At 44.4% G+C, this 140,268-nt stretch overlaps 11 protein-coding genes and 2 long non-coding RNA genes across 27 annotated transcripts; 7 read left to right on the plus strand and 6 right to left on the minus strand.

Annotated features, from left to right (window-relative positions):
* Positions 1–5,495: 5,495 nt before the first annotated feature.
* Positions 5,496–28,471, minus strand: LOC132459339 (acyl-CoA-binding protein homolog). Of its 8 annotated transcripts, none has more exons than XM_060053793.1 (17): positions 26,104–26,228; positions 24,662–24,780; positions 23,875–23,999; positions 23,617–23,798; positions 23,396–23,520; positions 19,775–19,883; positions 11,845–11,938; positions 11,611–11,736; positions 11,396–11,497; positions 11,206–11,289; positions 10,230–10,337; positions 10,018–10,148; positions 9,805–9,928; positions 9,530–9,608; positions 9,247–9,340; positions 8,888–9,007; positions 5,496–7,683 (listed from the first exon to the last, which is right to left on the minus strand). In XM_060053793.1, the coding sequence occupies exons 1-17, from the start codon at positions 26,133–26,135 to the stop codon at positions 7,563–7,565; spliced, it is 1,875 nt and encodes a 624-aa protein (XP_059909776.1). In that variant the 5' UTR covers positions 26,136–26,228; the 3' UTR covers positions 5,496–7,562. The 8 variants fall into 8 exon arrangements, 7 of the variants coding, with proteins under 7 accessions (XP_059909776.1, XP_059909780.1, XP_059909781.1 ...); XM_060053797.1 differs by lacking the exons at positions 19,775–19,883; positions 23,396–23,520; positions 23,617–23,798; ... (1 more) ...; positions 24,662–24,780; positions 26,104–26,228 and adding exons at positions 12,421–12,529; positions 12,635–12,759; positions 12,856–13,037; ... (1 more) ...; positions 13,752–13,876; positions 14,448–14,605; XM_060053796.1 differs by lacking the exons at positions 5,496–7,683; positions 8,888–9,007; positions 9,247–9,340; ... (6 more) ...; positions 11,611–11,736; positions 11,845–11,938 and adding exons at positions 15,884–16,565; positions 16,780–16,899; positions 17,742–17,835; ... (6 more) ...; positions 19,329–19,454; positions 19,566–19,659 and having other exon boundaries at positions 26,104–26,243.
* Positions 24,853–25,457, plus strand: LOC132459342 (uncharacterized). The gene is made up of 2 exons (XR_009526211.1): positions 24,853–25,213; positions 25,250–25,457. It is a non-coding gene; the product is annotated as an uncharacterized LOC132459342 (long non-coding RNA).
* A 126-nt stretch (positions 28,472–28,597) lies between the features above and the next one.
* rpp38 (ribonuclease P/MRP 38 subunit) lies at positions 28,598–30,060 on the plus strand. 2 transcript variants are annotated; one of them, XM_060053803.1, is made up of 2 exons: positions 28,598–28,835; positions 29,108–30,060. In XM_060053803.1, the coding sequence occupies exon 2, from the start codon at positions 29,114–29,116 to the stop codon at positions 29,948–29,950; it is 837 nt and encodes a 278-aa protein (XP_059909786.1). In that variant the 5' UTR covers positions 28,598–28,835; positions 29,108–29,113; the 3' UTR covers positions 29,951–30,060. The 2 variants fall into 2 exon arrangements, with proteins under 2 accessions (XP_059909786.1, XP_059909785.1); XM_060053802.1 differs by having other exon boundaries at positions 28,617–28,839.
* On the minus strand, positions 30,057–38,410 carry nmt2 (N-myristoyltransferase 2). The gene is made up of 12 exons (XM_060053801.1): positions 38,251–38,410; positions 37,717–37,834; positions 37,451–37,592; positions 36,803–36,921; positions 36,605–36,696; positions 36,367–36,483; positions 36,053–36,223; positions 35,821–35,929; positions 35,546–35,716; positions 34,509–34,676; positions 33,090–33,227; positions 30,057–32,890 (listed from the first exon to the last, which is right to left on the minus strand). The coding sequence occupies exons 1-12, from the start codon at positions 38,361–38,363 to the stop codon at positions 32,870–32,872; spliced, it is 1,479 nt and encodes a 492-aa protein (XP_059909784.1). The 5' UTR covers positions 38,364–38,410; the 3' UTR covers positions 30,057–32,869.
* Positions 38,411–38,589: 179 nt separating this feature from the next.
* fam171a1 (family with sequence similarity 171 member A1) lies at positions 38,590–56,095 on the minus strand. Its single transcript, XM_060053791.1, has 9 exons — positions 55,728–56,095; positions 50,637–50,864; positions 49,541–49,633; positions 47,835–47,993; positions 46,822–46,998; positions 43,953–44,069; positions 43,513–43,627; positions 42,610–42,727; positions 38,590–41,982 (listed from the first exon to the last, which is right to left on the minus strand). Exons 1-9 carry the CDS (start codon positions 55,828–55,830, stop codon positions 40,423–40,425), a joined length of 2,670 nt encoding a protein of 889 aa, XP_059909774.1. The 5' UTR covers positions 55,831–56,095; the 3' UTR covers positions 38,590–40,422.
* A 1,487-nt stretch (positions 56,096–57,582) lies between these two features.
* Positions 57,583–58,277, plus strand: LOC132459031 (uncharacterized). Its single transcript, XR_009526086.1, has 3 exons — positions 57,583–57,718; positions 57,809–57,872; positions 57,946–58,277. It is a non-coding gene; the product is annotated as an uncharacterized LOC132459031 (long non-coding RNA).
* A 1,631-nt stretch (positions 58,278–59,908) lies between these two features.
* On the plus strand, positions 59,909–62,227 carry si:ch1073-228j22.2 (SPRY domain-containing SOCS box protein 2). 2 transcript variants are annotated; one of them, XM_060053804.1, is made up of 3 exons: positions 59,909–60,236; positions 60,682–61,460; positions 61,862–62,227. In XM_060053804.1, exons 1-3 carry the CDS (start codon positions 60,136–60,138, stop codon positions 61,990–61,992), a joined length of 1,011 nt encoding a protein of 336 aa, XP_059909787.1. In that variant the 5' UTR covers positions 59,909–60,135; the 3' UTR covers positions 61,993–62,227. The 2 variants fall into 2 exon arrangements, with proteins under 2 accessions (XP_059909787.1, XP_059909788.1); XM_060053805.1 differs by lacking the exon at positions 59,909–60,236 and adding an exon at positions 60,246–60,379.
* Positions 62,228–63,477: 1,250 nt separating this feature from the next.
* On the plus strand, positions 63,478–71,521 carry msh5 (mutS homolog 5). 4 transcript variants are annotated; one of them, XM_060053813.1, is made up of 26 exons: positions 63,478–63,634; positions 63,752–63,841; positions 63,920–64,043; positions 64,228–64,308; positions 64,579–64,632; positions 64,755–64,870; positions 65,024–65,133; positions 65,614–65,649; positions 65,774–65,856; positions 65,976–66,021; positions 66,476–66,614; positions 66,749–66,811; positions 66,911–67,039; positions 67,236–67,308; positions 67,418–67,527; positions 67,728–67,808; positions 68,015–68,102; positions 68,221–68,288; positions 68,859–68,977; positions 69,095–69,221; positions 69,779–69,928; positions 70,133–70,207; positions 70,321–70,467; positions 70,711–70,848; positions 71,228–71,301; positions 71,387–71,521. In XM_060053813.1, exons 2-26 carry the CDS (start codon positions 63,758–63,760, stop codon positions 71,496–71,498), a joined length of 2,427 nt encoding a protein of 808 aa, XP_059909796.1. In that variant the 5' UTR covers positions 63,478–63,634; positions 63,752–63,757; the 3' UTR covers positions 71,499–71,521. The 4 variants fall into 4 exon arrangements, with proteins under 4 accessions (XP_059909796.1, XP_059909795.1, XP_059909797.1 ...); XM_060053812.1 differs by lacking the exons at positions 71,228–71,301; positions 71,387–71,521 and having other exon boundaries at positions 70,711–71,181; XM_060053814.1 differs by lacking the exons at positions 70,133–70,207; positions 71,228–71,301; positions 71,387–71,521 and having other exon boundaries at positions 70,711–71,182.
* Positions 71,522–71,842: 321 nt separating this feature from the next.
* On the minus strand, positions 71,843–75,719 carry LOC132459349 (sperm acrosome membrane-associated protein 4-like). The gene is made up of 3 exons (XM_060053816.1): positions 74,538–75,719; positions 73,141–73,305; positions 71,843–72,390 (listed from the first exon to the last, which is right to left on the minus strand). The coding sequence occupies exons 1-3, from the start codon at positions 74,590–74,592 to the stop codon at positions 72,158–72,160; spliced, it is 453 nt and encodes a 150-aa protein (XP_059909799.1). The 5' UTR covers positions 74,593–75,719; the 3' UTR covers positions 71,843–72,157.
* A 1,609-nt stretch (positions 75,720–77,328) lies between these two features.
* LOC132459346 (uncharacterized) lies at positions 77,329–79,935 on the minus strand. Its single transcript, XM_060053809.1, has one exon. It carries the CDS (start codon positions 78,699–78,701, stop codon positions 77,763–77,765), a length of 939 nt encoding a protein of 312 aa, XP_059909792.1. The 5' UTR covers positions 78,702–79,935; the 3' UTR covers positions 77,329–77,762.
* Positions 79,936–80,057: 122 nt separating this feature from the next.
* On the minus strand, positions 80,058–93,770 carry l3mbtl1b (L3MBTL histone methyl-lysine binding protein 1b). Of its 3 annotated transcripts, none has more exons than XM_060053808.1 (22): positions 93,074–93,770; positions 91,349–91,492; positions 91,076–91,262; positions 90,093–90,573; positions 88,496–88,628; positions 87,215–87,266; positions 86,720–86,814; positions 86,515–86,619; positions 86,279–86,414; positions 85,351–85,442; positions 85,109–85,260; positions 84,653–84,729; positions 84,114–84,199; positions 83,565–83,675; positions 83,338–83,461; positions 82,945–83,044; positions 82,564–82,767; positions 82,251–82,412; positions 82,035–82,093; positions 81,753–81,925; positions 81,576–81,638; positions 80,058–81,429 (listed from the first exon to the last, which is right to left on the minus strand). In XM_060053808.1, exons 2-22 carry the CDS (start codon positions 91,457–91,459, stop codon positions 81,301–81,303), a joined length of 2,832 nt encoding a protein of 943 aa, XP_059909791.1. In that variant the 5' UTR covers positions 91,460–91,492; positions 93,074–93,770; the 3' UTR covers positions 80,058–81,300. The 3 variants fall into 3 exon arrangements, with proteins under 3 accessions (XP_059909791.1, XP_059909789.1, XP_059909790.1); XM_060053806.1 differs by having other exon boundaries at positions 82,029–82,093; positions 93,074–93,769; XM_060053807.1 differs by lacking the exon at positions 93,074–93,770 and adding an exon at positions 92,429–92,901 and having other exon boundaries at positions 82,029–82,093.
* Positions 93,771–94,025: 255 nt separating this feature from the next.
* LOC132459347 (transmembrane protein 244-like) lies at positions 94,026–96,174 on the plus strand. The gene is made up of 6 exons (XM_060053810.1): positions 94,026–94,149; positions 94,522–94,607; positions 94,995–95,068; positions 95,159–95,284; positions 95,610–95,654; positions 95,771–96,174. Exons 1-6 carry the CDS (start codon positions 94,117–94,119, stop codon positions 95,863–95,865), a joined length of 459 nt encoding a protein of 152 aa, XP_059909793.1. The 5' UTR covers positions 94,026–94,116; the 3' UTR covers positions 95,866–96,174.
* A 19,453-nt stretch (positions 96,175–115,627) lies between these two features.
* Positions 115,628–117,212, plus strand: LOC132459079 (transmembrane protein 244-like). The gene is made up of 5 exons (XM_060053455.1): positions 115,628–115,648; positions 116,008–116,137; positions 116,228–116,353; positions 116,676–116,720; positions 116,837–117,212. Exons 1-5 carry the CDS (start codon positions 115,628–115,630, stop codon positions 116,929–116,931), a joined length of 417 nt encoding a protein of 138 aa, XP_059909438.1. The 3' UTR covers positions 116,932–117,212.
* The last annotated feature ends 23,056 nt before the right edge of the window (positions 117,213–140,268 follow it).

Below are 140,268 nucleotides of genomic sequence, written 5' to 3' on the forward strand. Positions count from 1 at the left end.
CTAGACACACAGGAAGCTTAGGCTCTGTTTCAACTCCAACCAGGGAGCGACTCTTTTGACGATCTTTTAGACTTAGGTGGCTTTCCTTGGTGTGAAAAGGCTGAGAAGATTCCAGGGCTGTTTGGCGGGTTTTCAGTAGAGGTAAACTAACCGTTGGTGTGGGGTCTTCATCTGGATTCTTGTACTGGAATATGACGTGTGTTGTCCCATGCAGTGTCCGTCCATCCTTTGTGTACTCTTGGAAGTCAAGGTTATCAAATGCAAACTGTGTGAATCGTCCAAACTTCAGGTTTGTTGGTATGAAGGCACCATCCCTAGTTGTCTGCTCTTCAACTGCCATTGCCATTGTTGTAATATATCTCTGTGCTTCTTTGTAGCTAATGCTGTTCCCAAATCTATTCAGGAGTGACACAGTCGACTTGCTTCTGGTTTCCTTAAGGATGTGCAAAGCTGTCCCAATGTGTTTCGGTGTTGGGATCTTGGCAACTGCATGGCAGACATCCTGGGCAAGGTTGAGAACTTGTTCTTGCTGCTTAGGAGTGACTTTCACCCGGCCGTCCTCACCTAACTCTGGAGATGCATCCGTTATCATCCATGCCAGGTGGTTATACAGGTTAGAGCTCACTCTTCGGGATGCCTCCAGGTATGATATCTCTAGCTGCAGTGACGGGTCCTCAGTCAAACTACCAGGCATCTGGTGACTTCCACTGGCTTGAGCCATTCTGGCTTCTCTTGCTTCCTTCAGGGCCTGCTTACGTTGGTCCTGGAGCTCCTTCCGTATTGTCTTTGCAGTGTTGTAGGAAGAGACTATGGTGTAATCTGGTGTCAACTCATGATCACTTTCTTCTTCATACACTGCCTCTTCACTTTTCTCCTTAAGTTCCTTCAACCTTGAGAGCATGCAGCCAACATTCATTTCTGCTGAGCAAATCAGGCTAGAACATCCTTTCTGTGGCACAACCATTATTTTACAATTGCCACCTACTTCATAGTGCCTTCTAAGGCGGGCAATCAAGGACTGAGATCTGTATGAGGTAACATTGTGAACTCCATGGCTTTCCAAGTATTTACGGAATTCATCCCTCAAAGCTGTGATGAAGAATATGGCATTATCTTTGAAAAGGGGCTCATCTATCCGAGATGGTTGGTTCAGTGCAGCATCATATGGAGTGGTGACAGTACTAGTCTTTTCCTGTGAACGAAGACGCTTTGTCAGGTAGTTGGTCATGCATTCCTTGTGGTACCGGAAGTCCTCAGCAATCATATCAGTACACTTGTTTCCATCAGGACCACGAATCTTGTGTAGCATCTCTTCATCTTCAAGTTTGTTTGCTTTTTCCCATACTGCATTCTGCCTGTCATAAGTTGCAATCAAATTGAGGGATCTATTCCCCCTGGTCGTGCGTGCTCTTCCACAAAATAAGCACTCTTCCTTGTGTTTGATGGACTGTGACATTGACATCCGTGTTTTTTTAGTAGGCCTGCTGCTGTTAAGCTCTTCAAATGAAGTGCCTTCTGGCTTTTCAAAAATGTTCCTCTTCTGGTCAACAGTTTTACGATTTGTGTACTTCGCACGACATTTTGTGTGCCACAAAGGATTCCCCCCCAGAAAGTCACATTGAGGTTGCAGCTCATTGTCAAATCTGTATGAGACATCATCCTTTCTGTTGGTTACAGCATATAGGAGGGAGGGGAAGCCTAGATTTGTCAGGACCAGCGTCACTGTTTGTTTTCTGACATATTATACAAGAAGTATAGTTGGTACTGAGCAGCTTTCTCTCCAGCTGCATGGTTGAGAACTCAGGCTCCATCCTTCCAGGACAATTCACAATTTTCTCCACTATTCTTCTCTTCTGTTCAATCCTCCACTCTCCTCTCCACTCCACTCCTTTCCCATCCTCTGCTGTCTTCTCTTTTTGCTAAGTTTTCCTCCACAGCAAACCCAAAAAGGTCAGAACCAAATCTGCAAATGGGAAATATTGTGCATTCAGGTGAAAGAAATCTAGATGTTTGACACTACTAGCTAACTAGCTTTGGACAAAGCACTCACTATTAGGGCTTTGACTCCGAACTTCGTTATTCAAATATAACTCGAATATCAAAAAATAAATCAAAATTCGAATGAATATTAGGCAGCCCTTAATATTCGAACCTGTTATGGGCAGGCCAAGAGGGAGAGACGTCGGAGAACCCGACTTCCGTCTCAATGAAGGCATTTAATGGTCAAAATATTATTGATAAATATTCAAATATATTTGAATATTTATATTAATAAACAAACAAACTTCGAAAATGATTATTGGGCAAAAGTCAAAGCCCTACTCACTATATACTGTACAGTACTATATACAAAAACAAACTATGCATAATATATAGTATGTTTACATCTTACAGAAGATTTGTATTATTAAGTATTGTGTACAGTCTGATATCCTACATACAGTAGCTACATATCGTTTTTGTGTCACCATTCATGCCACAAGCTAATTAGCTACAATTTTTCTAAACCCTGAAAGCAACAACTGGCCATGTAGCTAATTGCTGACGACAGCTAACATTTAGTGCAGCCTTTAGTTATCCTTGCTAGCCTACTATCTGTCTGACAAGAAAAACACTTCTTTCTAATTCCCATTTCTAATGATTCCTCGCTCCAAACGTATCCCTGTAGCAGCATTTATTCTCATATCTATTTCTTTACCTAGCAAGTCCTGTTGATATTTTCGCAATTTCTCAACTTCCGGTCGAAGCAAAATGGACACATACCATACATAAGATTCGGAGAATAAAAAAAAAAAAGTAAGTCTCTACCCCATTTCTGTGAGTTATGGCTGTTTAAAGAAACCACCCAAATTAGTTAAAACGGCTAAAGCTAGCTAAGTTAACTAGTAGAGAATGAATGCTGCTGCTACAGGGATATGTTTGGGATGAGGACTTGTTTGAAGACTGGTGTGGTCCTTTCAGTTAATTACCATTACAATATCCATATTACCATTCTTTTCCCAAAATGCTGGGGCAGACCTGTCGGTATTCACTAAAGTCCCTGTCACTTACCTCAGACAGATGAGCAGCTTCGAAGTCTGTTGGTAACCGTTGGTTGGTTGTTCCAAACTCATTCAAATTACTAAGATCATGTGTGTGTGTGTGTGTGTGTGTGTGTGTGTGTGTGTGTGTGTGTGTGTGTGTGTGTGTGTGTGTGTGTGTGTGTGAGTGAGTGTGCCATGATGCTAAATATCCTTGCTAAATGTATCCATGCTAAATGCCATGATGCTAAATATCCATGCTAAATGTCTTTCAGAATTTTTAGAGTAGCCTAAAATTCTATTGAGGTTCTGAGCCTGTTGATCGCCAACTAGTGGTGAAATCATCACAGATCCATTGATTTTGGTTGGATTTTTATAGTTTTTTTCTGTGGAATGAGTATACTGTTTGGTGAAGAGAATGGCTCATTGACTGATGTCATAACTTGGGGAATAATTGATTGCCAATGAAGTAAAGATGAAAATATTGGAAAAAAGTGAGAAAACACCTATTTGTTTTGCATTACATTGATGCAAAATCATGTAGAAATGTGTTTTAAGAGTTATTTTTTCAGTGGATGTTGTCAGCACATGTGTTCTGTGTACCTGGAATGAATTTATTGACAGCCTACCCAACCCACTGAGGAGTTGAGGGAAAGAAACATTTTTCTAATTTTTCTGATATAAAATATAGGGTGCATACACTAAAATGGGCACTTTTTTTTTCGCGATATTTCCGGCAGAGCAGACCCTCCAATTATTGGTTCTTAGGGTCAAAGTTAACAGAAAAAACACAAATAAAAAGTATGGCAGACCATGTCAGGTTCAACCCATTTTATTGAGCTTTTGAGACTTTGGCTCCCCGACTAATAGGAATTAATGGACTTTCGGTCGGAGACGGTTGAATCGCATACGAGAATGTACGTGGAAACGAGGCGTATGTGGAAACGAGGCGTCATACCTCCGTCTGGTTTCAGCGTTGTTATGGATGTTACGCAATAAATCCTCTAGAGGGCAGTGACTGTCGTTTCACAAATTAACTGCATCGACAATACAAACATGATATCTGTAGAGATGATTTTGCTTTGTGTCATCCGAAATCGGCAAAAAAAAAGTGCAAAAAGTGTAGGCCCAGGCGGCGGTGGCATGTGACACCCCTCACCAACCCGCAGATTATCTCCTTTAAATGCTGTTAAATGAACAGTTACAACTCATTGCCAAAGCAGGGGAACAATAAAATAAAAAGGTCTTGTGTATAGTATAATATAAGTATAAAACGTTAAATACAATATATATACAATACATATCAGATATTATAATACTCTATCTATTTTCGCGAATGGTCTGACTTTTGACTGCCGCTGTCACGTTAAAATTGTACCGGGGGCGAAAATTGTACCGGCCTACGTCATCAGTTGTTGACAAATTCCAAACCTGCCTGGCAACAGACGGCGCGATCGTCTGTTGCCTGGCAACAGACGGCGCGATCGTCTGTTGCCTGGCAACGGGCGATCGCGTCGAATGAAGTAGGAAGGTTCTTGAACATTCGCAAACTTTCATGCTCGTTCATTGCACTCCTTCATTGAGCGTGACAAGACAGGTTTTTGAAACCTGCTTTAAACACTCAGTTTACGCTAAATTCGATTAAACAATTCAATACAATACAAATATAAAGTAAAAACAAGTGTTATCTAGCGATCCGTTATCTGTATTATGTTATTTGGTGTTCGGCAACATAAGCGCGAATGGTTTTTGAAACCTGCTTTAAACACTCAGTTTACTAGCTAAATTCGATTAAACAATTCAATACAATACAAATATAAAGTAAAAACAAGTGTTATCTAGCGATTTGTTATCTGTATTATGTTATTTCGTCTTTGGAAACATGAGCCGAATGTTTTTTGAAACTTGCCCGGCAACGGACAACCCAATCAAATCAGTTGTCAAGTTGTCAACAACTGATGACGTAGGCCGGTAAAATTTTCGCCCCCGGTACAATTTTAACGTGACACCACCTTGATTTTCCGGTGGTATTGCTCCGTTTCTCCCGGAGCACTCCGGATTCGTAAGCTCTGTTTTTTTTTTTTAAACCTGCCCGGCAACGGACGAAGCGATCATCTGTTGCCAGGCAGATTTGGAGTGGATTACGTATGGATGACGCGCCCGGTACAAATTTGGCAGCCGGTACAAATTTAGTGTGACAGCACCTCCGGGACCGGACGAAACTGTCCGGATCCGTATTTACCGTAGGGTGTGAATGGGCCTTTATGCTTCGTAGCCACAAGAGGATTACTATTTGGACTATTTCAGTGTTACATTGATATTACAGCCAGATAGTGATTGAAGCCTTTGTTAAAACATTGTGTGTGGGAGAAGAAGTCTGCATTTACAATGATTGTACGATATAAAAATTGGTGTCCGTGTTGCTGTCCAGCTTCAGCTCACTGGATTAGTTCTTTTATCTGCAATAAAAAAGCATTCTTTAAGCAGCATGTTAGTTTATTTAAAGAAGGATCAGGTTTACATTAGTAATTTTAGTTCTCTAAACAGTTTAACTATTTCACATAAAATAAAAACATTGCAGATTAGTGACTCATATTTCAATGTTCAATACAGAATTCCTATTTCACATTCAATAATCACTTCATTGGGTAGGTATTCAAACAAAGTCAACCAAAGCCTGAAATTCATTCAACATATAGGATAATTTTTGCTTTGCTTTTTAAAACATTCAGTGTTAGTCTAAAATGACTGCAGTATGAATGGTCACTCATGGACATTATAGTGAACAAACACACATCTCATCAGCAATATACTGTAAGTTTGTTCTTTAATAAAGTTCACTCATTGAACCTCATTGGACGGAGAACAAAATATAAGGGAAACATATTTTGTTTCACTGGCTTCAGACTTTCAGCAGTTAATAACAATTATCAGGCTAGTAAAATAAAAAATCATGAATGAACAAGGACAAGTTAATATACCCCTATACATTTTTGGCAAAATCTAAAGCCTTTTAATACGGAGAACAGAATATCCAGTTGAAAGTAATCAAGAGTATCAAGATTGAATTATCAATTATTTGTCACAAAATGCATTTCACTATGTTAGGAATGTACCTCAAATTAAAAAGGTACATAAATGTAATTGTAATGTCCATTAATATAGACCAGGGGTCGGCAACCCTAGGCACGCGTGCCAACGCTGGCACGGGGCAGCATAATCATTGACACACTTCAAAAATAAATAAAAAGCCCTTTTTGTTTTTTCTTAAATGCACTTTATTCTGTTTTGGGCAATTCCTACTAGTGCAAATATGCTTAAATTAGTAACAGAAAGCAGTGCTCTGAAATGGGATCAATTAATAGTTTTTAATGCTGTGGGTAATAGAGAAGAAAATATTTAAAATATTGTTGCAAGTGGCCTGTATGCATCGCCTTCACATGGTCTTGCAAAGCTGTACATGTCTTAAAGATATTGATGTGGATGGTTCCAACATTCTCATATATTCTCGTTTTTTACATTTCTCACAGTTCAATGTGTTTTTGAATGAGTGTCTGAAAATGGTGTTTTAAGATGGGACATATGTAATTATAATTTGCAAGCCCATGTTGCAAATATAAAAACCACAAAAACATTTAAAATGTTGATGCATGATTGTGGATGGACTATATGGAAATAGTACAATTCCAGGTCTTCTGGAAATGTTTTTGGTTGCTGTGTCATAATTCAGCGTAAATTTTTATATATTGTTGCATAAGGGACACTCATTAACGAAAAAATGTCGAAAAGGTTGCTGAACCCTGATGTAGACTACCCAATGCCCACAACTACTTGACTTGCTATTGTTCATTGTCAATAATTATGATTAAACAAGTTAAAAAAATTAACAAAATTGGATATGTGCCTGAATTAAACAGGCCACCATAAGATGTCGGCAGGAAGCTGAATGAGGAAAAGAGCAAGTGCTTAAGTGTTCAATATGTTATCATTAGGAAGACAAAAATATCATATGATAAAATATCATATGTATAATATAATGAGCAGGTTTTTTATCTGTGTGAAACGGTCACACCTTGATGAGCTTTGAGCCTCTGTGTTGCCAGTGTATTCCTTTGGAGTGGCGTGTGAAGCCTGTCCTAGGGCTGCTCTGCCCCGGGCGTAGAGGGCAGCTCAGACTCCCTACAGTCACGCTGCACTCAAAGTTCAAACTGTTTCAACTTTAGCCCAGTTCACATTGACCTCACCATGAGGAATCAGATTACAGCTCTGTTTGATGTTTTAAAACCAGCTGCATCTAAGCAACTTTCTTCATTTTTAAACCTAAACCTACATGTCGTATCACTTAGAAGGGTTGAACTAAAGGCAGTCGACAAGTTATGTCAAGCCGGTCGCTTTCCTGTGAGACTAAACCAACGGAAGCAGCGGCCTCTTAACATGGAGCATTCATGACAGTCATCTCACCTTTATTCTCAATGCCAAACCTGGGTTTCCATTTCTTTTCCTAGACGCTCATAGTGTGTGGACTACTTCAGTTATGGGTAGTTAGAGCTGAGATGTTGTGGCTAGGTGGAGAATATCATGCAGAGAGGAACACAGGGTCTTGAAGAGTGACTCTGTGTCTGTCTCTGGGTCAGACTTCCAAGCAGTGATGGACATCACAATCCTGCCGGTAGAGATTATCACATAAAATATACATTGCATGAAGTCAATGCACAAGGTAGCCATGATCAAAATAGATCATAGTTAATGCAACAAACAAAGCTATCCATTACTTATAATGCCGTGCATCACCCAAGTGGGTGCTACACACTGGTGGTGGTGAGTTAGGTCCCCCCCTTCACTGTAAGCGTCTTTGGGTCATTGAAAAGCGCTAAATAAATATAATGAATTACTATTATTATTATTATTATTATTATTATTATTATTATTATTATTATTATTATTATTATTATAATACAACCAAACTAGCTGTCCATTAACAGATTCAACCAAGCTAGCTGTCAACTTGCTAATACAACCAAACTAGTTGTCTGTTGACTTACAACCAAACTAGCTGTCCATTATCTAAAACAGTGGTTCTCAAACTATGGTACGCGTACCACCGGTGGTACACGATTCGCTATTTAGTGGTATGTAAAATAATAAAAAATAATAATAATTTTAAAAGATAATAATATCAAAATACTAGTACGAATGGAAATATATTAACCATCATATGATATCATTAAAAATGCGGTTTAAAAAAAAGAAGTGCCTTTCCTCTCATATTTTTATTTCAATATCAGCCTGTTCCGTAGACATCCAAGATTACAAGCCAAACTGACGGCAAGATATAAGTGCTACAATTATGAATGGTTCAAAACACTGCGGGAACTATTTGGAAGTGAAGTGCAGACAGGAAGAGAATATTTTGAGCAGAACTATAAAGAACTGTGACAGGAAACCGAGCACAGGTGTTAAGTGGTGGTATGTGTTGATGTCCTTAGAAATTAATTCATGAAACCATCGCATCTCAAACGTCATCTTACAACCGAATACGCAGCCTTCTCATTAGTCTTATAATTTTGTAATAATAATTAGGCTTTTTCAAAAATGTTGTTGGTTGCCTCCTGCTTGAGCTGTGCGTAGATGAATAGGGCCGCAGGCCAACGCAACTGTATTTTGTTTTATTTTATAACAACGGTCATAATGGTGGTACTTGGGGAGACAAATATTTTCTGAGATAGTACACGGTATAAAAGGTTTGAGAAACACTGATCTAAAACAAACCACCGATGTCCAATATAATAGCATTATAATGTGATGGTAGCTTGCATATGACATATCTACAGAATCTATACAGAATAAGCAACATAAATAGTTCTCACCGGTCGTCTCTGATTCGATAAAAGAATCCATAGCCATGCTGCACCATCGGAGCTACAGCACCCAGGACGGTAGTGTACCCGACCAGACTGGACGATAGCGTGAAGTTACCGCCGCCCCCACTGTAGACACAGAGACACTTACACAGACACACTCTAACCAGCCGGTATCCGGTGCTTCCAAAAAGCAAATGCACAATGTAACACACACACACACACACACACACACACACACACACACACACACACACACACACACACACACACACACACACACACACACACACACACACACACACACACACACACACACCTTAATGAGTGTTTTCAATTCATCAAGCAGGTTTGAGTTTTCACTGTACCTCTTGGCATAAAGTGGATCCATGAAGAGATGTGGAGTAGGAAGTCCCTCCTCCTTAGAGACCAGATACAGGCCCAGCAGATGCCTGTCAAAACCTGCAAGCAAGAATTGCGAAATATTGTGATATATATAATATTGTTTATAGTTGAATATAGTTTAACACGTATGCAATCAAAAAGTTACTCCAAGATGTCCACAGCTATTTTAGGAATGTCTTCAATACATTACAAAGATGGGGAATACGCACACAAATAAATCTCATGTCACAGAAAGAGGAAACCCACCTTCTCCGTTCTGGGCCAGAGCCATGAGTTTGTTGTGCTTGTTGACCGCCTTCAGCAGGGCTTTCCTCTTCACATCCTCCTGAGAGTTAAGATGAAGAATAATGAAGGATGTATACATATACTCAATTCCTTATCCTACTGTCACACACACACACACACAAACAGATTCACACACACACACACACACACACAGACTGACACCCACTCACACCAACACACACACACACACACACACACACACACACACACACACACACACACACACACACACTCACAGTGCACGTGGGGTCGGTCATGGCCTGACACCAGAGGACGGCCTCCTGGGTGCAGGGTCTCATGGTCTCCGTCCGGCCGTGGTAGAACCTGCGAGTCATTGCGGTCTCATAACAACTTCCTGGTCTGAAACAAGGGAGAGAAGAGTTGAGTCCAACAGGTCAGAGGATGTGTGGTGATGATGATGCAAGAAGGGCCTGTTCTAGGCTCAGTACCTTCCATGCTTTCGGTAGTAGGCTAACTGCATTGCCAGCTGAACAAAGGTATCAGGATGGAGTTTCCTCTGTTTAATGGCTTCTTTTCCAAAGGCGGTGAATGCATAACAAACAAGCTGCAGGTTTTGTGCCTGGGAAATCAAACAGAATATTAGTAAGTGAAAATAACCTTCAGATCTGGATCCAACCCCTAATGTTTGCTCCTTGCTCACCGTGTTCCGGTAGTGATGTTTTGCCCGGTTGATGTCACTTCTGACTTTGGCATCCACTGTGAAAACCAGTTCTTCAGGGAAAGGCATGGCTCTCACAGCATCAGAGCCCTGGTTATAAAGGACAGATGTCGAGGACAGATGAGACTTCTAAATGCAAAAAGCACACAATAGTTGTAGACAATTAACCTATTTTAATGTATGCCTACGCTAGAATCCTCTCTAGCAGAGTGAGTCCAGAATACAGTTAGACAGAGCTATTAAAACAGTTTCCCATCCGCCCCACAATACAGATGTCAATGATCAAACCCGGTAACGTTTACCCAAGATACATAGTTGCCTGTGTTTTTATCAAGTAGAAGAGTGCTTAAGGGGATGCCTCTCCCTTGTGACCGGTTTACCCCAAGCACAAAGATTGACATTAAGATGACTCTGAGGAAAGGTACTGGCTAGACAATACAACGAGCAGGAACAAAGCTTTAGATGATTTAAAGGAAACAACATATGGATTTTTACATCACATCCCCTAATCTCTTCAGCCAGCCTGCAGAACGAGAAGCTCTACTCCTACATGCTCCTCAATGTCCAAAACGGCTTGTAACGGCTTATCACACCACACCTGGTGGCATGTCGTGGGACCTTTAACAGACAGCCGGGTCACACGACTTAGCCCCGGTCCTGTGTAATGCTATGACGGGTGTGGAAGTTCCAGACGTTGGCGCGTAAACAAACAGGAACTAGATTTCACTGGCCTCCATGCTGTTTACTAACCCTATTTTCCAGTGGCTTCATTACTTTGAAAATGACACATCAGATAAAAAGAAAGGCATCCTTTCCAGCTGGGAATGGGAAATGGGTCAATCACAAATTTGAGCGGGTTTATAACAAAGACCTTGTTATCCATTATGGCCCGCATAATAAAATGAGCTGGAGTCTCTTTGGATCTACAGTAGGCCCACAATTTGAATGTGATGCTTACCGTCCACTCCCCACCTGTGGCTTCAAGTCTCTGGTCTATGTAGTAACACAGAGACACCAGAATCATCGCATCGTAGGGTGCGTGCTGGAACAGACAGTGAAGAGTTCACATTGAAGTTAAGGCAGTAAAAAGGTTGTGTTGTCCTCCCGTGCGAAGGGGTGCAGGAGGAGGATCAGAGATTGGAACTTACATCACAGTTGGATCCAAACGTGCCATCTGCGTATGAAATGGAGTTGTACGATTTGTCTCCCCAGCGAATGGTGGGGTCACCTGTTAGAGTTTCCAACGTCAGCTGGGATGTGGGTAAGAAAAATAAAGGCCAAAAAACGTTTCTTGTTGGAACACTATCAGTCAACATCACAATACACTGGAAGTGTTCTAGTGATCTGGTTCTGAAGTACGTACCGGGGTGTAGTCTTCTGCGGTGGCATAGGGTTTAGCTTCGTCCAGAGAGACAACAAACAGACTGCTTTGGATGGTCTCCAGGATGCTGGTGTTGACGGGGTCAAGGCTGATCAGATGCTCTCTGGCCTGGGGAGGTGGACAGAGAGGATCTTGATAACTGAGGTATGGTGAGAGGTTTGTGGCTACACAGTTGGGTTTAACAAACGCCTCTAATGCGGTACATGACAGCCTCACCTTGGCCCAAGTGGTTCTCTCTTCTGAGGTGAGGGCAGCGACCCCATCTCCTTCTGGCCCTCCTTCACAACACTCGGTCACGTACTGCAGCTGCCTAGAAGCATGACATGCATATCAGGGAAAGCCTCAAGATGTAAAAAGATCCAAGGGAAGCAATTAATATAACATTTTGACACCAACATTTAAAACTTTAAAAGTGCTCCAAATCCAATGCTGTATGTGCAAAACAACAAGCAGCAGGACTTATTACTGTTGCTATAATTGCAAACAATAGTGATACAGCAAACATAATAGTTTATAATGACCTGTAAGATAAAGGGTGATTCTACAGAGCTCCGTTTGTACGCATGCCCAGAGATTTATAAAACAACCAAACAAGAAGGTTGTTGAACTACCACCCACATAGTGAAAACGTCTCACATGACCTCCCCTCCCTCGGACTGAGCAAGCATTCACCTTTGGTACACTGGTGTGTGTGTGTGTGTGTGTGTGTGTGTGTGTGTGTGTGTGTGTGTGTGTGTGTGTGTGTGTGTGTGTGTGTGTGTGTGTGTGTGTGTGTGTGTGCATCAATGATACCTCAGCAGCTCTGGAGGAGTTAGAATCTTTCCATCATGAAGAGCATCAAAGGTAAAGATTCTCCCACGACGCATCACCACAACATGGGAGGGACAGGGGCCCTCACTCTCTGGGAGAATCACCAAATAAAATCACACATTTCATTGCCTCATCTTAATGTCAACGAAGGAGAGGGATGGGGGCAAATACTATTGTGATGAGGAAAATACAATACCTGTTTTAAAGTAGTTGAGGATGGTATCCTTGGTGACTCCAGGTACCTTACAGGTGCAGAACAGCATGCGGTACTGGTCCATGTCCAGCCCTGATCGGCCAGCCTTATGAGGAGTCATCCTCTCCCTAACAACAAACGTGAAGACCATCCATCTCATTCAGCCCCTGCACCATCAGGCACAGAGCAAACACCCCTTTGATCTGCGATATCTGTGATCTTACGTGCGGATCAGGTCCCAGTATTGCAGCATGTGCCACAGGCCAACACTGCTCCTCTGTAGCTGAGTTCCCTCAGCGGGGGGCCAGCAGTGCTCCAGGTAGGGGGCCGGTCCTCCAAAGTTGACGTTGAGCTGAGAGGGGGTCCGGACCTCCAGGTAGGCCGTGTTCAGCCACCACTCCTCCAGCTGGGGGACAGAAAAACAAAGATAAATGATTGCTCAGAACGCAAATCTGAGCTAATCTGCTAAAGCAGAAACTGTAACAGAAAGTAAACTCATAGGAATTTATAGGAAACTTGAGGATAACCAACACTCCCACGCGACATGTTCTCTGCTGATATACAGTGTATAAATGTATTATCAAGTGGCAATCTTTAACATAATCGGTTCACAACTAAACTCAATGTCCCATTAGTGTGATTTCGTACTAATGAGCCTATAACGATCTACGTCGCAAGCCAAACAACTCTTGAGAATATCAATGCTTGATTTCCTCTTGCTTCTGCATTGGATCATTTGTCTGGGTATTAAAAGGTGCTGAAGGAGAGATTTGAGAGTTGTACAGAGAGAGACGTCAGGAGAGTGGCGCCAGGTGCAGCCCTCACCCAGTTCCTCCTGGTGCTCGCTCTGTGGAGTAGTTTCTGCTGCAGGACTTGACCAACGCCCTCTTGGAAGCTCCTGACATTCTTCACTGTAGTCTCGTACTCCTGCTCTGTTGCAAATGGACGCACTGAGGAGAAAACAAACCCTCCAGAATGAGTGCTCCCGGCGGTTTATTGGTTATGTACCTGGGCCTGGTGTATGAGGGCCATCACAACTATTTAAATCACAACTATGAACAAATACGGGAATACAGATAAATCTATTTGGTGATCACAAATCTGTTTAGTCATCGTCTACCTGCATCCAGGTACTTGGACAGGCTCCCCTCCAGCGAGGGGACGGGAAGAGGAGGAAGGCTGTCCTGGTACTGAAAGGTCCGCTCTGGCAGAGTCCCTGACATTTGATGTGCCATGATGTTTCGTCTTAAAGCGGAAAACAAAACAACTAGTTCAATCTTAAGGTAAATACTACTTGAATATATTAGAAACTTAATATGTACTTACTTATGTTTACTTAAATATATGTGATATATATATATATATATATATTAAAAAATACATATATATATACATTTACTATTATGTTATATGAATAATGGTATATTAATCAGATGATATATTGGGTATTATTTGACGTGTGTCTCTGTCTGTAGTTAATAGTAACGGGCTGCTCTTTGTGTGTCTAACGATTCACAGTAACGTCCTCCTAGTGGCCCTTAATGACACTTGCTTCTTTGGACACCTAATAATGTTTGAGTAATTCAACAAAAGTATGATTTGCAAAGTGAAAGTGAATGGTTTAGTGTTAATAAACGGTTATGAACTGCTAAAAAGGGTTAGGCTACGTTTTGAAAAAAAGAAAGACGATCGTGTTCTATACAATGTTAATATCTAATCATGTTAACGGGGTTTCTGGGATCAGAGAGGCATCGGCGGCTGCATGTCAAACCGATTACATTACGACAACAGCAATAAAGTGAAGACCAAAACTCACCTGTTATTCTGTTTTGGACATTTGTGCTCAGTACGACTTTCGCAGGCAGCTTCTGAACCCCTTCCTCCGGGCGGACTGTGGTGGATGTACGCTCTTCTGTGCTCATTAAAGGAGCAGTAGACGGGTTCATTAAAGGAGCAGTACCCGGGCTTTCACCTTTGCCCCACTGAGCGGCAGCAGACCCGGAAGTCGCCATTGCCCATGCCTGATATTAGGGCATGCTAATGCTGTAATCCGTTTGGTACGTGCAAGTTGTAAATTGCACATCTCCCAGTTTTTTTGCGGCATTTGCGGAGGCACGTCTCCTTTTCGTCATAGTAGCTTTCCCGTTTCTCATTGGCTAGTGATTGTTATTGTTAGCTACATTAGCCTCTTTAGCAAACCAGCTCGAAAACAAACAACACAACTTTACATTGTATTGCACGCACAGCAAGACCGTGCAATGCATAAATTGGTGACCGGCATAAAGTAGCAATGTAATCAAGTGTGTAAGAGCATTTTAAATCTACATTAAAATGACCATCGTGATACAAATACAAAGAAAACAAGAAGTGTGCATTTTTGTTGACGACAAGTACGGTTGGCCTCACTGAACTCGCTCTACTTTCAAAGCGACGAGATACTACGAAGAAAGCTGGGAGATTTGCAATTTACAACTTGCACGTACCAGCATACCATCCAAATGGATTACAGCATAACCCTAATATCCATGCTTGTCTCGGTCATGTCTAAAATGTGGCCTTATTTCGTTACATTACGTATACAATAGTGTGACATTTTGTCGCTAAAGTATAAAGGTCCCGAAAGGTGAAGATAATCTAAATATATGAATCTACCAGTGAATTTAGTTTGCCGTTTGCCTTTTTTTCCTTTGCAAAACACAATAGCGTCTTGAAATGAGGACAGATTCCTTCCAGATTAGTCTTGTGGTAAAGACTGGACATTTGTTGATATCCCACACTCTTATCTGGCCTAGTTTCACAAACTAATTTGATGATATAACAAATAAACTACTTTGAATGTCAAGCTGTGACACGCTTTTCCTGCTGATTTGTAGGGATTGTCTAAAAAGTGGATACAGCAATATGTAAGACTGCAATGTCATTTAAATTACAGTACTAAATATTATTTTATTGTGATCAGCGCTCATTTTCACTTCAAAACAAACAGCAATTGGTGCCTATATTTAATCAATCATTAACACACAGTAGGCCTACACACTCCTTTGATTTTTGATAACTGCCATTTTTTATGCATTGTCATAAAACAAGTTTATATATTTCATATTGGTGTGAATATGTTGCTTATGGTTGCTTGTTTTTTCATAGCTCCCTCAATTTGCATTGGATTGACCTCAAAATACTTTTATATATTCAATAATATCCCCACGTTACTTTTAGTGTATCATATAAAGGAGCAGAAATCTGACACATTGGTAGCAATATCCATCTTTATTCATCTTTATAATCGGCAGCTTACCTGTACTTTTTTCCATCATGGGTCATTTCTATTTACACTGAAATAAAGTATAAATAATGAACTACTAATGAAATCTAGGCCTAGTTCTTATATCAAACTTTTTTACTCTTTCATAAAATAATTTAAATGGAACAATCTTTCCCAGTAAAAGTCATACCGATTTTTGACAACTGAGGAACAAAGTATGACCTCTTCTGATATTTCCACTGCAGTGGTTCCAGACACAACAAACAATTACTCTGGTCCAATAAGTTCTAATAAGTGCTACACTTTCCAAAAAATACAGCTATTTTTTAATTTATTTTTTCAAAGACTGGAAGAGCTCTAATCCCTGATTTGAACTTTACAAAACTTTACAGACATCACATTTTAAAATTGTTATCCTACACAAGGGACTCTTTGGCAGCAGTACAATGTAATACAATATAATTATGCAATATTAAACTAGTTTGACTTGAATTCAACTTGAATTTAACCTAAAGATCTGAAGAAGGCTATTGACAGTTCAGTGCTTTAGGTTAGAGCTGAGAGGTTGTGGCTGCCTGCAGAATATCATGCAGAGAGGAACACAGGTTCTGGAACAATGACTCAGCATCCGTCTGAGGGTCAGCTTTCCAAGCAGTGATGGACATCACAATCCTGAAAGAAGAGCAGAGTTAATATTGAAATTACAATGTTTAAAATGGCAGACATAATCATTGTTGGTCAAAGATCCAACTAAGCCCCAAATATGCTATGATGCCCAGCCTTTTAAGCAGACTCTTAAAATATGAATGTTTGATAAAAAAAGATCTATATTCATCAGTTGCACAGTAAATGCTACTTAAGGTAACTTATCAAAGTACCTTCCTACCTGTCATCTCTGATATTATAGAAGCAGCCGTATCCATGCAGTACCATTGGAGCCCCAACACCAACAACCGTTTGGTACCCGACCAGACTGGACGATAACACAAAGTTACCACCTCCACCACTGTGGAGACACAGACACACTTACACATACACTCTCAAACACTGCCGGGTTCCCCGAGCTGACTATACTAGAGGCAGCAAGGATGCACACTGAATTACAAACTGCCTGCCTTAACAATAACTCAAAATAATTCTTCACACTTTAAATAGGCAGTGATAAGATTTAACTCCATGCATTTTCCCTTTTGCTGTGAATGCAGAAATCTAAATGTATATTTCTTAAACATCAGAGGACCAATTGTTTTGAAGAATTCATACATGCCTAATCATAAAAAGAATAGTGAGAAGTACTTCGGAAATACACGTCAGCATTGCATTTCCTATGACAACTCCATCGAACGCTAGGGAACTGGAATTTAAGTCTAGCAGGTGAAACTTATAGTAGCGTTAACTTCTTTTCACCCTGTCCCTCAACAAATCAGACTCTAGCATAGCAAAAGAAGCCCAGAGTTCACATTGTCAGAGTATACTGTAGAAGGTAACTAGACAAAGAGTTCACATGGTCAGACTATAGAAGGTAACTAGACAGAGAGTTAAAATGGTCAGCCTAGAAAAGAAAAACTTTTCCATCCCAGGTGCTGCCTGTTGAAAGTGGTCATCCCCTTACTACTTAAAGGATGCACTCTGGGTAACCAATGGTTGTATCTTTATATTAATACATTCTGCTTACGTGGGAAACAACTGCATTGTCTGCATATTCAAACCAAATGTAAAATATTATCAATGGATTTCTTATTTCAAGTTGTGTACCATGCGATGCAATGAATAATTGCATAATAAACTATAAATAAATACATACATAAATGAACATAGGTTAAGCAGGTACTGCAGGCGTAACCACACCTCTTGGCATAAAGTGGATCCCTGAAGAGATGTGGAGTAGGAAGTCCCTCCTCCTTAGCGACCAGATACAGGCCCAGCAGATGCCTGTCAAAACCTGCAAGCATAATCCATTCATATTAGCAGTAATAAACTATCGAGATAATAAATATTGTTTAAAGCAAACGCCATAAATCATTTCTCTCCCAACAAAAATTAACAACCACATTAAGATGACTAATAATGTCCGTAAGAACATTATAATTAAATAATCAGTGCCATTAATTACTGCCATTTTCTCTGGCAAAATAATGACAAAACACATGGATAAACCTCATGACACAGAAAGAGGAAACCAACCTTCTCCGTTCTGGGCCAGAGCCATGAGTTTGTTGTGCTTGTTGAACGCCTTCAGCAGGGCTTTCCTCTTCACATCCTCCTGAGAGTTAAGATGAAGAATAATGAAGGATGTATACATATACTCAATTCCTTATCCTACTGTCACAATTTAACACACAAACACACACACACACACACACAGACGCACGCGCACGCACACACGCGCACACGCACTCACACTCGCACACACTCACAGTGCACGTGGGGTCGGTCATGGCCTGACACCAGAGGACGGCCTCCTGGGTGCAGGGTCTCATGGTCTCCGTCCGGCCGTGGTAGAACCTGCGAGTCATTGCGGTCTCATAACAACTTCCTGGTCTGAAACAAGGGAGAGAAGAGTTGAGTCCAACAGGCCAGAGGATGTGTGTTGATGATGATGCAAGAAGGGCCTGTTCTAGGCTCAGTACCTTCCATGCTTTCGGTAGTAGGCTAACTGCATTGCCAGCTGAACAAAGGTATCAGGATGGAGTTTCCTCTGTTTAATGGCGTATTTTCCAAAGGAGGTGAATGCACAACACACAACCTGCAGGTTGTTTGCCTGGGAAATCAAACAGATGAGATTTAGTCAGTGTAAATTACATTTAGATGGGTGATTATAACAACCAGGGTTGCGTACTGTCTCACCGTTTCCAGGAAGTGTTGTTTGGCAAGTTGGACATCATGTCGTACTCTGTCATCCAGTCTGAACAGCAGCTCTTCAGGGAGAGATATGTCTCTCACCATATCTGATCCCTGGTAAGAAAAGTATGTGTAATCCCATGGAATTTAGTTCCATTTGGAATTTGAAACAAGCAATGGTATGTTTCAAGCCAAAAAGACTGCATAGCTGAATGGCTTACCTTCCACTTCCCACCAGAGGCTCTAAGTCTGCAGTCTATGTAGTAAGACAAAGACACCATAATCATGCCATCATAGGGTGCATGCTGGAACAGAGTTTCACAGGTTGGGAATTTATGAAGAATGGCGTGCGAGATTACAAGAGGAGATTTTGAGATGAAAACTCACGTCACAGTTGCATCCAAATGTTCCATCTGCATATGAAATGGAGTTGTACGATTTGTCTCCCCAGCGAATGGTGGGGTCACCTGCCAGAGCGGCCAAAGTCAGCTGAAATGCCAGCAAAAAAATAAAAGCTCATACTGTCAAAGGTTTTATCAGTCAACATCACAATACACTGGAAGTGTTCTAGTGATCTGGTTCTGAAGTACGTACCGGGGTGTAGTCTTCTGCGGTGGCATAGGGTTTAGCTTCGTCCAGAGAGACAACAAACAGACTGCTTTGGATGGTCTCCAGGATGCTGGTGTTGACGGGGTCAAGGCTGATCAGATGCTCTCTGGCCTGGGGAGGTGGACAGAGAGGAGCTGATAACTGAGGTATGGTGAGAGGTTCGTCGTTAGCTACACAGTTGGGTTTAACAAACGCCTCTAATGCGGTACATGACAGCCTCACCTTGGCCCAAGTGGTTCTCTCTTCTGAGGTGAGGGCAGCGACACCATCTCCTTCTGGCCCTCCTTCACAACACTCGGTCACATACTGCAGCTGTCTAAATACAACAGGACACAAAAACATACAGATACATGCAAAAGTACATTAAAGTACGTTTCTTGTGGTACTGAAGCTTCAAAATATTTATGCGTGTGTGTGAGGGCGTGTGAAACCTGAGCAGCTCTGGAGGACTTAGAATCTTTCCATCATGAAGAGCATCAAAAGTAAAGATTCTTCCACGACGCAGCACCACAACATGGGAGGGACAGGGGCCCTCACTCTCTGGAAGAATATCCCAGAATAAATGCTACAGTCACACTAACATACACCCCCTTGTGAACGATCACACTTACTGCTGGACCTCTTCCTACTCATGCCCATATTACCAATAGGCACTAATACCCTAAGCAGGGCACATCGCTCAATTACCGCTTCGTCAAATCAAGGCTCCCAAAAACATAGTTGAAACAACATCCATATTTCCTCCTGCCTGGACTACGGCAACTCATTTCTCAGAGCGTTTACATGACACTCAAGAAAATCGAACTATTGGCTTAGTCCAACTATGATTGGATTATTAAGATGCATGCATACACCTTAGTCGGACTAAAATCGAATCGAATCCGGTTTATTGATAGTCAGATTAAGGCCCCTAGATTGGGTCGGTTTAGCTCAGGAGGTAGAGCAGTTGTCTCGTAACTGAAAGGTTGCTAGTTCGATCCCCAGCTCCTCCTAGCTGAGTGTTGATGTGTCCCTGAGCAAGACACTTAACCCTAACTGCTCCTGACGAGCTTGTTTGTCGCCTTGCATGGTTGGCTCTGCCGTCGGTGTGTCAATGTGTGTATTAACCGATGTAAGTCGCGTTTGCTAAATGCCCTAATTGTAATTGTAGATTATTCGATTGATAGTCGAATTAAGCGTGCATGTATACGGTAAATTCAATTGGAAAAGGATTTTGCGTTCTGCGCATGCTCGAGATCTTTTCCCCGGGCCGTGAGCTGGAAGTATAAGGAGACGATAGTCGTGTTGTTGTCGCCGTCGGAAAACGAGAAACGGCGATTTATTTAAAAAGGTGGCGAAGAAGATGGAGGAAGCTGGTGTCGTGCCAATGAAGTTAGCCCCTATAAGAAGTGTATCATCATCAACATGCATTGAGTACACACTACGCTTCTGTTAAGAGAGTAGCGTATGTGTATGCGCGAGAATGGCAGTGTGTGTGTGAGTGACTTCAGCGAGTGAGTGGATGAGCGAGGAGAGTGAGCGGTTGCGCGTGTCAGTTTAGTGAATGAACGAGTCCGGTTGTGTCTGTGCAAACGAGTACTGTAAAATTAGTGGAATTACGAATAAAGTACCCAGCCTGTCAAGAATCGGTGGCCGCTTCATTCCGACCTATAAGCAGACCCACTGCCGGTCAAAGTGAGGGGTGTTACCCCCGAGAGAACATCGGCCCTGGAGGTAACGTCTCTCCTGTGCTCCCCGACTACAGTCTGGGAGCCGACCGCAGGAAAGGTTTAACACTTCGATTTTTCACCCTAGGCTGAATTAAGAGTACATCTTTCTAAATGTTGGTCATCAACTGGGTTGTAAAGTAGTAACTTTGGGCACATCTGTCAAAATAAATGTTTTTTTCTTGTTTATTCTATGTTTATTCATTCATTGCACCGCGGCCGAACTGACGTGGATATTCTCTGATATTATGAATCTTAAGGACTGTGTCGGGTTCTCCGACTCATAGTGGGGCGTAATCTTGGCCATGCTGGAGAAGGAATTGGGGGAAAGGAACTTTGGCTATGACTCTCTGAAGTCCAGATTGAAACGTGACATGGCGGAGAAAGGGATTGTTGCCGTATGCGGACGCCCGGAGGAGTTGCTCCGCCGCTGCCGTAGGAGTCTGCATACAGGTCAGAACAGTGGAGCGTCAGAGAAATTACACTGACCCGAAGTGAACTGACAGCTGTCTACTGAAAACTTCTTTCTCGAATGCCGCCTGAGTTTCTTATTGCTAGTGACGTAAAGAGGTCAACCGGTGGCTCTATTACCGCTACTTGCAATGGGTACAGCGCCACCTATCGTACCGGGGTATGAAATGCGTTGGCCAATGAATCGATTTTCTCACCGCCATGTATGCTCGGACAATTGCAGTTATCCGATTGAGGTGCATAGTCAAACTATGGCTCTAATCGGATTAAGCTGTGCATGTAAACGTACTGACTGACTTACCTAACGATGCAGCAGTTGCCTGTTTACAGTCGTTCCAGAACACGCAGTACGACTCCTCACAGCACTGGATGTAGGGGACACATCCCTCTAGCTCTGGCTGATTACACTGGATGTAGGGGACACATCCCTCTAGCCCTGGCTGATTACACTGGATGTAGGGGACACATCCCTCTAGTCCTGGCTGATAACACTGGATGTAGGGGACACATCCCTCTAGTCCTGGCTGATAACACTGGATGTAGGGGACACATCCCTCTAGCTCTGGCTGATTACACTGGATGTAGGGGACACATCCCTCTAGTCCTGGCTGATAACACTGGATGTAGGGGACACATCCCTCTAGCTCTGGCTGATTACACTGGATGTAGGGGACACATCCCTCTAGTCCTGGCTGACAACACTGGATGTAGGGGACACATCCCTCTAGTCCTGGCTGATAACACTGGATGTAGGGGACACATCCCTCTAGCTCTGGCTGATTACACTGGATGTAGGGGACACATCCCTCTAGTCCTGGCTGATAACACTGGATGTAGGGGACACATCCCTCTAGCTCTGGCTGATTACACTGGATGTAGGGGACACATCCCTCTAGTCCTGGCTGACAACACTTGCTCCCCATCCAGTATATAATTAAATTCAAGAGAGTTGATAACTTTCAGATACCTAAATGAGTGAGGCTCCACCTAACATTTCAGAACGCCTCGACATTTATTCTAATCAGAGAATCAAAAGTGGTTAACAGTTCCAGGGTCAAGGCTTAAAACAAACATGATCATGCTTTGACGCAGTGGAACAAACTCCCCCTTAGTATCAGATCAGCACAGTCAGTGCAGTATGTATGAGTTTATTTATGAAGATATATAGTCAAATGCTTTAAAGGAGACATATTATGGTGTTTTCCTAACAAGTAAACATAGTATTTGAGTTCGAGAAAACATGTTTTTGAAGCTGTTTGCGGGAAATAGCTTTTAGGAAAAAGAATCTCGCCTGCCGCTATTCCCCTCTTTTTCAGTCCCTTGCGAATGCGCTGTTGCTGGTGTCTGTAGCTCTGTTGCAAATGAGCTGCTGCCCATTGACCAATGAGCTGTCGGACTGAACCACAGGATGGAGAAGGGATTGTTGCCGTTTGCGAACTCCTGGAGCTCTATATCTAAATGATATAATATGATATAATAATAATATTATATATGAGTATTTATTTATCTAATATTATATCTAATATCACGGCCAAAAGCTATGTGCACCTCGGATGATATTATGAATCATAAAGACTATCATTTATATTTTGGTTTCATTTCTCTATGTATGACAACTTCTGGAAATCCCCGTTTTCATTTTATTTTCTGTGTGTTAATGGTCTGTGGAACAATTTTGCTATGTTTGCACCTACATTGCATCGTATTGTATTTTGTGTAGCACCTTGTAACTTTGGTTTTGAAAGTCACTTTAAAATAAAGTGCACGATTATACTTATTTATTTCTGCAGGATGGAGCGTTTTACTTGTCTGTAGAGTGAAAGATAGTGATTTGGACCAAAACATTGATTAAAATCATTAAAGCAGGAATGTTACCTGTTTTAAAGTAGTTGAGGATGGTATCCTTGGTGACTCCAGGTACCTTACAGGTGCAGAACAGCATGCGGTACTGGTCCATGTCCAGCCCTGATCGGCCAGCCTTATGAGGAGCCATCCTCTCCCTAACAACAAACGTGAAGACCATCCATCTCATTCAGCCCCTGCACCATCAGGCACAGAGCAAACACCCCTTTGATCCGCGATATCCGTGTTCTTACGTGCGGATCAGGTCCCAGTATTGCAGCGTGTACCACAGGCCAACACTGTTCCTCTGTAGCTGAGTTCCCTCAGCGGGGGGCCAGCAGTGCTCCAGGTAGGGGGCCGGTCCTCCAAAGTTGACGTTGAGCTGAGAGGGGGTCCGGACCTCCAGGTAGGCCGTGTTCAACCACCACTCCTCCAGCTGGGGGGAAGGGACTCTTGATAAACGCACCACATTAACTAACCCAACCAGTGACCACATGTGGACGAGCCCTCACCCAGTTCCTCCTGGTGCTCGCTCTGTGGAGTAGTTTCTGCTGCAGGACTTGACCAATGCCCTCTTGGAAGCTCCTGACATTCTCCACTGTAGCCTCGTACTCCGGCTCAGTTGCAAATGGACGCACTGAGGAAAAAACAAACCCTCCAGAATGAGTGCTCCGGCAGCCATATCATGGTAGTAAGGGCCCTGGTGTTCCAGCTCCTCCAGGTGTAACCACTCAGAAACCTGTGCTTAACACTGAAACCATAAGTTCCGTTAATCCTTTGTGGAGCTGAAGTTCAGCTCCACAAACTTTTGCCTAATCATTCAGAATAGGCAAAAGTTAAATTTACATACGCTAATAGAAAAGCAGTAGAAAAGCAACAACAATGTCTACACCCTACCAGGTTATTGACTGTTAGCAATGCTGCCCTCTGGCAGACGCCAGCGGATCATCCAGACTCATAAAGGGTCCGCACCCCCAGGCCATGAAGCTTCTCATTCAGCAGTGAATCATTACCTAAATGACCACACACCTGCTCATTATGTACTTCAACTCAACAGCACATTCACTGGTAATCAAATTACCAATCTGGGTTTCCTTTATTATATATGCATAAATATGTACACAACCACTTGACATGCCAATATTCTATTTTTTATATTGTAACCTAGCCCTTTACTGGGATTTGATAAATACAACTCTTGGATCTAGTACATTAACATCGCATTCCCCCACCAGGTTTTGTCAATATAAACATTTAGAGCACAAACAGGACGATAAAACACGGTCTCTTCTTTCTCACCTGCATCCAGGTACTTGGACAGACTCCCTTCCAGCGAGGGGACCGGGAGTGGAGGGAGGCTGTCCTGGTACTGAAAGGTCCGCTCTTGCAGAGGATCTGATAATTCATTCGTCATCTCTCTTTAAAGTGTTATAGGGACGAGCAAGTTTTGGGTTGAGTTAATTATTTATTTAGTTTTTTATAGCCTACAAGCAGTGGTGTAGTCTACGTGATACGCAGGTATACGCCGTATGCCCACTAGGAACGCACCAGGATTTGCGTATACCCACTTAAAAATGTGCACGGATACGTATCAATCGTCTTGTGACAGATCTTTCACTTCTGTGTTTATTTTTCGCAAATACCGGTTGGGTATAACTGCAATAAAATACTTTAAGCAGGGGAAGTTATCTCCTACATTCACCATTCATAAAATCCCCCCTTCGCGCTCTGCCCTGTCTCTGTTACGAAGCGCGAAGCTGCCCCTGCATCTCTGCACGTTAGTTGGCGGGCCGAGCCCCTCCTTCTCGCGTGTGCGTGCGTGCGTGCGCGTGTGCGTGTGTGTGTGTGTGTGTGTGTGTGTGTGTGTGTGTGTGTGTGTGTGTCCAGTCCTCCCATATTAATGTGTAAACCACATAATAAGTAGTCAACAGAAGACAATGTTTTAATCCCACTTTATATCTCCTTGTTACTTTTAGATGAGAACCCCTGGCCAGCCTTTCAGACTGGGTGTCAGGCTAGGGAATTTAAAAACAGGCACCCTTGGTTAGAGTGGAGGGGAAAAGAGTTAGGTAAATGTCAGCCAACATACAGTTGGTATACACAATTGAAATTCATAATGTTAATCACTATGCAAATGAGAGTATAGCTAATTCATGGTCATTTTTAAGGTGCAGTAATTTCACACTTTTACACTATTCAATTACTGTATGGTATGTTAGATAACAAAAGTAAGAGCTCAAATTAGAGCAATTGAAAAAGTGAAACATTAGTCTCCTGTCATCTCCTTCTCATGCACTGGTTAGCCATGGTTGTAAAGAGTTCATTAAATTATTTTGAGTAGATTTTGTCCTTGTTTAGCATGTGCTATTGCTACTATAGATATACAAAGGACAACTCGTCATTTTTGTGTTCTATTTGTTCATACTGTTATTAAAACTGATAAACCTACTCAGCTTTCCATGATTGTTGATAATCGTTATACTCTTAAATCAGTGGGTTGTAGACCCCTGCGTTGGTGAGTGTGGTGCGACACCCCATAAGCGCCACACACGTACACGTACCGGTGGGACGGGATTGTACGAGGCTGGGAGGGAATCATCACAGTATACCCACTACAATAAAATAGACTACACCACTGCCTACAAGTATTTAGTAAGCTATATAAAAGGATCAGTTCCATAAAACCTTAAGTTAAACTCGGTCACATTTTTTACATTGGTTTAGTTGAGAGGTTCAACTCACCCTCTAGATTGCGCATTAACGATGATCTCATCAGTTATTGTAGTTGTAGCTGGAAGTTTACATATAGGTTGTTGTGCGCAGTATGCCCTCTGCGCAGACTGCAGTACGACGTTTGTTTCCCGGAAAGTTCCCGGATGGCGTTATTGCGCATGTCTGCTATATCCTCTGTTATTTCTATTAGCAGTTTTTTTTTGCACTTTCCTTCCCGTGAGGCATTTGAGGATAGGAAGTTATTTTAAATATGCATACATTGCAGAGACTGAGACTGAGATATGGCTTAACAGGTCATATAACACTTATTTTATTTCCATCTATTTTATCTATTTTGACTCTAACCCTGTATTACTTTCCCACCTTTGTATTGTAACTGTTGCACAATAATTTCCCTCGGGATAAATAAAGCATCTTGAATCTTGAATATTGTATAACATCAATATTCCCCATTCCAATACGCATAGGGATAGATGAAGAATGAATGCAAATGTTGTTCCAACAATATTGGGTGCACTGTGTACGATTTAGACAGTTCTACTTAAACCTGCAATATAACCTTTCTACTGCAGCTATAACTCAATGAGAAAAATATCTAATCTAAAATTTCTAAAGACACGCACACACACACACACACACACACACACACACACACACACACACACACACACACACACACACACACACACACACACACACACACACACACACACACACACACACACACACACACACGTCAGACAATAACTTCCAATATAATAATGTCTGAACACAAAAGTAAACAAAGAAAAGTAGGAAATGTTCAAATGTTTATTTTGTAACATTTGAACAAGTTAGTTCATCATTTAAATAGCATATTGTTCAATTAGTCATTCTTTGCAAACAAATAAAACCATTAAGAAAACCAAATTGAAAAAAAATTGCATCATATTTGTTTGGGTGAAATGCAGTGATCACACATTTATGTTAACACAACATAGGATAGCGGCTTTGTAGTATGGGTTGTGCACCATGTATATAACAGTCGTGGTTTAGCATGTTTTTTTTTACTAATCTCACATCCCATGTTTTTGGATTAATTCCTTTGCCAGTGCGATGTAGGCAGACATGGCATCTTCCTTTGACATTCCTGAAAGAGTGTGTATAAATGTAGATAGAAGTCAACAACAAGAACCAACATCATTTATTTCTGTTAAATATCTCCCTCATTTGAATAAACCCTTGGCCATGATCATCATAACTGCAGCAACAATACAGATTCATGGTTTAAGCATAACTTTTTATCCCTTTGCCGGCCAATTTGATGTGTCCGAAATGCAAGCCATTAGAAATGTAAAGCGTTTTAGTATACCTTTCCTTGTGTTCCAATACTCCCACTTTGCTTTTCCTTTCATATCAGTCATCCCAGGTTTATCTTGTAAAAAATATGAGAAATAGATACAGTTTATCAGACAAGTAAATTAGCTTTACAAAATGTTAACATGATAACACTCTAATTTCACATCCCATTAATGTGCCAGCCCCGTCCTGTATATGAAGGCATACCAATGTTGATGTCTCCCACGACAGCTTGTTTATAAAAGCCATACAAGTCCAACAGCTGCAGGTCGGAAGGCCTGGTCTTCATCTTCTTCACATCCTCTGCTATCTTCTCAAATTCAGCCTTATTAAGGGAAGGATTGAGACACGTTGGTGACTGACCCATGGCATATTTAGTAACAAGTACGTGTGCATAAAGATTTACTTCATGTTTTTGCACAGCATGTGCTGGAGTGCATATTTTAGAGTATATTGACGTACAATATGCATTAGTAGTCCTTAATCCAATACAATTGGTATCCTACAATACAATGTATTATATTCTGGTAACTTTACTGTGTATTCTGAAGCTTTTTCAAGTATACAATGACTGCAAACAAATCGATACTATCATTCATATTGTAACAAATTCTGCCTGCAAGTAATAATTAATAAATAATTCTCCATCTGCAATTTGAGACAGGTGAATTGCATAATCATCTCATCGCCAGATATTTGTTACTTTGATCCTTTGCTTGTTAGATGCCCATTTTTGTTGATCTCATCGTAACACACCCATTGCAGTGCTTAGCCATCACGTTGGCCAAATACTAACGTTACCACAGGTTAATGTCGAAACGAGCCTACAGATAAACTACAGATTGCTACAGTTAAACTCCGAGTTAAATATCATGGACCTAGCCTACCTGTTGAGACATGTTCTTTCCTGATTCTTAATGCTGTTCACCACAGGACCCTACAGCTTCCAGTCTCCAGTTCCTGCAGCGGTAACATGACTGGAGCTGTCACTCAGTGTGGTTCGAGAAAAAGGGGGCGGGACAAGAGAGTCCTCTCTCTGATAGAGCCCGTTCATTGGTTGTCCTTCATCTTACGGAACAATGCAGCATAGAGAAACATATTGACATATAAGAACTAATAATGTACATGGGAAAAATCGTGTCTGGATTCGGTGTTTTTGGGCAACATTAAACAATTGTACACTTCATAGGGCCAACATAACCACCTGCCCTATCGAGGCTCCATAGCAACGCTGGCCACGTCATTGTTGTGTTTTCAGATTTAATAAAGTTGGTCATGTTCAAACGCAATGGTGGCGCCCATGAAACGAGTCATGTGTTGTTTACTGTGCTGAGACGTTATTAAAAACGCACTCGCTGGTGGGAGAAAGACGAATTAATATCATTCGCCACCGCTGCGTTCAGTAGGTAAAGTATGATCAATGATATTGAATGGTAAAAACATGTTTGATACTTGGGAGAACCTTAATGGTCTCAGTTCATGTGTAGGCCTCATAACGTTTCGTATAAAATATATTACGAGATTGTTCATTGTCTGTTGTTTGTGATCATGCTTCGTTGGTTAATGGTGGGATACCGTTACTTGTATTGTGTGCGTAATTGACAATGACCCGATAGTCTAGTCTTGCAATTGTAATAATATGTTTAGTATATGTATATGTTTGTGTTGTTCTAGATCATCATGGCTACTCCGGGCAAGGCGAGCAAGAAGGAAGCGAAAAGGCAAACCCCAGCAAAATCTTCCCTTAACACACCTTTCAAAAACCAATGGCAACCACTTTCCAACAAGAATTGGCATTCAATTAAAAAGAGTATCAGATGTAAACTGGAATCAATGGAGTTTAAGAAAGTAGAAACAAAGGGTTTTTACAAGTTTAAAGAACGGAAAAACCAGACACCATCTGTATCCCCAGAGTGCGTTGCGCCAGAAAGCAACGACTCGAACGTGCTGAACACTCCCAAGACCGGGTGGACCGACATGTCTGCCAGAAGACAGCTTGCAATTGGCATCAATGAGGTGACAAAGGCCTTGGAAAGGAATCAGCTCAGGTTGGTGCTTGTGTGCAAGTCAGCCAGACCAAAACACATGACCGACTACTTGATTCCACTGAGCATATCAAGAGAGGTCCCGGCCTGCCAGGTTGGAGCGCTCAGTAATATTCTTTCTGAGCCGCTGCGATTAAAAAGTGTTCTTGCGCTGGGTTTCCGTCACTGTAAGATAGAAGAAGAGGACCACTTTTTGGATCTTGTTACCGACATCATCCCCATGGTGCCACCGCTACATGTTGCCTGGCTACAACACAAGGTTGTCCCTATTGGGACTGATGAACTGTTGGACATTGACAAGAGGGGCCAAAAGCGTAAACTGGAGGACGAGATCACTGAATGCGACATCACTGAATGTGACATCACACAAACTGAGGTATCAGAAGCTGTGTCTGGCACACTTCAACCCCTGTGTGTAAAAAAGGTTATTCCTAACCCAAATAAAAAGAGGAAAAAGAAAATCAAAAAGTAGAAATTTCCCTAGATTAGTTAATCAGTAATCTCTTGAACGTTGACTTTTTTTCTTGGATGGATTGAAATGTTTGGCTTTGACATAATAAAACGGCAGCATATGCAAATCTTTTTAAAGTCAAGTTTATTCAATCGAATATCCATGCTGTTTGAACAGACTAGTCTTTGCCGAAGAGTAAGCTTTCTTTGCATGGGGCCATGTCTAAATTATGCTGGTACAAGCTTTGAGTTTCACAAACCTTAGTGGCTTTGAATAAAAATATTGTTCTTCATTGATAACGCTTTAACCACAAGAAACTTTTCCAAATAAGGCAGTTAGTCAAGTTGTCAGTTCGACTAAAAATAATACAGAATTGTAAAACAGACGTGCTTGTAATTCATACAAACTTCTGTGGGAGTGACATCCATGACCAAATACATGAACATGTTACACTATCTGAATGACTTGCTGTATATACCCATTTGAACCTTTGACCTGTAGTAATTTTCAGTGCACCCTTCTTGTTATCCTATAAAGGTATGATGAACAAATATTTCACAAGGAGTAGTTATACAAATACCCTAAAACTTAAACTTTGTTACAGAGCCAGATCAATATTTAAAGCAGTGAACTTAGGTTGGGTTGAGAAGGAAGTGGAAGAATTTGAGCTCAACGAAACAAAACATTGCTTTGCCTTTTGAAAGTATCACATTAACTGCTCCTCACAGTCCGCCACACTGACGGGGTGGCTGACTAAGGTTGAAACAACAGTCTTAAGATTACTGTCTGCTCCTCATTTCTTTAAAATTGTTCAGCTGTCAGGCCCCTCTGGCTGATGGACAGGGTTGTACTTAACATTAATGATGTATTTTGCTAGAAATGTTTCGGAAATACTGGACGTTAGCACACATTAAGGGAAACTTTAGCCATTAGCTACACAACACACAAAAAAACAATTTAAGATGTTGACATAACCTTTCAAAAGCAAATAGCCTACTGAAACTTTGTCCCATTTTTTACTGGCCTTTTACATCACGTTATTTGACTATTTAAAACAAACTCTTGCAACTTTCAAACGAGCCGATAGACCACTACCAGCTGGAGCAGTTAGGTTTCAGTGCTTTGCTCTAAAGGGCTGGGTTTTATAAGTGCACCCTTTTCACAAATATAACAGGCTGGTAATCAAAGCAGATGTCACAAGCTTGTATCTCAAGTATAAGGTGAAAAAAAGCATCAAGTAAGTACCACCGAAGTAGGCAGGCATTGCATGGCTTTTTAATCCAGTCCTAGAGACAAAGCGCTAGCCTGTGTACAGGTCATCCTCGTAGCTTTGAGCAGATCCACATGTTGACCACGTTTGCCTGAATAGGACACTCGAGACAACGCTAAGACTATGGGACTTCGGTGAATGGTCAAATGCATTGAATATTTTATACAACAAAACAAAGATCGATCCTCAAGACAGGTTGGTAAGGTTAATGACAAATTTATAAAACGAGGGAGGGAAAAAAATGCGTCCTTGAAGAATTGAAGGCCGGGCCTCCACCTTTTCATCAAGGACCCCCTTGCTCAACAAAGAACTGAAAAATTGTGCTTTATTAATGCAATACATTCTTCATCAAACCCCCCGCTGGACCCACAGCATCTAAAATGGCATTACAAACTCGAAATGTCAATAACATCTATACTACTCAAGAGGAAAATGCTTTGGAACAGTCCTTCCAACCCTCACACTCACTACAGGAATAAATATGATCTGGCATCAAATGTACAGATAACTATATATTTAACAAAAAGAAAACATGTATAAATGCACCAGTTGGATGAGTCTTTCCTTGAAGATGGTCTCTTGCGTGCATGTGTGTATGTAGTGCTGTGTGTGTGTGTCTGTACATGCTCAGATACCTTGCAAATTATTTTCTTAATGCATCTACTAGGTTACTTTGTTTCGATAAAGGGAACAGTTTCTACATTTGTGAGGCTGCTTCCATGGAAACCACTCTATCCTTCCTTGCAAGAGCCCCTGACAACGATTAGCTGCTGAAGGAGGGATTTTCTTGTCCAGCTCACCAAAGCACTGTATGTGGTAAATAAACTTTTTACACACAGTGTAACAAGTACCAGAGGAGGCAAATGAGCCAATCAGCTTCATACAATAAATGCTTGCAGTTTCATAACAGGTAACGATAATCTAGCCTTACTGGTCAGAAAGATTAAAACTGCAGGACAAGATTGTGGGATTAAAAATATTTTCGATATAAATTAAATTTAAAGGGGACCTATTATGCTTTTACGACTTTTATGACCTATAAACATTGTTATAATGATTGATAGTCATGTTTAACCATACTAAAGTGTCAAATAATGACGTACATGCATTTCGACGTATTCCCTGCTGACAGTCAGAGTTTCCCGAAAATCTACATAGTTTTTTGTGTATGATTAAACATGACTATCAATCATTATAACAACGTTAATAGGTCATAAAAGTCGAAAAAGCATAATAGGTCCCCTTTAAAGAATGGTTTTGCAGACCCATGTAACAATGCCCTGTAGAGAAAAACCACCAGGATTCCCTTTATGGAGGTATATAGGGGTCAAATATTGTTCTGTTTAGCAGATTTGTGTGTGTGTTTGAGGGTGTCATGTTGCATCTCTAGCACTGTAGTGTAGGAATATTTCAGGCATAGCATGACTTCACATTCAGGATTTTGATGATTAAAGAGTTCCCCTCCGGGTGAAAAATAGTGAACATTCTTGATGAGAACCGATTGACGGATGAATGCTTCAAATATCGCACGTCTCCCATTCACCTGTTGGACTTTATTGGAGTCGTTCCCATTGTCTAACTCAGGCTACCAGCGTGTCCGGGGTTAGGTACAGGCTAGGTTCACTGCCAACCCCCTTCAGTGGAGTGTGAGGAACATTTATAGAGACACGCTACTGAAGCACAAGGCCAACCTGAAACACAATAACAAGCCAGTATTTAGAAGCACATTTAGAACTTGAGAAATGTAATTTTAACTCTGACATAATCTAAATATGAGTAGCATTGAAGGCTGCAGAACTATTTGACTGAAATGGAACCATTGTTGGGGAAAATTTTATATAAGGGCTCAGGTAGAGTGCAGCATGTCAACACGCACATTGCTTTACTGACCTTATCTGCATCCATAGAGGGGCATTTCCAGTTGTAAAGGTAATACTGCAGGTTCCCGTCTCCAATACCAAACTTAAGCTTCTCTAGGAACACCTTGTTCTCCATCAGATCCAGAGCATTGAAGACGTCAAATCCTTTCTGTTTGACACAACAAATAGGAAAAATTAATTATTTATTATTATTATTATTATTATTATGACTGTAGGGTCAATCATCGCTAGGGGTGGGAAAAATAATCGATTCTTTGATGCATCGCGATTCTTGCTAGAACGATTCTGTCTCGATGCAGATAAATTAATAATAAAAATAAATAAATGAACTAATAATTTTGTAATTTTAAAATTATTGAATTAATCTTCAGTGTGTATTGTTGGCCAATCTAATTTGTCTTGACACGATTGCGATTCAGCCTACGCATAGCATGCGCGCAAACTCACAGCCAGACACAAGAACTCCTTCTAATTCAAGAGCAGCTTTTCCTTTAATGACATAGAAAATAAAGATTAGAAAGAAAATAAAACTGAAACCTATTTTTTGCATATTTCCATATTGTGTTATAATGCAAGCTGCATTGATTATTGCATTGTTCATAGAAAGTCATATTTGTAACAAAAGCTTTCTCTCTTATGAAATATTAGATAAGTTAATTAATCTGTTGATGTCTTTAATGATCATCACAAAAGTAGGAAGTGATTAGCAAACTCTGAGTAGCAAACCCAGATGTATACATATATTTTTGAAAATCACGCATGGAAATGTACATAAAAAAATTGTTGCATTGATAATCGCTTCATAATCGAATCGTTGACCTCATAATCGAAATCGAATCGTGAGGTGCCAAGAGGAATTGTCACGACTGACAATTCCTGTTAATCAGCGATTATCAATTTTAGCTTCAGAACGTTAAGTATTTATATTTGCTGCAAAAATCCATTGAACCACTTTGAAATCCCACTAGCAATATATCTGGCTCACAACTTCGAGGTTCCTCATGCACTTTGAAATCCCAATGGCCATATCTCTGTCTCACAACTTCGAGGTTCCTCAGGCCTAAAAAAAAAAAAAGTTTGGTTCCTGTTGGTTGTCAGTTGAGGTCATGGGTAGGTAGGGAATTTATTTTATTTTTTTATTTTATTTTTTCCAGCGGCAGCGAATGATAGGTAGGTTGTTTTCATTTAAAAACGAGAAAATTCGCTCATCCTTGTACAGAATGAAGAGGTGCTGTACCAAAACGTAATTATAGTTTGCATAAAAAAAAATAATAATTTGGGTCGCATATAAATTGACAGGGTCGGTCGGAAACCGGAACCAAACAAATTTTTTTTTTAGGCCTCATGCACTTTGAAATCCCAATGGCCATATCTCTGTCTCACAACTTTGAGGTTCCTCATGCACAACAAGAAGCCAAAAGGTCATTACCATTTTTGCCAGGATCAGTGAGTCATTCATGAGGTCAAGAAGTGGGGTTTGTGTGTGGACGTTGTAGAAGGAGTAGGCCGCCTTCAGACTCCGGTGCAACGGGTGGTGCATTACAGTAGAAGGCAGCGTGTAGAAACTAGTGAAGTCTGTTAGGACACCACCAGCTCCCTGAGAAGAGACAACACGTAGAAAGGTTTCTACATCAGTAAGCAAAAATATAACAGTATTTACAGACATTTACACTTCAAGTTAACATAATGTTATCCTTGCCGCTAAGGGTCTCTAAATCAAAACAATAACAAAAGATGTAGTTTGATGACATCAAGGAAATTTTGTGGGACCCATGGGAGTGGTTGTTCTCACCACCATTTACAGTGAAAAATGACAAGACAGAAATACTGTTCACGGATGAGGTAATGTATAATAGGTTAATTCAAATCACATTTAGTCACAATAATAGACGTGATGTCATACATTCTAATACATAGCCGCAAGTAATTTAAGCTTGCTGAACGTTAACTTGCTAACGTAGCATTAGATGAGTCGACTACCAATACGGCTGTAGATAACGTTACAGGGCCTATTCAACTGTGGGTAGCCCAGTATTGTTATCCCTGGTCAAAACTGTCACAAATTCATTCGAATAATTTTCCCAGTACGAAATACATCAATAAATTGGGTCTCCACTGCATTACTGTCGCTCCTTTTACCCTGTAAATAAGGGGGAGATGGGATGTGATTATATTCACAGGCGACCCAAGGAAATACACCGTTATCTTAAATTAAATGGAATACAATTATGGATTCTGCTTGGTCTGAAGTTTGATTCAAACATTTCGGGAAATGTAAAAACACACTTCAACTAAATATATAACTTAAGTCTAGTCAGTTTCGGATATTTTTATGCGGGATTCGTTACAATCCCGCAGTACACCTTTAATTTTGTGGTAGAACGTGTAAGAATTAGCAAATGAGGATTAAATAATAGGCATCGAGGTATAGATGATAAACCATAATGAAGTTGTCTCTCTCCATACCTCCACCACATATGTGTCTATGATGTTCTCCTGGGGCAGGAACCAGTGGGCAACCTCCTCCTCGCCCATAGAGGGCGCCAGCTGGAAGCGGCGCAGGTGTTTCTGCAGCAGCTCTGTGACCTGCCGGACGTCGTGCCTCTCCATTGGCCTCAGGCCGGGGGTCTTGGTGCTCTTCAGGGAGTGAACAGAGAAAGAAGACACACATCTCTGATGGCTGCTGCGGCGACAAAGGGACCATGTGAATGTGCGGTGATGCCGGCCGTTACGGCGCTTACATCTGGCAGCCGGTAGAGCTTCATGGTTCTTTGCAGGGTCATGTTTCTGCTCAGGTGGGAGAACTTCACTTCCACAAGCTTTCTGGGGTTCAGGGAACGATGCCAGTACCTGTGTACAGAAACACAAAGCATGTATCAACGCAAAAAGTCTGAGAAGTTCCATCTTGGGGTTGACACTGACAGGTGAGACTTTGACATGCCTATCATGAAGACCACTGTATCCACGGTTTACCTGCATGTGGACACGGGTTTGGGCAGGACCACTCCGGCTGTGTAGACAGCCTGGAATATTCCCTCTAGATTCACCCTCCGTGTGATCTCCCTGATGAGCACCGGAGCCACGCGCTTTGAACGCAGCTTCTTGTGAACGCACAGGAAGTTGATTTCAACCATCCTCTTTAGCCTGTAACAGGGAGGGCAAGATAAAAAGCAAAAGCCGCTGGTCTTTCCGAGCCTGTCTGATGTGTAACCTGTAGTCAAGCAATAGATTATCGTTAACATGGGTTATTATGGGTTTATATATGTAGGGCGAGCCGCGCCTCTTACGTGTCATAGATATGTATGCTAGCGGGGATGGCGCTGATGAATCCGACCAGCTTCTTGTTGGACGTTACCCTCACTCCACAATGCCACTGGGGGAGCCAGCCGGGGGGACGCAGAGCCCTGGGGGGGCCACAAAGAACCAGTTCAGATAGTATAGGCAGCTCCCTTCAAGATATTTAACTAAAGGCTGGGACTAACTGGCAATAGCCAAAATATATAAGGTTCATTCAGCAATTCTTACCATTTGAGAAAGTTTGGCGAATAATCAAATCTAAACATGTTGTCATCATCTTCCACGTAGTTTTCATTTAACAGCGTGTACAACTCCTTCAGCTATCAGAAAGACAGAGAGAGCACAGGGTAGTTTTGGGTGTGTTCATTGCTACAGAAGTGGTGTGACTGTGGCCTGGTGAAGGCACAAGCAGCAGACGGCACTCACCACGTCTGCGTTGCTGAGATCTAGGGTGTCCCACATGAAGCCTTGCGGTAAGGAGTAGGGCTCTTGTCTGATGTTCTCCTTGTCAGCCTCGATGGGTCCGTGGCTTGTTACTATCTCGTCTGTGTGGTTAAATAAGGCATGAAGTATTTAAATCTATTTGAAGATAAAAAATACCTACCTACATTACTCTTCCACACTGTATACTATATATATTGTTTATATGTTTTGGTATTAAACAAGATTTCAAGTAAGAATTCAACTTTTTTTTCTTCATAATTAAATTAAGCCTTTTCTCACCTAAATGGATCCAACTCTAAAGAATGTTGATTCCACAAATCTTCCCCGATTACACCAAAAACATCTCATCTAACCCGAGTTGCCATGGAAACCGTTCAATGCAACGCCAAATGTGTAATAAAGCAAACCTACTTTTACAATGCAATGTAACTTAGTCCGATGGCAATTTAAACCCATAAATTGGGTTAAATTTGTGTAGGATATAAAAATGCACACAATGCTAAGGACTTTAACAAAACTCATCTCGACAAGTATGAGAAAAGTATTAATTTTGTTATTGTTATTAATTCATCGAATCAGGTGGAAAATGGAAAATCTCCAAAACATCTTGGCTAAGTAAAATATACATACTTAGCTTGGGCACAGGCTGCGTGTCCCAGAACTGGTACTTGTGCTTGGCTGCTTCATCGATGCTTTTGGCAGGACCCTGACACGACAGAAGCTCCATCGCTCTCTGGATGTCCTGTAGCTTCTGCATGGGCAAACCAGGGTTCTAGAGGCCAGGACACAGAAAACAGATGGACACATCCACCAAACAATACACACAGTGAAACAGCATGAAGAACAGGGCGGACACCACGGCGTCACATGGTGCTTTATTATGGCTCCCATCACACCTTCATCTCCTGAGAATCAGACGCAGAGTCCGATTTTGTTCCCCCAGAGCTCGTCTTTTCTTTCTTTCTTTTTTGCTTCTTTTTCTTCCTCTTAGCCCCCAAATCTCCGCCTGGGCTCCTAAATAAACACATAGACGAACTCCATTAAAAAAAAACGATTTCCAGTCTAGACGCTAAAACAAGCGTAGCCCAATCACACCACAGGCTAACGTTAGCCGTCGACTGGGTGTCATTCCCATGCAGCAGCAGCAGCATGCTGGCTAGGAGCCGTGCTAACCCTTTCAATTACACGTGTGGCCATTGTGAACACGTCCTTCTACCCGTGTTTCCCCAGCAGTGTATCCACCTTAGTCGACCCTGAGTAACACATGAGGGCTATGGGGATGTCCACCAGCACTAGCCGACCACTGCGGACCGCTGCGTTAGCCGCTGCTCCCGTCGCTGCCTCCACAACATCCATGAGCGGCGTAGCGTACAAAGAGGCTGTCTGGAGAGCCACAGCGGTTCTGAATCACAGGAACAGGCCATCCTCACCCTTGCATGTGTTCATTTTCCTCTTCGTTGTCCCCGTCTATACCACAGGTATCCTGGTCGTCCAGCTCCAAGCTCTGCTGGCTGGCAGCAGACTCACTGTCCTCCGCCATCATGAAAATGTAAAAAAAATGGTCTGCTACCGTATGATACAGGGCAGGAAAAACAAAGAGGATGACAATGGAAACAGCGCCGCCTAGCGGATGTTATGGGAAACATGGATGCGCCCACATAAACTCTTTATGACCAAATACATTGAACAAAAGAATACGTTCTATAACCAGAACTGTTTATTAATCTAATCGTACACATTCCACATTTTGTTCAATAACACACACGACAGGTTTTTTGCTGTTTATTTCGAATAAAAGGCTTTCAATATAACAAGCAACCAATAACCACACACAGGGTGTTGTCAGTCAAATATAGTGCAACACAACCCTTGGCTTAATGGTTGCTCTCGGATACAAAAAGAGCGCAGTCATTTGTAGCCCAGCACTAGATCACAGATTACTAGACCGGGCAGTGAAAGGAAATTGACAAGAATAAAAAACACCCGCAAACAAACTATTACTGTAATCAGTTCTATGACTACACAAACCTGGATTCTTTGCAATCGTAGTTATTTCGACTCAAAGAAAATTCTTAGTCTGGAGCAATGCATGAATGAAAATATACATCACATCATTTAGTCCCACAAATATTCAAGTTATCATTGACACAACTGAAAAAAAAAACATCTGCAATTTATTATTGTCACATTGCATCTTTGCTTGATTCCATGCTACATTGGAATTGCATAAGCTATACATGTACAATATCTCAGAGGCCTTGGTTTAGCAGAAAGGCCTTTCAGAGTTGGAGTGTAGTTTGTGTGAAATAGTGGTTAGGTGCATCATTTCATTCATCATAGAAAGGGGTGTGAAAGGAGGGGCGGGGGGACTTGTCGATGGGGTGGGGTGAGGTAGCAGAGAAAAGCTGAAGGCAAAGGAAGGTGAGAAATAAATAACGGTATAACACTAAACAGATGCGGAGAGTCAACTTGTTTAAAAGGCACTTGGAAGACAAGGGAGAGAAAAAAAAGCAAAGACGCAGTAAGCTCAAGCAAAAGCAGTTCTTTTTGGGATCTATCGTTTGTAATGATTTTAATTCCGACTATAAGGCAAGTCAAAAGAATGTGTAACATATATGGATAAAACCCCAAAAAGCCTATCTTAATGTAAAAAATACTTCATGTTGGCCATTCAAAATAAAAGAGTAATAATAATTACAAAAGAGGCATCTCAAGCAACTGTATAAAAGTGATGCATAGCCTTCAGAGCATAATATGCCAGAGTCAGTGGTTCAACAACAATAATAATAATACAAAAATGCATTTAGAGCCTAGCCATAGTGGTTGGTCATACTTAGCATAGCAGTGTGCATCACAACATGTCGCAGTATGTGATTCAGCTTTGGTGAGCCTAAAGTGATGATTGTACGCGTCCTTAATCTCACTGCAGAAATCCAACATTCACAACTAACAAACAAACGCCGGGGCAACAAACCCTTTTCCTGTGAAAATGTACAGGGGACCTCTCTCGGATTGGCTTAAGTATTTTGTATCCATTTTGTTGCAATGCTTTGTATGGATGAAACATGAGTCGATGGTCCTGACAGCTTGCCCTCCATCATCATAGTGTTCTCCCTCAGACAGCATTTAGGAATGGAGGGCGATATGGCTCAATAGAAAAGTTCCTACACACACACACAAACTAACCTCTGTTCATTTTTCTTCATGGTTTAGTCATCGCAAGACAAGCAACAAAAAAGGCATAAATTCTGTTGTGCATAAAATAAACGGAGTATTTCTTGGTAAGGCTGTGCCTGATGATGGGTTGGGCCATGTGTCTCTGTGGCATGGTGATAACTCCGTGACATGGGGGCATTGAGAACCGGGGGGGGGGGGGGGGAGAGTAAACTTCTACAGTGGTCCTTTTGAAACAACAGTGACCAGGAAGTTAACATTGTTTGAAATTGTCCCATCGGAGAGAGTTCAGAGTGCCTTATGTTTCCTCAGTGCTTATGTAAAACGGGAGGGCAGGGGATTCATAATTAAACGCTCAATCCTTCATGTGATGGAGGCTTTTTGGAGAGAGGCCGCTCTTTCTCATTGGTCAAGCAGTTTGGCGTTGGTCACTTCAGGTTGAAGGACAGCAGGGGGCGCTCTTCTCTCTTCTGCCAGGGGCTCTTCTTGTCTCCGTCGTCATCGGGAGAGGCTGCCAGCAGGTCCTTCGGACTCCTGAGGGTCTCTCCTTCTGGGAGGGGCGAGGGAGGAGGAGGGGACGCTGAGGAGGAGGAGGTGGGAGATGGGGACTCGGACCGGGCTATGACCTCCTCCAAGATATCTGCATGGCCCATGGCCTCGTCCGACCTCAGGTCTCCCGCTGTGCTGTCCTGAGGGCTGGACTGGGGCGACTCCCCCTCGCTCCCTCCCCGCTCCATGTCGTCCACGTACACCAGCTGGGTGTAGGTGGCCATGGCTGGGGGCGGGCTCTTCGACGTGTCTTTATTGCTCTCCCCGATGTCCTCCATCTCCTCCTCCCGGCCCTTGCGGCCCAGTCTGGGCTCGTTCAGATCCACCCCAGAGTCCAGGCTGGTGTAGTTGGCGTTGCGCCGTCTGCCACCACCAACACACCCCCCTCCCCCACCTCGGACACCTCTGTCTCCGTGCCTCGGACCCGCCCCTGGCATGTTGCCCTGGCAGCCGGCCCGCTGGAGGTCGATGTAGGAGTGCCGGATGTGGGCGTTGGAGTCGCCTTCCAGGGAGACGAACCAGGCACGCGGGTGTGGCAGGGGCTTCCCTCCCCGCAGCGCCATCAGAGTCTTCTCAGCCAGGAGCGTGTCCTCGCTGTTGATCTCCACCAGTCCCCCCGCCTCCCCCAGCCCCGTGGGGATGGAGAGGGACTCCGAGAGGCCCAGCTCCTCCCGCCCAGCTCCGCCCCGCCCGGCGGGCCCGGGCCCACAGCCCCCGTTGGCCTGTCCCGGGGGCTGCTGGGAGTGGGAGGCGTTGAGCTCGGCCTGGAGGTCCTCCAGGTCGCTCTGCTGATCCGTCTGCAGCAGCAGGGCCTGGCCGCACAGCGGGTGCTCCCCTGGGAGCCGCATGTAGTGGGCCGGGATCACCAGGGTGGGTCGCACCCGTGGGTAGCCGTCCCCGCCGCTCAGGAGGTCCAGGGAGCCGCAGCACAGCAGCTGGCCCGGCCGCGGGAGCAGGGGCGGGACGGGCCGCTCCAGGTGGTCCACCGAGCGGGACAAGAGGTAGTCGGGGGGGCGGCCCTCCACCACATCGGCCCTGCTGGGGGTGAGGGGAGGGGAGGACGGTGACAGGCAGGCCCCTTCTCTGCCGCTGCCCATCGGGCCGGCCAGCGCCTTCACCTGATGGGCTGACAGGCCGTCCGAGACGCGGTGGACCGAGGAGGAGACGGAGGTGTACGACTGGCGGTAGCCCCCGTCTGCCGGGCTGCAGACGGCCGCCTTCTGGGGGAAGGAGTCCACAGACTGCCGGTAGTCGCGGCTCCGCGGCGTCAGGTTGCCGAGCGACGAGCCGTGTCGACTGTTGTCGGCCAGGGAGGAGCGGCTGTGTTTGCCCCTGGAGACGAAGTCGTGCTGCTGGTGGTTGTTCTGCTGCTCGTAGGAAGAGGGCTTCAGCATTGGCGTGGTCAGATCGGGTTCAGTCGCCGTAGACACCAGCTCCACCTACAAAATACATTATGAAGAATATTGGTATTCATTCAAATGCGATAGTACGGGCTAGGGGGGGGGGGGGGGGGGGGGGGTTCGGTTTATATCACGGTTTTGGGGTCATGGGTTTCGGTTTAGTACGGTACTTTTTGAAGAAACAAGGGAGTGTCTATACTTTTATGTAGATGAGAGATAGAGATATAAAGATATATATGTAGATACATATATTCTGTTTCCATCTTCTGTTTGATATAACGAGTCGTAATGAGTGGTGCTGCGAGGTCTACCAAGGCTTTGAGCAGTGCTGGAAGTTATAGCGCGGCTGCAGCGCAGCGCTGGTGTTGGAGCAGGACCCATGTAAGTTCAATGAAGAAACACTGCTTTGATCGTATGTGGGGAGCTTCAAATGATCATAAAACTAAAAAGTTGGTTTAAGAGCATGCGCAGAAATGCACAGAGTAAATAACCTTAGCAGCCTGTTATTATTAGTAGGTTGGGCTTTTTGGTATAGGAGGAGAAGCGCAAATAGTTGGTTTGGGAGGAAAGAGACGTCTGCTGAATGACATGAACGACCGTGAGTGAACTGATGGATACGTTTTCGGGACTGCTACCCTCCCTTAGAGATGAGTCAGTGGCGCTCACCTCGCTGCTGATGTGGTTAAGGTGGGACATGGAGGTGGCCTGGTCCCTCTTGCTGCTGTCCAGAGCAGAGGAGAGGGTCAGCTTCCGTTGGGACCCTCGTGGCTTCACACACCGCCGCCTGACCACCGGCAGAGATAAAGGTTTGTGTCACTAAGAGCCCCACAGCTAGGCTGGGGACATGTTGGCTCTTGTTTTCCATTTATCAGAACACATTGAATACGTTGAATACGTTCTATCGCAGGACGTGAAAATGGATTAGGAATTGGGTCCAAGTTGGTGATAATTCAATCATGGGCATGTGTTCATATACATATACTGTATTTCTATAGAAACTTAAAATAAATATAACTTGTATCAAATTAAATCCATCGCTTTAGAGGAATATTGTTTCTATTTAACTATTGGAAGATTTGTCAGCAGGCTAGCAACTTTGAATAAACAAAAAAAGTCTAGACCACGATATAATGTTTTGTTTCCATGCTGCACATAAACGCGGCTCTGAGGCCAAATGATTTCACTGTGTGAAGCTGCATTCAGCACTAGCTGTGTACCATGGTTTTAAAATTCATGATTATGTCTGTCCACACATGACATCATCATTCTGCTCTTCCCTTTGGGAATGATGTGAAAATGCAGATGTGATACGCTTCTGGGTAAACTCCTACACACCAGAGCCTGATCGTAAGACAAATTGGCAATTACCAAATGACAATGCTGAACTATAAGTGCACAAATGATTCTCTCCAGTTTGTGAATTTACGACTTACACATCACATTTACCATTTTAACACACACACACACACACACACACACACACACACACACACACACACACACACACACACACACACACACACACACACACACACACACACACACACACACACACACACACACACACACCTGCAGTAATAGAGCAGCAGGCAGAGCAGGCAGAGCAGGATGAGTGCCATCCCGCCCAGGATGGCCAGCAGGAACACAGTGTGGTATGTACTGATGTCTTTGGCGACCAGCAGACCTGGGGGAGAGGAGAGACACCAGAGGGAATCAGAGGTGAGCCGATGGAGACACTGAACTGCTGGTGTCAAATGCACAAGGTCACCCTCTTACTGTATTTATTGCTTCCAAGTTCCAAGTACTTATGAAAAACAAAATGTTGGAAAATTAGCTGACATGCCTCGGCTTAAATTACAATGATTCGCCACTCCTCATATCAAGTAGAAGTGTGAATATATCTCTTGAACACTTAAAATACAGTCGTGATTAAAACCATGATTCAGGGCGAGTGTTTGGAGAGTGAGGATCGATGGCGTAACTGGGACAGTGTGGGAAGAGCTGCTCACCGGAGTGCAGTGGGGACATAGCCGCCACCCAGTATCCCAGCTGAGGAGCGATGTAGGTCATGCTGAGCTGCTGACCCTCCCTCTGCACGTAGCCCAGACTGCTCTTTAACCAGGCCCCTGTGCACACGCACACAAACATACACTTAGTCATTTAGCAGAAGTTTTAACCAAAGGAACTTCCAAGTGAGGCCAAAACCACATTAGAGAAACAAGTTTAAAGAGATGCATGACCAACCAAAGACCCAGAACACGCAGGCATGATGGCACACTTTGAGAATCAGGCAGCATGTTTCCAGCAGACACATTCTCAGTTAGTTCTTAAAAGGCTTGTTTGAATAGCAACCTTGCAATGGGCAGCTGGCTCTTATCAACCAAGAATAGATTTGACATCACCGTGCTGAACTACACTGCAGTTGTTCATTTCAAGATATTTAGGCACCAACAACTAGACTCCGCCCCTAAAATTCTTGGAGAGCTCATAATATCCGAGTAGTAACATCTTGGAAGCGTTCAAATACAAGGCCAAATGTTTTTGCAGTTCCACATTTCACCACAGGGGGGCAGTATTCACAAAGAGTCGATGGGTTGGATCGCGTGTTGAAAGCCAGTCGGCGTCAGAGCGTTAATAACAGCACCGGGGTCCGCGTCACAAAATAACCAGCGGGATTGATTGATTGTTTAACACTAAAAGATTAGAAGGAAACAAAACACACCCTCAGATCTGTGACCCTCGTCTAGCGAACGTGAGAGCCAGGTGCCTCGGTTATTTATAGCAACGTCAAGCAAAGAGCTGTGTGTTTATGCATCTGCATCAGAGAAAGAAAAGGGAAAAGGGAAGGAAAGAGAAAAGTCTGAGGAATAAAGAAGAGGGAAAAATATTATCAGGAGGAAACGATGGGGGAAAAAGAGTAGCGATGGAAACAAGATAAAGCAACAATACTGGACAAGATGGGATTGTGGTAGAGAAGGAACAACTGAGTGACTCAGCACCCTCCTCCAATACTCTATCCCTCTTGGTCATCAGACACACAAACATACACCTTCACACACACACACGAAGAACTAAATACGGTGCTAGTCTACCTATGTGGAATGGGGCCAGGTGTGTGTGTGTGTGTGTGTGTGTGTGTGTGTGTGTGTGTGTGTGTGTGTGTGTGTGTGTGTGTGTGTGTGTGTGTGTGTGTGTGTGTGTGTGTGACAGAGATTTAAACACGCTGCGACTCAACCCAGGAGAACTTGGCAGCAGCTGTTTGCCAGCCCAAAAGCCCATACATGCAACCAAAAGTCCATATCATCCAACTTCTGCCTTGTTATTTACAGAAAACAATCTAAGCTAGGGGAGTTGTGGACATCTGTGCTCTCCCCTGCTCTCTGGGCCGCATTTTTCTAAACTAAATCCCCTTGCAGACACAGCATGGGGAAGAGAACTTGATATGTTCAAGTGTGACCTCATCCTTCCTTGTCATACAAAACATTCAACGATGCCAATACGACTGACAGTTGCACAAGTAGAACAGGTTTCCACAATAAACATTGGAGGTTTTCCTGCATCCACTAAGAAACTGGTTGACTCGAGTGTCTCGTTCAGAAGACTGTTTTATACTTTGTGTCTGAAGCACTGTACGCAGTTGTTCGAATCTCTACTCAGATCATGCGCACATTGGCGTGCAAAAAAAACTCAGACACACCACACAGTGACTTCCTCACTGGAGAAAATCCACTTGGAAGCTTGCCATTTTGCTGCGCTATTTATTTGACTGGTTGCTAGGAAACAAAGGCCTATTCGAATGAAGGGGCTAGCGATTGTGTCTGTTGTGGAAATCCAGCTACAGGCTCTGTGTGTGCTGCCATGCTATATATGTGTGGCCGTGGTCTATTAAAGCCTGTTTCACTGGGTTACTCGTGTTTGTGCTTGGATTTAGGATTGAAATCCTGAAAGGCCATCAGAAACTTGAGATTATATGTTTCTGATTGGCCTGTGATATAATATTAATAAATCATATAATGCATTGAAGTATAGTTATAGTTACTCTTCCAAATTGGAGGTAATGAACCTTTTGTCATATTCAAAACCAATCCCAGATTCTTTAATATAGTAAACACAAGTCTTAATTCTAATGGTCAAGCAGGCCCACGGTTCCATTATTGATCTCCAACATCGATCCCAAATTACCCTCCATCGACAAAGCCAAGGAGAAAGGCCGCATCGCATTTGACTTCCGTCCATCAGCAAATCACTGCCGGGCAGTGGGAGGGCCGGAGGAGCCGGGTGTCGGAAGGCCGGATGGCTGACCCCCAGGGCCGGGAGACCCTCAGGGCCGCGAGACCCCGGAGGAGGGCCCCGGCTCAGGGCTTGATGCTCTGCATGGGCCCGGTGCCATGGAGTCTCTTTAGTGTGACCGGGCGCTAGCCAGGAGATTACACATCAAGGATTCCGACCCCGAGCTGCCCTAACACCATCCACACTCAGCTCTGTGCACATTTCTGATAGATTAATCGGGAACCTAATGTGCTGTTGCGAGTTTGTTTTTTGGGGGAATTTTAATAAGCGTATTAATAATTATATTCTTCAAACGGCTACAGCGCTGCAAGCTCTGCATGGACTGTGAGCTGTTTGTGTTGGCCGATAGTATTACTGGTTGATTTCACAACAACAAGTCGGTGGAAGTCCAGGCATCTTATCTACCCCAGACCTTCATGTGATGAATGGTACACAATGGACACAGAGACTAAGGAACACACAAACAACGGTGAGTCAATAGGAAGCCCTCAAAATATCGCTGCTTTGGAAATTGAGCCAAGACAGTGTGATTGTGTGATAGTGTGTGTGTGTACTCAATCATGCGTGTGTGAATGTGTGTGCGTTTACCCAAATGGGGGTCAAATCTCCACGCTGGGATGTGATCATTCTCCTTCAGGCCGCAATCAGCTGGCAGAGGCACAGAGATGGTGATAGGCTCATGGACCTGCAGCTCCACTCCGTCGCTGGCCAATAGGTGAACAGAGATGGCCGCCACAGGGGTCAACTCTAATTTCTTCTCAATCTCTGTGCGACCCACAGGAAAAGCAGCAGCAGAATAAATGGTGTTAGAACAACAACACACACACACACACACACACACACACACACACACACACACACACACACACACACACACACACACACACACACACACACACACACACACACACACACACACACACACACACACACACACACACACACAGATCGATGGACTGAGGCTTAAGGGGGGTGGGCTAGAGCGTCTGATGGTGGGCAGGGTGGGGGGGTGTGTGCGGGGGGCATTAAATGGTGCAGAAGAAAGAGTTGTCAAGGAAAGGATGGACAGGAAGGGAAACAAAGCAGCAGTGGCAGGACAAGGAAACGGGGGAGGGAGTGGGGAGTTGGAGGCAAGAGCTGTCACAAAGGAGGAGGTGGGAGCGGGGACATGGCAAGGGAGGGTTGGGAGCTTTAAGGCGTATTCGATCATGAGGAGATGGAACAGCCTACTATCACACACACAGAAGTGTGCAGACCTGAACATGCACACACTCATACATGTCACACTGTGCCCTGAAGAAGGACTCGGGAGACTCATGGAGGAACAGGGAGAGCACACACACGTTATTGTATTTCAGGAGGTCAGATAGAGGGGCCTCTCCAGGTTTTTGGTTTTCGATCTCTCCCCCTCCCATCCCTTCCAGCATTATCCACTGTCATCCTCTCTCTCTCTCTCTCCCCCCCTCCCTCTCTCTCCCTCCTCCCCAGTCATCCTCAGCCTCATTCTCTCCTGCTTTATTTATTCCTTACTCAGCGCTGCCTGCTGCAGAAAACAGGATTGCGCCTTAAGCTCAGCACTAGTTTGGGTGGGGGGGTCTCACCTGTGGCATTGGTCCCCAGGCCGAGGCCCTGCAGATAGGGGAAGTGCTGGAGCTGTGTGGGCGAGCTGGCCACTGTGAGCAGGGCGGTGAGGTTGGCGTAGGACACGTTTGGAGGGAGAGTCAGGGCCCTGCGCGGGAACTGCACCCACGGCCCGGTGCCTGGAGCACACACACACACACACACACACACACAGGCAGACAGGGTGAGGCCAAAATAATACAACAGACTTTTTCAAAGTAGCACAGGGAACACACACACACACACACACACACACACACACACACACACACACACACACACACACACACACACACACACACACACACACACACACACACACACACACACACACACACACACACACACACACACACACACGAAGGTTTTACCAGATATGGGGAGGTGGCCATCTTTCTTCCTAATGCCTTTGTAAAGGAAAGCCTTGTGAGCTGGATTAATGGAGGCGTTTAAGGATCGATCCCCTTAAAGACAATGATACAAGGCTAATTATATCCCGAGCTAGGAATTCCCCTTTCACTGTGGTTTAGGAATGACTTTTCTCCCACCATTATCTTGTGCCACCTCACCTTGTGTAGCATAAAGCATATAGCCCTCTGTCTGCTTTACGCTGGACTCACTATGGTGATGTCATGGCGGTTCCAGTGGAGCCCGAGAGCACATTCTTGGGCAATGAGACACAAAGCCAGCTAGTGTGTGTGTGTGTGTGTGTGTGTGTGTGTGTGTGTGTGTGTGTGTGTGTGTGTGTGTGTGTGTGTGTGTGTGCAATCATATAATGAAAATAGAAATGCAAATATTCAATGATTTTTGCGTCAGCTCATATGCTCTTCTTTAACTTAAGTTCTCTCCGTGTAAACAACATTGATTGAAGACTGATGTTGCCAAGAGCCATCCAGTCTGGTCTACAAAAATAACCCCTCATTCACTCTCTTTCCCCCCCCACTCCTCTGTCCTTCTCCACCTCCCCCCCCCCCCCCCCCCCCGGCCGGCCTCCTCTCCTCGTCTGTTCCTCCTTCTGTCAGACAGTGTCCCGCCCCTCCCCCACTCCCCCATTCTCTATGGCTCCACCCTGCCCACCGACCACACTCTCCACCTCCTCCGCCCCTGTTCTCCCCGTTCAGTCTCCTCCCTCTTGTCGCTGGCTTTATCTCTCCCCAGGGCGCCCCTGGTTTTTAAAACACGGGGACAAACGCCCAGGCGCGTGTGCTCTACGCTCGGCCCCCCCGGCCCGGTTCGTGTGCATTGTGTTTGTGCACCGCTGGCCGGTGTGGATCACTAATCATGGAGTGCACTCTCACTCAGTCATAGAGAGACAACAACAGACCCCATGGACAAAAGACACACTTTTTACTCAAAGTAATTGGGGAGGGGGGCTTATCCAATGTAATTACACGCTCCTAAACAAAAGAGCTGAGCGAGGCCAGCCAGGAAAACGATCCCTAGACGGATGTCTCCGTTTAGGAGCTCAGACTAAAAAAAGGGGCGGGCCCTTTTATTTATTTTTTCATTTTGTTGAATGTGGGGGGGTCACTTGGGTCAAGGACAAGCAGGCATATGCACACTTTGGGGGAATTTGCACACACACACACACACACACACACACACACACACACACACACACACACACACACACACACACACACACACACACACACACACACACACACACACACACACACACACACACCTTGAAAGCCAGAGACGATCTGGACGACGTCATCGTACACCATCAGGGTGGCGGTTCTCTCGGGCAGGAGCTCCAGGCTGAGAGAGGAGAAGACTGCAACACAGCACACATTACCACACTGCACACGACCATGCAGGAGTCCACACCAAGCAACCCAATAGAGCCTGGCACTCGGAAACCACTTGGGCCCAACCGAGAACAACAGACACAGGTCTCAATCAGTATTATATATCATTTAGTAAATCCTCAGCCCTCATTGGTGTGTGAGGCCAATGAGTGAAGTCATGGGACAGGGCGGAGCATAAACAACACTTCATGACCTTTTGACCTTCTGCCCCAGATATTGTCCACCGAGCAGGGGAACTCTAAAGTACATGTAGACTTGTTTGTTCCAAGCTGATGTTTATTTTGTGCTTGGAGGTTTTAGGAGTAGTTTCTTTGTCCCAGAGCGCGGTGCAGGACACAAGTCCGACCTGACATACTTCATTTCACTCCTCTTCCTTCCTTCTTTCCATCCCTCTATTGTTCAGAGTTGCTAGCGTGCTAATCCAATTGGCCGCCGTTCCGTTGGCTTATGATAACACCCCCAGCCCCCTGGCACACCTCGCCTCAGCACACACACAAAACTTATGCGGAGCCCTTGGACACAATGTGTGTGTGTGTGTGTGTGTGTGTGTGTGTGTGTGTGTGTGTGTGTGTGTGTGTGTGTGTGTGTGTGTGTGTGTGTGTGTGTGTGTGTGTGTGTGTGTGTGTGTGTGTGTGTGTGTGTGTGTGTGTGTGTGTGTTAAAAGAGGCTTAGTCCCCCTTGCTGGGTTTTGGCATCCATTGTAATAAATTAGTAATGGCACAATCCACTCATCATTAGCTCGCACACCTGGTGCAACTCACTAATTTTCTCCCCCTCCTCACACCCACCTCTCTATAATCACACTTTTTGACTTCACATACAGCCGGTAAGACGGAAAAAACAGACCTGCAAGCACTTCCTTAATTCAATAGCCCTTCAGCCTCAATGTGCAGATTAAGTTCAGCGCTGGCCATCAATGGAACATACTCATACTAAAGAGAAGGGACAGAGAACACGACACACACTCACCAGGGAGTCTGGAAGGGGTCCAGGGGGCGGACCTTGGCACATAGCCCTGCTTGGTTGCGGTGACGACCAGCAATGTCCCAAGGCGGTACGGGAAGCGCAGGTAGGCATTGCCCTCGGCTGCCGATGTTTCCACGGCGACAGAGGTGTGGTTGCTAAAGAGCTCTATGGTGGCCCCTCCCAGGGGCCGCCGGGTGCTGGCATCGCTCAGGTGAACTTTCAGCGTCACCTCTGGGGACAGAAACACAAAACAAATCAAAGAATCGACCAGTGTGTGTTTGTTGTTGTGAGGATCGTCTTCGTGAAGTCGGATGATACAATGTGTGCGCGCTGCTGAAGGAGCGAGACGACATTGAGATAACAACGCATTTCCTTTTGTTACTGTGAGTTTAAACCCCGGCAACACTTTAAAGGACCATTCCACAGTCCAACCAATCACAATAAGGATGGCCCTCTCACTGCTCCCCGGTCTGTGGTCAGCAGCTCTCGCTTCTGAAACAATGGACTGCTTCCCTCTCTCAAAGAAGCCGTTGGAAAAAACTGTTAGGTAAACAACTGCAATAAAACACCTTGTATGATGGAGTTTGCAGGTATGAACAAGTCAACCGGAACTTTCTTTTGATTTCACAACAACATAAAAGCAGCAAGGGAGGGTTATATATTACTGTTATGCATGTGGAACAGGCAATTCGGGTGAATGAGGGTCTTTCATGGATATTGAATACCTTTTTTTATCTCAAGTAATCTACTCCTCTACTTAATACAAGACCAACCACCCCCCCCCCCCCCCCTTCTCTCTCTCTGACTGCAGTGCAGTACTTTCTAAACTAGCACCGCTTAAATGCCAAGTGTGCAGAATTCAGAATACTCAAACAGGGTGAATTCACACCATCACAAGATTGGACCACCCTGACTGACACATACTAGGTGACTTTTCTCATATAGAAAACGTGAGAGAGAGCACAAACACCTAACAATAGAGGTGACACAGCACACCACACACTCTCCCAATGACTCCCCAAGACCAGTCCTGATTCTCAAAACCCAACACTCCCCAATCGCAACATCATAAACGTGTCTTTGGTGTCAAGAAACATGGCCGACATCCTAAAGAACAAAGACCGAGTCATGGAGATAACGGTTAATATAGTAAATGGACTGCACTTATACAGCGCTTTTCTAACCAGTGGCCACTCAAAGCGCTGTACAATATTGCCTAATATTCACCCATTCATGCACACTTTCACACACCCACGGCGGTGTCAGCCATGCAAGGCGACAGCCAGCTCGTCTGGAGCAGTAAGGGTGAGGTGTCTTGCTCAGGGACACGTCGACACTCAGATAGGAGGAGCCGGGGATCGAACTGAAAACTTTCCAGTTACCAGCCAACCCGCTCGACCTCCTGAGTCACATGCCGCCCCAATGGGAGATGGTGGGAACTTAAAGATGGGCTGTACATGTTGCCTCGTGAGTTGGACTCTATAGTGCACAGCCGTAACCCTCTCGCCTTGTCCACCATGGCTTCTTTTTCAAGAGTACCACGCAGCGTGGCTCCCTATTGGCCACGTGATTCTAGCTTTCCCGCGAGACAATCCACTCACTGCGTTCAAGGCTGTCCTCGGGATTCCCCCACACTCAATATTGAACACGTTTAATGTTCGCGTTTTCGAAGTATTGGGAAGTAAAATCCAATATTACCACAGGATATTGCAAATTTGCTAAATAATCGTTGGAACCATAAAAAAAATCTGGGGGAAACTGGGCATGAAATCGGGCAGATCATCATTGAGCATGTACCCAGCAATTCTGACCCACACCAGTGACCCGTCATGTACTGGACACTGGTAGAGTTGCCTTTTCCATTCCCCACTGCTTGCCATTCACCACCCCACCTCACTGCCACCAAACGATGTCTCATCAATCCTCTCCGTCTCACTCGCCTCTTGTGTCCTCCTGCCCCGTCTGTATGGAGCCCAACCCCCCAGCAGCAACATGCTCAGAGTCCCAGCCACCCTCTTATGTATTGGGCCATGTAGAGGAGTTCAACATGAGTGCAGGCTCCACCAAAGAGCGCCACACAAGATTATAGCGCAGAGCCATAGTTATAGAGGGCCTTGGATGCGGCAGAGGTTTGGCTGGATAAAGTGTCAATCTTGAACTCAACACATTATTACCCTGAAAGCCACAGTGTGAAATGCTTTTCTGAATGGGGCTCTGGCCATAATTTCTCCATAACATACAATGCTACTGCCGCAGCAAAGGATCATAATAACAGAATGATGGAGCCTCCAATTTAGATTGTTTTCAAAGCAGTGTCGTGAAGGTGGGGTAGGTAAGGTTTAGAGGGGGGGCAGTGGGTTGGAGAGGGGGTAGGTACGGTTTAGAGGGGGGGGCAGTGGGTTGGAGAGGGGGTAGGTAAGGTTTAGAGCAGGGGGCCAGTAGGGTGGAGTCTGGGTTTATAAACCCACAACCTCACTTCCTTTGCGATGCCCAGTGATCCATAATCAGGGATACCAGCTGTGCTCACTTTAAGGAACTCCTTTGGGAGAGCCCCGACACACACACACACACACACACACACACACACACACACACACACACACACACACCACAAAATGCAATAGGTCCCTCTCAATCCTCATCCAATAAATCACAGAGCGATGGAATCATTTCTAAACCAGCATGAAGACTCCCTTCTGTGTGTGCGTGTGTGTGCGTGCGTGCGTGCGTGTGAAAGAGACGTGATTGAGTGTGTGCGTGAGGGAGTGTAGAATATGGTCATTATAGTTGTCTGACCAGTGGTACTCAGATCATTCATCCGAGGCCACGACAGCCCACCCAGCAGGGTGCCACGTTTAAATGTGTCTACCACCATTAGTAATGTATGGCATGCAGGCAGACAATGACATTTTTCTAATGTTTGTATGATTGGTTCTGCCAATGTTAGGCCATGTGGTGGTTATTTAGTTATTCCACTGATGAAATACTGAAGGTGAGCTGAATAGATGAAGACTAGTGGTATGACAGGCTAGTGGTATAACAGGCTAGTGGTATGACAGATGACAGAGGGGTTGATGAGGTGAATAGGGCTTCCAATGTGTCTTAAACAGGCTTTCAGTGTCAACAAAGCAGCAGGCTTCACCCAGGACATTAACTGCTCAGGGCAGATGGTAACTTGACTTAAAGGAATCATGATCCTAAACACTATTATTATAACTTCTCCAAGTTCTAATACTCAACAATACCGGCTACATTTACGTCACAAGTGCCATCGTGTATGCCCCCTTGTCCAGTCATAGTATACAGCTTTGGGCGTAAGTTAATTTAGACAGGAGTCGCTTGTCTGTAACGGTAGATTGGTGTATTCATATCAAACTCCACTCTGGTCTAGATTCAATACAAGTAAAACTAGTCCTCCATTGAATGTGTGTTCAGGCAAGCAGCTCACAGACCTGTTCTTATCACTACCATATACGAACCAAGACGCAAGGCAAACACCAAACTATAGCCCAGAACGACAAGCCAATGATCGGCCAAGACATTGGTAGAACCTCCAACTTAAAACCAATCGGCTGTTTTTAACTAGACACACAATGATGCATAAACGTGGCATCATTATCCATCCCTCCTTTCTCCTGTCTGGCTGGAAGGATTATAGAGCAGTGGGTTGCTCGCTCCATTAACTCAGTAGGGGGCAGAGCTATTAGCCGACGTCATTATCTCCACCAGTACGAAACCCAAGACCCCACATCCCAAAGTCTTGCATTAGAGAACGCATTACCCTGTAGGAACACACATCAGCTTCTCAGCTCCTACCCCATCGTGAGATCAATGTTGGTGATTCCTGAATACTATATATAAATGATATAAGCAGTCGACCACAAAGGCTTACTAATGTGATTTATCCTAACTGTGAACACTGGCAGTAAACACTCAGGACTCAGCTTACATGGCTAGCTGATGACAGCCCCATGCCTGGCTACGAGGGTTTCCATGGTGCAGATGCAAAGCTATCCCTATTATGGGCAGGGGTAATGCGAGTGAGATCTATATCTGTGGGTAGTCTCTCTGGCTCAACACAGCTGTGCTCTCTGCTGGACTAGGACAGCCCCACCCGGGGACAATGGAAGGTCGGTCTCACCTCCCCAAGAGGGACACGGGAAATATTAACATCAAAAGATTTTCTTTTTATTCATCATAGCTTTATTGGCTTTCTCATTACAGTCGACACACAGCAGTGGCACAGTCTGGCGATGCACCAGAGAAGAGCAGAAGCATTACAGGTCGTTAGGGAGGGTCATGTGGGTAAGAAGTTGACCAGCATACCTGGAGGAGAAGGGGTGAAGTCGTAGAGCGATAACAGCCCTTCAGTGACATGCTGAGGCGCGGGGTCAGTGTTAACCTGGCGTTAATGCATTAAGGTACTCCTGAATCATTAACCTGAGCCTAATATTATGGACACGTGGACGGACACGTGAAGCATCTATAACAGTGGTAAATGGTTGTGTTAAAATTACACAAACAGAACTTTTATAATACTACATCTTCATTCCTATAACGTTACTTCGTGTTGATCTGATAGACCTGTGTGTCTAGATCTCATTGGGAGATCATGTGGTGACCAAGACCCCGTGGCGGCATGCCTCCATCAAAGATTAACACAATGAAGAGGAACACTTGATGGAATGATTTAAGTTTAAAAACGTCTACACATTCATAGACTGTCGTCTTCCAGATTACAATAATGTCACCATTGCTGCATTGTTTAATAACTTGTTGCCAGCTAAAATCTGTATAGGGATCAATCCCTACCATCACTAGAAGAGACAAAGGATGCTCTCGGGTGAGTGTTTTGTTATAAACGGTGGACTAGTCTAGGACGGATGGATTAAATGGTCCTCGATGCAGGACGCGTTGGGAAAATACGCAACATGAAGTTGGGGATGCTCGCCTACCTCGGCTAACCCGCTAACACAAGCTAAGAGGCTAGCAGTACCATTAGCCAGCAAGTTAGCAGGCTGCTGGGTTAGGATGTAAAAGGTAAATGTTCAGGGGGTCTGGTTCGGAAAACATAACATTTTACTTGACTTTTACCTTCGGCGCCATTGTCCTCCTGTAGTGTTTTGGAGACGACCGTGGAGATGAGGTATCCCAGGAGGGAGAGCACAACCACACTGGTCCCCTCCACAGCCCGCATCACTGCAGATGTGTTTCAATAGAAAGGATTATGAAAAGTAACAGCAGCCAAATAGGGCTCTTCTCAAACTCGGCGTCTATATCAGCAGATACTCCATGTTTCAGAGCCAGCGGTGCTTCGGGTTTGGCTGTGATGTATGTCCCTCTGCCCGCTTCGCCACCGCCAGTCCTCTCGCTGCTCCGCTGGTTTTAGGTTCAGGGAAGACACAGCCCCGTTCCCATACCTATGGCCAGGCAGAGCAGCACCAACAGGCGGCTACTCGGCTCCTGCCCTAGTCCGACCCACGTCCTGCATGGAGCTTTGCTGCCCCCTGCAGGACATATTGTGTATTGGTGTAAGAAGCTCTGCAGCCTCTGAGCAACGCATCAGCAATCACTGGCGTCACTAGGCTTTTTTATTCGGGGCTAAAGCCCCGGATATTATTTAATTAGCCCCGAATATTTTTTTTGCTTAAAAATATAAATACATACATACATATTCTTTCTTTAATATTTATTAGTATATTTACTGGTAACTATGTAATGCATTAATTCAATTCAGTGTAGAAGTGATAATATATAGATAATATAATATACACACATATATATATATATATGGTCTGTTTCACTTGTATTCATTTTACTCTGAAATAACTTGAATGGAACTTTAGATGTTTGGGGATAAGCAGAGGCGGGCCGTACTATTAAGCCCAGTTCAGACCAAAGATTCGCCTCGCAACTGCTTGCAACTTGCAACTCCTTGCGACTCCTTGCGACTTATTTTGCTTGAGAGTAGGCTAGTGTTACTGTGTTGTCATTCTCCACTACTTCTGCATTGGAGTAAATAGTCGGAGCTTACAGTTTGTTAAGATTAACCGCTAATCGGATACATTGCATTTTCCGTTAGTTTAATTTCTGTTTGATCTGTCTTTGTTTACCATCGGCTCAACTACTACGTGGAGATGGATAACTTAATTATAAACAGGCCTAGTAGTAATGTTAGTTAGAGTGAAATGGTCGCAGTTTTTGCAGTTGCTTTTGATCATGAAAAGGAGAAGATGACGAGTTAGAAAGCCGAGAATATGGAGCCGCAGTTGGGTACTTCAGCGGCAGAAACAGGGTGCCTACGCCAATCTCTGTAGAGAGCTGGAAGTCGGGGATATGTCAGCTTTCTCAAATTGTACACGCCTGTCCCCGGTCCAATTCCATCATCTGGAGGATTTGGTGAGGCCTTTAATACAAAAGGCGAACACAAATTTCCGGGACTGCATTTCAGCTGGCGAAAGACTGACGATAACTCTCAGCTTCTTCCCGGGACCGGGATGGAGTAAGGCCGTGACGTACAAGTTGTTGGCTGAAGAGAAAAAGCTACATCGTCGCATTCTAAAACTGGACCTGGCGATTTGACATGTTCAATCTCTGGCAACTCCTTGCGACGGCATCAGCCACGTTGCAACGACCAGTTCACACTGCTGCGACTTTTCCCCTGCGACGTTGTAAAACAGTCTTGTTGCAAGCAGTTGCGAGGCGAATCTTTGGTCTGAACTGGCCTTTAGACAAACCAGGCATTTGCCTGGAGCCCCGGGTCCCATAGAAGGCCTTTTGGGGCCCCCAAGATGACCTCTTTATATTTTGTTCCCATATTATTGTTTTTATAAATATCTCTTCACAATAGAAGCATCGGGATGCCTTCCCGTGTGCACCCCCCTTCAGGCTGCACTACATGGACTATTCCATGTTACGCTCATCTCGTGTATGCGGAAATTATGTAACATTCAAAACAGTAAATAGCGGTAAGATAGAAAGAAGAGATGAATCGAGGTTAGGGTTAGGGTTAGGGTTAGAGAGAGAAGCTCATAGATGAGGACAAACTGAGAGAGGGGAGGCAAATAAACATTGAGACGGAAGAGGTAAATGATGACATCTTAGGTTAACAGTCAGTGTAATATGTGTCCCCATTATTGTTCTTATTGTTTGGTATACTTTTTTTATTTTTGCAGATGACACCAAATTGACCACAATGCCCTGTCCAACCCTCTGCTGTGACCTACTGGAAACCCTCAGGTAAATGATGACATATTAGGTTAACAGTCAGTGTAATATGTGTCACCATAACTAATCTTTTTGTTTTGTATAGCATTCTCACTTTGCAGGTGACACAAAATAGACCACAATGCCCTGTCCAACCCCCTACTGGAAACCTGAGGTAAATAAATCATTAACATTTGCATGAAAGAAGGATAGTGACTTTTGTTCATCCCTTGTTTGGAGTATCTCATTATGCAATATAAGGTACATTAGCCCAGTAGATGCAGGGGCCCCAAAATTACTGTTCGCCTGGAGCCCCCAAAGGGCTAAGATCGCCACTGGGGATAAGCAGCACAGCAGTCAGGTAGCTATTTAAAGCTATAATAAACAGCGTATTTTGTTTATTTAGTTAAAGCATTATGAAAAAATGTGCATGCACAATAATGCATACAAAAAAAAAATAATCTTTTTGTATGCCCAGAGGGAAAATTTTATTTTCCCTCTGGGCTAAGCCCCGGATGTTTATGAAGTCTAGAAATGCTCCTGTCGGCAATACGTTGTTATAACGATACATATGATTTTGTAAATGAATATTCAATACCAAACAAATATTAACATATTTATTTATAACTTATAAGAATACATTCAGCACCAGACCTATTACGTTTTAACTCATTGGCTTTGTTTCATAAGTCCATAATTTACCCCTGTCTCCGTGGATATAGGTCTAATAGTTGGGTAGTGGGATAAAGGCTATAATTAAAAAAATTATTGAAATTCCAAAGGCATCCCATATGTCAGAGTAAAAAGGTCCACATTCTAATAATTATACTAATAAGATAAATAGACAGTGCAAAAAGTGCAATAAAAGACAATGTGTGGAAGAGGAGGTAGGTGTATGTATGTGCGTATGCATGTGTGCGTCTCAATGTGTCAGAGTCTAAGATGCAGGTCCGGTTTTATTTGAAACCACCCTGGGACCATGGACCTATTAAAGAACATGGTTTATTATCTGCCTAATAACATGGTTATTAAAGACATGGTTTCACAAAAAAATCGACTCCGGCTGGACGGGATCTGAAAGACATGTTAGATGCACTTTGGGAGATACAACCGCGGATGAGCATAGATGCGAGGCGGATTCACGAGTGTCACGTCTACTTTAGGTGGATGTTGGAGGTTTACTTTCTGGTGGATATTGATGGATATTGCACAGATGGATATTGCACAGATACATTTTACTAGGAAACTACTTCTTCGAGTTTAACTCCCTCTGCATCAGCAATCGGCTAGTCGGCGAACAACAGGGTGCAGAAAGGGACATTTGTGGAACTTCTGTTTACAGACCCGCCGTGGTTTAATTAGCAGCTTGGAAACAGATCTGTGATGTTCGGAGTAATAGTTTATTCACTTTATGGTCGGTCGGAGTGCTAGCTTGTGGAGATTGACATAACAGGGGCTGATTGACATCGTAGGGTTAGTCAGTTTTAAGGCTGACAGCCATGTAGTAAGGGCTGGTTTCCTATTCAAAGGTAGCCTGTGGAAATGTATGATTACCCCAGCTGCCTTGGCCCTATATAATTCATTAGTGCAGCCAGGGGCAATGCAATAAGATGATTCTCCTGTAGCCCTGGTTGTTTGCTTTTCCGTAGCCATTTCAGCAAGCCTCAGAGCCTGACTCATTACCTGCTATGGCTGCAAGAGCCACAGAGTAGGAGTAGGTTACCATGCCAGAGACGTAGCTGATTGTTGAAATCCAAAATGGCGGCGCCCTGTAACACTTTTACCCCTTTCACAATTTAATCCCTTTTAGCAAGTTCAGCCCTTTTTAGTTATTGTTCCAATGAGAAGGCAGACAACACATCTGTTATATCAACTAAACTTCAAATTTCAGTTCAGTTAATCTTTAAAGCATCCATAAAGTAGCATGCCATGGGACCTTTAAATGTAGTGACCTCTGATTGGTGTAAGCTGTCTGAAGACGTCCCGTCAGGGTACGGAAGAGGCTCGCGCTTTCCATCTTCCCCTCACTGTTGTGCGCCTGCGCCATCAAGAATAATGAGTCGGTCTTGGTTTTATTTTATTTTTTTATTTCTTCGTTTTTGTTTTTTTTGCGGTGTATGTGTATATTCACTACAGAACGAGGTAGATGTGGACACAAATACTCTTCTACATGGAATAGTGGTTGCTGCATGCCGGTATAGCGTCGTAGAATTAGCTGTATTCCTCCAATAGGCTTTTTTTTTTTACGTAATATTTATTGTATCTTTGTTTTTAAATATCCATCGTATAATAACACATGACGTCGTCCAGATATCAAATGTCCTTGGCAACGTTGGTCCTCTTGGCATCCTCTGGCTGCAGGACTGGGCTGTTCACTGGACCCATGATGCGATTACGGTACAGAGCAGCGATAAAAAAAACCTGTTGATAAACTCTCTTATAAAAGGCTGCACTGGAATTACGGTAATCCACTCGACCAGAGGAGCTACAGAACCGACTGCTTGGTAATTTTAGGATAAATAACGTCTTAAAACTAAAAGGTAACGACAGTAGCCTAGATCGTTTTTATTGCAAACCTCTGTCTCTCACCAGGAAGTGTACATGATAATGCTGGAGGATTATCGGATGTTATTATTATGATTATTATGCAGGTTCTAAGGTTCATTAATATTAATGGGTTATTAGTAGGCCTATTGAGTATTCATATTTTTGTCTGCTATAGTCTACTAACTGCTTTACTTGCCTCGTATTCCCCTTTATTCTACTTCTTTTCAGTTTTATGCAAACAATATCTCAAAGTCTTGCCCTAAAAGGTAACTGTTATGTTTTTCTTATTCCACAGTTCTGAGCGTCAGGGACCATCATGTATTAAGAACTGCGTGGAACTGTCACTCATGGGTCTCCTACTATCGGTTTGGATGTCAGAGATGACAGGCGATGGCCCCGCCTCCTCTTCATCAGCCTTAGAAACACTGGCGGTCCCAACCTCCTCTCGCCTGTCAGTCATGCTGCACTATTGTCCCATTGGTGCAGGGGACACGCGATCACACTGGAGCACCTCTCACTGCTCCCCTCACTTCCTGTTGTCTCCCTGTCGGGAGCAAGTGACCCGCACGCCTGTGGAGCAGAGCAGTGACGGGGTGAGGGCTGCGGAGGGGGTGAGCTCTGGGCTGCACGTCTGGGAGGTGCTGTGGAGTCCTGCTCACAGGGGGAGCCACGCAGTCATCGGTGTCTCCTGCGCCAACTGCCCTCTGCAGGCGTCGGGGTACAGTGCCCTGCTGGGTGGGGGCCCCCAGTCCTGGGGCTGGGAGCTGGGAACCAACCAGCTCTGGCATGGGGCTCAGTCTCTGGGGAGGTATCCGGCGGTCCCCTCAACCACTCAGGGTGTGGGAGCGGGAGGGCTCGAGATTGGTTCGAAGACCCCAGGGTCAGCCGTGGAGATACCAGAGCGCGTTCTGCTGGTGCTGGACGCCGACGCAGGGACACTGGCCTACATGGTGGGGGAGAGCTTCTTCGGCGTGGCGTTCGAGGACCTCCCTCACGGGGTGGAGCTGTTCCCTGCGGTTAGCAGTGTGAGGGGCGGAGCCTCCATACGACTGCGCTACCTCAACGGTGCCACGAGTGAGTTATATATTGTATATATATAGTATTGAGGCATAAGTACATGCCGCAAAGAAATGTAAAATAGACCCTTTGCAAAGAGTTTATACAATGGACAAACACAGGCGTCGCTTTAGTCCACATCTCGTTCTCTAATACATAAAAGAGGCAGATCCATACTTGTTGTTGTTGCCTGATCCTGCGATGATGCCTCTGTTGAAACGGTCTAAAGAGGGAAAGAGAGCTGTTCTGTTGGTCGTAGGGGTCATAGATCAGAGCTAGGCCTATAAGTCATACATATCTCCCCGCATCATGTAGACAGTGGTACATGATGTCTACTCGACACTATAGTACACCTGCTACTGGCTAATCAAGTGCATTGTTGTTGGCTTATCTTCTGGCTTGTACTTCCCTCTATCTAGGCGACCCCCCCGCCCTGATGGCTCTATGCAGTCTGACCATCCAACGCTCCCTGGGACCACAGAGGAAGAATCTCACAAACACACTGCCCATTCCCCTTGTTCTCCAGCAATACCTGCTTCCAAACCAATAGCCTGCACACACACACACACACACACACACACACACACACACACACACACACACACACACACACACACACACACACACACACACACACACACACACACACACACACACACACAGGCATTCATGCACACAGACACACACACACAGACACACACACACACACACACACACACACACACACACACACACACACACACACACACACACACACACACACACACACACAAACTTTCATAAAACAACTGAATACAATGGAACACACAAACATAGGCCTTAGCTGAAAATGTACACTACTGAGGTATTTGAACTAGTACTTTTTATATGCTACTTTTATGGGATAATGAATCAATCAATGATTAATGGTTTGATAGTGTTTTTACATGTTTATTTTTTGTATAATTCTCTTGTAAAAACGGACGTATAAAAAAATATAAAATATGTTACTTGCTGTAAAGACTGTTTTTTTACAATGTGTATCCATTTATTAATTCTAAATAAAGAACCTTTCCATTGTAATGGTGTTTGGTTTGACCTATGTTGATGTTATTTTCCTTATTTAACGCAAAGACAAGAGTAGGAGGAAATAGATGAGTGGTTTTCTGCACATAAAGACTATAGAAAGTAGGCCAATTCACGCTGTGAATAACCTGAACAATGTGTAATATACTAGACATTAACCCATAGCCTGTACCAAAAAAAGGTTTGAGCCATAGATTTAAACATTATAAGATTATAAATGGTTGACATGCTCTTTAAAGACCAATGCCGTGTGTGTGTGTGTGTGTGTGTGTGTGTGTGTGTGTGTGTGTGTGTGTGTGTGTGTGTGTGTGTGTGTGTTATTTTGAACATTATGCAAAGCCTGCTACCCGATGTCACACGATATCTGGCAGAGGAGGCCAATAGAGTGGGGAAGTCACGCCCCTTTCCGGTAGAGCCCATGGGACCTATGAGATCGAAAAATATGAATGGGTTTCAATGGAGAGAAAATATTTATTTTCTGGTCCCAGTCTTTATATGCCCCGGATTGCTGATATGTTGTTTGTGGATTTAAATGATAATTTTTCATGCAAAAAAAACTAAACATTTTCGTGAAGTCTGATAATGTTAGGTTTTTTCCAAGGGGAGGATAAAAGCATCGAATGAGGTGCAAACCATTATAAGTCGGGGAATGTGTAGTGTTTCAGTTATGCCAATGGGGAGATTGTTGATCTTGTCCACGCCAGTCGCGGGGAGCGTGACGGCACATACGAGACATGTAGTCTTTCTCATTTTGTTTTCTCTACAGCCTTTAATTGAACAATTGCATAATAAACGGTCAAACTCTTGACATGAAAAATTATCATTTAAATCCACAAACAACATATGTGTATTCCAGGGCATATAAAGACTGGGACCAAAAAATAATTACTTTCTCTCCATTGAAACCCATTCATATTTTTCGATCTCATAGGTCCCATGGGCTCTACCGGAAGAGGCGTGACTTCGCCACTCTGCCGCGGGAAACTACCAGCGTCACGAAACGGCTAAATAAATATAACCAGTCATTTACACGAAAGATCATTTCATCATTTCAACTTATTTATCATACATTCTAGGTTATAAAGCCAGCTTGCAACTTTGGCAATATACCTCAAAATACGAGCTTGGTGAGTTTAAACGAGCTAAGCTGTACGTGCCACTGGAGCTAATTATAAAGCACACGGCTAAAACTTTGTTTAGGTTTACCAGTGATTCAGTGACTGGCCTTCCGCTGTTTCCCAAAGCTGACCATGGCACTGCAGAATGCCGTCAGAAGGGAGGTGACTAACCAGGCCAGCCTCAATGGAGATGAGGAGGAGGAAGAGTCACCTGAGGTGAGAGACTCCCACTGGTCAACAGGTTTATAACACCACCTTTGTATATTCGTTCATAATCTTTCTCCTTATGCACAGGTAATACTGAGTGTGTTGGCACAACATGGACAAGTGGGCCTGTGCTTCTATGACAGCAAAGATTATACGTTGCATTATATGGCTGACACACCAGACAGCACTGACCTTAACCTTCTGGAAAGAGGTATAATGGCAAGGACGCGATGTGACACAACAACAAATGCAAACATGGCCTTGCCCTGCTACCACATGTCTTTTTGTTAAATATATGTGTGTGTGGGTGGGGGGGGGGCAATAATCTGACCTTGTTTTGGGACTGATAGTATTATCTGTGTCCTTTCTCGGTTTTCTCTTGTGTTGTTTTGAAGTCATCCAAGAGATAAGTCCCCATGTCATTATCACGAGTGCCAAGCAGGAACGCAGTATGGTGCGCTTCATGCACACATTGGGTGAGCAGCCAGGATTGTTTTGGGTATCAGGACTGAAAAGTGTGACGTGGTATCTGACGTGGTTGGACTTATCAGTGTAATATATATAGTTTTCATACCATCCATTTCGAGCGGACAATAATGGAATAATTTTGTGTGGCTCTTGGGTATTGATATACCACAGACAAATTATCATTGTGGCTAAGATGCCAGTACATGATATAAAGATCAGTCATATGCAATGTTAAAATACTTTTCTGTGTTTTCCCCTCACCCTTTACTGTACCCCAGGGTCAATTCCAGACTATAAACCGGAAGTGGTCACATATCCATGTGTGGACTTCGGTAAAAATAAATAAGACTAAACCTTTAATAAACATGCAAGGGTCTGATGTACTTTGAGATGGCGTTGTTGAATGGATGAATCACATGACTGTTCAGGCCCCTGAAAGCCTCCTATGTGGCAGGTATGGAGGTCAGTAAGCAGAGGCTTCTGTCTGCCCACCTTCCTTTTCTTCCTGCCTCCATCACAGACAGACTCTCCTATCTCACTTCCTACATGTCCTTCGACTCCCCCCTCATGGTGAGCTCTCACTGCCCACACAATGTCCTGTCAATACGTCCATCAGTGTGTGGTTAGTCACCCCCTGTGTGTGTGTGTTTGTGTTTGTGTGTGTGTCTCTGTGTCCGTGGTGTGGTTACATGCATGTCTGCTGTGTGTGTATGTGTGTGGTAGTTGCGGTCATTAGGTGCTCTCTTGAAATGCCTCGACAGAAGGAGAGTGGGTGTTGAGCTGGAGGACAGCAGTGTTGGGGTTCCGATCTTACAGTTTCACACCTACACATTGTAAGACACGCAAACACACACATACACATGTTCAAGAACACAGAGTATTCACGCAACCAACCCACCATGGACACTTCATTTGGAGCTATGGATTCTGAAATGTTTAGAGTATTTGCATTGATTGTTGCATATGTTCCTTTGTTTATGTTCAGTACTCACAGTAATTTGCACTCGCGTGGGAAATAATCAAGTAGTGTTTTTCCGCAGTTATATTTGGATGTTTCGTATTAACGCTGTCATAGTGCTGTTACTTATAAGTGTTTTTGCTTTAAAGGTCATATCAGTGAATCAGTTCTTATTAAAACATCAAACCAACTGTTTCAACAACATTGACTGCCGTTCCTCACCAGCACATCCTTGTGTTCCCTGGTGTCTGTCCACAGGGGGATTAAGGGCCTGCTAAATGAAGTCCAACTATCTCATTAAGATCTCTGTTGTCCTCTGATGGCCTCAACTGTTGTGTGTGTTTTTCCATTCTAGAACAGGTGTGGTGTATGTGGACAGAGACACATACAGGTAGGACGGCTCTAACAGTCCATGCACATCACTTTTGAAAAAATATTGATGATTGATTATATCACATTAACAATATTTTATATAAGTGAATATGGATTTCTTTTTTTGAATGTACGTGTTTCAGCGTTCTGCAGATCTTCAAGTCAGAGCTCCACCCTTCAGTGTACAAGATGCAGTCTGGCGAGAAGGAGGGCTTCAGTCTGTATGGTATTGAGATGTGACCTGTGCCGTGAAGAGTGGGCCAGTGTTCTCCTCAGATGTTGTCTTTGTCATATCTTACAAAACATCCTATGTCCTAAGTGTGTGTGTGTCTGTTTTGGTTGCAGAGATACTAAATCGCTGCAAGTGCAAGTTTGGCTCCAGACTGCTGCGGTAGGATTGGAAGACCAAAAACATTATGTCAATATAACTATGGTGGACATACGTAATGAGTTTAAATTTAATCCAAATTAAACAATCCAGGTCTCCTGTGTGCGTTATTTGCGGTGGTTCTGGGTCTTGTTGTGAAGATGAATACCATATTTTCTGACCAGCCAAGGACACAGAACCACCCTGATATAAACACAAACCAGTTGTTTTGCATTCAGTTTCAAATGACTATAATTCTATAATTCTTAAAGCACCAGTTGGCAGAAGAAAGTTCCAAAAGCACTGAGGTCTGGCATTGTGCTGATGGCATTCATTATTAACCATAAAAGTCCACCATGCCCTCTTTTGGTATACCTCCTCTTTTGAATAGATAGAATAAATAGATGAAATGTATGCTGTGAGATAACTGGTTGAAGAATGTGTTGTGGATTGAACACTTGTGTGTCATGTGTGCCAGCCGGTGGTTCCTGCGGCCCACCAGAGACATGGAGGTGTTGCACCGCAGGCAGGAGGCCATCCGCTTCTTTGCGTCACCGCGCAACTCTGACGTAGCCGGCACCCTGCAGTCCTTGTTGCGCAACATCCGGAACATTCCGGTACACTCTGATCCCTCGTTTCCATTTCAGCAGTGCTGTGTCCACCTGCACCGCGATAGTTTTGCTATCAGAGCTGCTAACGTCAGAAACTGTGTGGGTGTGTGTGTGTGTGTGTGTGTGTGTGTGTGTGTCAGACTCTCCTGCGCAGGATGTCTCTCTCACACACAAAAGTAACGGACTGGCAGAGTCTCTACAAGGTAGGAAGTGTGACGCTTTACAGAATAAAATCACAAATCCAACAAAATATAAAACTACACAAACTAAAGTTAATGTGTATGTGTGTGTGTGCGCATTAGACGGTGTACAGTGCAGTGTGTATCAGGGACACGGTGCGTGTCTTGCCTCAGTCTGTTGGGCTCTTCCGTGAGATCAGCGAGGGTTTCTCTGATGACCTTCAACACATCGCCTCCCTCATAAGCAAAGTGGTCAGTTCTCGTTACGCAGAGCCATCTGCGTCACGCCATCGTCCCTCGAACTCCCCATCTCGTTCTCTCTTCTTAAATCTCTAAAGCGCTCTGTCTTATGCACACAAACCCAAGACAGACATGCATATTATATTCATGGCACCTTGGATCAACCGTCCACAATGTGTGATCTGTGTTCTGTTTTCGTCGTGTGTAGGTGGACTTTGAGAGCAGCTCCACGGAGAACCGCTTCACCATCAAGCCGAACGTGGACCCTGCTATTGATGAGAGTAAGTCTGGACCTGCTGGTTCAAGAGCTGTCTTCAGTAAGCACAAAATACGATTGGATGAATGTTAAGTGTAAGGTGAAAGAGGTCTCAGCGAAGACTGTCTCCTCAGAAAAGAGGAAGATGATGGGTCTGTCGGACTTCCTGACAGACGTGGCCAGGAGAGAGCTGGAGCACCTGGACTCCCGCATAACCTCCTGCTGTGTCATTTACATTCCTCTGGTACTGCTTCATTCTACCTGTGGCCACAGTACCTAAATGAAGACACCTCCAATCAATCTAGTGTTTAGCTAGATTTAGATGCTCACACAGTGAGGGGATCACGTTTGCATAGCAGACTTAATATTAATGGCTAACCCAGACTGAATCAAGTGGCTTGATATTTTATGAGGAATGTTAAACGTTATCCTTCACCTCTTCAGATAGGCTTTCTGCTGTCGGTGCCCCGGCGGCCCAGCATGGTGGAGAAGGAGGATTTTGAGATAGCGGGTCTGGACTTCATGGTGTGTGCCAAAGTGGATGGATATCTGGTTATCTGTATGTGTGTGCGCGTTTGTGTGTGTGTGTGTGTGTGTGTGTGTGTGTGTGTGTGTGTGTGTGTGTGTGTGTGTGTGTGTGTGTGTGTGTGTGTGTGTGTGTGTGTGTGTGTAAGAGCGTGCATATTTTCATGCATGTTTATGTGTGCACGGATGTGTAATTGTGTGTGTAGTTTCTGTCGGAGGAGCGTCTCCACTATCGCAGCCAGAGAACTAAAGAGCTAGACGACCTCCTGGGAGACTTACACTGTGACATAAGAGGTATGACAGTCGGAAGAGGCTTCTGTGGGTTCCATCATTCACAGATAATGAGTGTAGTCCATGGACTCTGGAGTGTGTTGAGTTTGGCTGCAGATGTGTTTGGTTACCTTTTTGTCAGACATGGAGACTGCAGTCATGACACAGCTGCAGACGGCTATCCTGGAGAAAAGTCCCTCCCTGTACAAGGTAACTGTCGATAACCGATAATACTCTTCTACGGTGGCACCTAATATGGAGGTGTACTGAGGTGGATGTGTGTGCTGTAAAGTGTGTTCTGGAGGTGTACTGAGGTGGATGTGTGTGCTGTAAAGTGTGTTCTGGAGGTGTACTGAGGTGGATGTGTGTGCTGTAAAGTGTATGTTCTGGAGGTGTAGTGAGGTGGATGTGTGTGCTGTAAAGTTTATAATCTGGAGGCTTGTGTGGTGGATGTGCGTGCTGTAAAGTATATGTTCTGGAGGTGTAGTGAGGTGGATGTGTGTGCTGTAAAGTTAATAATCTGGAGGTGTAGTGAGGTGGATGTGTGTGCTGTAAAGTATATGTTCTGGAGCTGTAGTGAGGTGGATAGGTGTGCTGTAAAGTTTATAATGTGGAGGTGTACTGAAGTGGATGTGTGCTGTAAAGTTTATAACCTGGAGGTGTACTGAGGTAGATGTGTGGGCTGTAAAGTTTATAATCTGGAGGTATACTGAGGTGGATGTGTGGGCTGTAAAGTTTATCATCTGGAGGTGTAGTGAGGTGGATGTGTGTGCTGTATAGGTGCTGGACTTGAGTGCAGAGCTGGACTGCCTGATGGCGATGAGCAGTGCCTCGCAGGAGTACGGCTACACCTCACCTAAACTAGCAGCCCACAGGAGGATACTTCTCACACAGGCCAGGTAGACAGGAGCACACACACAGAGTTGATCAGGATTAGATGGCCAAACTGACACACAACTTCCATCTTTCATTGAATGAGTGCAAGTTTAAGATCCAGGTTTGGCTTTGTATTCCAGACACCCACTGCTGGAGCTCTGCTCTCCTTTGTTTGTGGCCAACTCTTTCCAGAGCTCAGAGACCAATGGCAGAGTCAAGGTCATCACTGGGCCCAACTCGTCTGGCAAGAGTATCTACCTTAAACAAGTAGAGTAGATGCACAACAACTTCACTGCCTCTGACCTTCGGATTGTGTTTTTGCACACTGACTGCCACTGTGACCCTGGTTTTTTGTTTTCCAAATCCAAATCTATTTTTATATGCAAGCTCAGACAAGCATGTGACCCACTAGGGGGCATCCGTGGCATACTGGTGAAGGAGTTGGACTGGTAACTGGAGGGTGGCCAGTTCGAATCCTGAAAAAATCCACGGATGAGGTGCCCTTGAGCAAGGCATCTGAAACCCCCACCTGCTCCCCGGGCGCTGCACCGCGGCAGCCCACTGCTCCGGTAGTGCCGGTGTGCCCCCATGTGTGTGCCCCCATGTGTGTGCCCCCATGTGTGTGCCCCATGTGTGTGGACCTCTGTGTGTGTATGTGTTTCACCGGCTACCCGGATGGGTCAAAAGCAGAGAAAGAATTTCCCCCTAAAAAGGGATGAATAAAGGACTTAACTTAACTTAACTTGGGTATTGTGACCTCAGAAGTCAGACATTTAACCACATATACGCTAAATTACTAAATACTCTTCAATTGACTCAATAAGGTGGGCTTGGCAGTGTTCATGGCTCTCATTGGCTCAGATGTGCCAGCAAAGGAGGCAGAGATTGGTCTGGTGGATGGAATATTCACCCGCATGCAGAGCAGGGAGTCTGTGTCTGTAGGCCTCAGCACCTTCATGATAGACCTCAATCAGGTACACACACACACACACGCACACATACACACACTACATTGTTTATACAATAAAATATGTATATTACATGTCTCTAACTCCCCCTTCAACCTCTCCACTGATCACAGCTCACAGTCTAACACAACCACACACATGCAAGCCTTGCACACATACATGCTGAAATCCATGCAGTATTTTGTAGTAACAGCAAGGTTCACATTCTAGATGGCCCATGCTATCAACAGCAGCACTGGCAACTCTCTCATTTTGATTGATGAATTTGGAAAAGGCACCAACACAGTAAGAAACATGTATTTGTACGTGTAACATTCCTTTATTTGAACGTATTTGTTTTACTATTAGTGTAAACATAACAATTAGGGTTATTATATAACACTTCATTATGATGCTAGGTGGATGGGCTTTCCTTGCTGGCGGCATCGATCTCACATTGGCTGAATGAAGTTCCTGGAAAGGTTCCCCACGTGCTTTTGGCAACCAACTTCCACAGTCTACTCCAGCTGGGTCTGCTGCCCTCCACCAGCCTCCTCTCCCTGCTGGTACGCACATGACCTGTCCTCTTCCTTGGCTCTGTGTAGTCAAATGCACAATAGCATTTAATAGATGCTCCTATTCCAAGAAACCGCTGAGGACAATCAAACCATACCATGGACATTTGTATTGTGTTTGGATTCGTGTTAGCGCCGAACATCAGCAGAGCTCTCCCCATGACGTCATAACTCTGAGGGGTGACCCTGCACCTTATCTGTGGTGGTAAGAGAGTAAGGGATTGTGTGTTTTAGACTCTTGAGACAGCGGTGGATGGAGATGAGCTGGTGTTCCTGTACCAGCTGAAGGAGGGCATGTGCCAGTCCAGCTACGCTGCCAACATCGCTCTATTGGCCGGCCTGCCCACCAGCCTCGTACAGCGAGGGGTGGAGGCACGCACGCACGCACGCACAAATACACACGCACACAAGCGCACATACACACACACACAACATGCACACTATCCACATGCACCATCCATCCCCTCACGCTCATCAGTAACACTTTATGTCATCGGTTGTAAATTATGTAAATTAAAGTTATTAAGAATACTTTATGGTTGCTATAAGTGCTATGTTATAGCTAGATAATTATTACACAGCAGATATTTATATATTTGAAATTATATATGACAGATGTGAAGATGAAGCCTATTGCAACCGCAAATAATGCATTTGCCTCCTTTTTATCACACACACACACGCACACAAACGCAAACCTTTCTGCTCCCAGAGCAACGTGTGACTGATGTCGCTGATGTTTCCTGCCAAGGTTTCTGAACTCTACAGAACAGGACAGACCATCAAGAGAGTGGACAGACACTCATTGGACGAACATACCAACAGGTACGTTTATAAAAAAAATACAATAGAGGAGGTTAAAGGCACCAAAACATGTTGGGATCTGTGTGCCTTTACAATATCTGCACAGATGTCACTGGCTGGTGGACAAGTTCCTGAGTGTGGACCTGAATGATAAGGATGTGGATCTGCAGAAGTTCTTGAAGGAGGAGCTCCTGCCCTCTGCTGGAGATCCTCAGTAGTGCAGGGAGAGACAGCTGGCTGCACAAACCGCTGTCCTGCGGTTGAGTTGCATTGGTCTATTTAGATAATGAACTTTGGTGGAGTTGTACAATTTATGAAACATCTGATTCAACTTTATTGGCTTTCTAAGGAAAATTATCTATTTCTCATGACATACATACAAATATTTACCTCCTATTAAAAATAACACTGTATACCTAGTTTCAATAAATGTTTAAAACTATTTATGGTACATTGAAAGACATCGTTGAAAAACAACCAATAAAATAATTTGGATTGTGGCCCGTGAGTCTGGCACTGCATTCAATTATACTGCGTTAATAACACATTCCACCATCTGGCACTTGATCCAGCCTTTTATTCTGTTTCTGACAGCAGCAGTTGATAAACGACTAGGTAAACGACTCCATCCTACTGGAAGGAATGGTGAGACTAGTGAAAATATTATAATAAATACATTAACACTCCTTCAGCTATTGAGCTTTAACATTAAACAAAGACAACTGATTTATCTCCAGTCATCATCCAGTCGATGGGGGCTGTCAGGCCGCTCATTGAACAGACAGCCGGGGTTCACCATCTGGCTGTGCAGTCCGTCGGCAGGGAAACAGAGCACAGTCCTCATGCTGGTCCATTGGACGCTCGCTGTAGAGATGAGCTAGTGCAGTCTGGGGGGCGGTCCTGTGAGGTACCAGAGGCCGAGCGCGGGGCCCGTCAGGTAGGAGCACAGGCCGACGGGCCGCGCCGGGCGCGCCGCGTTGCAGAAGGCGGTGTCGCAGCAGTGCTTGGTCATGGTGTAGAGGGTGGCGTTGGGGTACAGCTCCAGGCTGGTCTCGGCGCTGCACTCCTCTGTCTTCACACAGCCCAGCGTCTTCACGTCCAGCAGGTCCACTGAAGGAGACACCAGCCATAGCAGGAGTAATGCCCGTTTACACCTCGCTCGCAGACACTGATTATATTTGCACTTGCTCATTAGCACAAAGCTGTCCCTCCCACAGGATTATATAATGTAGTCTGTCTGCTGACCGGAAAGATGTAAAAACTAAGATGAAGAAGAACATTGATGAACATATATTCATTTAGTCAAGCATTCACGCATTGACATCTGTGTTCTTACACACAAGTATGTCATTAAACACATACTTCGTTAACCTACATTATACCTATTACCTAACTTAGAATGGACATCAGAACAACAGAACACTCCACAGAAGCGCCGTTGTAGGTCAAACACTGCTCCCGCTCATAACACTGATGGGCCTGCTCCTTGATGTAGCAGAGCATGGGGAGAAGACTGGTGAAGATCTACGCTCTAGAAGATCATATTTGGGTTATTGTACCACTACTCCACTGATTATGAAGAATAAAGGCGAGGGAGGAGGATACATTACTGTAGTGAAGCACAGTTTCCGCATTATAGCTTCATATAAACATTATTTAACCTGACGGGGAAAAAACATTGTGACTTATGCAACACATTACGTCACACTGCAAGAGTCAGGAGAACGATTCCCACTGGGGACGCCCATGCAAACAATGTCTGCACTCGTTCTTTGGATAAAACCGTCCTTGAAATAGCATGTACACACACACACACACACACACACACACACACACAAACACACAGTGGTAGGGGCCCACCTGCCTTCCCGCGGCCAGTGAAGCACCTCTCCCCAGGGCTGCAGTAGACCCTAGTGGTATAGCAGGCGTCCCAGAAGCCCAGGTCACAGCGGAAACACTCCAGCAGGTCCTCCTCCTCCAAGCGCACCTCCTCCATGGTCTCTGGCTGATCCTCCTCTTCCTCACCTGAGCAACCCACCGGGCAAGTGAAGCTTTGCATTAGGCAAGGTAAACACATAATAAAGGTTCACGGTTGGACTAAAGACAGTGGTGGGTCCTACTGGAGGTGACCGCAAGCCGTCTGCATCACACATGCAAGCGCATGTGTTTGATGATAGCACAATAACATGTACGTATATGTATTATGTATCATTATGTATTCAACACTGAATTATACATAAAGACTTTGAAAGTCTTTTGTAAAATCTGCCAAAGGCACATCTTGTTGAATCGATGTCACGTTGTAAATAAATGACCTAATTAAAATTAAAGTGAACGTTCATTTCTTTCCTCTACGAGAATATCTTGAAATCAGGGGGATTTGGCCTAAAAAATGTCTTTATTAATGTTTCAAGACATTTAAGGATTCAAGACAATACAAAACAATGCTTTGCTTTGGCTAATTGGATGTGTGTCTATTTAGGCCTGGAGTTTATCCAGTTAAAAAACGCTGGCTGCTTCAGACACACACCACCAGTGGATAAAGGCCTTATCCGCTCTCCAGGCCCAGCGATGGGTTACACAGAAGGCTTGCCTGCCTTATCCCCTCTTACCTACATGGCTGCTCCTCTCTCTCAGACATCTCAGACATAGGGTTAGGGTTAGGGCTCTGCAGGAATAGAGGCCCGACTAGGGGGGGCTTGTATCCATCAGCCTCCCTAAAAGAATTACACTAATTGGGTCGTGGCAACAGAGTACATGGCCTGAGTTTAACCTTGATGTAAACGATACTCACATTCACTTTACTAGTTTCCTTTGTCCAGTAGTCACAGATTACTCTTACTGTATGTTAAAGAGAACTTTATACCAGACGAGGGAGGTAGAGTTTAACAAACAGCTATCCACCTATTACAGGTGGCACCTGCTTTCACACTGAAGATAGAATTAATGGGATTCCGATAAACATCTTAATTCCTTATGGCTGCTTGGGTCATCATCATTCGTTAATGTCAGCCCAGCGTGCAGGAAGGAGTCATTCTTTGGCAGCGTTATGGCTTGTGTTGGATCTCACCAAGCATTAAAAACACATCAGATAGGCCTACTTTGTTCTTGTTCTTCACAATGCTGAAATAGCAAGTGGAAAGTGTGCGTAAGGGAAATCTAAAGGTCCTGTTGCTATGAAACATTTATAGTGGGGAGAATTAAGTTACCTTAAACTCTTCTCTGGTATCGTTTAAATCAACAGTTGCGTTCCTTACCTTGTGCATGTGGGAGCAGCGTGATGGCCAAAACAAAGAAGATGATTTGCTTCATTGCAGTGAAGCTCCGAGCTGACTCGTTCTCCTAGAAGCACTGCTGCAGAAGTACAATTGGATTAAGCCGCTAGTAGGCACCTGTTATACACACTGGACCAATCACAGATCTAGGAAGTCTCATACGTGAACACACCAGCAGGAGTTCAGTAGGAAGTGAATGCACAGAGCATTTATTTATCTGCATTGAAATGCAAATAATTGGCATATAATGGTGGTTTGTACGTTGTGTTTTGTGATAAAATACACTTGTTCAACAGCCAGTTGAAGCAATTATTAGCTGCCATTGACATTAGCCTGACTGAAAGGCATGCCACCCGACATACCCCATTCGCTCCTGAGAGGAAACCATACACAGAATGGTCAAACTCTCAGAGCACTTGCTTTCTAATGGCCAATTCATCAGTCATGTCACCGGTTGTTTCAACTGACTAGAAGAGAAAATATTTACCTTCTAACTGAGAACAGGTTGGGTAATCCTCATGAAAAATGTCACTTGCAACCCTTTTATGTCCTGAAGGAATAGTGAGAGCCGCACATGTGTCCGGAGTCAGCACTGGTTTAAGCAGCTTATGATATAGCAGCTGCTCAGCTTGTTTATGTCAATGCAAATACATGACTAAGTAATTTAATTCGGTAATATCCGCACGGTGCACCCCCCAAAAGAAAACCATGAAACAGACCCTGCAAATGCCTGAATTGGGTAATAGCCCACACATGATGAGCTGCCTGCGTTCTCTTGCGCAATCATTCACAGTCTTTAAATATACGCAAACACATTACATCTGCAGGCAAACAGATGCATGAGTTATCTCTTCTGTTTCCTTGAAATTTCTTAAAGATAAGGAAAGAATATATGGTCGGCGTGGTGTATGTGAGATGAGTGTGTGTGTGTGTGTGTGTGTGTGTGTGTGTGTGTGTGTGTGTGTGTGTGTGTGTGTGTGTGTGTGTGTGTGTGTGTGTGTGTGTGTGTGTGTGTGTGTGTGTGTTTGTTTTGATTGTGGAGATTACACATCTGCATGTAATCTCGTGTTTCGGGATTAAATCCCACTTGGTTGTAACCAAGACACGACGCCTTCAAATTAATAAGGTCTCACAGACCTACTTTATAAAAGAGGTGTGAAATGTTTGTCTTTAAGAAATAAGGGCCGTTGACCATTTAATAAATGTGTGATAAAAGCTACTGTTTAACGGACAGAAGGCTGTTTCAGTCGCTGCGTAGGCCTACTGTACGTGCTCAGGCTCCCTCACCAGTGCGGGTCACGGGAGGAAGTCGTGGGAGCAGTGGGCGCAGTTTGGGCCGTGGGATAATGGACCATGGTGGAAACACAGTGGTGGAAACATTAAGGTCCTGGAGCCCTCCTCATCTCCTCCTCATCTGGACGGCAGAGGCGCGCAGCGTGAGCCCGCACTAACAGAGGAAATGCTGTGCAGTCCGAACATACCTATAAAGCCTTTCAGACTGATCCTCGACGTAATTAGAGGTTGCAGAGGAATTCTGAGGGTAATTAAATCCCCCCCCCCTTCCGGTTTCCGTCTACATGTGGGGCGAACGCTCAATGTTTTTACCCATTCTTCGTGGCAGAGCGAATTTAATTGGCTGTAGTGGGCTGAGTCATAATAGGATGCATGGGTAACACACAGGCAATGTTCTTTTATTTTGTTGTGGTTGGTACAATTCTGCAGAGTCTACGTATAAATGTGCTTCTAGTCCTGCTTTGAAGGCTGTTTGTGTTTGTGTGTGTGTGCATTTGAATAAAGCGTAGGAATGAGATGATGGAGAGAGGAGAGGTCACGATGGTGGGAGAGCGAGGCGTCAATAACAAAAACTCCCAGGACTGTTGATACGAGCCGAGCTCTGTCAGGAATAACTCACAGCAGCACGACCGCACACCGCCGCTCCTCTCCCTCTCTGTCTCCCTCTCTGTCTCCCTCTCTGTCTCCCTCTCTGTCTCTTTTCAATGCAGCCCCAACGTTTGCAATCCTTCATTCCGTAGCCTAAACACACTCCGGGGGGAATGGTGTTCTGTGGGGGCTCAGTGGCACTGCAGCATAACGTGCAAACATTACATTCAGGAGTAATGCTTGTGATTGATACACAACCTGAGAGAGAGAAACACACTGTATTTATAGTTCTGGTTGCGGGTGTGTTTGATGGAGAGTTGATATATCCCCGTATGTACTCATTTTGGGTTTTAAACAAAGGAAATGGATTGAATGTATCCTGAACTAATGTTTAGCTATGGGATGTATAACTTCTGGGATGAACAAGTGTTAGTGTGTGTGTGGTTGTGTGTGTGTGTGTGTGTGTGTGTGTGTGTGTGTGTGGGGGGGGGGGTCAGACTCTCTATGTGACTAAGTCTCTATCTCCCAATGTGGCACCAGAATAGCCTTTTCATTGCTGCTCGAGTCCAAATACGGTCAGGGCAGGACACGTGTGGCTTGTGGGATTTGGGGGAGAGTACAGCTAAAGACAACAGTCTGGAAAACAGAACTAAAGAGCATGGTCTCGCTCCAACAGCAACGGATGTCTCAAACAGACCATCCCCCAACACACTTCAAACACCCTGAAATGAGGACCGGAAAGCAAGGGTCTCTGGAATAAATAGGTCCTAAACACAGTCACTTCATGGAGAGATGCATGGTACACATGTAAGCTGAGGCGTGAGGCGCTATCAGGTCAACCGTAACACCTTCTGGCGTGTTCTCTGACTCCCTAAGAGCGGCGAACGCCAGCTCACACTCCCTGGAGCAGGACGAATGAGCACATGACAGCCAAAAATAAACAGGGGAATAAATATGCTTTTTGAGAGGATTTGACATAGCGATAAGTGAAACATGTAATGGACTCTCTCTCTCTCTCTCTCTCTCTTGCAAGTCCGGCCAAACTCAAACGGATATGGCTCCCTCTGACGCGTACTCAGAAGTCCCGCCCTCTCTCTCCCCAGGAATGGCCTTCCGCAGCCTCTAGAGCCGAGTCAATATAAAGGACGGGTGTGTCAGTACAGAGTGTCCTCAGACAAACGTTCACTGAGGGACCCTCAGTGTGTTTCCCCATCAAAAGCTCATCTCCTTCTCATCCACTGTACAGCGTGTATCGTAGCAGGACAGAGTAGAGACGTGATGGGGCCTGATTGCCATACGTCCCACTGAGAGGGTCCTCTGCTCTCCCTAGGGGAGGGGAGGGGTAAGGAGGGTTCGTATGTCGAAGTCGATCTCACTGGAGTTGCAGGAGTCCAGGGTGGAGGAGGGAAGGGTTTGGGAGGAGGGTCCGGGGGGCTCCTGATGATGCACCACACAGGTCAAGAGTCTCCCGCCCCCCACCTCCTCCACCTCCACCTCTACCACCATCACCCCCACCTGCTGGCCCTCTGCTCCTCCTCCTCCTCCTCCTCCTCCTCCATGAGCCTCTCCGCTATCCGGTGACTCCCCCTGTCCGCCGCCCTGCCCCCCCGGAGCGAGGGAGACCGCGATGACCCCGTGACCTCTCCCGGGGCTGGATGATCCCGGGTCCACATCATCGTGGTCCTCATCGCTGTGGTCCCCGCAGAGGGAAGGGGCGAGGGACAGCGACGAGGCCCAGGACCCCTGCTCCGGGTCCCCAGAGCAGCGGCGGTGGGGCCGGTGTCTGCGGTCCCGGCAGCTGCAGCAGGGCCGCCGCGGCGAGCAGCCCTCCTCCTCGTCCCCCAGCACCGGGGCCCCGTCGCCGGGACCCGCCGGCCGCAGTGTGAGCAGCGCGCTGTCACGGTTCTCGTACAGCAGCGTGGCGGAGCAGATGAAGATGAACAGGCCCACGCCCATCACCACCGGCCCGGCCAGCTTCATGCGTTCGGAGTGGGACGTCCCACGGCCGCCCTGCAAGGGCTTGGGCGCAGAGGAGGCGGAGGCGTAGCCGGCCACCGCCACGCACATCCCCACCAGCACCACGCCCACGCCCACCAGGAGCCACACCCCCGGGGCCGAGCGCACCGGCAGGTCGGTCCGGCACAGCTTCTCTTTCCTCCTCTGGAGGCAGGCGAGGGGGGGCCAGGCGGAGCAGGGCGCCTGGCTGGGGGATGAGGAGGTGCTGGGCACAGGGCTGGCTGCTCTACTGGGCTCAGTGGTCGTCATTCTCTCCCCAAACACTGCAGGAAAGAGTTTGAGATTACCCCATTTTGTTGTTAGTTAGTGGAAATAGTATTTGTTTGCCGTAAAGAATGAAATTGTTGGGCTGTCCGCCGCGTCGACACATTGACGAGAGCCGTGAGTCACGGGGACAGAGTCACACACACACACACACACACACGTCGGCGCCCATTATAACCAGCCGCCGAACACACATTAAGGGGTCGAAGTCATTTAACCCTAGGAGAAAGAGACGGATAGGCTCGTCTTGGTTATGGTGTGTGGTCGATCCTGTGACTGCATGATCTTACAAAGAAATAGTCCCATACACTGCTGGGACTTTCCAGAAGCCATAATTGAATTAACCCATCGAATGGGAAAGACTGAACAATTAAAGCAGTTTGAAAACCACAACGTCTTAAATGACAATCTTAACATATTTGTTTCGTGGCGTGGACTCTGGAACTGTCGACAGCTACAGTAAATATTTATACAAACAAGCATCGTTGAACAGCTACAACGATACACGGAGAAGCTGACGCTCCTCTTTGGCAGAAATCGAATAAAGTTAGTAGACTTGCCTTGTTTTGGATGTCAATCCGTTGAAGATGGTTCTTATAAGAATGAAACACAACCCATGAGTTCATGATATCCCGGGATTTGTTTTTCCCAAGTTCGCCCTGTTCCTCCTCAGATCAGATCTTCTTCCTTCATGCTGCTCCTCCGAGCTCCAGATTAGAAAAGCCTTCACTAAAAGTGATGCAACAAGACTCTCACTCTCCTCTTGCCTGCTTCTTCCTTTGCGCGTAAGCAACAAATGCATAGTAGGCTACATGTCAGCGCGATCTCTGTGTTTGTGTGTGTGTGTGTGTTTGTGCGCCCGCGTGCGTGGGATTGGTGCGTGTGTTTGTGTGCGCGTGTGTGTGGGGGGTGATTGTGTGTGTGTGTGTGTGCGTGCGTGTGTGTAGAGAGGTCGTGGGAATCAACGTCAAGTCGCAAGTCAACCGTAGTCCCTCAGCAACAACAGTTTCATGGCGACCACCTCTAGCAGGGGCTGAGCAGCCCCAACAACCCCTCTGCATGCAGCACTCACATCATTTTGGATTAGGATTGAAAACATATCTACATTTCCCCTAATTTATACATTTTAGAGCGTTAGTTAATAACCCCAACAAATGAAAGGTAAGTCCAATACAATTCAGGTATTAGGGTGGACGTTGTGCCGTCATGATTCTCAGACTGATCTGGATCTGAGCGCGTGTAACAAGAACACGCCGGGTCACGTGACGCCCGAGGCGCTACTCCCAGGACGCGGGCTTTGAGTCGCGCGCCACTGGCACGCGGGTCAAGTAAGAACAGCCATAAGTGCGCGTTTCATTTATTTCTTCCACTCAAACGTCCAGAGCACAGGGTCAACTTTCAACACACATTTGCGTACCGTGACCCTTTAAATTAAAATACATAAATTAAAGCGGTCCGAATATGAACAATTACCGTTATGCGTTATCGCCAAAAGTGCGTCATTTAACGCTGGATTGTGCAGTGGATTACAATGCGTTTGAAATATTTCTCAGATTTCACAAATTGGAGTTTAATTCGCCACACAGCGGGGTTAAACCGTTGCATAAAGAAGCAGGGATACCATAGCAATACAGCTTGTTATGTTACTTTACACTATTTACACTAAACGCCAGAGGTCAATACAACCGAATTCAGTAAACAATAGCAATCCAAACAACAGATATATATATATTTTTTTTTTTACATTCAATTGAATTCCGCGGTTTATTCCAAAAAGCTAACAGACTGGAGGGAGAACAGCTGATTGGTCATACTAGTTCACCTGGCTAAGCTGAATATTAGCCCTTGGCCATCCGTAACCTATTAAAAACAATCCTTGCAGGAAATGCAACACATTGAAGCTGGTGCTAAATCGTTGTTACTCAACCACTCTCACAGGCACACATGCACCTCCCACCCCAACACACACAAACACTCACACACACTCACACGCCCCCATGCCCCCCGCTTCATCAAAGTGGAGGCCAAGAATCATCTGATAATGATCTGTTGGAGGGCTTGTGGACGAAGTAAACACCAGGAACCAAGCAGAGGAACAACCTCCTGCCCAATAAGGTCCCCCTGTCAACCCTTCGCTTACGATTGTTTGTGCAGCTGTTGTTATTTTTCAATGGACACTTTCAAGTAAATGCAAAAAAATAAAAACATTTACCTTTTTCCATTTGATCCTTTAGCTTAGAGCTAAGACGTTATACAACGACTCAGACAAATATAATTATCAACCCCCCCTCCCACAAAAAATAACCACACAAAATAAAACAACATAAATAGGGAGTCCTTATTTTACAATGCAACACCTCTTTCCATTTAAGTCCTTGGCAAAGACCAGGCTGGGGGAAAAGACTGTTTCCCTGTCCTCCGTCTCCTCTCCTCGTCCTCTGCTGTGCAGTCGGAGGACTAGTGAGAGGCCATCTTGGGGAGAGAGGGGGGGGGGGGCTCATGTCAATGTCTCAGAGCAGAGACCTGCTGAGCTCAGGGAGCAGTTAAGGGCTAGGAGGGTTGAGGCCGGGCTGCTGGTCTCGTCTCACTCCTCGTCTGCGTTCTTCAGCATGAGGATGGAGTTGTAGATCTTGAGGGCGGGGCCTAGTTTGATTGACAGAATCTTTACGATGTCTGCCTGGGTGAGAAGCAGGAAGGCCTCGCCGTCTATTTGCTTGAGAGAGAGAGGAAGAGGAAGAGGAAGAGAAAGAGAAAGAGAAAGAGAAAGAGAAAGAGAAAGAGAGAGGGTTGGGTTCCTGACGACAGCCTAGTGGCAGTACACCTCATGAGGTCCCCACAAACACAACTATACGTTCTTACCTCTGTTCTAAAAGTGGCGGCATGCTCTTTGCAACCCGGAAGTCCTTTCACGAAACTGGCCACCTAATCAACACCGAAACCAACCAACAGACAGCGGTCAGCAGAAGTGTAGGCCAGAGGACACAGAGACACATGTTCAAAAGAGCGTTCCTGTTGGACTGCGGTGGGACCACGCACCTCCTCAGAATTCCAGGCGGCGACTCTCTTGGCGGAGAGTCCCAGGACCTCGGGGAGCAGCTGGCAGTGTTTGTCCCAGCACAGAGCCACACGATGGGGGGTAGAAGCCGACATGCCGGGGGAGAACACAGACTCGTGGAGGGCCTGCTGCAGAGAGATAGAGTCTGGCGAGGCTGTTGAGAGAAGAAGAGGCAGAATAAGGAATGAAGTAATGATAAGGTGGGAAACGGAACGTCTAACATTACAGGACACCTTTCTGAACACACAATAGCACACCTTTACCATCTCCGATCTCTTCTTTGACATAATGCATCTTCAGGTATTTAGGAACGGGAGCAGACCTGTAGAACAGTGGAGTAAATCGATGGACAAATCAGTGAAATTGCATTGAAGGTTGATGATTGGAATTGATAATGATCAACAATTTTACTAATATATGGCAAGATCTAGTCTTCTAGTCAATATTGAGTCAACTTTTTATTCTCGATGCTGTGGTACCGTTTTGGTCTTGCTGTGGTTGTTGCTGCTGATGCTACGACCACTACTGCTGTTGCTGCTGCTGCTGCTGCTGCTTCATTGTTGCTCGGCTCGCTGGCTCCACCTTGTGGCTCGGGCTGGCTATTGCGTCCAGTTCGCTCCGCTTCAACTGCCAAAGGTTTCCTAGCAACACAGACAAAAGCTGCTCTATTTTTCCTGTGAGATCAATTGACAGGCCAGTGTATAGCCCGATAGTTTCGATGCTTTTTCCTTAACCGGAACACACTTAGGGACGAGGGTCAAAACAAATCAATGAACAGCAGTCGGGTCTCACTTGGTAGCCTGGGTGTCGTCAGGGGTTTCTGGCTGCTCCGGCGGGGGTGCGGGGAGGATCGTCGAGGGACTCGTCTGGTTGAGTTCCGGGCGCCGCGCCCGCTGGTACGGACCTCCGAGGGTCATGGGTCGCTCCCCATTCAGGCGATCGGGCACCAGACCCTCCTTGTTGAGGTTCATTTCAGAGTACGGGCAGCTGACCTGACTGCACGAGCGCACGCACACGCACGCACACGCACACACACACACACACACACACACACACACACACACACACACACACACACACACACACACACATTTAACTTCACCAGAAGAGCCTCCATACTCATGTGTAGTTGTGGGGGAGGTTGTGAGTGTTCACACAGGGACTTGTACTGACGTGTAGTGTGTTCCATAGCGGGGCCCTCGGACGTGGCCCACCCCGTTGCACCCTTGGGTGGGACAGCCTTGTCCTGGGGGCAGCCCTATGTCCACAGTGCCTACAAACAGGCACAAATCAACCAGATTAACACATCTCTCTTTTGCTTCCTTCTCCTGGTGCGGCCTAATTCTCAGGGTCTCCCTGACCCTCAGACTAGAGGGTGGCGGGAGGCCATGTGACAGACAGAGTCACCTTCAAGTATGTTATGACCATGCTAGGAGACCCGTCCGTTAACACAGGACCTAACCATATGATCCAATGGGTCATGCCATTCATTTTCTTCATGCGATATCATTTGATTGATCTGATTTTTTATCCAAGGTCTATAAAGGTCTGTCTGTCTGTCTGTACCTGGCTCAGACGTGTGGTGCTGCAGTGGGTGAGCAGTCTTCTGACACCAGCCGACAGGGTGGAGGTCGGGGCTGTCCGTGTCCACCCAGTAGTCGTACTCTGCATTCCAGCCGTCAAAATGGACCTGGGGCGGAGGAAGGGGAGGGGCCAGCACATAAAGACCCACTCACCAACAAACAGCGCCATGGGCCCTTTAGTACGACCACGGACACCGGGGCTCCACTCACCTTAAGTCTGTGGTACTCCACGTCTGAGATGGTGGTGACGCGGATGAGCATGGCGTTCCTCTTGTCCACCACCTCCAGCTTCATGCCCACCTGGAAGCCGTGTGGGGGTCTCTGGGAGGGGCAGAGCACAGATGGGGGGTGAGCGGAGGTCAAACTCCTCTTGAGGGTCCTCTGGGTGGCTCCTCCACAGTGAGGGGGGTAGGCGTCCCTTCTAGAGGTTAAAGGGATGTGAACCACCCATCCAGAGGATATTGACAACTGCCCACTAGTTTTACCCCTGCTACCAAATCCTTGATGATTGTTACATTTATTCAAGAATATAGGGATATTCTGAAAGAGAGGGGTAAGGTTGGCATAGCAATTTGGCTATAACTGCCAAGGTCACTGCATAGGGAACAGTGTGTGTGTGTGTGTGTGTGTGTGTGTGTGTGTGTGTGTGTGTGTGTGTGTGTGTGTGTGTGTGTGTGTGTGTGTGTGTGTGTGTGTGTGTGTGTGTGTGTGTGTGTGTGTGTGTGTGTGTGTGTGTGTGTGTGTGTGTGTGTGTGTTACCGGTTTAAAGGCCCGTGCCGGGGCAGCCTGTGTCCCCGTCTCCTCCATGTACTTGTCCCAGGAGAAGCTCTTGGGGTGCTTGTACTCTGATGCAGTGGAGAGACAACACACACCAGTCAGTCACCGAACACACACAAGTCAGTCGCCGAACAAACAATTCACAGACTATATTATGAACTGAGACCAGAGGAACTGACCAGTGCATTGGTATGCTGTTTAATTACATACTGACCAGAAATGGATACATTTTCAGATATACTGGCAATATTGTGTACTTTAAACGGTCTATAATGTATTGTTTACATTTACTTTTTGCATTTAAAAATGTTCACCTCAAAGTATGCATCAGTATTTTCAACCCATTCTTTTTGTTATTTGCAGTTTTATATTATCATGACTATTTTAGGTTTTATCCACTTTTTATTCCCATTACTGTCCTGGACTGTCTGCTGTGAATCCCGTCTGATTCATTTAAAAACGTGGCAGGGAGATCACAATGGTACTTTAGTAACCAGATGTGTGCTAGTTGAAATCCTCACCGGCAGGGGTGGTCAATGTGAGCTCAGCCTCTTCACAGAATCCCACTGGATGGATATATGGACTGCTGGCATCACACCTGCACACACAGTCGCACATTTGGAAAATAAAAGCAATTGTACCATGGTGCACAGAGGGAAATATTGCCAATCCGTACAATAAAGCATATCATAATTTGAAAACAAATTTTCATGAATATATTCTTCTGTCATTTGATAGAAATGTGTATGCCAAGAAACACTTGACATGCCACTACGTGCTTCAACAAAATATATATTATATTTATAACAAGTGATTTATAATATGTAAAATGTGTAGCTTTATTAAACCTTTACATTTCTAAGTTTGAAGATTGGAACAGTTGAAAGGGATCGTTGGCAAACTTTATGAGACCTAGACATTGTAACACGCGCACACAAACACACACACACACGCACACGCACACACACGCCACTCACCAGTAGTCGTACGTGTCGTCCCAGTTGTCAAAGTGAATGAGGAGGCGGTTGTCAACGACGGCGGCGATGCTAGCCACGCAGATCAACGACGGGTTCTTCCTGTCCACCGCCTCCAGTTTCATCCCCATGCGAAACCCGGAGGGAGTCACAGACTGAGACCAATCACATCAGAATATTGATATTATATGCGAGTGTACGCATTGAAGATCCAATTTGAACCCAGTGAAGGAGCCCCTGCTCACCGTGTTGAGGCTTTTGAACAGGTGCTTGGGAGCCAGCTGCCCTCTGCAGTTCTTCACATACATGCTCCAATTGAACTCCCCGTCCTTACAGCCTGGAGGATTGAACACAAGACGTCTAACCATGTCGCTGCTCCTTGGTGCTTTGTGCAGGGATGCAGGGGCTAACAGTGCTAACCTAATCACATATAACCCTGCTTATTTAAAAAATAAAAGTTGATTCGGAAAAAATGATAATAAAGTGCACATAATCTCTAGATTAACTTTATCGGCCCCAGTGCCTTCTACTCTGGGAGCCTGAGCACCGCCTACGTTCTGTGAGGAGGAAGTTGGTGGGTTTCAGACTCGGTCACAGCAGAGCTTGGATGTAAAGTGGGTCTCCCCAGACGCGCCCCGGAGTGCCGGGGCGCGTCTCGTAGTATAAAGACAACACATGCTTCGCTTTGTTTCTTGAAAACAATGTTATACAAAAAATATTGGTTTTTGAATATGTTTTTATAGCATGCATGCATATTTGGGCACTGCAAGTAGAAGGCTAGGTTACATTTTTATATATAATAAGCCGGAACCAGGTGGATCTGGGACTGATAAGGGGACCCTAAAGCCACTGACGGGATATTGTTAGTTTTTTTGTGAAACCAATTGAACCGCTTTAGAAATGAAAAGGAAAAAAAAAGATTAGCTGGTAAAAAGTTGGGTGTCCAGCAGTGTTCTCCAGCTGTTACGTTCAGGTAGTGAAAGATACGCACTATGAATCGGCTTTACCGGATATTTGATTGACATTTGTAAACGCATATTTGAAGTATGTCTTCGGGCCAGCCCTAGCAGAATGCAAGAATGTTTTACTCCTACTCAAAACACCCTCCCCATACTGCAATACCAAGACGATACATACTTCGCATGGATATGTCACTACTGTGCGTGCGTTTACCTTTTGGCAGCAGCAGCTTATGTCCCATCTTCTCACACCAGCCGGCTGGCTTGATGTCCCAGGAGTCGGCGTTGACCCAGAAGTCATAGCACTCTGTGTAGCCATCGAAGTGCAGCCTTATCCTGTAGCCCTGGATCTGAGGAGAGGGGAGGGGTTATGGGCGTGTGAATGTCCGGGGCATTAGCATGAACAATGACAATGTTATTAAGGGTTTAGTACGGTGCTTTGGACCGTACCTCAGCGACAGTGAGCACACAGAAGAGGGACGGGTGGCAGGGGTCCAGGCCTTCCAGCTTCATCCCCACCTTGAAGCTGTTCCTGCTCTGTGGAAATGACTGATGCTGCAACACACACACAAGCGCCGTCAGTGGGGAAGCGGCTTGGCAGAATGGGTCTGGGTGTGCGAACAGTGGGTGGGTGGACGCAGATGGGCTAGGGTACCTCTTTGAAAAGTTTCACGGGGGCAGCAACAGCCTTCTCTTCTTCCAGGTATGCAGGCCAGCTCCACGCACGCTTCTTATTGGGCGGGGCTGTCACTTGTGGGTGGAACCACATGAAGCAAACAATAAGTCTAACTTGTTCGACAGGTTATCAGATATCCGTTTTGTTGTTGCCATATTTTATCATATCAATTCATCAGTTTTGACCCATGTGACGAGGTGTCTGACAAATGGGATGAATGTTATAACACAATACGAGGTTCAACTCCTATTATCCCACTGTCCATTTTTGGTTGTGTTTTTTGGCTGCAGTTTCCATGGCAACAATTTTGGAAACCATATGCATGCAGGAATAAAAGAAAGAAACATAACTGTTTACGCCGCATGTACAGAAATCGAACCACTATGTTATGCTAATAAAACCTTTATAGAAAACAGGTACAACATCGTACAATTTCTAACACATACAAACACATACAATACAATCTGATTGTACCTAGTCTGGCGAGCTTGGCAGCTCTCCTGCCCTTGGAAGATTTGGCTTTTTCCTGGTGGGGAAGGGAAAAAGAAAAAGAAAATGAAGAGACATTTGTATGGATAAAAATGTATTATTAGTTGAAGGGTTTTCCAATCCAAGTATTGAAATATCTTAAATCACTCAATCATGTTTCTGTTTGAAGAACACCAAAGTATTTCAGTTTCACTATCGAGAGTACCGTATTTTCCGCACGATAAGGCGCACCGGAGTATAAGCCGCAGCAGCTAAATTGAATGATGTGTACATATATAAGCCGCACTGGACTATAAACCGCAGGTGTTTTAATGTTTAATTACCATTAGGGCTGGCCCGAATGCCATTTTTCAGGCTTCGAATACTCGTTGGTTTTTCCAAGCGAATATTCAAATATTCGTTCCAGAAAAACACCATCAAAAATAACATTAATAATCCCTATATACTCCCTGGAACCGATTTTGACAGTATCTGCATATATTGTTGAAGATTTAATAGCTTTTGAACATTAATTAGTAGGCCTAAGTAGGTTGAAGTTCCTTAGTTTTTCCCTGTGAAAGCGAAAAGCTGTTGTTCCGTTCCAAATCAGCTGTCCTCTGCCATCTCAGCCCTTAAGGGAGCTTTTCAATTCATCCTGGAACGTGCATTTTTTCAGGGAATTTGTATAATAAATCCATAACAAATACAGTATATTGATTGTCTTATGTGTCCACATTATATCCATTATATTGTCCGGGTATTCCCAAGACGCTCACGCTCTGCAGCAAGTCAGTTGATTGGCGCGGCGCTGTACAGCGAACGTAAGCAAACAACTACGCTAAGGTTAGCATTTCGCTAAGTATTACTATTCCTCCCGAGATCCCGCTAATGTTGTGTTATAAAGTAAAGGGAAACAAGATATCTATTCTTCCTTCACCTCTCTCGCTTCTCTGCTTAGTGTCGCAGCCGCTTATAGTTGGCCTCCCTCGCTCTGGTAACGTCACGTACGTGAAAAAAAACATCGAAGCTCAGATTCCGAATACTGATTTAAGCTACGAATACAAATTTTCTGAGTGGCCGTTAGCTGTAAAAATCCATACATTAGCCGCACCGTTATATAAGCCGCAGAATCGAAAGATGGGAAAAGAGGCGCGGCTTATAGTCCGAAAATTACGGTAATAGATCACAGAAAGAATGTAAACAATAAAAACAAATAATGAAAACAGAGCATTTAACATGATTGCCTGCCACAGTTGCTTCCGACTGAACAATGTTGTTCCAACTGACCTCTTCCTCCTCCTGGTTGTTGTCCTCTTCCTCGTCCCCAGAGTCCATATAGATCTTCCTCTTCTTGCGCACCCGTTTACCTAGCTTCTCACACTCCACTGCCTGGCTCTCCCTGGTCTCTCCTGGGGACGACCTGGACACACAGAGACACCCAGCTGACCCACCGCCAACCAGCCCCATCCCATGCACACTACGAGAGTGATAGAACAGATAGAGAGAGACCTAGACAGAGAGGGGACCTAAACGTATTTATACTGTATATTTATATAGAGAAGAGGCATAGTGAAAGAGAGAGACTTACAGGTGAGTGACACAAATCAAAGAAAGAGAGACAAAGAGAGAGAGAGGGGCCCGGGGAGGCAGAGACATAGAGAGAGCAGGGCTCCAGACTTACTTTTTTCACTAGGAGCACTTTGGCCCCTAACTGAAAATTTTAGGGGCGCAACCAGAAATTTTAGGGGCACACACCGTTAATTGAGCCTCCTCTCTGCCCGCTCGCCTCTCCATTGAGAATGCATTATCAGGCCCGACAAACGCCTCCCGTGTGAAAAGCCCTTTATGGCACCCGAAGCAGAACCCTGCACTGGTTCGGGTGACCCGCACAATTTGGATGAAAAGAGTCGGGTCGGACGCCTGAACAGCGCGGGTCGGGCGCGGGTTTTGCGATTGCGAGTGAGACTTCACTGGTGCTGGATATGTTAATCAGGAGTGGAGGAGTCAACTAAAACAGTGGATGATGTGCTTTTTTTGCACAACAATCTAAAGCACCAAGCCAAAACCAGATAGTGTAATTCCCATCTAATGTTTCTAATTTTCCATCGGGTGCGGGTCGGGGGGTGTCCATATTAATTTATAGCGGGTCTGGTCGGGTGCGGGGTTTGTAAAATAAGACCCGTGCAGGACTGACTTGCACTGGCACACTAGCCGAAGTTCGGAAGAACGAGTCAATAGTTTGCTTGCTCATTGTAAACGCACGTAGCAGGTTGTGAAATCTTTCTCCTTCGCACTGACGTTTACGCTCGCTCGATAATCTCTAGGACCCTCCCCCTCGACACATTAGCCACTGACATTCCATATCCTTCTTACACTCATTGGCCTGCTAAAGATTCCGGATTCATTGACGCGCCCCATCTACGTTTAACGTGTAAAAGAAAAGGGGCAAATTTACTGGTCGCAAATGCGCGACCAGATGGAAAATTCGGTCGCACTCTCAAATTCTGGTCGCAAAATGCGAACATTTGGTCGCAGTCTTGAGCCCTGGAGAGAGAGGCCCAGGGCGGCAGACATAGAGAGATAGAGAGAGAGGCCAAGGGAAACAGAGACATAAAGACATAGAGAGAGGCCCAGGAAGACAGACATAGAGGGAGATAGAGAGAGAGAGGCACAGGGAGACAGACATAGAGAGAGTTAGAGAGAGGCCCAGGGAGGCAGACATAGAGAGAGAAGAGAGAGGCCCAGGGAGGCAGACATAGAGAGAGAAGAGAGAGAGAGGCCCAGGGAGGCAGACATAGAGAGACATACAGAGAGAGAGGTCCAGGGAGACAGATGTAGAGAGAGATAAGAGACACATAGAAAGGTAATTGAGAGTCGACCTCACCTGCCACTTGTCGGCTGGGCGCACGCCAAGCTGCAGAATTTGCCCTTAATGAGAGTTTCCCGGGAAACGCAGCTGCCACAGGCCCCACAGGTCACTGACATTGTGCCGGGGTCTACACTGGCACTTGGGACCACCTCCATGCTGGGACCCACCACTGTGCGGGGGGCCCTGTCCACGTTGGGGCCTACCACCGCGCTGGGGCCTACCACCGCGCTGGGGCCTACCACCGCACTGGGGCCTACCACCGCACTGGGGCCTACCACCGCACTGGGGCCTACCACCGCGCTGGGGCCTACCACCGCACTGGGGCCTACCACCGCGCTGGGGCCTACCACCGCACTGGGGCCTACCACCGCACTGGGGCCCACCTCAATGCTGGAGCCTCTGACGGTGCTGGGGCCTACCGACGTGCTGGGGCGCACCTCCACGCTTGGGCCCTCTTTGCTGCAGGGCTCAAGAGACAGGAGAACAGGAGCAGTGACTGGAGGCAAGACAAGAGAGAGAGACAAGGGGCATGAATTGAATCAGAATCAGAATTGCTTTACAGTAGTACACAAGAGTAAAAGTATTATGCTTGGTTCCTCAACAGGGATACAACTCAACATAGTAGCAACAATACAAGAGTAATAAGATAGAAATTAAAGAAATATGTATTTAAATACTCTGTTTCTGTCAAGATCTGCAAAAATGTTGTACAAATTGTGGAAATATGTATTTAAATAATCCGTTTTTGTTAAGATGTGCATAATGCTGTGCAAATTACAGTCATAGGTATTTAAATAATCTGTTTTTGAGTGTGGTTGGTTTGGGAGCATCGGATTCCTCCAAGAGCCTAACTGCTTGGGGGAACAAACAGTTGGTCATCCTCTGGGTTTTGTGTTTCCCTGACGGCAGGTGCTCAAACATTTGAAATGTTTCCCTTGACATGACGGATATGATCCAATGTGACAGGTATTGAGGACCCTGGTACGGAGGAGATTTACCTTTAGAGGAACCTGCTTTCGTCTGATTGGCTGGGGGGACTGGGGCTGCGTCTGATTTTCCCTCTGGTGGAGGGGTGGGACTTTGGGCTGGTGCTGGGTCAGATGTTTCAATGCCGGCCTCTACTTCCTTCTTTTTGACCTCTGGGTCCGTGACCATCTCTAGAGTTCCAAACTCTGTCATGCGAAACTGAGGGATAGAGATCAATTAGTCTATGATACACACAAATGCGGATAAAAAAGGAAGGTAGAAGTTCGAAACAATGTGGTGTATACCTTAATGTCACTCCCTGGAAGACTGGCAATGCCATCTTTCCAGTCCAGTCCACTTATCATGTCAAAGTCTGCTCCCTGTGAAGGGCCATCACTGGGTGGAGTGTCAGTCATCTCTTCTCCTTCCCTCCACACTCCTATTAACACCTAATGTAGTTTAAAAAACAAAAGAGTAAAATAATTAAAGTAACAACCATTTATTTTAGCAGTAAAAAAAAACATAATTTGCATACTTTTTTTTTTATATTAAGCTGCCCAATTGGTTAGAAGGTACTTGTTTCAAGAATCTGTGTTTGCATTTAAATTTCCAAGCACATTTTCTAAATGATCGTTGTTCATCAATGTGTATATTTATATTACAATGCATCGGCACTAGAGGGCGGCTCCGTGCCGTTCTGCAGGATACACCATGCACTCCGATTTCAGACAAAACAGTCAATAACAATATTGTTTTGGAGACCAATTAGGGGGAAAATGCATATACAAACAGGCCCATTAGGAAAAACCTTCATCAAGATCATTGACGATCAAGAGAAAATATGTGCCAACTTAAAGTTAACGACACAAGTTCATATTTTACTCGTTTTAACAATATCTTCTAAAATAGGGTGTTTGCTTGATAGTGAACAAACTATATGATGAAGTGCACATTTGTTTAAATCAGAACATTGTTTTCTGTAACGATTTGCATAACTTAAAATTGATTTTAATCAATTTAAGATTACGATATAACGTTTTAGTCTTGACGCACGTTTAGGACTGTATTGGGGTTATAGTGGCCGTTTATTTGACAGTTATAACCATGTGTAAAGTAAGCAATGGTCCATCCGACACGGTCAGGGCCAGGTTTGGGGTCGTTTTAACGACCTCGTCTTTATTCCGTGATTAATAAAGTGTGCAAGAGCGCCCATGATTAGCATTCGTCTTATACAAAATGGCGGAGCATAGGAAGAGGCCAGTAACACGCTTAAACTATGTGAATTACTTAAGTTATCAATTCAAACAATTCGCACAAAGCCACCGCGGATCAAACAAGTATCCAAGTGTTGCGTGTCATATCACGACAAAGTGTTTTCCCTCGACCTGGCCATTTTCTTTACTTTCCCCTTGTCACGGAATGTCAGCCCAGGTTGCTAGCTCATACTTGCAGCTAGTTTGCCAGCTAGCCTTGTAGCTAGCAACCCATTTTGTTCAATGGGGACGGCTCGTTAGCCAGCTAGCCGCTTGTAGCTAGCACCCCGTTCAGGTCAATGAGGATTGGTTGCTAGCTTGTAGCTAGCCACACGTCCAGTTCAATGGGGGCGGTTCGGTAAGCAGCTAGCCTTAGCTTGTAGCTAGCAGCAGCTTCACTCCGTTGAACTGAATTGATGATGGCTAGCGATAGCATTGTGTTGACTTGATGCAGCCAGCTAAGGACAATCTAATAAATAAGTTCCCATGTTAACAACAACAAAAAAACGCATTTCATGTCATGACATTATTGTTCAGGAAAAAATGCATGTTCCACATGATTACTGCGTTATTGTTCAAAAGGGGAAATATTGTTGGTTGATTAATTTCTTCAATAGAAACTTGAAAACCCGATTTATTCTCTTCGTTTCATATCAAAGTATAATATTGATATCTAATAGGTCCCAACAAATAGACATTGGATAATCAAATTGTGATATTGTTAAAAGTAACAAGTGACTATTCATGCGTGTATTGTAAGAAGATGATGGAACTCACCTCGTTTGTGTTTTAACTCTTATTAGAGCCGGAGCAGGACGCGCATGCGTGTCGGACGCGCTGCCTGACAACTTTAGGGCTTGGAAAACTTCAGCTTCGCTATCCTTGATAAACACAGGACCATGTATGAAGTGTAACGACGTGCATAGTCCAGTTAACGGAGTTGAAGGTTAATAGTTAGTGTTGTTTGGGTCCTAGTTTCCATCCATCCCCCCAAGCCACTGCGGTGGAGAAGTGTGAGTGAGAAGAGCGCAGGGACGTTGCAGGGTCTGAATACGTAGTATATAAACTATATCCTTACTATTATGATCAACAAAACACATTCACCTCATTTGTCTCACTGTACGCCATTAGCACTAAAGGATAACGCCGTGGCACCCGTATGCGTACTGTTGTTAGTGTCCTAACCATGTAAGGAATCAGGTCATACCCAATTTAAGTCAACGTCCATTGAACAACTTGGTATCTATTATCATATGGTCTCCTATGATTGTGCCTTTGTAGGTGCTGCACCTCTCCTGAACGTCACTGAAAGTACGCTGCAAGTAGCCTACACGTTGGTCAACTAATGCACGATAAAAGACGCCAACTTGCTACCGTTATTTTCGATATTAAGAAGTCACTAATTTGGTCCATGAATCACGCAGTGAGACGGCTAAGTAACCCAAAAGCGCCTTCAGATCGGGTCATTGTCTTTATTCTGTGCTCAGAGGCGGGGATCTGGTCCATAAGCGTGGAACAGCGCGGTGAACCATTACAGCTTTCATAGGCCAACGGAAGACGTGTAAAACGTCTAATAAAATGTCTATGTTATCACATTGGATGGAATATATATGGCTCTGGGAAAGAAGTCATGTGTCGTTAGTATCAAATATCTGTGTGTTTTGGATACATTTGGGGTTTGTGAAATCTCGTCACTGAAATAAGTGCGAGTCCTAGGTGGGCCGCTAGGGGGCGATATAAGTCACAACTATAGGATTCATAGTCGCAGGTTGCTGCAGGTCCTAGATCCTTTGCACTAAACATCATATGCGAACCATGAGATGGCATTTAAAGCGAAATTGGTCGATTCAAAGGTATGGTGATAGTAATGTTGTGATCCGATCAGACCAGACTAGTGTTTTGTAAACTCCGCGGGGATAGAGTCGTCGCTCCCAAAGAGATGACATAAACACAAGAGGCAATGTGTCATGTAGGGAGGCAGGTGCATATATTTTAAATATATAGGGCGGTATTTTATTTCCGATTATATTCAGCCGATTAAAGTAGGATTGCAGAATAGGCAACATGCCTGCTTACCTAAAGCGCCCCCACACAGCGGAGGGCTGCCTACTGTATTTGTGTATCGCTCTCAGTGCTTTGGTAATCCAATGCTAAATTATGCAGGCAATGAGCAATGATCAACATACTCGGAGCTTCTTTAAAAATGCTGCTTTTTTCTTTTTCAGACCGTTCTTATCCATTTGCTCCTGTGTCTTGTTATATTTTACTCTCTGTACTACATGATCGGGAGTGTGTGTTTCGGTATCTTCAAGTAAGATTATTAAGCTTTTCCTGCCATACGTATTCTACACATTTACATATTACAGACCTACGAATGTGTGTTTGCTTTAGCCTACAAAACGATTGTATGATGTAAGGTACCTTCTGTGGTAGAATCTGACTACAATTTTTTCAGAATGTAGAATGTGTAGTTTGGACGACAAAAATTTGAATGATTGAATTAATTCTGCTACATTATTTAAGTTTATATTCCTACACTTTTAATTTGTAAGCATCTACTGAAGTAATCGTCATGGTCCTTTCCTGTTTCATATCTCTTCCACTTATCCATCAAGTTAATTTGTGGATCCACCAAGAATTTACACCTAGTTGCTTTAATCTCTGATACCAATCGAAACTCAATAAACACTACACTCAGGTTGGACCACTTTGATGGCCTCATCCCGTTTGACTTCAAGACCGGGCCCGCCGACTCAAACTCCAAATACTTGGGTGAGCACAGAGGAACACAATGACCAAAACAAGTCTGCCCTTCAACCCCCTGATGTCCTTATACTGTCTCTCTATCTGGTTTTCCTTTAGTCAACCTGCTGTCTATGGAGCTCACCTACTTCTCCTGTGGCCTGCTGTTTGCTGCTGTGGTGAGAAGATGGGTTTGGGACTACGCACTGACCGTCACCTTTCTGCACGTTCTTCTCACCAGCTTAGGTGAACCCAAAATAAGATGAGGTTACACTTTATTCATTCAGGAATGTAAGTTCAGGCTCTACCGCAGCAAAAGAACACTGCTTATCTAAAAGACAAGATCAAATGAGAATATAATGAAGAATATCCACAATAATATCCATCCATAATATGTATAAATCTATTGACGAAACAAAGCTAATAAAATAAACAAATGTATAATTCAATTAAATACAAACCAATAAATTAAAAACATCATCAAAATATTTGCATTTACAGGTACCAACACTCAAATGAATGACGGTTATGTACATGGTGTGTGTGTGATGTTTTTATTATTGTTTTGCAGTGATGTTGGAGTTCCCCACAGTGTGGCAGTGGTGGTTAGCGCTAGGTAAGACAAATGCAATAACCTGGAGAACTATCTGTAAACATGAGAACCGTTTGATTTATGTTTAATCAGTGATTGTCTTGACATTCAAACGTGTTTTCTCTTGCTTCTTGGTACAGGTAGTGGCTTGTTTCTCATGATCTGCAATGGACAACTGATAGCCTACTTCACCTGTCGTGGGGACCACAGCTACCCCTCCTTTGGTAGTTACTGACGCTTCGGGAAAGAGATAACACTCACTGCCTGTTTCTACTTATCAGTCTGTACAGCGTTAAACCTTCTGATATCCCTTTTTGGTTAAGGTGATGCTCTATGTCTGTAAAAATATGAAATAATACAATAGTAATATCATAATTGAGTTTTATGGTCCGATGCTATTATCCAAAGCAAGTCCATTAATTCCTAGCATGGGGGGCCCAGTAGGAAATATGAGTATGAAGCAGAGAACTAACGTAGGCCAAATGTAGGACTACTTGGAAGAAGTGGATGTTGCAATAAAATTAATTTGTGTATATATAATTTAAAAAAAACTTTAAAAAAGTCTTTATTGTCTTTTGTCGATTGAAGGATGGTAGAGGGTAAAAAACAGGCAATGTGTTCCGACCTCAACAATCTGAATATAGTCTAACTAAAAGAGTTTGCTCAAATGGTTACTAACTAGCACGTTGATTCAATAACAATTTTACAGTTTTCTTTCATTATGTTATCAACGTAATACTCTCAACATATAATGAACAAAGGAAGAAATACATTTGCAATGAAACAAATGAATATTCATCCTGTCTGCTGAGACCAGTGTTGAGGAGCCGTTTGATTGAAGCATCTGGAGGCCTATGGAAGCGCCTCTGCCTCCTCACACTCCACGGGGACATTTAAGTGAATCCTAGGAAGGCCTCATTAGCCCCGCCCCCCTGCCACTTATCACTCCCGCCTAGAGAGGCTGGGATGGGTTGTAACGTAAACTATGAATCCACATGGCGGACATCGCAGGGTCTGGCCTGAGGAGGAAAAAGATAAAGACAGGTTGTTATCCACATTTAATCACCTGGTTCTGTATGACGTCTTTCCCTCCTGTCTCAAAGTGACACATACCACATCAGGAATGAAAGGAGGAGGGATCCTCCGGGCAATGAGGTCCACTCAGTTGATAGACACAAAGAATGCATGATCCTGCATTTCCTCCTGCAAGCATGGAAGCAACACGGACTCACCTCACAGTTATGGGGTATTTTTAAACCTCGTGCCCTGGCCTACACATGTGGCCTAGTTATTTGGCTCAAAGTGTGTTTTCCCGGAGTTGGGTACATCGATACTTACAAAGTCATGAATCCACCCTAAACGTTTGGAGCAGCCTCTTTCCAGCAGTCCCGTCAGCAGAGACTGGGCTGCAGAAGGCACAGCAGCGGCCAGCTTCAGAGGGGCGTTGATGATCTGTTGAACGTCTCCGCTCTGCTGCAGCTGTAGAATGGGGCTGAGAGGGATTGACATTTGTTCATGTGTTTGATGTTATGACGATTAGGAATGTTTGACCCCATCAAAAAGCCTATGAGGCATAGTCTGGTTCAATCTGCTGGGACGCGCGCACGGTGTTGCCAGTCTGAAGCTAACTTACCATTCCCTCTCTCCCTCCCCCGCTATTCTCTCTCTCTCTCTCTCAACCCACTGTTCTCTCTCTGCACACCGGTTCGTCAAAGAAAAAAATCGAACGACAGTGTCATTTCTTACCAGTCCATGAAGCATCTCAAACAGCACGGTGCCCAGGCCCCACCAGTCCACCATGGGGCTGGAGGTGTGGCCCTGCAGGATCTCCGGGGCCAGGTACTCAGGGGTCCCGCAGAAGATGTGCATCGTACCGTCCATGTCCATGCCCTCTTCGCACAGCCCTAAGTCTATCAGCGTGACATGCCCCCCCGCGGTCCAGCAGTATGTTCTCTGGTTTCATGTCTCTGTCGGGGGGGGGCAGATCGGGATAGACGAGTCGCCTTATCGATATTTAAAGATTAGTTATCAATTTCTTTGCATTTACGTAGTTCATAGTAGGATGACCATTATATATTCACATTTAATGCTCAATGGAATTTGACGAGATTCTTTCCCATTACTTTTTACTTTCTTACTTCCCATTTATTAGGAATTGAGCGCATGGTGTTTTGCCTGAATCTCTGTGGGTGGGCCTGTACCTGTAGACGACCTCTAGGGAGTGCAGGTTGCCCAGTGCTGTGGCAATCTCAGCTGCATAGAACGCAGCGCTGGGCTCTGGGAAGCTCCCGTCCATCTGCAGGTGGCAGAAGAGCCACACACAAGGAACCACCTAAACATGTTTCACCCACATCAGCAGCAAGTCAAAATGGTTTTATTTTCTTTCCATCAAAAAGTGAATTTCTATCCCACAAGGTGTAGCTTTTCTAAGTACATCTCCCCCGTTTACGTACTCAAGGACAAAGTAAAGCCGGTGGGTCGTCTGGAAGGAGAACTGGAGTCCCATGAGGAAGGGATGCTGCAGGCCCTTCAGTAGCACATTTCTCTCCACCATCACATTGCTCTGCTGCAGGTCAGAGGGCAAAGGTTCCTGAATGTCTGACAGACGGACAGATAGAGCGACTGACCAATATCTGTTATTTACGTCAATAGATTGATAGGTAGGCCTACCTCTTGGTAGGTTTTTACCTTTAGCCTATTTACAATCGCCATCGTATGTGGCTCCCATGCAGTCAAAACACGGCCTCAAGAAAATCGTACCTTTCCAAAGTTTCCTTTGCCGATAACTTTTAGATTGTCTAAATCTATATGCTTCATCCTGATGAAATCCAAACTGAAATATATGACGTCAGTTTTAAAATCATTAATATTACCATGAAACTTTATGCCAAAGCAGCAATTTTTATCAAAACAAAATGAAGGCTTTATCTCAGAGGTAGAACTCGGATTTTATAGGCTACTCACTGGGAAGTATCGATGGAGGAGTTTTGCAGACCAAGAGCACCTCCCGGCCTTGTCACTGTGGTCCGGAGACCCCTCTGACCGAGAGGTCTTCAGGTCCCCTCACTAAACAACTGGTGGATAAGATCGTTTTGTATTATGTCAATTTTTTGTCTGTTTCAATTTATTTATCTATAATTGTTCCAACGTTGATTAAATATCACAGGCCTATGTTTATGGTAAAACATTTGATATTGGCTTATTTCATTTCTCATAGCCGGCATAGCTGACTCACTTTCGGGAGAGATGATTCGATACCGATTTGTTCATGAAGTCGCTGAACGGATTTTCTTCCCCTTCAGCAGACCTGGACCACATGCTAAATAGTATGCCTTACAGAAGCAAGCCCAATACAACGCGTTACTGTTATGCCAACTGTTGCCATAAGTCGTATGTTGTAAATCGAACAATGTTAACAACAAAAAAACGCATTTCATGTCATGACATTATTGTTCAGGAAAAAATGCATGTTCCACATGATTACTGCGTTATTGTTCAAAAGGGGAAATATTGTTGGTTGATTAATTTCTTAAATAGAAACTTGAAAACCCGATTTATTCTCTTCGTTTCATATCAAAGTATAAATATTGACATCTAATAGGCCCCAACAAATAGACATTGGATAATCAAATTGTGATATTGTTAAAAGTAACAAGTGACTATTCATGGGTGTATTGTAAGAAGATGATGGAACTCACCTCGTTTGTGTTTTAACTCTTATTAGAGCCGGAGCAGGACGCGCATGCGTGTCGGACGCGCTGCCTGACAACTTTAGGGCTTGGAAAACTTCAGCTTCGCTATCCTTGATAAACACAGGACCATGTATGAAGTGTAACGACGTGCACATACTATGGAAGTAAATCTGTGCCATCGGGTTTTGAAAATAAAAACACATTGAATTATAAGCACTGAATATTTATGCATTGAAATAACCCATCTGAATTTTTTGCCTCTGAATTTAACTCTTTACATTTTCAATATATCATATTCACCTTCATTTTTCAATGTTAAAAAATTCAACGTTAAAAAATTCAACGTTAAAATATTCAACTCAAATATTTTCAGTGTCCAAAAATTCAGTCCGCCAAAGTCACTCTCAAAATTCAATGTACGAAATTCAGTGTTAACATCCGGGGACCCAAGAAAGAGCAATCGATCCTAGGTGCTAGATCGCGGTCAAACGAGTGGTCGCGTCATTCGGGTCAGAGGAAAAAACTACTCACTGGGATGGATGTACGCTAAATGCAGGGAGCATCGACTGCGTGTGAGGAAAGAGGATGTGCGGTTGTTGTTAAGAGCTCGATCCCAGAGGTGTGTCACGAAGGGCGAGACGTCTCAGACGACGAAACTAACTACTAGTGTAGATAATAATATAGTGTACATAATAATACAACTAGTATTACTTTTCATACCCTGACATGTTTTGATTGTAAATGTTCCTGCAGTCTTCTTCTAAATGTCACATGATGTTGCTGTGGTGTCAAGACAGCTGATTTTATACAGGTTTCAGGTTATCCTACTTGAACCGGCAGGACGACCGCACCCCCTGCTGTATACAATCAGCTGTCTTGACACCACAGCAACATCATGTGACATTAAGAAGACTGCAGGAACTTGTCATGGTATGAAAAGTAATACTAGTTTGATTACAAGAATAATTAAGTCAATTGTTCTTGAACAAGTACAATTATTAATTCATTAAGTTTTTCATCTAGCTCATGTGGCCAGTGAAAAATATGGAGAAAAAAAAATCAGGAAACAGCACTTAACTTGTTTGGCAATTTTTTGTTTATTCAGAGTTCCACATACGGGATAGCAAAATAGTTACAGTAATAAAAAATCTTCCATTCTCAACAAAAACATGAATAGCGTGTGTTGTCGTTCTCTCAGTATTTGAAACGACAGGTTGTAAATGCACAGATAATTTCAAAATGCTTTTCTGTCGGTAACATGTCAATATTTGTACTGATTGGCCATCAGAAGTTCAGAGTTCGATAGATACATAAATTTTTTTGGTCCCATCATTTGAAATCCAATGATATTCTATCATGAAAGACTCAGAATAAGTATTCACATTTAGTTACTGAAGCCAGTTCCCTTTTTTGTTAAACACAATTCTAACTGAAAAAAGTGATAAATTTGTTAAAGGTCCCATGACATGCTATTTTATGTATTCTTTAATATAGGTATTAGTGGGCAACTAACACAGTATTCAAAGACGTTCCCTAAATTCAGCCGTGGTGCAGAGTTACAGCCACTCCGAGCCAGTCGCACATTGAGCTTCCCCCAAATGCGCTGTTTCGGTGGGCGTGTCAAGGAGGAGGGTGGGGGTGTGGCCCTGAGCAGCTTGCAGCCACCATGCGCTCTGTTTACAGTGGATGTATCGCAATGGCGAGCCGCACACAGCCTTTAGCCGTGTTCTGTAAATATTCTAGAACACACGGGAGTCCTGGAGCTCTATATCTAAATATTATCATATAGCCTACACAGATATCTATATCATATAATATATATTATCACGGCCAAAAGCTGTGTGAGCCGATATTATGAATCTCAAACGACCGCGTTGGGTTCTCCGACGTTCCTGGTTCTTCAACGTCCACATCAATGTGAATACACACACTGTAACGCAAGTGTTTCTTGTCGGTTCTTTGACGTGTCTTGTATTTCCACAACGAGACTGTCGTGGGGGTTATCTGAGCCATGGTTGAGAAGGAATTGGGGGAAAGGAACTTTGATTTGACTCGCTGAAGTACATGAACTGCGACATGCCGCCGGTTGCCGCGAGGCACCATCGCCCGGCAGCGGGCAGCCGGCAGCAGGCAGCGCGCGGTTCAGTCGACTTCAGGTTGATGTGAAAGTGGAAGAACCAGAGACGTCGCAGAACCCGACAAAGTCGTTTGTGATTCATAATATCGTCTGGAGGCGCACACAATATGTTATATGATATAGATATCTATGTATATGATATTATTTAGATATAGAGCTCCAGGACTGTAACGCAAGTGTTGTACACTTCCTTGTTATTTGGATAACCGTTCTGCTGTTGGTGTGACGTCGGACTCTCGTATCTGGTATTTCTACAACGAGACTCGTATTGGGGGTTATCTCAGCCAAGGTTGAGAATGAATTGGGGGAAGGAACTTTGGCTTTGACTCCCTCAAGAACATGAACCACGACAAGGAGGAGAAAGGGATCTTTGCCGGGCAGCGCTTATGCACCTCCGCCTCCGGCGGTGGTCCCTCAGCGGGGCTCAAGCGGGAGACATTCGCCGCCAACAATCCCTTTCTCCTCCATGTCGTGGTTCATGTGGTTCATTCTTGAGGGAGTCAAAGCCAAAGTTCCTTCCCCCCAATTCATTCTCAACCTTGGCTGAGATAACCCCCAATACGAGTCTCGTTGTAGAAATACCAGACGTGTTATGCGCCATCACACCAACAGCAGTGCCTCGCGGCAACCGGCGGCATGTCGCAGTTCATGTACTTCAGCGAGTCAAACCAAAGTTCCTTTCCCCCAATTCCTTCTCAACCGTGGCTTAGATAACCCCCACGACAGTCTTGTTGTGGAAATACAAGACACGTCAAAGAACCGACAAGAAACACTTGCGTTACAGTGTGTGTATTCACACACACACACACACACACACACACACACACACATGTGGCGCTCGCACGGTCGAGTCTCATTGGCGGGCCAACGTCTCTGGGCGGGCCAGGCAGAGTAAGGGGAGGAGCTGAGATTCCTCATGACGTCATGAGCACAGATTTCCAAATCAGCGCGCTTGAGCCTCCGTTTTTTCAAAGGCGAGCAGAACAGCTAGTGCTCGTTTTACACCAAACGCAAGTTTTAGCCACTGGGGGACCATAGGCAGGCTAGGGGAACTCATATTTATGTTAGAAAACCTCATAAATTGAGATTTTCATGTCATGGGACCTTTAAAGTAAAGTTCTGAAATTGATACACATTTGATTTACTTTTTACAGGCTTTGTCTATAAAGCCCCCCCTCATTTCTGTGTTTCTAAACTATCGTTTAAAGGAATATAACATTTGCCAAAAGCTAGAGATGTTGAGCTATGACTTTAAAGGAAACTTATGAAGGAAAAGGACAGCAAGGTGAATTACTTATGTGACCAAAAAATCCTGCCACTTCCAAGCTCGACACAACTAAACACGTCTGACCTACACTCATGCCCTGATGGCCTCTCTGAGGTGCATGTACAAATTCACTGCCTGATATGAATCTGTTGCTAGAGTGAGATTGGACTCAGCCATAAAGATGTTGCATAGTTCATATAGATCTGGATCACACGGTTTGGTCTGGCGAAAGATACATTCATTTTTGCACAGTTGAAAATCATAATCTTCAATTGGGGAAAGGAAGTCTCTTGTCCCATAGAGTTCAGGTAATGCAAACATCACGTTCGGCCGACCGCTGGGGACGTTAAGGTTTTTCGATGGCCTGATGGTGTGTGTGTTCCAGACCTGTGCTGTCATCCAACTCATCCTGTTAAAAGCAAGAATATAAAAACAGTAAATACATTAAGGAAGAACTATAAATGCATATCCAGGGCTGTTCGCTTATTTTTTTTAAGTGGTAGCACTGGTGCCAGCAAGCACAAAAATTCAGTAGCATAAAAATACATTTTGTAGCACAGTGTGAACTTGCATAACCATAACCCTTGCATTTCACTCTAATTACCTTTGAGCATGTCATCTTGGTCCATTGGCCCATAGAACAATAATATTAATATCTATATCTGTATATTGTTTATCTATACACATAATTATCATAATAATGATAAAAAAATGTAGAACATTTCCTTTTAATTAAAACCAAACTTTATACATTGAACACAGCCTATTCAATTAATTACTATACATATTTCTACAATCTAGGATAAATTAAATAGATTGTTGTGAATGTTTTTGGAGTAGTTCTTCCATGGCTTATTTCAAAATATGTCTATATAGGCTACTGTTGACTGCTCTCAGCTCTCTGCAGCTGAAGGACAAGATGTGTCCAGCCAAAGTGGCGGGTGGACTCAATAACTTAAGACTACTTTACCCAGTTTGGCGAGTGTTAATTTTGAGCCCTCTAAGCAGTGTTGTGCATCACTTATGGAAGTAAATCTGTGCCATCGGATTTTGAAAATAAAAACCCATTGAATTCTAAGCACTGAATATCTATGCATTGAAATAACGTAACTCAAAATAAAATGTTTGTATTATTGGATATTTTGAATAATTATTAGCTATTGCATATATAAACCCATGCATAATCCCATTCACAAATATATACAAGTTTTAACAATACTTGCTACACTTTTGTAGTTGATGTTATTTATTTAGTTTAATTGATTATTTATGTTTTTTCTTGAAGTGCTATTTTTTTTCATTACATACATTGCACATACTGCACCCCTGAAATATTCAATATATACGTTATAAAACAATGTACATGGGGTGAGTAGTGGTGTAAAATAATGTGATTCTGCAGTGGGAGCATTATTTGATAGAGCCAATTGGTCTATCCACATACTGTGTAACGTGCGATGGTACAGTAGGTCAGGGTTAGCATGAAGGAGACAACATGCGAGATTCTCCTCACGGTACTTTTAGTATACTATAAGCTTTTGACCATACCACACCAGGTCTCCACGGCACTATATTTAACACACAGATGGAAAGTCCGGGATTCCTGCCTACAACAAATCAGTAACTAAATAACTCATATTAGAAAGGGAGACTTCGATCGTATACAGCTGTTTATTCTAGCCGAGCGAAAGAGCACGCACTTCTTCACTGTACGTGAAGAAGAGGGAGGCGCCACCTAGTGGCGCTACATATTATAAACCTGACTGTTACAACTGTACCCCTGAAATCTTCAATAAAGACGTTATAAACCAGCATCAAAATATGCCCGTTGACTTGTGGCTAGCCTAGCTAGCCTAGTCTCCAATGATAAAGAACACCAAGGCTAACTTGGGAATCAGGCTCTATGTCCAAAATTCCGAACTACCCCTATTTTTCAATTCGACGTCCTTCTTATGTATAAGTGTCCGTTAGTATTGTCCATTGCTGAATCTTACAGAAACAACCCATACGAATGGCATATATATATATAGAAAAATGTACTCACCGAAGCACTATTACTGCTGCTGTTGCCGTTGGACATGGCAAAATCTGTTTTGCCTTCCCGCGTGAGAGAGTCAGGTATCCAACGACGCGCACACTCATTTGACCGCGATCTAGCATCTAGGATCGATTGCTCTTTCTTGGGTCCCCGGTTAACACTGAATTTCGTACACTGAATTTTGATGGTGACTTTGGCGGACTGAATTTTTGGACGTTGAAAATATTTGAGTTGAATATTTTAACGTTGAATTTTTTAACGTTGAATTTTTTAACATTGAAAAATAAAGGTGAACATGATATATTGAAAATGTATAGAGTTAAATTCATAGGCAAAAAATTAAGTTATTTCAATGCATAAATATTCAGTGCTTATAATTCAATGTGTTTTTATTTTCAAAACCCGATGGCACAGATTTACTTCCATAACAGTCCAGTTAACGGAGTTGAAGGTTAATCCCCCCAAGCCACTGCGGTGGAGAAGTGTGAGTGAGAAGAGCGCAGGGACGTTGCAGGGTCTGAATACGTAGAATATAAACTAAATCCTTACTATTATGATCAATAAAACACATTCACCTCATTTGTCTCACTGTATGCCATTAGCACTAAAGGATAACGCCGCGGCACCCGTATGCGTAAGGCCTACTTATAGTGTCCTAACCATGTAAGGAATCAGGTCATACCCAATTTAAGTCGACGTCCATTGAACAACTTGGTATCTATTATCATATGGTCTCCTATGATTGTGCCTTTGTAGGTGCTGCACCTCTCCTGAACGTCACTGAAAGTACGCTGCAAGTATATGGCGACACATTAGTGCCATAATTCACTAATGTGATAAAAGATGCATTCGGGCGTATTATATTATTCCACACGCGTAGATATTAACTGCGAGCGCGCAAATGATCTCTGCGCGCGCAAACAGCCTCTCGCGCGCACAAATTACCTCAGCGCGCGCAAAAAAGCCTCTCGCGCGTAACAGCCTCTCGCGAAAGATGTTTTTACGCTCGCTCGAATTTAATTTTGGCACTATGGGGGAGGGAACCAAGGCAGGGGGGGCTTTCCTATGATTGGCCGTTTCTGAAGCGCGATATTTGATTGACAGCCCTCCTCAGCCTTCCTCTCATTCAATTCTGAATTGTACAGTAAATGGCTGAAACGATAGTTACGTATTGTAACTCTAGATTCTATGAGTATAGGCGCAGCCTTTTAAGGCTATTGCTATTGGGTTATCCCTAGGCGTGAGCCGTAGCACTGAAAAATGTGTAATCCCCGACCACCAACAGCGTGGGCCTCAATTACGTCCGCGTGCGGCGTGCCTCAACGACGTCCGCATTTCGCAGATATAGGCTAGTCGGGCGCCTTCCTTGGGAGGTGTTTCAGGCACGTCCAGTGGGGAGGAGACCTCGGGGAAGACCCAGGACTAGGTGGAGAGATTATATCTCAACACTGGCCTGGGAACGCCTCGGGATCCCCCCGTCAAAGCTGGTCAATGTGGCCCGGGAAAGGGAAGTCTGAGGCCCCCTGCTTGAGCTGCTCCCCCCGCGACCCGACCCCGGATAAGCGGACGAAAATGAGATGAGAAATGAGATGAGTCGGGCGCCGGCGGACGTTCTGCTCCCAATAAACAGCTTTTCTTCAGCTATTTAAAGGACAATGAGGCCGACACTTAAAAGGCTGCACCTATACTCATAGAATCTGGAGTTACAATACGTAACTATCGTTTCAGCCATTTACTGAACAATTCCGAATTGAATGAGAGGAGGGCTGAGGAGGGCTGTCAATCAAATATCGCGCTTCAGAAACGGCCAATCATAGGAAAGCCCGCCCTGCCTTGGTTCCCTCCCCCATAGTGCCAAAATTAAATTCGAGCGAGCGTAAAAACATCTTTCGCGAGAGGCTGTTACGCGCGAGGCTGTTTTGCGCGCGCTGAGGTAATTTGCGCGCGCGAGAGGCTGTTTTGCGCGCGCAGAGGTAATTTGCGCGCTCGCAGTTAATATCTACGCGTATGGAATAATATAATACGCCCGAATGCATCTTTTATCACATTAGTGAATTATGGCACTAATGTGTCGCCATACAAGTAGCCTACACGTTGGTCAACTAATGCACGATAAAAGACGCCAAGTTGCTACCGTTATTTTCGATATTAAGAAGTCACTAATTTGGTCCATGAATCACGCAGTGAGACGGCTAAGTAACCCAAAAGCGCCTTCAGATCGGGTCATTGTCTTTATTCTGTGCTCCGAGGCGGGGATCTGGTCCATAAGCGTGGAACAGCGCGGTGAACCATTACAGCTTTCATAGGCCAACGGAAGACGTGTAAAACGTCTAATAAAATGTTCAGAGTCTATGTTATCACATTGGATGGAATATATATGGCTCTGGGAAAGAAGTCATGTGTCGTCGTTAGTATCAAATATCTGTGTGTTTTGGATACATTTGGGGTTTGTGAAATCTCGTCACTGAAATAAGTGCGAGTCCTAGGTGGGCCGCTAGGGGGCGATATAAGTCACAACTATAGGATTCATAGTCGCAGGTTGCTGCAGGTCCTAGATCCTTTGCACTAAACATCATATGCGAACCATGAGATGGCATTTAAAGCGAAATTAGTCGATTCAAAGGTATGGTGATAGTAATGTTGTGATCCGATCAGACCAGACTAGTGCTTTGTAAACTCCGCGGGGATAGAGTCGTCGCTCCCAAAGAGATGACATAAACAAAAGAGGCAATGTGTCATGTAGAGAGGCAGGTGCATATATTTTAAATATATAGGGCAGAATTTTATTTCCGATTATATTCAGCCGATTAAAGTAGGATTGCAGAATAGGCAACATGCCTGCTTACCTAAAGCGCCCCCACACAGCGGAGGGCTGCCTACTGTATTTGTGTATCGCTCTCAGTGCTTTGGTAATCCAATGCTAAAGTATGCAGGCAATAATGTTCAACATACTCGGAGCTTCTTTAAAATGCTGCTTTTTTCTTTTTCAGACCGTTCTTATCCATTATTTGCTCCTGTGTCTTGTTATATTTTACTCTCTGTAGGCTACTACATGATCGGGAGTGTGTGTTTCGGTATCTTCAAGTAAGATTATTAAGCTTTTCCTGCCATACGTATTCTACACATTTACGATATTACAGACCTACGAATGTGTGTTTGCTTTAGCCTACAAAACGATTGTATGATGTAAGGTAGGGAGACCAGGGACAGTTGTAACACTTTTTGCATTTTTTAGCAATAAATCAAAAACCATTTACACTGGAATAACCAATTTGTTATATTATAAACTTCAATCTGTCATCTACTGAAACATGGTATTTAAGTGTTTTTTATGAAAATATGTACAGGTTGCAAAATTGATTTTAATACAGTCTCACCCACTGTTACAACCATCCCAGTGTATAGGGATGGTTGTAACACATGTCAGGGACGGTTGTAACATGTCCAAAATATATGTAATTAGTCAATCATATACTCAATATTACTTATATTTCATGTTATTGTTATTATTAATTATTATATTTATTAGTAATGATTAATGATTATTAATGTATTATATTTATTTTTAATGATTACCTTTTCTTTTCATACTACATGACAAAAAAGAGGTGAAGCCGTCAAATTATAATGCGGAAAATGATTTAATGCGTAGAACACCTCTATTAACATAAGAATTATTACACTATATGAACACTTCACAAATTTACAAAACCAAAAAAAAGAACATTAACTCAAACATTCTCAACAAGGGAGAGAGAGGTGGTATATGAACACTTCACAAATTTACAAAACCCAAAAAAAATAACATGAACTCAAACATTCTCAACAAGGGAGAGAGAGGTGGTATATGAACACTTCACAAATTTACAAAACCAAAAAAAAGAACATTAACTCAAACATTCTCAAACATTCTCAACAAGGGAGAGAGAGGAGGTGGTGGGGGGGTTGGTAGGCCTAGTCGGTGTCACAGTCAGTGTCACAGTTGTGGCAAGTGTAAACAGCGCTACCATCTGTGCAGTCCTTGTGTGCCCAGTCTTTACAGGACCAGCACTGGAGCCAGACCTCCTTTGACCTGGAATAGCTCTCCAAGCACACAATACAACATTGCTGATCCTCATCCTCAGATGAGTCCTGATTTTTGGGATTTCGCTTCTTGGGTTCTGATTTTTTTTTGTTGCCCAAATTATTTTTTCTTTTAGCTGCTGCAGACCCAGCTTTTTCAGCCTCTAATTGTGCCCTCACAGGACTATCTGTGAGGACAGTGGTTTCTCTTCTTTTCCTGCCCTTTGTTGTCTGTTTTCTTGGGCCAGCTTTTGGGTATGGACGGATGGACACAGGTGAAAATGTTGCGTCAGCAGAGGATGATGGCTCCTCACATGGTGTTACAGGGGAGGATGCCACCGTTGCCACATCAGTTGATGGAGTAGGCCTAGTGGAGGTAGATGGAACCTCTGGTGTCACTGCTGGCATTGGGCGGTCTGTGACTAGGGATGGTGCAAAGTCACTGTCACTGAAAATGTCCCTTTTAAAAGGCCAAATTCCAGTGCATCCAAACCTTGCCTGAATATTTGCCGGTGAAGCAGCACGGGGAAGGGCACTCTTCACAATGCCTGGGAGGTCATAAATGGTCATTGTGACTCCTGGATGTGCTTTCATCCAGCTGTCACAGCAGCTGTAAACCAGCCTCTTCAGTGGCCCATATACGCTGCGATCCAAGGGCTGCAGCTTATGGGAACAGTGTGGGGGGAATGAGAGGAGGACGATGCCATGGCTCCTGCAAAAATCAATCCCCTCTACAGAAAGGTGGGAGGCATGGTTGTCCAGAATTAGAAGCACTTTTGACTCCAGTGAGGACTTTGAATGAGTCTGGAAGTGCTTGAGGAAGACCAAAAAGTCCTCCTGTTGCATCCACCCAGACCCATTTGCTGTCCCGATACAACCAGGAGGGCCATTGCTGATAAAGTGAGGGTGGAATTTTTTCCGGGGGAAGATCAACATCGGTGGGATGGGTACATGGCGGAATCCCAAGGCATTCACTGCACATGCCAGTGTAACTAATGTCCCCCGTTCTGCAGAGGTGACTGCACCAACCTGCTTGATACCCTTTCTGGCCACAATTTTTTCAGGGTTTTGCACAGTGGTGATTCCTGTATAGAAAAATATCATTTTATTTAGTGCTTTTATTCAGTAATGCTTTTATTTTGTTTGGCTGTGAGCCTATAGATAATTTCCACCACACCTGTTTCATCCATGTTCCATATATCCTGTGCAGCAAATCTGTGCTTCTCCAGGACAGAAGAAACGTTGTTTTTATTAAAACTTGTAGCCCGTGAGAGGCTTGTGGCCTGAGGGCTTCTAATGGAGAGAGTGGGGTGCCTTTTCAAAAATACAGTGAACCAGTCGGCTCCAGCCATCCCATTCTCAGCCCAGGTTTCTGGGTACCTGCACCCGAAGTTCTTTGCCAACTCATAGGCAAACTTCCGGACCTAAAATTAGATAAATTGTTATATTTATTGTAGGCCTATAGTTATATGTATTGTAGGTATAGATATTGTTATTTATACTGTAAACATTTAAGTTAGTTCAATTAGTTCTAGCCTACCTCCTTTGGGCTCAACCCATAATATAAATCAGCTGCCTGCTTCAAATAATCTGATATGAGGAGCTCCTGCTCTAGAGAGAAAACCCTTTTTGGAGTCCAGTATCCAACTCTGGGATGTGTTTGGCCCTGGCTCTTCTTCTTGTAAAATCGATACAGGGTCACATGGCAAATGCCATATGATTTGGCCACTGACCTTACTGACTTTCCCTGTGTAATATCATTGGAGGCCCTCTCCAGCAAAGGAAATGGGACTCCCCTGTTTGTCTTCCTCTTTCTGATGTTTGGCATGCTTTAATGTTAACTCAGGACTCAGATTCAAAAGCTGTGATGCACATGAAACATTTAAGACATAGGCTACCACTCAACAATGATCGACAAGGAACACATGGCAGGAACAAGGAAGTAGCCTACAAAACACTAAACAGGAAGTAAACAATGGGAAACAGGATATGTATTATTGTATGTATGAATTAATATTATAATTATTATTATTATTTGCAATGCACAGTGTACATTTTACTTTTAACTTGCACATTAATACCAACATCTGCATCTCTATACCTAACCCTAGCTAGTTTTTAAAATATAAATGAAACTTTGTTCGTCATACTGGGACGGTTGTAACAGGGCGTTACAACCGTCCCAGTATGACGAACCATGTTTTGATCTCATGTCAACTGGCTTGACTGCTAGTTTGACACTCGATAGCCATGTATATTTTTAGCTTACTGTTACGTATTTTAAGAATCTAAGCTACCCACACATAGACCCAATGAAGCAGGACCAAACATATAAGCCGTAAATACTATACATAGCCACAAGGGGAGCAAGACCTTATTGAAGGCTGCTCCAGCCACAGATAGCAGCGCTTTTATATATACGAAGAAGCCGAAGCCAGTACGGCACCCCGGCCACGCCCACTAGGCCACGCCCACTTGACGGTCGCTACCTGAGGACACGAGGTGGGGATCGCCAGAAGAGTTCAATAGGTAGACGGGCAGAGAGCCCCCGGCCCTAAGCCCGGGGGCTTGAAGTAGATCACAGTATTTTCCTCTCACACGTGTTCTACACGATTCCTAGAATTCCCTCCGTATAGCTTCACTTACCATGCCGAAACATGCCGACGACTTTATAATAAATGAAGTGAGTTAAAGCAACCCGGGATTGGACAACTTTCTTCGAGAATATGCAATAGATGGTGACCCCCGACGTTTGGAAGAAAGTCCCGAGAATCCCGGCGGGCGCGACGCTAAAACAACTTCAACAGGCCCGCACGTCTGAGGTAAGTAGAACTCTTTGTCTTAAAGATTTAATCTGAAATAGGATTGGTTATAAGAACATTTAGGTGTAAGTTTGTTTTAGCCACCGTCCGGTCGTGCTGCTCCAGAGGCCTAGACCTCGATTTAAAAAGCATAACAACACGCGGTTGCAAGAACACTGAAGGCCCAACCTCCCCCTTTCTTCACACTTGAGTTGTTTTTAGTACTCGTCGTTAACGATCATTCTTGGTACTGGTTGAGAGGTGAAGCCAGGGCCGGCGATAAGGGGTGAAAGGTGATGACGATTCAGGGGGCCCACAGCTCAGGGGGGGCCCACAAAAAAAAAAAAAATTGTTTATTTTAAATTATCATTTTATCACCAGCCCATAGTACCCCCCCCCCCCCCCCCGTCAACAATTCAGCGCAGGGGGGCCCATCAGTAAATCTTGTCTAGGGGCCCAGGGATTGTAGCAACGGCCCTGGGTGAAGCCCTCCACTATCGGTCTCTGTATAGATCGGGCCAAAATATATGTTAACGAGAGTTATCTTTCACTTCTCCGCTGAGGCCGGCACGGTCTGTGTTCCTAAGCAGTAGCACCATAGCGGACGTTCGGAGTGTATACTATCTTATCTGCCAATCCGCTAAATGCCACCCTAGACTGCATGCTTCATTTTACATTCAAGTCTGTTGGTATTTTGTTATTAAAGACGATGAATTATTAAGGTAAAAGACCCTCCAGGCCCCCTACACACGTGTACCCCCCCCCCCCCCCCCCACCCTTTGTCCCAGTCTTCACAGGTCCGGTAGTCAGACCCCCCACCCCCCCCCATCCTTTTGTCCCAAGTCCGATCGTCAGATCCTCCCCACCCCACCCTTTGTCCCTGCAAACATTCTCTTCCCCTACCCTTCCTCATTCATATTGCTTAAAGAAGATCGGGAACGGTGGGACGGGGGCTTCGATTTAACTAACAATAGAGAGGCAAGTGACCTCGCTGTTGTTGGTTGGGTTGAGGTTCTTGTCTTATTGTTCTTTCTTCCCCTTGCCCCCTCACACCCTCACACCTAGCCATGTGTTGGCCTCTTCAGGCCTTTGCAACCCAAGCAGTGATGGATGCCCGGCATTCATGGTTTTAACCGGTGCCCAAGGCGGGAGTTAGCTCAACTGCTGTAGTACAATTACAATAACATTTGTTTCAACCGATAACTCCTGAATTTTTCTTTTAGGTTCAGTTTTTGTTTTGTTTATAGAATATCACCATATATTTAATACCCAGATGTGCATAATTGTTGTAAGTTTGGATGACTCTTTATTCTACCTAGTTTAGCAGAAGGTTGAATTAATGTATCGATTTGATGTTGACCAACAAAAAACTAGATTAAATGGTGAATGTCCCGAAGTTAAGCCGGGACCACCATAGGTATTATTTAAATGGTGAAGGACTGAAGTTAAGCCGGTCCACCATAAGGTGAATGTCCCGAAGTTAAGCCGGGACCACCATAGGTATTATTTAAATGGTGAAGGACTGAAGTTAAGCCGGTCCACCATAAGGTAAATGGTGAATGTCCCGAAGTTAAGCCGGGACCACCATAGGTATTATTTAAATGGTGAAGGACTGAAGTTAAGCCGGTCCACCATAAGGTAAATGGTGAATGTCCCGAAGTTAAGCCGGGACCACCATAGGTATTATTTACATAGGAGTGAATCAAAGTGTGGACAACATCAAATGCGAGCAATAGGTAGAATAAATGAAGATTAGGTCATCCAATATACATAGTTAGTGTAGGACAATCGGGTAGTATGATGAAGGTGACTGTTATTATGAGATACGGTTAACACAGAAGTGATATTGAACATGCACATTTTAACATTGTTATTTCCCTTTTACATCTTTTTGGTTATAGCAACTTGGTTGCACTACGATGTTGTTAGCTTTGGTTGTTATTCAATGTGCATGGCTGAAGCAATGCGCAAGGAGGGATGTAGTGTGAAATTAAATCAAAGTAGATACTGTAAAACAATTCAAATTAGAATTCATGGAAATATGTTTTTGAACAACTAACTGCTGTACATGAGTTTGTATTTCTGCAATAGAAGCAAAAAGTTCCAGAACCAGATGCAGACACACCCGGAGCCTACAAACTACCACCGCCGAGCAAGGACTAACAGTCACATGAGGAGATCAAATAACAGCAGGATTTGAATCGCTCCGGATGGGTTGGTGGCCAGGGCGCTGGTATGATTACAATCCCTCAGGTTAGAATTGGCAGAGAACTCCGGCATTAATGACCCTTTCACAGGATGGATGGAGAATATGTTTGGGAGGTGGAAAGGCAGAATCCAGTAAGTGCCCGTCGCGGGAATAAATGCAGAGACCGTGTTAATTGTCACCGGCTGCCGTTGTATTCCCTGCGCACGAGGGCTACTGCATCTGCTGATCACCACAGCAGTGGGCGCTACAGAAGTGCCAAGTGCCATTCAGGCTTACATTACCTGAGGGGCCCGACCCTATCCAGCTGTAATATCTAGAATAGTCACACCTATACTATTCTAGTAGAATCGACTGTATTTAAGATAATCAATGTTATTCAAGATTTACTTGAATAACACATTTTAAAACAACCATACCAGACTATGTTTGTTATTGTGTAGTGTTGCTTGGTTGCGAGTGCAACCCGTTATTTCTGAATCGCTGCATTGATAATGGTACTGTTGATCTTCCTTGAGACGGTTGTTTTACAGGCCAACTGTTACTGACACGACGACGACGGAGAACCTGTTTGGAGGCTCCCATGATGTAGGAGTAACCTCTCTGAGTTGAGCCCTTGACAAGGAGGGACGAGTCTTGGGTTCATGAATTACAGGCCCGACGGCGACAGAAGAAACAATGGCTACGATAATAACAACGCCCAAAACCACCCACATGCAACAGCAAACCAATGCACGAAGATCACCTGAACCACCCGAATCCATGCTAGGCTATCAATAATCTTGAATCTTTTTAAATTGTATTATGACTACCAATTTTTACTTTACTTTTGCACATGATGAAAATTGTATGACCTTGTAGCACATGACCAAAAGTATTAGCTCAGGATTTCTATGAATAGTTTTGTTTGTGTGCTGTTTGGCCATGTGATTGTATGATAACACGATTTATGTTCATTGTTGTATTGTTAAATAATGACCTGTATTCCCAATGAGACCCACAAGGTGAATGCCGTCTCAGTATTATGAGCGCGTTGTGGTTTTTTCCTCTATTCAAGAGTCGTTCCCACACGGTTGATGGTGTTGATGATTGATCCTAATTTGACTATGTTTTCGGTGTGGTAAATGGTGTTTATGATTTAAAATATTATTGTATGGTCATCTAAAATGACCAAGGAGGGATTGTTACGTATTTTAAGAATCTAAGCTACCCACACATAGACCCAATGAAGCAGGACCAAACATATAAGCCGTAAATACTATACATAGCCACAGGGGGAGCAAGACCTTATTGGAGGCTGCTCCAGCCACAGATAGCAGCGCTTTTATATATACGAAGAAGCCGAAGCCAGTACGGCACCCCGGCCACGCCCACTAGGCCACGCCCACTTGACGGTCGCTACCTGAGGACACGAGGTGGGGATCGCCAGAAGAGTTCAATAGGTAGACGGGCAGAGAGCCCCCGGCCCTAAGCCCGGGGGCTTGAAGTAGATCACGGTATTTTCCTCTCACACGTGTTCTACACGATTCCTAGAATTCCCTCCGTATAGCTTCACTTACCATGCCGAAACATGCCGACGACTTTATAATAAATGAAGTGAGTTAAAGCAACCCGGGATTGGACAACTTTCTTCGAGAATATGCAATACTTGCAAAACAGGGATTCTAATAATACTTGTTTGAATTCGTAGACATTTTATCTTTGAACAGCATCCAAAAAAGAACATCGGGAAGAAAAGTGTTTTTTTTACCTCAAAAACAGACTTTGCTTTATAGCGCCCCCTGTAGGTTTAAAATGCGACTCCCGTTTTCGCAAGTAAGGAGGGAAACTAAATGTGCACAAGCACAGTGAGTTTCGTCATCATAGCTGGTTTCTGATTGGGGGAATTCACAGTGTTACAACCGTCCCCTGTTACAACTGTCCCTGGTCTCCCTACCTTCTGTGGTAGAATCTGACTACAATTTTTTCAGAATGTAGAATGTGTAGTTTGGACAACAAAAATTTGAATGATTGAATTAATTCTGCTACATTATTTAAGTTTATATTTAATTGAACATTTTTTAATTTGTAAGCATCTACTGAAGTAATCGTCATGGTCCTTTCCTGTTTCATATCTCTTCCACTTATCCATCATTATTAGTTAATTTGTGGATCCACCAAGAATTTACACCTAGCAAACAGTTGCTTTAATCTCTGAAACCAATCGAAACTCAATAAACACTACACTCAGGTTGGACCACTTTGATGGCCTCATCCCGTTTGACTTCAAGACCGGGCCCGCCGACTCAAACTCCAAATACTTGGGTGAGCACAGAGGAACACAATGACCAAAACAAGTCTGCCCTTCAACCCCCTGATGTCCTTATACTGTCTCTCTATCTGGTTTTCCTTTAGTCAACCTGCTGTCTATGGAGCTCACCTACTTCTCCTGTGGCCTGCTGTTTGCTGCTGTGGTGAGAAGATGGGTTTGGGACTACGCACTGACCGTCACCTTTCTGCACGTTCTTCTCACCAGCTTAGGTGAACCCAAAATAAGATGAGGTTACACTTTATTCATTCAGGAATGTAAGTTCAGGCTCTACCGCAGCAAAAGAACACTGCTTATCTAAAAGACAAGATCAAATGAGAATATAATGAAGAATATCCACAATAATATCCATCCATAATATGTATAAATCTATTGACGAAACAAAGCTAATAAAATAAACAAATGGATAATTCAATTAAATACAAACCAATGAATTAAAAACATCAAAATATTTGCATTTACAGGTACCAACACTCAAATGAATGACGGTTAAGTACATGGTGTGTGTGTGTTGTTTTTATTATTGTTTTGCAGTGATGTTGGAGTTCCCCACAGTGTGGCAGTGGTGGTTAGCGCTAGGTAAGACAAATGCAATAACCTGGAGAACTATCTGTAAACATGAGAACCGTTTGATTTATGTTTAATCAGTGATTGTCTTGACATTCAAACGTGTTTTCTCTTGCTTCTTGGTACAGGTAGTGGCTTGTTTCTCATGATCTGCAATGGACAACTGATAGCCTACTTCACCTGTCGTGGGGACCACAGCTACCCCTCCTTTGGTAGTTACTGACGCTTCGGGAAAGAGATAACACTCACTGCCTGTTTCTACTTATCAGTCTGTACAGCGTTAAACCTTCTGATATCCCTTTTTGGTAAAGGTGATGCTCTATGTCTGTAAAAATATGAAATAATACAATAGTAATAACATAATTGAGTTTTATGGTCCGATGCTATTATCCAAAGCAAGTCCATTAATTCCTAGCATGGGGGGCCCAGTAGGAAATATGAGTATGAAGCAGAGAACTAACGTAGGCCAAATGTAGGACTACTTGGAAGAAGTGGATGTTGCAATAAAATTAATTTGTGTATACATAATTAAAAATTTTACAGTTTTCTTTCATTATGTTATCAACGTAATACTCTCAACATATAATGAACAAAGGAAGAAATACATTTGCAATGAAACAAATGAATATTCATCCTGTCTGCTGAGACCAGTGTTGAGGAGCCGTTTGATTGAAGCATCTGGAGGCCTATGGAAGCGCCTCTGCCTCCTCACACTCCACGGGGACATTTAAGTGAATCCTAGGAAGGCCTCATTAGCCCCGCCCCCCTGCCACTTATCACTCCCGCCTAGAGAGGCTGGGATGGGTTGTAACGTAAACTATGAATCCACATGGCGGACATCGCAGGGTCTGGCCTGAGGAGGAAAAAGATAAAGACAGGTTGTTATCCACATTTAATCACCTGGTTCTGTATGACGTCTTTCCCTCCTGTCTCAAAGTGACACATACCACATCAGGAATGAAAGGAGGAGGGATCCTCCGGGCAATGAGGTCCTCTCAGTTGATAGACACAAAGAATGCATGATCCTGCATTTCCTCCTGCAAGCATGGAAGCAACACGGACTCACCTCACAGTTATGGGGTATTTTTAAACCTCGTGCCCTGGCCTACACATGTGGCCTAGTTATTTGGCTCAAAGTGTGTTTTCCCGGAGTTGGGTACATCGATACTTACAAAGTCATGAATCCACCCTAAACGTTTGGAGCAGCCTCTTTCCAGCAGTCCCCTCAGCAGAGACTGGGCTGCAGAAGGCACAGCAGCGGCCAGCTTCAGAGGGGAGTTGATGATCTGTTGAACGTCTCCGCTCTGCTGCAGCTGTAGAATGGGGCTGAGAGGGATTGACATTGTTCATGTGTTTAATGTTATGACGATTAGGAATGTTTGACCCCATCAAAAAGCCTATGAGGCATAGTCTGGTTCAATCTGCTGGGACGCGCGCACGGTGTTGCCAGTCTGAAGCTAACTTACCATTCCCTCTCTCCCTCCCCCGCTATTCTCTCTCTCTCTCTCAACCCACTGTTCTCTCTCTGCACACCGGTTCGTCAAAGAAAAAAATCTAACGACAGTGTCATTTCTTACCAGTCCATGAAGCATCTCAAACAGCACGGTGCCCAGGCCCCACCAGTCCACCATGGGGCTGGAGGTGTGGCCCTGCAGGATCTCCGGGGCCAGGTACTCAGGGGTCCCGCAGAAGATGTGCATCGTACCGTCCATGTCCATGCCCTCTTCGCACAGCCCTAAGTCTATCAGCGTGACATGCCCCCCCGCGGTCCAGCAGTATGTTCTCTGGTTTCATGTCTCTGTCGGGGGGGGCAGATCGGGATAGACGAGTCGCCTTATCAATATTTAAAGATTAGTTATCAATTTCTTTGCATTTACGTAGTTCATAGTAGGATGACCATTATATATTCACATTTAATGCTCAATGGAATTTGACGAGATTCTTTCCCATTACTTTTTACTTTCTTACTTCCCATTTATTAGGAATTGAGCGCATGGTGTTTTGCCTGAATCTCTGTGGGTGGGCCTGTACCTGTAGACGACCTCTAGGGAGTGCAGGTTGCCCAGTGCTGTGGCAATCTCAGCTGCATAGAACGCAGCGCTGGGCTCTGGGAAGCTCCCGTCCATCTGCAGGTGGCAGAAGAGCCACACACAAGGAACCACCTAAACATGTTTCACCCACATCAGCAGCAAGTCAAAATGGTTTTATTTTCTTTCCATCAAAAAGTGAATTTCTATCCCACAAGGTGTAGCTTTTCTAAGTACATCTCCCCCGTTTACGTACTCAAGGACAAAGTAAAGCTGGTGGGTCGTCTGGAAGGAGAACTGGAGTCCCATGAGGAAGGGATGCTGCAGGCCCTTCAGTAGCACATTTCTCTCCACCATCACATTGCTCTGCTGCAGGTCAGAGGACAAAGGTTCCTGAATGTCTGACAGACGGACAGATAGAGCGACTGACCAATATCTGTTATTTACGTCAATAGATTGATAGGTAGGCCTACCTCTTGGTAGGTTTTTACCTTTAGCCTATTTACAATCGCCATCGTATGTGGCTCCCATGCAGTCAAAACACGGCCTCAAGAAAATCGTACCTTTCCAAAGTTTCCTTTGCCGATAACTTTTAGATTGTCTAAATCTAGATGCTTCATCCTGATGAAATCCAAACTGAAATATATGACGTCAGTTTTAAAATCATTAATATTACCATGAAACTTTATGCCAAAGCAGCAATTTTTATCAAAACAAAATGAAGGCTTTATCTCAGAGGTAGAACTCGGATTTTATAGGCTACTCACTGGGAAGTATCGATGGAGGAGTTTTGCAGACCAAGAGCACCTCCCGGCCTTGTCACTGTGGTCCGGAGACCCCTCTGACCGAGAGGTCTTCTGGCTCCCCTCACAACAGGTGGATAAGATTGTTTTGTATTATGTCAATTTTTTGTCTATTTCAATTTATTTATCTATAATTGTTCCAACGTTGATTAAATATCACAGGCCTATGTTTATAATGGTAAAACATTTGATATTGGCTTATTTCATTTCTCATAGCCGGCATAGCTTTATAACTTCATAACTTTCGGGAGAGATGATTCGATACCGATTTGTTCATGAAGTCGCAGAACGGATTTTCTTCCCCTTCAGCAGACCTGGACCACATGCTAAATAGTATGCCTTACATAAGCGAGCCCAATACAACGCGTTACTGTTATGCCAACTGTTGCCATAAGTCGTATGTTGTAAATCGAACAATGTTAATTTTTTTCTTTTGACTTCTTTCTTGTCTCTTGATGTTGGAATAACACTTTTTGGAAGATGTCTCCATCAAATACAGCACAAATTTGGAAAACACGACTCCCCTGCGAAATATGACGCAAGTCCTCTCATTCTGGCATTAGTCATGTGAGTCACGGTCATCTCCGGTCCAAAACACCTCACTTCCTAACCTGTGAGGACTGAGTCGAGTGAAGTTCCAGGCATTCCCGGAGAGCGAGAGGCTAGAGACTGGCCTGCTGGCCCGCACAGGCGGCCGCTCTCTGACGTCACGGTGAAGAGAGAGGCAACCCATGAGGTCACGGGTAGGCCTACTCCCTGTCACTGTTACTAGGCTAACTGGAACCAGAAGCGCACACGGCAACACTAATAGCAGCAGCTAAAATAGCAGCAGCATGTTTCGACGTTTAACACTTTTGGAAAAACATTGACTCTGCTGAAGAAGGAATGAGGTTGTTTTTTCATATTTATAAAGACCTACACTGTCTTTCTTTATCATTTTTTTTCTTTCTTTCTTCTTTCTGCCTTTCTATTTGTAAATTGCCGTGAATGTTTGTATTGCCTGTTGCTTGTCACAGGTGTGAGAGGACAGCATGGACTGAGTTATAGGGACATTGACGTTCTTAATTTGTTGGCCTCCGGTTGTTATCAGGCTTGAAGGGTGCTGTGTGTGGATCTATCCAAGCTCTGAATACCTCTAATACACCGAGTGGATGGTAAAAGAATAATCAATAGATGATTATTTCCATATGCAGGCCAGGATTATATGAGGGTGCAGGAGGGTGTTGACTGTCTGACAGAGGTGCGAGAAGGGAAAGGATGGCTAGCAGTAGGTCTGCACGTAGTAGGCCTATGTGAAAAACTCATTTTGCGATTATTGTGGACAATATTGTGATTTGCGATTGCGATATAATAAACAAATGTTAAGCTTGCTGGTAGTTCTACCAGGAGGACTCAAATCACGCGCGGCTGGCCGCCAATCACCAATCACCAGCTACCAATCACCTGCCTACACCTGCTCTATAAAGAGTAGTCTAACATATGTCTTTGCTGCTCAGGTCTTCGTTCGACGCATGCTGCTGCTTTACTGTGCTTCTGATTATCTCGCATATCTCGTCGCTTAGTTGCTACGTCGGTTAATACACACCAAGAGGTCATAACTTCGGATTCGTGCTGGTCGGCCTACTACTTCTGGTCCCGGCAAGCGAGCGCAGAAAGCCGTTCTTTTCGGTCCCCGGTATCCTCAACAACACCACCAACAAGTTCCCAACACGGACATCCGCCCGGTTCTACAAACCCTCGCCGAGTTGGTGCAAAGCATTGGCGCCAGGATGGACGCCGTCGAAACGCCATGCGGAACTCCCGGACGGGTCCAGGCCCCAACCCGCTGTCGTCGGTTGCCACGGCGCCTTTCTACTTCCAGCAACCATCAGGCTCGGCTTCCTCCGCCTTCACAGGCTACGCACCTTGCACGTGCCCTGCTACCATGGCTACTGCAGTCCCCGCGTTAGCCCCCGCAGCGTATTTTCTCTCACAGCTCTACCAGTCCAGCTTCAGGATGCGGCTCCCTCGGTTGGGTTAGGGGGTTTCTTCCAAGGGCAATGGTTTGCTGAGGGATGGCCAGTCGAAGCTGGTACGTTCGCCCTCGGGTCAGAGTCGTCTGCGCTGTTCGAGCTTTACCCTATCGCAGCAGCTAGCGTTCTGTGGGGCAAAGCATGGCGGTGTTAACGTCTAACCATGTTTTGCGATAACAAAGCAGCGTCAAAACGGCTGGGAAGGTGGTCTTCCACAGCATACGGATTTTACATCCGGTTGAATTCGTTGAGTTCGTTGCACACGTCGGTGTGGTACAACACAGAACTCTACGTTCGCAATCAAAGGTTCATAATTATCTTTATACCGTGCACTGTTTGGTTAACTCCTTGTGGCTGAGGTTTTTCCCTTCACTTTAACATGAATGAAGTTGATGGGTTCTAGGCACTGTGGTAACTGATTATTACTAAAAGGTTTTCATTGACGAAGGGCCTTTTAGATTGGTTCAGCTGCTGCTCACTAACTCTCACGTTCCTCTGCTCGCAATGCGATTCACATATCGTTCAATTTATTCAAAAGATCCAAAGACAAAGAACAGGTACATTATGGTATCATTTTATATGATTATTTATAGTCTTATTGTTAATAGCTTCAGTCGCGTTGGTATTTAATTTTTCATTTGCTCGTTTAGCTACGTATGACAGTTAACAATGTTGGTGTAGGCCTATTACAATTATTTACGTGTGTAGGCCACTCCAACTCGCTCGATATTTCAAAAAGATTAGTGTGCTCTCTCAGAGCTGGGAGATTTCATCCTTATTTTAACATATTACTCGAGACGGTGTTTTCTCACAGTTCTACGGGTTCATGCGTTCTCGGGTTCATGCATTCATGCGTCCACGTCTCCTACTCAGACTTTTCCCCCTACACGGGGTATTTAATTTTTCATTTGCTTGTTTAGCCATGTATGTCAGTTAACAATTTTGGTGTATTACAATTATTTATGTGTGTTGGCCACTCCAACTCACTCGATATTTTGAATAGATTAGTGTGCTCTCTCTGGGAGTTTTCATCCTTATTTTAACATATTACTCGAGTCAGTGTTTCTCACAGCGTTCTACGGGTTCATGTGTTCTACGGCTTCATGTGTTCTACGGGTCATGCGTTTTACGGGTTCATGCGTTTTACGGGTTCATGCGTTTTACGGGTTTATGCGTTCGCGGGTTTATGCGTTCGCGGGTTTATGCGTTGGGTTTATGCGTACACGTCTCCTACTCAGACTTTTTCCCCTACACGGGGCCTGACTTTCGCTGATGTCACCTTCTCTGCTAGGCATTTTTCATCTAAAAGCGATAGCCTAGGAGCAGCTGTTACTATTATCATTTCAAGAATCAACAACTCTCTGTCCTTACGCTTCCATGTTCCTTTATCTCAAGCTTCGGCAACGCACGTCCCCGAATCACCTGTTTATTTGCGGCCTGCCAATGACTAAAGGGTGGTTCAGAGTCAATCTCGCGACGGTGGTAGAAGGGTGCGGCCCACCATCTCCCCCCTACATTGGCCACTCCTTCCGGATTGGAGCGGCAACCACAGCCGCTGAACAAGGGTTGCCGGTCGCGTCTATCAAACGGCTGGGAAGGCGGTCTTCCACAGCTTACGAATCCTACATCCGGTCGAATTCATGGTTCTTCCTTCAAGCGCACACGATGCTCTAACGTCGGTTAAGGCAGGTTTATCACGTTTGCTACTACAGCTGTTTTTGGCGGCCTGTTTCCATTCTAGTTTTAGTCTTTGTGTCACTTTTGTTTTTATTAGTTTAGACACGTTCATACTCTTTCTAGTGATATGTGATAAGTATTTTAAGGAGCTGCATTTCCCTCACATAGCCACAAGGGGAGCAAGACCTTATTGAAGGCTGCTCCACCACAGAAGGAGCCGAAGCCTTTACGTCACCCCGGCCACGCCCACTAGGCCACGCCCACTTGACGTCCTCTAGCGGGTGGTTTCGAACTCGAGAGGCCAGAGATCAATAGAGTGGCGAAGTCACGCCCCTTCCGGTAGGGCTCATGGGACCTATGAGATCGAAAAATATGAATGGGTGTCAATGGAGAGAAAATAATTATTTTCTGGTCCCGGTCTTTATATGCCCTGGATTACACATATGTTGTTTGTGGATTTAAAGGATAATTTTTCATGCAAAGAGTTCGACCGTTTATTGCGCAATTGTTCAGATAAAGGCTGTAGAGAAAACACAACGAGAAAGACTACACGGCTCGTATGTGACGTCACGCTACCTGCGACTGGCGTGGAGAAGACCGACAATCTTCCCATCGGCATAACTGAAACTCTGCACGTGCCCCGACTTATAATGGTTTTCACCTCTTTCGATGCTTTTATCCTCCCCTTGGAAAAAGCGGTGAAGTGGGGCAGAGAGATCGCCATCTCTGTACCGAGTTCCAAGCATGGACATATTAAAGAGGTTCCAAGGGCGGGTGTGGTGACGTATATCATATGCGTCGAGAGCAGCGAAGAGCTGTAGTTCACAAAGCGGCCTCACATAAAACCTAAAACTTCTTCACGAACATTTTTAGTTTTCTTTGCATGAAAAATTATTATTTAAATCCACAAACAACATATGTGTAATCCAGGGCATATAAAGACTGGGACCAGAAAATAATTATTTTCTCTCCATTGACACCCATTCATATTTTTCGATCTCATAGGTCCCATGAGCCCTACCGGAAGGGGCGTGACTTCGCCACTCTATAGGTAGACGGCAGAGAGCCACCCCGGGCCTAAGCCCGGGGGCTCGAAGTAGATCACGGTATTTTCCTCTCACACGCGTTAGATACAATTCCCTCCGTTAAGCTTCAGTTACCATACCGAAACATGCCGACTTTATAATAAATGAAGTCAGTTAAAAGCATCCCGGGATTGGACAACTTTCTTCAAGAATATGCAACATATTGAAATTCCGTTTAGGTATTATCAAAGATACAAGTGCGTAGATTTGTTAAATAAGGTAAACGGTCGAAAATTGATGTTATGTCTTAAACAGTTGAAGTTCCGTTTGGACAAAACGTTATTACAGTTTATCACCTAGTTTAGGTCAACGGAAATGAAGACATTTTAGCAGTCTTACTTTGTAAAACACTTTCAGTCTCGTTTGTATTCGCCAACAACATCGCACTACGCATTTAATTATAGTTATTGTCATATGACCAGCATTGTTTTCCTCACGCGATAAAGGTTTGTCGATGACGACATTTAGTCATAATTTTCGGTGTCAAAAGCAACTACTGGTGGTGGTGGTTATCAGGTACTAAACTCATAAAGCAAAATTCGGCTATATAACTCAAGGTTAACCTGCAGCAACCCCGGCAAGTTCGACCACGTCGGTGGATCATCTAGTAAACACTCTTTGAGTTTGGTGTCACGTTGGTGGCATATCATGGAAAAAATAAAACTCGGTTCGCTGCGGCGACCCCGGTGAGTGCGTTGACCAAAGCGCAGCGGTAACAACTCGGGCACTCGTGACTATGACCACGTCGGCGGCACGTTATCTATTACTCATGGTTGACTGCAGTAACCCCGGTGAGTGCGTTGACCACGTCAACGCACAACTCAGGCACTAGTCGTGAGTTCGTTGCACACGTCTGTGCGGTACAACACAGAACTCGACGTCCTACATCCGGTCGAATTCAAGGTTCTTTCTTCAAGCGTACACGATGCTCTCTAACGTCGGTTAAGACAGGTTTTACACGTTTGCAACCATAGCTGTTTTTGGTGGCCTGTTTCCTTTCTAGTGTTGGTCTAGTCTTGTGTCAAGCTGTCATTTTAGTTTTTATTAGTTTTAGTTACATTCATACTCTTTCCAGTGTTATCGTATTTCCATTTAGATATTATCGAAGTTACAAGTGCGTAGTTTTGTTAAATAAGGTAAATGGTTGAAAATTGATGTTATGTCTGGAACAGTTGAAGTTCCAGTCGAACAAAATAACGTTATAAGTCTTTATCGCCTAGTTTAGGTCAACGAAAATGAAGAGACATTTTAGCAGTCTTATTTTCGTAAAACACTTTTTAGTCTTGGTTTATGCGCCAACTATATTGTACTATGCATTTAATCACTGCTATTGTCACATGCCCAGCATCCACGTTGCGTCCAGTCTCGTTTTTCTCACGCGATAAAGGTTTGTTGATGACGACTTAGTCATAATTTTCATTGCCAAAAGCAACACTATTTGCAACTACCGGCGGTGGTGGTTATCAGGTACTAAATTCATAAAGCAAAATTCGGTTTCATAACTCAGGTTAACCTGCAGCAACCCCGGCGAGTGTGACCACGTCGGTGGATCATCTAGAAAACACTCTTGAGTTCGCTGTCACGTCAGTGGCGTAAATAGGAAAATAAAACTCAAGGTCGCAGCGGCAACCCCGGTGAGTGCGTTGACCACGTCGGTGGTAACAACTCGGGCACTCGTGAGTATGACCACGTCGGTGGCACGTTATCTAATACTCATGGTTTGACTTCAGTAACCCCGGTGAGTGCGTTGCTCACGTCGGTGGGAACAACTCAAGCACTCGTGAGTTCGTTGCGCACGTCGGTGCGGTACAACTCAGAACTCTAGTTCGTTGCAGCAACCCCGGTGAGTGCGTTGCCCACGTCGGTGGGAACAACTCAAGCACTCGTGAGTTCGTTGCGTACGTCGGTGCGGTACAACACAGAACTCCACGTTCGCTGCAGCAACCCTGGTAGTGCGTTGACCACGTCGGTGGGCACAACTCGGGCACATGCAAATTTAATTACCACGTCTGTGGCATAATATCAAACACTCAAGTGCAGGGCACTCGGAGTTCATTGAACACGTCGGTGTTCAACACGGAAGTACACAATATTTGCTGCAGCAACACCGGTGAGTGCGTGACCACGTCGGTGGCACATCAAGGGCACTCGTGATTTCGTTGACCACGTCGGTGTTCAACATAGAAGTTCACAATACTTGCTGCAACAACACCGGTGAGTGCGTGACCACGTCGGTGGCACATCAAGGGCACTCGTGAGTTCGTTGACCACGTCGGTGGTTCAACGCGAAAGCACTCGGGTCACGCAGCGACCCCGGAGAGTGAATCGACCACGGCAGTTGGTACAGCACGAAAGCACTCGTGGCTCGCTGCGTAACAGCTGCAGAGTGCTCTAAATTTTAATTGATCTCGTTTCATTTCATGTCAACTGCTTTTACGTGATTCATCGATCTCGCTGACGGTTTTAAGCTTATCGTTTTACGGTATGTATGATTGACTCTTAATATGTCGTATATTGGGTATGCCTTTTATCTTCCAGAAGCAGTATAGATCCTTGTCCACTTCTTCTACGCAGGTATGTATGGTCTTATTACCCCCTTTCGCTATTCTATTTTTGGGGTCGGCTCCGCCCCTGCCAGTCCCGGCAGGACATGCCGAGTTATCACCTATTTCCGGCGTAGGCCTACGTCCTCTCTTTTGGGGAAGGCTCCGCCCCTGCTAGTCCTGGCAGGATACGCCGAGTCCGCACGTCACCCTGGATCAGTGACGGGGCTCATGCCAAAGATTTACCATGCAAAATATTCCCAGGTCGTTATTTAAATAAATCCTGTTCATACTTATCAGTGATCGAGTCTTTATGGGAGAAATGTTAAGCTTGCTGGTAGTTCTACCAGGAGGACTCAAATCACGAGCGGCTGGCCGCCAATCACCAATCACCAGCTACCAATCACCTGCCTACACCTGCTCTATAAAGAGTAGTCTAACATATGTCTTTGCTGCTCAGGTCTTCGTTCGACGCCCAGAACGTGTTTTGGTTTTCCAGAACGCGTTCCGGCGTTTCAGCGCGCGCGCCCAGAACGCGTTCCGGCGTTTCTGCGCGCGCGCTCAGAACGCATATTAGCATATTAACAGCACGCGTGCTGTTAATATGCTAATGCACTCCTCCCCTCAATTTTCTCAGCCAATAGATTTGAGCCGTTTTCACCTAATCATATGCTAGGGCAAACACACAGACAACATCAGTCGAGACCAGAGCTCTTCTTTCGCGAATCTTTTCTGTTGTGTCGTTCTTAAAGTCGAAAGATGTTAAGATGTTTCAAATTAGGTGGTTAATGTGGAGGTGGTGAACACTACAAGTACATACACTTTGACTATACACTATCTAAGCTACTTGACCGAACATTGTGTATGGTAAGTGCCGTGGCAACTATGATAACATAATTAAAAAATACTTTTATTTATAGCGTATCGTTTATTACATTTATTTATTACAGCATTACATGAGTCAGCTTATTCGTCTTCTGAGTACAATAAAAACAATAAAAGAGTTCAGAAGTTAGAGTTAAAATTCCATTAGAAGTAAATAAGTCCGTCTGAAGTATTAACATGCAGTTGCAGGTTTTAGCCTGTACGTGGTAGTAGCCTATAAGACGAGGTATAATTCACTTCATCAGTTGGAATGAGACAGATAGAAAAAACTATATATATATATATATATATATATATATATATATATATATATATATATATATATATATATATAGGGAGGTGAGGAGATAGATACTACTACAACTGATACTATTGGTAACCAACTGGTAGGTATTGGTACCCAACAGACCAAGCCCTTTAGGAAGACTTCCATCCCGCTCCTGTCACATTACATAAATAGTTGGTGTATAGCCTATATAAATGCAGAAAATATTGCAGCCAAAATTGCCCCCAAAATATTCACAACATTTACCATTTAACCATCCCTTTTCACATTAAACTGGCCTCTACTCTTGATACATTTGTAACTCACCTACAAACTCACTCATAGCCTTTAATTTAGTGAAACGTTTTGGTCACCTTTTTCCTATTTCTTTTTCACAGTGTCTACACGTCAGGTCATGGTGAGGAATATATTAATCATATATTTATATTAGTTAGTATGTTATTACTATATTGTTATTAAGTGAACATCAGTCCATGTGTTACAAACAAACAGCAGAAATCAAATGCCGGGAGGAGGGAGAAGCCTGTCTGGGCAGGCTCTATACACTGCGGTCCCGGTCCAACCAGCACCTGCCGACAATCTCCTGATTAGGAGTGAGAGAAACACAGGCATACACACAGCAGGGGCCGGGTCAAAGACCCGCCTGGGTCATCACACCTGCAACTGAACACCTCCAAGAGAAATTGTGGTGGATTACAGGAGGACTAAATGACATATGCTACCAGTCTCCATTGAGAGGGGACAATGTGGAGGGGGTCACCACGTACAAATGCCAACACAGATGCACTCTAGAAAGAGCAGAGCCGGCTGTACTTGCTAAGGAGGCTGTGGTCCTTCATATGATTAGGTAAAAACGGCTCAAATCTATTGGCTGAGAAAATTGAGGGGAGGAGCGCATTAGCATATTAACAGCACGCGTGCTGTTAATATGCTAATATGCGTTCTGAGCGAGCGCGCAGAAATGCCGGAACGTGTTCTTGGCGCGCGCGCGCTGAAATGCCGGAATATGGCAAGCCGAGTGTGCCACAATTCGACTTCAATTAAACGCGTTCTGAAACGCCAGCACGCGTGCCCAGAACGCGTTTTGGTTTTCCAGAACGCGTTCCGGCGTTTCAGCGCGCGCGCCCAGAACGCGTTCCGGCGTTTCAGCGCGCGCGCCCAGAACGCGTTCTGGCATTTCAGCGCGCGCGCCAAGAACGCGTTCCGGCATTTCTGCGCGCGCGCTCAGAACGCATATTAGCATATTAACAGCACGCGTGCTGTTAATATGCTAATGCGCTCCTCCCCTCAATTTTCTCAGCCAATAGATTTGAGCCGTTTTCACCTAATCATATGCTAGGGCAAACACACAGACAACATCAGTCGAGACCAGAGCTCTTCTTTCGCGAATCTTTTCTGTTGTGTCGTTCTTAAAGTCGAAAGATGTTAAGATGTTTCAAATTAGGTGGTTAATGTGGAGGTGGTGAACACTACAAGTACATACACTTTGACTATACACTATCTAAGCTACTTGACCGAACATTGTGTATGGTAAGTGCCGTGGCAACTATGATAACATAATTAAAAAATACATTTATTTATAGCGTATCGTTTATTACATTTATTTATTACAGCATTACATGAGTCAGCTTATTCGTCTTCTGAGTACAATAAAAACAATAAAAGAGTTCAGAAGTTAGAGTTAAAATTCCATTAGAAGTAAATAAGTCCGTCTGAAGTATTAACATGCAGTTGCAGGTTTTAGCCTGTACGTGGTAGTAGCCTATAAGACGAGGTATAATTCACTTCATCAGTTGGAATGAGACAGATAGAAAAAACTATATATATATAATATAGGGAGGTGAGGAGATAGATACTACTACAACTGATACTATTGGTAACCAACTGGTAGGTATTGGTACCCAACAGACCAAGCCCTTTAGGAAGACTTCCATCCCGCTCCTGTCACATTACATAAATAGTTGGTGTATAGCCTATATAAATGTAGAAAATATTGCAGCCAAAATTGCCCCCAAAATATTCACAACATTTACCATTTAACCATCCCTTTTCACATTAAACTGGCCTCTACTCTTGATACATTTGTAACTCACCTACAAACTCACTCATAGCCTTTAATTTAGTGAAACGTTTTGGTCACCTTTTTCCTATTTCTTTTTCACAGTGTCTACACGTCAGGTCATGGTGAGGAATATATTAATCATATATTTATATTAGTTAGTTAGTATGTTATTACTATATTGTTATTAAGTGAACATCAGTCCATGTGTTACAAACAAACAGCAGAAATCAAATGCCGGGAGGAGGGAGAAGCCTGTCTGGGCAGGCTCTATACACTGCGGTCCCGGTCCAACCAGCACCTGCCGACAATCTCCTGATTAGGAGTGAGAGAAACACAGCCTGGGTCATCACACCTGCAACTGAACACCTCCAAGAGAAATTGTGGTGGATTACAGGAGGACTAAATGACATATGCTACCAGTCTCCATTGAGAGGGGACAATGTGGAGGGGGTCACCACGTACAAATGCCAACACAGATGCACTCTAGAAAGAGCAGAGCCGGCTGTACTTGCTAAGGAGGCTGTGGTCCTTCATATGATTAGGTGAAAACGGCTCAAATCTATTGGCTGAGAAAATTAAGGGGAGGAGCGCATTAGCATATTAACAGCACGCGTGCTGTTAATATGCTAATATGCGTTCTGAGCGCGCGCGCAGAAATGCCGGAACGCGTTCTTGGCGCGCGCGCTGAAATGCCAGAACGCGTTCTGGGCGCGCACGCTGAAACGCTGGGCGCGCGCGCTGAAACGCCGGAACGCGTTCTGGGCGCGCGCGCTGAAACGCCGGAACGCGTTCTGGAAAACCAAAACGCGTTCTGGGCACGCGTGCTGGCGTTTCAGAACGCGTTTAATTGAAGTCGAATTGTGGCACACTCGGCTTGCCATACCGGAACGCGTTCTGGGCGCGCGCGCTGAAACGCTGGGCGCGCGCGCTGAAACGCCGGAACGCGTTCTGGGCGCTCGCGCTGAAACGCCGGAACGCGTTCTGGAAAACCAAAACGCGTTCTGGGCACGCGTGCTGGCGTTTCAGAACGCGTTTAATTGAAGTCGAATTGTGGCACACTCGGCTTGCCATAAGTCCGCACGTCACCCTGGATCAGTGACGGGGCTCATGCCAAAGATTTACCATGCAAAATATTCCCATGTCGTTATTTAAATAAATCCTGTTCATACTTATCAGTGATCGAGTCTTTATGGGAGAAATGGTGTCATGAGTCTACTTGCTTGGTTACCAAGGAGAATGCACACAGATTGCTGATAATTTTAAAATGTTTATTTCTCAACTCAAACATACAAACTAAACTAGTATAAAAAAAAAGACAAAAACGAAAAAAATTGTACAATGTTTTCCAAGTAACAATATTTTACTAAATTAAATCAATAATAAATAAATATCTCTTTCAATATAAAGGCATTTCTGTAGTGCAGAAATTTGTTAGGTTTTCTCAATAGTACAACTAAATAAAATAAATGGAATAAATAAGGAAATACAATTTTTTCAGAGAGGGAGAGAGGGAGAGAGGGAGAGAGAGAGATGTTGACGCGGTGTGCCTGGCAGGGACAACAGGCCGGGTCTTTGTTCATTTTTTTAGTTTTTTTTTGTTGGTCTGAGCTCATCACCCATGAAGTCATTGTTTTGGCAAAAACAAACAAGGGTACTTGCCCTCAGCACCCTGGGAGAAGGGACATTCTTAACACTAGATGACACAGAGCTCACCGAGAGAGACATGTCGCCAAGTTACAGTACATTTGCATTATATGTGCAGAGGCATTTACTATCATCGAGGTGCTTCATTTGCATGGTTGTGGTGTTTTATGAACACTCCCTTCTTTCATTTGTGGTGTTATAGTTTTTAACCATAATATTGCACAGTGTCCTCCATATGTTGTATTATGAGTTAGAAGCCTTTTCTGTTTTGCACAATTAACTGTATTCACATGCATTGTGTTTATTCACGAATACGAATACAGGCAATGCATGTGAATCCAATTAACTGTATTCACATGGATTGTATGTATTTACTAACACGAATAGATCCAATCCATGTGAATACAGTTAACTGTATTCACATGGATTGTATGTATTTACTAACACGAATAGATCCAATCCATGTGAATACAGTTAACTGTATTCACATACATTGTTTGTATTTACGAATACATAATAGTCTGCTGACAGCGCCCCCTTCTATCGATGCCGTAAGTATGCGACGAGATGCCCTCTCTGTGATGACAGCTCTCCGTGGCTACGGAGGATTGCATTTCTCCACAGCCGTCGAAGTCCTCATATGCGATATGAACGACATTTATCCAGAGTGGGCAAAGCGCGAAAAAAATGGCCTGTGTGATCCCCGTCTCTATTGTTTTGTGTGATTTGACTGGCAGTTTGTCTGCTTATAGGTCGGAATGAAGTGGCCACCGATTATTGACAGGATGGGACGGGTACTTTATTCTACCGGACTCGTTCGCTTCTTCACTAGACACACGCGCTACCGCTCGCTCTCCTCGCTCGTCCACTCACTCGCTGACGTCACTCACACACGCATACGCACACTGCCATTCTCGCGCACACACATATTCTACAACACTATGCCTCGTTATTGCGACGTTCATGTTAGACGTTCATGTTTTTCCCCATCTATTGAAAGGTAGGCTATTAAACATGTTGCATTCTATACGGCCTGATTATGTCATTATTTAAGCTACATAGCCTAATAAGAAGCGCTAATAAGGATATTTGACTAAACCAACCAAACAGTTGAGGGTTTTTGCCTGCCAGCAAAAAGCATCCTCCAACTGCAATCTTTGTTTATTTCTTTATTAATTTAGCTATACTTTAATAGTATTCTTTCTGTTCAAATCTGTTCAGTGTTCCAAATTATTTGTTATTAAATGTTACATTAAGTTAATTGGTATATAAGTGTTGTTTAAATAAAATGCTTTTTAAATTTAAAAAAATCGTGGGATTTATCGAACCGTGGGTCAAAAATCGTGATACAAACCGAATCGTGAGTTTGTGTATCGTTACAGCCCTAGAATACATGCAATGCATGTGAATATATTAACAATGCATTGTATGCATTCATATTAGTGAACTCTCAGCCCTTTCATTGTTCTCTGTGGGATTTATCATGCCATGGACTGTGTTTAAACAATGCCAAGGTCATCTTTTCCCCCGATACGTTTGACAGTCCACTATGTACTGCAGGCAGACATATTCTCTTCAAGGCTGTGTAAGTTGCAATGGCTCAGAGCAGCCATGCATCAGGCGTCATGCCTGCTGATTAAATGAGTCCCTGGCCTAGAATAGACAGCAGGCTGCCGGTAGAGGTGTAGGATGATGCTACACAATACGCGTTAAGCTTTCCAGACCTCGATTATTGACCTAGGAGACGAGTCAACAGTGAAAGTCAATGGCGGTAAAAGGATGAACTTAGTAAGTCAACAAAGACAGAATCAACCGTGCTTAGTGTCACGGTGAAGACCTCGGTTAACCTCTGGGTCAAATGTCACAAATCAATTCAGTATGTCATGCTCTGTGTCTGGACGGTCATGCCATGTATAAGACTCAGGAGAGCTTACAGATGCTAAAACACACACCGTTGTAACATTAACCGATAACCTTTACATTACCGTCTTGTATAGCCAATACATGGGATAGAATAGCTAAATAATGTGTACCGATATGCATCGCGACCTGTTGTGAGTTTCAGAGGAGCTCAGTGTTTGACAGAGTAACCTCTGGGTGCAGAACTAATCCCTAACCACCACAGGGCGAAATAAAATGACCTTTAGCTTGAACCTGGCTTAGTCATTAGTGGTTATTGTGTGTTCAAGCAGGCAGCCGGACAGTTTTACTAAGGCAAAGGGAGGGACCTGGTTTGTATTGTCAAACATGTCAAAAACGAGTAATGGGTGCTGTTGCACTTCTGTCATAGTCATTCATTTAGGGTCGAATTCTTTATACAGATACCATTCAAATTCATTTTTACACTGATATCTCACTTGCGTTGTTTTATTTCATTATTGTAATTCAACACTGTCGTTTTTGTTCCCATCAACTATCATTAGATGAATTGGATCACTGAGGGGCTAACTTTGCATGTGGCCATTGTGTTTCTATGAACCCTCCCTTCTTTAATTTGTGGCGTTATATTTTCTAGTGTAACATTGCACAGTGTACCCCATTTCGATTTTTGTTCCATAAAGAATTGAGTGCAGAATGGCTTCAAAACATCACGTTGCCCCACGGCAGCAGGTCCCACCGGTTCTCTGGGACCTTATTAATCAAGTGTTAATAAATAGCCTCCAATGGAGGGACGGTTGCACCTCATGCAACTGAGTTTATTTTGAGGATACCTAAAAAAGCGCATATCCACGTCCCTTTGGGCTTCGACTGTTGGCACATTCTGTCTTTCTGAGGCACAGCCAAAGCTTCGGCAACGTTTCCGTTGTGAAGTTTCTGATGTCAAGTTTTCGATGTCAACTTTTCAATGTCAACTTTTCAATGTCAAGTTATCATTCTGCCTACTAATGGTAAATGGTGTCCATCAACTGTTTGAGGCGATTGAGCTGATTAGGTTTTAGGGAATTGAACAAGATTGGAACCACAAGGAGACATTCAAAACTTTAAAAGGTACTGCTCCATGTAATCTAATGCATGTCAAGATTAACAATTTAAATGTATGTGATGAAAAAAAGAGATGTGATTGCATGTGCAAATATTCAAATGCCATTTAAATTCTTGTTCTCTGTAATGGAATTCTTATCTGTGGGGGGAAGGCAGCACTCCTGTTGAAAGCCACAGAGTTAAATTAGTGGAGTGGAAACTTTGGCTCTCTGTGACCGTTCGCCTTCAGCAGGACAATTAACACCTCCCTCACAGAGAAGGTTTTAGTTTTCATTCATCGGCTTTGTTCAGAAACAACAAAGGCCTAACAAATTTCCTTTCTGGGGGTACGTCTTAAGAAGCGGTCACACACAACCTGGAATATGAGTAGTGGTGTGTGTGTGTGTGTGTATGTTTGCATGTGTGTAACGGTGGGCAACAAGCTCGAGTTGCAACAAAGAACAAACAACAACACAGCTACGCTGCTGGCACTATTGCGGCGGAAGGAAATAAGGGCCAGAGTTTGGGTTCCGCGGTGGTGACTTGGGAGGAAGTAACACAAAGTACTTTGCAAGTCTCAGTGCATGCGTGTCCGTGTCCGTGTACGTGTGTGTGTGTGTGTGTGTGTGCGTGCGTGCATGTGTGTGCGTTTGCTTTTAACAATGTTCAATGATGTAATTACTAAAGGTTTAGCAGTTGGTTATCATCCTATTATTATCAGGCGTGATAACACTTGCACAACAAACTGGATTGAGAGAGCCCTCACTGGGTGCCACCTTTTCCCTTTGCTACTCCCAAAATGACCCACCTTAAAATTCCTCATCACCAACATATTGCATTATCTTAGCATTACACATCGAATTGGAAACCTAAAATAACAAACTACAAACTCCAAGTCAAGGTAGGATAGGAGCGTCTCTCCGTGGTTGCTGTGAACTAAACATCCTATGTATTCGTAGCGCGTGTGGTTGTACATTCTTTTTGATTTACTTAGGTTAAGAGTATGGCTCAACTTTTCAACATTCAACTCGCAACCTTTCCATTTGCACACTTCACCAAGGAATGAATCCTTCAGTCAGTTCAGCGCGTCATGGTTTCCATACCAGGACGTTCCAGTCCGTGTTGATGCGGTCTGCCAGGCCGGTGATCAGCATGGCCAGGTAGGTAGAGGAGAGGGAGAAGGTGAGGAGGGAGGTGAACATCACCCAGCCCTGCAACAGAGGCACGGGCACGTCGGAGGCAGCCACCAGGATCCATACCAGCCCCCCCAACACCTGTGGAGAAGAGAGGCACCATATCGCATTACTGTGGTTAAGACCGATTAGCAACCTGTGCACATCCGGTCTCAGGGCACTAACGGATGGATAATGAGGTTTTGACTTGGGTACATTGCCGCATACTAATAATTGCCTTGAATCAAGACAAGAGTATAATGGTGTGAACATTATAACGTGAAAAGGTCATGATGACTGATTGGGTAGTATCTAATAACCAGTTATTATCTTACTATCACATGTTAAAGACGCCACGCTCCAACGTTCCATTTCCTCCTCGACCTGTTTGTGTGTCTAATCTATTATGTCCTCTTCCTCATGAGGATCTTGAGTTTCCTGTCATTTCCCTTTCTTTGGTGGTATTCTTAGTTCTACTGAAAAGTGAGGTTTACTGAGGGCTGAAGAGTACTAAATGAACACTATGGTTCACGAAGGGAGAGACAGCTCACTGCCAGAGACGTATAGCTTTAGTTTACACCATGAGAACAGTCGGTAGTTCAAAGAAAGGTCATCATACATATTTAACACCCAGAACATTTAAACCCCTGCAAGGGGTGAATATGGTGCGAATAAGGAGTGAGGTGAGAGGACATATAGAGCCGGATATCAACCTGATATCAAATAACAACACAATCTGTACGAATTAGTATTTTTTCTGAATTGAATGCAGCATATTTTCCAAAACATAATTTATGCTGAGGGATATTAATGAAAAATTGTAGTGCCAATATATGAATTTGTAGCCCATTTACCTAGAAAGACCGATGCACAGTAACATGAGTTTTGAAATGGACCTTCGGATAAAACCTTTACTAAATCTACTTGTAATGTAATGTATTAACATTTCATCTCCTGTAGTGCAACGCCATGTTGACTAGTATGATTTAAGATGTTTAGAATTATAAACACACCACCTGGGTCGTAGTTCAGTGACACACTGGTGAGATGATAACGCTATTTGAGAAGGACTGATAGGGCTACTTTTTTTTAAAGGTCCCATGACATGCTATTTTATGTATTCTTCCCCGGGGTCCCCTAGTATGGGGACACATTAGTGCCATAATTCACTATTGTGATAAAAGATGCATTCGGGCGTATTATATTATTCCACACGCGTAGATATTAACTGCGAGCGCGCAAATGATCGCTGCGCGAGCGCAAATTACCTCTGCGCGCGCAAAACAGCCTCTCGCGCGTGCAAAACAGCCTCTCGCGCGCGCAAATTACCTCAGCGCGCGCAAAACAGCCTCTTGCGCGTAAAGGTACGGCCACACCAAACGCGTTACCTGCGTACCACGCATATAAAATCGGCAATTTTTCCATAGGGAAGCATTGGTTTACGCGCGTATGAGGTGCGTACACGCGTATCATGCGTACCAAGCAACATTTTACTCGCTGTAGGGGCGTATGAGGCGCGTACATATACGCGCGTATATATACGCGCGCACATATACGCGCGTACATATACGCGCGTACATGTACGCGAGGAGTTCAAAAAATTGAACTTTTTACGCTCATACGCGCCGCAATAGCCAATCAGCGTTGAGCTTGACCCGACGTCACTGGCAGAGAGTAGTGAGCTTGGACAGAAGCTAAACTCTATCACCCAAACACGGCGACGTTTGGGTTTCCTACCTCGGACTCCAGAGCAGCCATGTCCATGGCAGCCACGGCCGGCAACTTTCTTTATTCTGAGTGGAAATAGTAACATAGTTACGCCATTAAATGCGTTTATGGAAACATTTCTAGCGAGAAATGTGCATTTTACTCTCATAATGTTCGCTCGGTGAATGTGAAGGATGTTTGGTTTGATAGTTATGACGAAGAGTGAACGCTCCGTTCACTTGCATGGACAGAGTCTCTGATTGCTAAGCAACCTCAACGTCTTGGCGGACTATTTCTCTGCTGATCAACACTACGAATGCTGGAAACACACCAGACACACCATGTGAAGTTATTTAACCCGATTATTGTTATTTATATCCGAGATTATTTAATCTAACCCGATCCAAGCTCTATCATCCATCCAAACACGGCGGCGTTTGGGTTTCCTTCCTCGGACTCCTTAATCCAGCGCAGCCACAGGCTGGGGGGGGGGGGGGGGGGGGGAGTTTTGGGCGGTCTCATCTACGCGCGTATGCGTACGCGCGTATCTGACCATTTTTGACACAAAATGGTCAAGCAACATTTTCGCTGCGTTACGCACGTACATGGTACGCGAGGTACGCGCTTGGTGTGTTCACACCTTTAAGGTGCGTAACGCAGCGAAAATGTTGCTTGACCATTTTGTGTCAAAAATGGTCAGATACGCGCGTACGCATACGCGCGTAGATGAGACCGCCCAAAACTCCCCCCCCCCCAGCCTGTGGCTGCGCTGGATTAAGGAGTCCGAGGTAGGAAACCCAAACGTCGCCGTGTTTGGGTGATAGAGTTTAGATCGGGTTAGATTAAATAATCTCGGATATAAATAACAATAATCGGGTTAAATAACTTCACATGGTGTGTCTGGTGTGTTTCCAGCATTCGTAGTGTTGATCAGCAGATATATAGTCCGCCAAGACGTTGAGGTTGCTTAGTAACCAGAGACTCTGTCCATGCAAGTGAACGGAGCGTTCCCTCTTCGTCATAACTATCAAACCAAACATCCTTCACATTCACCGAGCGAACATTATGAAAGTAAAATGCACATTTCTCGCTAAAAATGTTTCCATAAAAGCATTTAATGGCGTAACTATGTTACTATTTCCACACAGAATAAAGAAAGATGTCGGCCGTATGCTTCTGTCCAAGCTCACTACTCTCTGCCAGTGACGTCGGGTCAAGCTCAACGCTGATTGGCTATTGCGGCGCGTATGAGCGTAAAAAGTTCAATTTTTTGAACTCCTCGCGTACATGTACGCGCGTATATGTACGCGCGTATATATACGCGCGTATATGTACGCGCCTCATACGCCCCTACAGCGAGTAAAATGTTGCTTGGTACGCATGATACGCGTGTACGCACCTCATACGCGCGTAAACCAATGCTTCCCTATGGAAAAATTGCCGATTTTATATGCGTGGTACGCAGGTAACGCTTTTGGTGTGGCCGTACCTTTATTAACAGCCTCTCGCGAAAGATGTTTTTACGCTCGCTCGAATTTAATTTTGGCACTATGGGGGAGGGAACCAAGGCAGGGCGGGCTTTCCTATGATTGGCCGTTTCTGAAGCGCGATATTTGATTGACAGCCCTCCTCAGCCCTCCTCTCATTCAATTCTGAATTGTTCAGTAAATGGCTGAAACGATAGTTACGTATTGTAACTCCAGATTCTTTGAGTATAGGCGCAGCCTTTTAAGTGTCGGTCTCATTGTCCTTTAAATAGCTGAAGAAAAGCTGTTTATTGGGAGCAGAACGTCCGCCGGCGCCCGACTATATCTGCGAAATGCGGACGTCGTTGAGGCACGCCGCACGCGGACGTGATTGAGGCCCACGCTGTTGGTGGTCGGGGATTACAAATCTTTCAGTGCTACGGCTCACGCCTAGGGATAACCCAATAGCAATAGCCTTAAAAGGCTGCGCCTATACTCATAGAATCTAGTTACAATACGTAACTATCGTTTCAGCCATTTACTGAGGAGGGCTGTCAATCAAATATCGCGCTTCAGAAACGGCCAATCATAGGAAAGCCCGCCCTGCCTTGGTTCCCTCCCCCATAGTGCCAAAATTAAATTGAGCGAGCGTAAAAACATCTTTCGCAAGAGGCTGTTACGCGCGAGAGGCTGTTTTGCGCTCGCTGAGGTAATTTGCGCGCGCGAGAGGCTGTTTTGCGCGCGCAGAGATCATTTGCGCGCTCGCAGTTAATAGCTACGCATGTGGAATAATATAATACGCCCGAATGCATATTTTATCACATTAGTGAATTATGGCACTAATGTGTCGCCATACCCTAGAAGTGGACTACTTTTCCCTCCTCTTCTCGCTCCCGGCCGCTTCCAGACGCACAGATGCCCTTGGACAAAACGCACCAGATAAGAAATGGGCTTCCAGGGAAATTTCTCCGGAGTCATGTGTCCTCAAACTGGTCGGGCAGGTGCAGCGGCCACTCCCTGGCTGTTTCCCAAAGTGAAGGCTGCAGCCTTGCTAGGACGCGTCCTTGCTAGTCGCGTCCTATGGAGATGAGACTAGAGTGCTAGATCGAGTGCTTCCTAACGTTTGTAACGTCGGACTTTGGGAACGACTTGGTAGTGTGGAAGCGCTTCCGCTTCCGCTTTTTAATACTGCGTGTCCGCTTGTAAACACATGTGCGCTTATGAATAAAA

This window comes from Gadus macrocephalus, chromosome 6 (assembly GCF_031168955.1).
Source record: "Gadus macrocephalus chromosome 6, ASM3116895v1".
NCBI classification, from domain to species: Eukaryota; Metazoa; Chordata; class Actinopteri; order Gadiformes; family Gadidae; genus Gadus; species Gadus macrocephalus.

Bases quoted from the DNA above. Each gene is read 5' to 3' on its own strand.
- LOC132459339 (XM_060053792.1), bottom strand. From the start codon at position 22,443: ATGGGGAGCAAGTGTTGTCAGCCAGGACTAGAGGGATGTGTCCCCTAC. The intron at 19,884-21,821 runs GTAAGTCAGTCA...ATATTCTTCCAG, and splicing joins GGCAACTGCTGCATCGTTAG to AGAGTGAGGGCCCCTGTCCC. The intron at 18,435-18,523 runs GTACTGAGCCTA...CCCTTGTTTCAG, and splicing joins TACTACCGAAAGCATGGAAG to ACCAGGAAGTTGTTATGAGA.
- rpp38 (XM_060053803.1), top strand. From the start codon at position 29,114: ATGGCTACTCCGGGCAAGGCGAGCAAGAAGGAAGCGAAAAGGCAAACC.
- nmt2 (XM_060053801.1), bottom strand. From the start codon at position 38,363: ATGATGGCGGAGGACAGTGAGTCTGCTGCCAGCCAGCAGAGCTTGGAG. The intron at 36,697-36,802 runs GTGAGTGCCGTC...TCTTTCTGATAG, and splicing joins ATCTCAGCAACGCAGACGTG to CTGAAGGAGTTGTACACGCT. The intron at 32,891-33,089 runs GTCAGTAAAGCA...ATTGTGTTTCAG, and splicing joins CCTCTATGGATGCAGATAAG to GTTGGCCTTGTGCTTCAGTA.
- fam171a1 (XM_060053791.1), bottom strand. From the start codon at position 55,830: ATGCGGGCTGTGGAGGGGACCAGTGTGGTTGTGCTCTCCCTCCTGGGA. The intron at 50,865-55,727 runs GTAAAAGTCAAG...TTCTGTCCCCAG, and splicing joins GGAGGACAATGGCGCCGAAG to AGGTGACGCTGAAAGTTCAC. The intron at 41,983-42,609 runs GTGAGCGCCACT...TGTATTTTGTAG, and splicing joins TTAACCACATCAGCAGCGAG to GTGGAGCTGGTGTCTACGGC.
- si:ch1073-228j22.2 (XM_060053804.1), top strand. From the start codon at position 60,136: ATGACGTCGTCCAGATATCAAATGTCCTTGGCAACGTTGGTCCTCTTG. The intron at 60,237-60,681 runs GTACAGAGCAGC...CTTATTCCACAG, and splicing joins GGACCCATGATGCGATTACG to TTCTGAGCGTCAGGGACCAT. The intron at 61,461-61,861 runs GTGAGTTATATA...CCCTCTATCTAG, and splicing joins CTACCTCAACGGTGCCACGA to GCGACCCCCCCGCCCTGATG.
- msh5 (XM_060053812.1), top strand. From the start codon at position 63,758: ATGGCACTGCAGAATGCCGTCAGAAGGGAGGTGACTAACCAGGCCAGC. The intron at 64,633-64,754 runs GTAAAAATAAAT...CCTATGTGGCAG, and splicing joins ATATCCATGTGTGGACTTCG to GTATGGAGGTCAGTAAGCAG. The intron at 68,978-69,094 runs GTAGACAGGAGC...TTTGTATTCCAG, and splicing joins ATACTTCTCACACAGGCCAG to ACACCCACTGCTGGAGCTCT.
- LOC132459349 (XM_060053816.1), bottom strand. From the start codon at position 74,592: ATGAAGCAAATCATCTTCTTTGTTTTGGCCATCACGCTGCTCCCACAT. The intron at 73,306-74,537 runs GTAAGGAACGCA...TGGGTTGCTCAG, and splicing joins GCTGCTCCCACATGCACAAG to GTGAGGAAGAGGAGGATCAG. The intron at 72,391-73,140 runs GTGGGCCCCTAC...TGTCTCCTTCAG, and splicing joins CACTGGCCGCGGGAAGGCAG to TGGACCTGCTGGACGTGAAG.
- LOC132459346 (XM_060053809.1), bottom strand. From the start codon at position 78,701: ATGACGACCACTGAGCCCAGTAGAGCAGCCAGCCCTGTGCCCAGCACC.
- l3mbtl1b (XM_060053806.1), bottom strand. From the start codon at position 91,459: ATGACTGACACTCCACCCAGTGATGGCCCTTCACAGGGAGCAGACTTT. The intron at 91,263-91,348 runs GTATACACCACA...TCTATCCCTCAG, and splicing joins TTCCAGGGAGTGACATTAAG to TTTCGCATGACAGAGTTTGG. The intron at 81,639-81,752 runs GTGCGTGGTCCC...GGTGTTGATTAG, and splicing joins CCGCCTGGAATTCTGAGGAG to GTGGCCAGTTTCGTGAAAGG.
- LOC132459347 (XM_060053810.1), top strand. From the start codon at position 94,117: ATGGCATTTAAAGCGAAATTGGTCGATTCAAAG. The intron at 94,150-94,521 runs GTATGGTGATAG...TTTCTTTTTCAG, and splicing joins CGAAATTGGTCGATTCAAAG to ACCGTTCTTATCCATTTGCT. The intron at 95,069-95,158 runs GTGAGCACAGAG...GTTTTCCTTTAG, and splicing joins CTCAAACTCCAAATACTTGG to TCAACCTGCTGTCTATGGAG.
- LOC132459079 (XM_060053455.1), top strand. From the start codon at position 115,628: ATGCGACTCCCGTTTTCGCAA. The intron at 115,649-116,007 runs GTAAGGAGGGAA...ATTTACACCTAG, and splicing joins TGCGACTCCCGTTTTCGCAA to CAAACAGTTGCTTTAATCTC. The intron at 116,138-116,227 runs GTGAGCACAGAG...GTTTTCCTTTAG, and splicing joins CTCAAACTCCAAATACTTGG to TCAACCTGCTGTCTATGGAG.